Source organism: Solanum lycopersicum, chromosome 5 (assembly GCF_036512215.1).
Source record: "Solanum lycopersicum chromosome 5, SLM_r2.1".
Classification (NCBI taxonomy): Eukaryota; Viridiplantae; Streptophyta; class Magnoliopsida; order Solanales; family Solanaceae; genus Solanum; species Solanum lycopersicum.
The window spans coordinates 47,811,527-47,947,667 of NC_090804.1; the positions used below are offsets into that span (position 1 = coordinate 47,811,527).

A 136,141-nucleotide genomic window follows, 5' to 3' on the forward strand; every position below is an offset into this window, starting at 1 on the left:
TAATGTTACTTAAAGATATATTTATTTTATGAGGTAATATGGGATGCCTCACATTCATTGCACAAGAATGTTTTGAGTTTGCCTATAGCCATAGTGTTCAAGTGTATGATGGACTTAGGTCTTAATTATGAAAGCAAACTATGATCAAGAATGACAAAAGAGTTGTAACTAATATTTCCTAGCTGTTTCAGATTCTACCTTTGCCTTCCACTAGTATACATTGAGGTAGCTTATGATATAGTTCATTGAGTAAGAAGGACATGTAAGTAACTATGAACTACTATGTACCTTATGATGCTATAATATACTTAATATATTCATAATATGCTTGTGCCTTTATCTCTGATGATAATGTCTATTATTGACTAAGCCTTTGAGATATCTTATGTTTAGTGTGATAGTTTCCATAATTAGTACATATCGTACTAAGGCATATTGCAAACATGTTGTCCATGTAAGGTCTTTATAAGGTTGAGTTTCTTTCAAGGGTAGAGTTCCAAGGTTTCCAAGTAGAGAAGAAGTGGTGAGTCCTTATTTCTTCGAGGATGAATAATTATCTTCCTTTATGTTTTCTTTATTTTTCAGATTTGATGTGGCTTTATTCCAACATGTTTCATTCATGTCGAAGTTAGTTGGTGTTTAAGATAATGTTATTCGAGATCTCTATGATTTTATGTAATGCTTTTTAATTTTTGTTTTAAGAATGTTTTCGAATTCACTCCATTTATGCATAATCTTATGTAATGAAGTAAACTGGCTTGTAAAAGGCCTCTAAGAGTTCGAGAATGTCGTGTTGCGACTCAAGGGTTGCCGTAACTTCTCCTATGTACTTGCAGGTCGTGACAAACTTGGTATCAGAGCATAAGCTTATGAAAATGGGCTGAGGATGTCTCAAAAACACGTCTAGTAGAGTCTTATTCATCGGTTTTAATAACGACACATCTATGAGCAAGGGTCTACTAGATGCTTAGGAAAGTTTTACTTCTACATTATTCAAGTTGTACCATAGAGTTTCGCTTGAAGAAGCCCTTTTTCTAATGTTTTCCCATGATTTTTAGGTTACTTCTAACACTAGGGCCAATGCTAGAAGGGAAGGAGATGGGAGAGGGGAGCAAAATATTCCTCCACAAGTTCAAGAGTGAGTTCATCCTCAAGTTCTCAATGATCCTCCAGTAGTGAATGTTATGGTTGAGGAATTTAGGGCTTCTATTTATTTTTTTTCTCAAAAGAAAGAGAAGGCAAGGAAGTTTCTACAAATAGTGAGGTAGACTTTCCAAAAGCTAGGGCTAGGTTCTTTGCCACAAAACCAGGGTTGAGTAAGAGTGATATCCATATGTCCCTTTCTGGTATGTATAGCTATATTGACTTATGAAAATTTGCAGAATTTCCATGACTATGTTTTGCCTTGCAGATTTAGATTATTCCTTATGATGATGAATAGATGATAGAAAGATATTTTTTGCTTGTTCCCATGTAGAGGATAAGTAGATATTTTTTTATGATGTCTCTATATGATTACGTGTATTAACAAATAGCTTGGGATTTATTATTTTCACTAATTTGTATTTAAGTATAAAACATCTACGATCGTCTGCTAGTTCAAGAGTTGGTACTTTAGAGAAGTTTTTATTAAGGTGTCAATGTTTCCTATGTGGGGGATGTTGTTACACCCCGAAAATGAGGTGGATCAACATTGATCCTAAAATGGTTGTAATGAGCTTATAAGGTCCTACATTGAGTAAAACTAGTCTTAAGAGTTAGAATATACTGTTTGGATTTAATTAGAGGTCAAACGCCCAAGGATGTCCAGAAACTAGTTAATGTTAAACTAGTCTGTCGTCTTGTTTTGTAATGCAGTATTGGAAGATGGTTTGAGTGTTAAATTGTGTATGCATTGTTCATTAATGTAGAATGACACGCAATGGGTCTAATATTCAAAGATTGACACCTCGGGGACCAGCCTAAGGTCTCCTGGGAAGAACCCAAACATGGGCCATCGAAGCTGCACAACAACAATGATATCGAGGCTGCTATGCTATGTGCAGCAAAAATATGAAGGAAAAAATTCTTCCCCTGCGACATGGGGAAGTTAAAAACAATTATGGATAAAAATTTTCGAAAAAAAAGACTTTAAAATGCCTCCGCAAAGCGCAGTAAACTCCTATATTTGGTAACAGTATTTTCAAGTCAAATTTAAATTGATTAAAGTGGCCGATAGTTGCAGGTGTATTTTTGGATCTAAAGGGATTAATATTTGCAACTATTTTAGGTATTTAAAGTGTATTTAAGCAATATAATAGCAAATTAGACCCTATAGTCCAAATCAAAAGTTTTCTATCCAAAAGTCCCAAAACCACCATTGAAAAGAAGAGAAATTGCAGCACCTTTTAGGATGAATTGATCAAGTTTTGAAGTGGGTTTAAGTATCTAATCTAATTTATGTAAATATAATTCTTTCATGGATTATTCCATCCATGAAGCCCCCTAGTTTCCCCTTTAATTGTGATTCAAAAGAACCCTAATCTAGAGAGGGTTGTGATTGCATTATTGGTAAGGCGTGATTGTGATACCAATATAGTGGATAGTATTCAATTATGTTTATCATAGGATGAATAAGATTAAGGAACTTAGGCATGATTTAATAAGTATGTCATAGTGTTCAAAAGATAAAGACAACTTCTAGGATCCAAAGTAAAAAGAAATAGGAAAGGATACAAAAGTAGTACCTTGCAGGAGTGGTGTTATGAGGTATGATAAGTGAATTGCACAAGGAAATCATAAAATTATAGTACTTATTAGTATAAAGTTAGTCTACTAGACTCTTGATGAAATACGATAGTAGACTTAAAGATATATTTATTGTGTGCGGTAATTGGGATGCTTCACGTGCTTTGCACAAGTATGTTTTGAGTTGTCCTAGAGACATAGTGCTCATGTGTATGATGAAATTAGGTCTTAATTATGAAAGCTGACTATGATCAAGAATGACAAAAGATTTGTAGCTAAACTGTCCAAGCAGTATCAAATTCTACCTTAGCCTTCCACTATTATACATGGTGATAGCTTATGGTGTAGTTCATCTAGTAAAAAGTACATGTAAGTATGTATGAACTACTATGTAATTTATGATGCTTTAATATACTTAATATATTCATAATATGCTTATGCCTTTATCTTTGATGATTATGTCTATTATTGACTAAGCCTTTGAGATATCTTACGTTTGGTGTGATAGCTTCCATACTTAGTACATATTGTACTAACGCATATTGCAAACATGTTGTCCATGTAGGATCTTTATATGGTTGAGTTGCTTTAAAAGGTAGAGTTGCAAGGTTTTCAAGAAGAGAAGAAGTGGTGAGTCCTTATTGCTTCGAGGATGAATCATTATCTTCCTTTATGTTTTTCTTTATGTTTTAGATTTTATGTGGCTTTATTCCAAGACGTTTCATTTGTTCAAAGTTAGTTGGTGTTTAGATAATGTTATTTGAGATGCCTCTGATTTTATGTAATGCTTTATAATTTATGTTTTAAGAATGTTTTCGAATTCCCTCCATTTATGCATAATCTTATGTAATGAAGTAATGTGGCTTGTAAACGACCTCCGAGCGGTCGAGTATGCGGTGTTGCGACTCAAGGGTTGCCCTAACTTCATAGGGTGTACTTGAGTGTCGTGACAATCTTCGTATCAGTGCATATGGTTTTGAAAATGGTCTTAGGATGTCTCAAAACCACATCTAGTAGAGTCTTATTCATCGGTGTCAGTCATGACACATCAATGAGCAAGAGGCTACGGGATGCTTAGGAATGTTTTAATTCTTTGTTCCACAAAGCATGCTATAGAGTTTTGTTTGAATAAGACCTTTTTATAATGTTTTCCCATAATTTGTTGGTTATTTTTAATACTACGGCCAATGCTATAAGGGAACCAGATGGGAGAGGGGAGCAAGAGATTCCTCCCCAAGTGCAAGAACGAATTCATCCTTAAGTTCCTAATGACCCTCCAATAAGGAATTTTATGATTGAGGAATTTAGGGATTCTATGACTTTATTTTCTCAAGCCTTAACATAAAATGTCTAGTAGATGAGATATGGGTTCTACTAGAGTAAGGGATTTCATGATAAGTAATCCACCGGATTTCTATGGCTCAAAAATAGATGATTATAAGAATAGGTTTATTGATGAGGTGTATAATGTACTAAAATCATGGGAGTTTCTTTCATTTAAAAGGAAGAGTTATTTGCCTATCAATTTTAACATGTTTCCTAACTTTTGTTGTTTGCCTATCATGGGACTTTTATGTTTACTTTCCTTGATATGTTCTTTCCTAGGGAATTGAGGGTGGCTATGTTGGACCAATTTATAATCTTCAAGCAAGGTAGTTTGAGTGTTAAGGAGTATAGTTTGAAGTTCACTCTTTTTGTCTAAGTATGCTACAAACATGGAGAAAAATCCTAGAGACATGATGAATAGGTTCATGACGGGGGTGTCTGATCTAGTAGAAGAAGAATGTCGCATAGGTATACTTGTTGAAGATATGGATATCTCCTGAAAGATGGTGTTTATCAAACATATATAAGAATCAATGATATGGAAGGAGAGGAGAAGATACAACAATAGGTCTAGGGTATGTAGGTGATAATTCTTTACATGATAAGCCTGAGGGACAAGATAGGACTAAAACTAAACCATGATATTCCAGCCAAGATTCTTCCAACACCTATAAGGTTTTTAAGGAGAAGGGTAGTGAGTATTCCGAATCTACATACCCTAAGTTTTAACACTATGGTAAGTGCCTAGCAAAAATGGATGGTTGTTTTTGGTGTGGGAAGGAAGGGCATAAGTGAGAAATTGTCCAAATATTAAGTCATTGAAAGAGAAAGCAATGAAGTTGCTCTTAATAGTGAGGAGTGCTTTCCTAAAGTTAGGGCTAGGTTCTATTGCCACAAATAATGGGTTGATCAAGAGTGATATTCATATGTCCCTTTCCGGTATGTATCTTATTATTGAATAATGAAATTTTTTAGAATTTCCATGGCTATGATTTGCCTAGCAGATTTTGATGTTTGCTTATGATTATAAATTGATGCTCGAATGATATGTGTGGCTTATTCCCATGTGGATGATAAGTAGTTTTTTTATAATGTCCCTATATGATTACTTATAGTTATGAATATCTTGGGATTTATTCGTGTCCCCAATTTGGGAAATTGAATATAGGTATAATGAATCTAATATTGGCTTCTAGTCTGAGAGTTTGTACATTTGCGAAGTGTTTAGTAAGGTGTCATTCGAGGACGAATGTTTCCCAAGTGGGGGATGTTGTTACACCCCAAAAATGAGGAGGATCAAAATAGACCCCAACATGATTGTATTGAGATTATGAGGTCCTATAATGAATTAAAATAGTTTTAAGATTAAGTATATATATATTGGAGGAATTTTGAGGTCAAACGCCCAAGGACGTTCAGAAACAAGTCAATGTTTAACAATTGTGTCGTAGTGTTTTGTATTTAAATTTTGCGAGGATGGTTTGATAGTAAAATTGAGTATCCATGGTTCATATACGTAGAATTACACGTAAATGGTCTAAACTTTGAATAATGACGCCCCGGGGACAAGCATAAGGGTCCCCGAGGAGGACCCAAACATTTGCCATAGAAGCTGCCAAGCAGCAAAGATCTGGATGTTGCTATGCTACGCGCAGTGAACACTTGATGGAAAAAATTCTTGCCCTGCGACACGGGGACAATAAAATTAATTATGTCTTGAAATTTTGAAAAAACAAGATTTGAAAATGCCTCTGCGACGCGCAGTAAACTTTTAGATTTGGTCGCATCATTCTAAATCAAATTTTAGTTGAATAAAATGTGAAATAGTTGCAGGGGTCTTTTGGGCACTTTAGAGATTAATAATGGCGGTTATTGTGGTATTTAAAGAGTATTTAATAGGTACAATAGCCAATAGACCCTAGAATCTAAATAAAAACCTTTCTCTCCAAAAGTTCTCACAAAACAACCATTGAAGAAGAACATCATTTTTCTAGCATTTAGTCAAGAAATGGCACGAACTCTAGGAGTTTAGTTACCCCGCTACCACTCTAAGATGGGTTCATTAGGCAAATTGAACTTAACCACTCTTGTTCGACAATCTATGGAACAAAAGAGAATACAACCAATCAATTCCTAAAATGACATAAAGATCAACCATAACACGTTCTACAAAATCAACACATGTAACTCTATTGGGAAAATATATAGGACAACTCCTAAATACTTTTCAAGCCACAATGGATTCACCTACCCGGGTAGCAAACAAAAATAGTTTAATCAAAAAATTTGGTTAGACATTAAAAAATTTAGCTAGTAAAAGATTTACAAGTAATAAAATAGAACCGGGGACAAATAAAGCATAAAAATCAATAGAGAAGACATGTAATATACAAGTGACCACATCGGGGGATTCCTCTGGCTCATCCCTAGAGCGTAGAGCATACAAGAGCTTCCTCTTTGGAATACAAGAACTAGGGCCACTAGATTGATCCTAACAAATCCCATTATATAGAATCATCACATTAGGACAACCCCTACCCTTATGTCCCTGTTCTCCACAACCAATGCAATCTCCCGTTCACACCAAGGACTCACCCCTATGCTTCCTACCACATTGGAGTAAAAAGGTTTCTCACTAGTTGAGTTTCCACTTCTTCCCTTTTGGGACTTAGGCCTAGACATCCTATCCTTTTTAACTTAAGGTAAATTGAAAAGAACTTGGTTGGAGACCTTCTTCTTTAACCTATGCTTTTCTTCACCCTTGGAACTACCACCCTTATAAGCCTATGCCCTCTTAAACTCCCTATACTCTCTCTTTAGTCTAGTCTCCTGAACATGCTGAGCAAGAACTATCAAAAAACAAATATCCATATTATCATGTAGCATCGTCGAATGACACTCTTCAACTAGATCATCATATACCCTTGTCACAAAGCAGCTCAACTCATCTTTGGATTGTATACAAAAAATGGAGCATATTGTGTAAATTTAGTGAACTTCAAGTAGTACTCTTGCACAGTTATACCTCCTTGACGAAGGTTGATGGTTTTTTCTCTTTACAATCCCTTTTACTCCATTGGAAACAACCTATCAAAAAAATCCCTTCTACATAAGTCCCATCTCAAAGCTCTATTAGCTCTCCATTGGGTATAGCAAGTTTGAGCCACATCCTTTACTTGATAAGGAGGTTAGATCGGCCATCTAATTTGAACTCACACACATAGCATAGATGATCTTATAAACCTCATCAAGAAATTCTGAGGATGGTTATTCAGCTAAGAACATATGAACATATTAGGGTTCATCCTTGTGAAATTCCTCAAACGATTACCATGGTACTAACATTTTATTACAACATGATCCAACCTCTGGATTTTTTTAGTCGTCTATGCTTGAGATTTAGCATATATAGATTCGACCTTATCTCCCCATTCATCATGAGTGGAGAAATGAATGGAGCTTAGTCTTGTGGAGGAACATGATTGACTTGTTCAGGGTCTTGCTTTTCTTTGGGAGAAACTCCTGCATTAGCCAAATCTTCCTCAACTCTCCTTGAGGCTTCCCTTCTCGTAGTCATCTCCTATCATAGACATTACTCTAAAGGCACGACTTTCAATATGACCAATAAGTGAGAGTTCCAAATCTCACATAGGCTCTCATTCATCATTGTGGCGCGCATCAAACGAATGAAGAAAACTCTACGTAGAAGTGGTTCAGTGAAACATAAATAATCCTAAGATTACTTCAACGTCATGATCTGATAGCAAGTTTTTCACGACCGGGGGCGTAACATGCATTATCGTTCTCAGAAACGACTTCGAAAAGCCTCTTAGCATTTGTCATAACATAGAGTTATACACATTGAGTTATACATAGACCTCGCAGATACGACATATGGAGTTTACAAAGACTCCTCACATATGAAACCTACATACACTTCTCGTTTATTCCATATAAAAAGCATATAAAGATTCTACCAAGGAAAATCGTCTCACATTAAACCATCTAATACGAAACAGAATATTCGAGCATAGCTCTTATACAAATTAATATTTGCCACATAAGGCTTTTAACAAAGGTCTTCAAGAATAGGAATGAAATGAATGTCTTTAAAACAATAGTGACTCTACTAAGGTATAACATGTGGAACCATCCTCGAACTAGAGAATCTACCAAAAAATGGGGAAAAGCCCAAGTCTTCTTGCAAGCGACCTTGATACCTCGATGGCCCAAACCTACATTGTCTAGGAAAAAGGTAATAAATGGGGTAGTACAACCACAATTACTATGTATGGAAAATATGCACACAACACATTGAAATCATGCATAATGCGAACATTTAGTTCAAAACCATGCTAGGTAACTTTCAATAGTTTTTTATGCACAATAAAGAACATATGCAAGCCATTAGACATTATACTACTCAAGATAAGTTCATATTCAACACAATAATAATATAGTTATAAAGTCAAGTCAACATGGATATTATCAACATAAGGTCATATCAATATGAACGGCATCATAATTTGATCATATAAGCATAACATCTCCAACAACATGTACTAGCAACTAATTATGTACAAGATCTCATAACATCACACAAGACCCTTACTCACAACCCCTTAAGAAGACTCTAAGTGCAATTCTTATGCGAAGTCCCATAACCCCAAAATATAAAACAAATTATGCAAAGGATCATAATAAATTTAAACATTTAACATATCTTCATATCATGTGTGGACTTCATCTTATATATCAACTTACAACAATGGTATGATCATCAATGAAACTAACATTATATAGGATCATCAACATGTAATGTTATTATATACAATTCATACATATTATAAGTACACAAGAACAACCTCCTAGGACTTCGTTTAAGGTCAACTTGTTGCCATGTATAAGTAGAGCCCCATACTGCTACCTACACTAAGTAGAACCCTTTAAGTCACCATAGTTAGTGTTCACATCATTACTTTTATTTAGTGTTGGTATCAATCTTCTTAAATGATAATAGACCGCGAGAGATAAATATGGAATCTTGTATAATAAAACCCTACACCGAAAGAAGGTGCTGGACTTTGTATGGTTGGACTAAAACATGAACATAGAATTCTTGGGGTATCCACTATCTAGTATTCCTATAGAAGCAAAATTGTTAAGGAACTCGGAGATATGTCTTGGACACTCTATATACCCATTAGATATTGGAGGAATCATCTTATGAGAATGCTTGATGAATATCCCTTCAATGGGGAGTCAACACCTCTCATTGTAAAGTTCACTCTATGCTAAGCTAAAGTCCCTTTTTTGAGATGTCTTTAAGTCAATTTTAATCATCATATCTTAGTATAGGGCATAGAAGACAAAACCTTTGTATATAATATAAATATCTCATTAGGTTTTGCATGATAATTTACTTTCATAACAACCCTTCATTGGTGATATAAGCACATCATAATCATATCATAGTAAGGCACACAACTGGTCATATTTAACCTTGTATCAACATACCCTTTACATAATCTCAGAATTCATATAGTTAATACATTTGATCAAAATCATCATATCATCATCTTCCAAATCTAATCACAAATATTACTTTAATTTCACAACATCATCATCAAACATAATCTTTCATTATTGATGTAAACAATTCATGCTCACAAAGTTTTACTATATAACCTCCACTGCCATTATCAAGAATCTCACTCTCAATTTATCATAATGTTCCAATAACCCACTCATCATCGTAATAAAATAGTAAATTTAATAATAACATAACCAATTCCAACAACTCTAATCCTCTACATTTCTAATTCATTACTACGGTTAGGGTATAATATTTAATTCGTAGATTCTATCATAGAACTACTATAAGGACTAAGAAATACAACAAATAATGCATAAAAAATAATAATCTATGATCAATAATCAAATTAAACATATACCAAATAAATTTAAAATATCATTTCTTAAGAAGAATGAAACCCATGTTTCTAACATCTTTTTAAAATCAATTTTGAATAGCCTCTTTGGGAAAGAAATCTAAAGAATTAAGATCTTCCATATCTTAGGATTCATTCATTTTGAGGGACAAAAGGTAAAATATTGAAGTCATACTCAATATTTTAAATTTTCTTTAATAGGGTCTAGCAATAGAGAGAGAAAAAAAAAGAGAAGTTGGAGAGAATTTGGGTTTGGGAATTGTGGGATGTTAGGTTAGTGAGAAATGAGGTTTAGGTTTTATATAGTACCTAAACTAACTTAATTAATCATCCCTTAAATCCTAATTAATTAAGTAATAAACTAACTAATTAAGTCCCTAAATTAAAATCTTAACATTGAAACAGACCCCCAGTTGACGATTCCCCGACATGTGAAATATAGTCCGATTAACGACCCATCCTTTTGGTCATGATTTTGGACAGCGTATTATTTTTGTATCATTCTGGATGATTGACTATGTTTCAACCTAAGATTCCTTTTAGGTAGTGTCAATCAAACAACGAGTCTTCACTTAGCTCGTGGTTGCTATTGATAACTTTTGGGTCCAAATATAAGTGTCCACCTCAAGGAAACGAAGGGTGGTCCTTGTGGTGTCGTACCCAAACGTTACAATCCTAAAAACTTTTTTAATTAAATTAAATACCATTTTACAAACTTTCATAAAGCCCGACTCTTAAACCACCATGAAAAATTCCAATGCACTTTTTGCACATTTCACAATTCACCAAACGTCATGGTCGTTTCTTTAGGTTTTCACTGTAGCACTTTCTAAATACTTTAATACATTATTTTAGAACTATAAACTGTGTTTTTAGTCTTACTTCAATATATGAGGCTATATATTAGGACATAGACTTTCAGAATAATGGTTATGGTTCTCTTTTGGAATACTTTATTATGAATTATATGTGTATGTTGTCTTGAAAGTGGTTCTCATACTTGTTTTTATGATATTTCTATTAAAAGAGCACAAAATGTATGATAAAAAGATAATGTGTTTTTAAGCATGGTTTTATTGCATGTGACCAAATTTAGTGCTTTCAATGTGCTAATTCGACATGTTATTCTATTTCTACTAGTGTAGGTGGCAAGTGAGGAGCAAAGCTTAGGAATAGCATTGTCTTAAGAAGAATTGTTACATTCTCATTTTATTCAAGGAAATAGTTATGTTTAGTTTTATTTCAAAGACTTTGTAATAAGCTATAGTTTCTTTCGTTGATCTATGGTCTATGAATCTAAGATATATATGTGTCTAAGATAGCTATATAGTGACTTAGTCTTTCTGATGTTTCTATAATATAGTTTGATTATTGTTGTTAAAAGTTTTATTCAGCACATTTAAATATATATATATATATATATATATATATGAATGAATGATGTCTAAGGGCTTGTACAAGACCTTTGAGAGGTAGAGTACGGCGTGTTGCGAGTTAAGGATGCCTTAACTTCAACGGTATACTGTGGCTCATTACATTGTAGGATAATATGTGTCCTCAATCCAAGATACCATGACTTACCTAACTAAATCTAAAATTCACTTCACAATACAAATCAAGTTACCCTTAGTAGAGTATAATTCCTTTATCCCAAAGATAGAATGAAATGGTTTTAACCAAATCAAGTCAAACTACCATAAAATTCATCCTAATAATGCTAGTTCAATCTAGACATATGAGAGTTTAAATCTTCAACCCTAGGCTACCATGACTAACTCGTGCTACTCTTTACATGCATCCTACCATTCTTAGCTAAGTTACCCTTAGGATAGTGTAATTCCTCAATCCCAAACTATCCTATGTTTGTCTTTCTAAGACCTCGAAAATTACTTAGGCTAACTAGAGCCTAAAATGTTGGTATTTATGGTATAAGGTCCTTAATGTGTCTAATAAATGGCTTAGAGGCAGTATATAAAGTATTAGAGGGGGTGGAAGTCAAACGTCAAGGGACAACTAAGACGTTTGATGACTAAGTCACCTAAATGTCTAAAATGTGGTTTTATGTGTTTATTTGTGTTTAAAGGTGTTTTAATGTTCTTAATTATTTTAATATTGCATGTATAGGCAGTGGTTAAAGATTCGTGATGTTTGGAGGTCAACCGACTATGAACATCTAAGGCGTTTGAAAGATATGCCTTGAGTCGACCTTATACGTCTAGGCGAGTTTCATTAATATTCACATATTCATTTTGGAGGAAATTCATGTGAGAGGTGTTAATCTTGTAAACGATTGTATTTGGGTTGGAAACGTACAAGAAATTAGCCCCATGGACTACAAAAGGGCCCTTAAGGAAGGACCCAAAACAGTAGGCATAGGAGTCCTAGGAAGACCCCAAAAGATGGAGTAGTAGACGGAAAGTCGTTGTTGTGACACCCCATCAATGGTTTTTGTCGATGGGGACTTATCACTGGGAAGGAAAGGAATCTTGTCTATCCTTTGTACCTAATAATGAAGGGATATGATTCCCCATTGTGTCTGTGACAGCCCATTAAGTTCAGGGTTCTGCCAAGTTAGGGGTGAATTGGTAAATTCAACCCACACCTAAATTATGTAATGGAATGTTTATTAAGGGTCTTTAGGGTATTCTAATTAATTATATAAAGGGTAATAACATGGAAAACCTCATTCTTCAAATTCATAAACCCAAAACTCTTAGAAAATATCCCAAAACCTACATTGAAGTCTAGCTTAAAGAGGCAGCTTTGTGAGTGGTTTCTGTGTCAAAAATTTTCATAAACATTAATAGTCATCATCCTTGAGGTATGTATATTTATCCTTGAAACACTTTTCATAAAGGAGCCACACTCTCAACATGTTTTTCAAAGTTTTCCTAAAGTGAATTGTCCAATTTCATGATTTTACCATGGGTTCTAGCATAAATGATTTCTAACCATTTAATTGTAAGCAAATTGATATTGTGTTGATGAATTCAATCTAAATTACCTACGAACCCATATACATTGATGATCTCTAGCTTTTGACTACAATGTGGATTACTTGATATTAAGATCATATTGATGAATTGTTATGTAGTTTATTATGGGCTTTCTAATGATATAAGAATTGTATTCAATTGTTATCTGATTGATCCTAGATTATCTGATTGATCCTAGATTTTTAAACCCACATTGAATTTATAGAGATTTCATTTGATTTTAGTAATATTGTTTGAATTGATGGTAAGGGCCTTGTGATGTTTAATTGGACAATTTAGCAAGGAATTGAAGTGTGAATAATGAAATGAAGGTATGCTTCTCGTATTTCTTTAATGATATTAATTAAAATTTGATTCTATTGTGTTAGGTACGGTCCACTTATGGTGGTGGTGTTATGTTTTTAACTTGCAATTGACCTGACCTTCTTGGCGTTACTTTATGCAATATTATGAGCATGACCATATTGTAATCTACTTGAAGTTATGTGGCTACTTTTGTCATTTGATTATGTGAAGCATGACATTATCTATATATATGTGAAGTTATGTAGTCATATATGTATTCTTCTACTTATGTTTCCTTAAGTGATCATGTTAGACTTTCACTTTTACATTATGATTGTAGTGTTAGGTTAATTCTTGGTTATTCGTAATTGACTTTATGAGTCTTTTTCTTGAGAATATTAATGATGTTATGATTATATATATGATGAATTGAAGATGTTAAGTTGTTCTAGAGGTGTTTCTAGAATTACTTGTATTATATGTTAAAAGTGGAGTATGTGATGTGTTGTCTTGATTGACTTGTATATCTTTCTTGATGTATATATGATTATGAATATGTGATATCTTGTTTTAGTGTGTTATATATATTAGTCTTGAATATATTAATTATATGTGACCTTAAATGTTGAATATTATGTGAAAACCTTGACTAAAGGGTAAGGTTAGTTGCCTTGAACGTCATCATATAAATACTTAGTAAATTTATCATGAACTTCTTGTTCCCATTGTGAGGTAGACCTAGTGGACCTTCATTTGTAGGGTAAATGTGATTGGGTTATGAACTTGTTATGGAATCTCTTATGTGAACCTAACGTACGAATTACTCAATGAGAATGAAGGCTAGCACCGAGCGAGTATGGTAAGGGAAGTAGTTCTAGTTAAGTATGAGACTAGAATGCAAAGAACACTTTCATATTCTTTAACCATATGCCAACATGGGATGTGTATAAGTTCTCCCTTGGGACAGTAGAACAACCTCATACGAGTAGGACAAACCTATAGATTTCATGTCATGATGCTATGGTCTATGTCGGTATTGCCTATTCTAATAATACGGAATACCTATTAGTATTGAGGAGTATATGGAGCTTAGATGGTGGTATGGGACGCTATCTGGACATTGCACAATATACTTTAAAGTTTTATGTCGAGTTCCTAGGTCATGTCCATAACCATTATTTGAATGTCCTTTATTTGATTTATGAGTATTAATGAACTAATGAACTAATGACTTATGTTAAGGAGTATATATAAATGTGTACCTAATCTAAAGTCACTTAAGGATTCCTTATTTAATGTGTGAAGAGGGAATAAAGGATGATCTCTTCATGTCTTGTATTTAGAAGGTTGGAGGATGAATCTAGTTAGGGATGTAGGTTGATTTTGAGAACATGATCTAAGCCTCAGGTAGTCTTAAAGATTATTTAGGTTCTCTTGAAGAGGTCATTATGGACGTCATCTTCATGATTTACTTAACTAAATCTCTGATAGCCTTTGGGAAGACAATGTCATATCATCTATGTGTTGGTGATTTATGTGAGCATGATTCTATCATAGGAAATCTATAAGATATTTTAAGTGTGCGTGTAAGGGATTGAATAGGCGGGTTTAACAAGTCACTCAAGTGATACATAGTGTTCACCTTTGGTAGAAGAATCGGACCTGGATATTTGTGATTTCTTTGTAAGTATGTATGTAAATCATTATAGGAAATCTTAAGGTTCGTTTAGGCACATCTAGAGAGCGTGTATGGGTGGTCTCTCTTTCTGTTACATAAGTAAATATTCGGATGGCTTTAAGTGAGGAAATTACATGCTAGGAGTATCGTATGAGTTTCAAATTTAATCTATTATGTTGTTATGATTATAATACGATTTTTAAATAAAAAGATGCATATTTCCAATAATGTCCATTTTCATAATTTTATGCATAAAGCCATACTTAGTACATGTGGTTGTACTAACTCCATGATTTTATCTATCTATATAGTTCTTGGGAGGTGAGGAGCTTTTAGAATTGAAGACTTGGACGTAGAAGATCGTTCAAGAGAAGTTGAAGTATGTCCTCTCTAGACTTGAGGGCTTATACATCTTTTATGTTTCTTATTGATGTATTGTAATAGACAATGTATTTTCTATATTGGTTTTTGAAGTATGGGTCGTGTCCCAAGTATTATTGTGTCTTAACATTATGTTTTTGAGACTTTGTATTTCCTATTACTTTTATATGACAGAGATTTTTAAGACTACATTATGTTTTTTGAAAAATTTTAATTTCCGCACTATTTTTCAATATGTATATGTAATGAATGATATGAAAGTGGGTTGTGTAAGAACTCCAAGAATTCGATGTCACCGATTACAATCCAAGATTGTACACTAAATTCTAGGGTATGGTTTCGGATTGTTACAATGCTTCGTATCAGAGCATACGTTGATGAAATTAGTATTAGGAATCAAGAACACTCATAAAGTCAGGTCTAGTAGAGTCTTGAACATCGCTTTGTGTCACGACATATCTATGGGCCAGAGCCTATAGGACAATAGAGTTTCCCTTCTTTTCTACTCCTCTATCGTGCGGTAGAGTAAAATGATATGACTGTCCTTCTTATGAGTTTTCTTGTGTTTTATAGGATATGGATACACGAAAATTGGCAGCTAGAAGGTTTGAAGAGGAGAGGGTGAATGAGAAGGTTCCCCCTAAAGTTGAGCAAGTTCCTAAAGCTGCTCAAGATGCCCTAGTGCCTTCCCAAGGTGATATTATTCCTAATGTGGAAGAATGTATTGAGGTTCCACATATGTCTAATAAGTAGATTAGAGTGTCTTTGATTGCTATAGATCTATCCGTGACTATGCAAGCTAATTTGAATATGATGCCTAGGGTTGTGGAGATCTCTATGACATCTAGGGTGAGAGATTTTGTGGCAATGAATCCTCCTATCTTTCTTGTCTCTAAGGTAAATGAGGATCCCCAAAAGTTTCTTGATGGAGTGTACAATGTTTTGAGTGTTATGGGGGTTAAATCTAGGGAGAAAAGGCGGAGTTGGTTTCATTGCAATTGTCGGATGTTTTTCAATTTTTGTACACTTAACGGAAGGATAATATGACGGAAGGATCGGGTCGGGTCCTATTGAATTGGATAAATTTAATGAAGCTTTTCTTGGTATGTACTTTCCCCGAGAGAGGAGAGAAATTAAGGTGGAGCTGTTTATCATTCTCAAGCAAGAAAATATGAGTGTTGCGGAGTACTCTATACAATCCTCAACTTTTTCTAGGTATGACCATTCCCTTGTATCTAATCAAAAGTATGGAATGAGTCATTTTGTGACTGGGGTAGCCGACTTAGTGGTGGAAGAATGTCGTACCGCTATGTTGCATTATGATATTACCCTAGCTAGACTCATGGTGGATGCACAATCAATTTAAGAGTCTATTCTTAGGAGGATTAGTAGAAGTTTGAAAAGGAGTGGTTCTAGTGATCAAGAGCAAACTAGGTTTCAGAGGAAGTTTCAATCTAAATGAGAATCTAGGAGTTCTAAGTTCAAGGTTGATAAAGGAGGTTGTTCCAAGAATGGCAAGCCTACTTGTGCAAAATGTGGCAAGAAACACTATGGTGAATGTTTACAGGGTACCAGGAGTTGCTTTAGATGTGGTAAAGATGCGAACAAAATGAGATATTGTCCTCTTATTGCTTCTAGAGGTAGAAAGGTTAAGTAATTTGCTCCTAGTCTTCCAAAGGATGATTCTTCAACAAAGAGGCCTTTCTATGCACTCCTTTTTAGAGTGGAGAAGCCGGAGGAGAAGAAGTGTGATGATGATTTCGGTAAGTTCTCTTTATTTGGTCAATATATCAGTTCCTTCTAAGTGGGGGAGTATGGTTTGTATATTCGATAGGATTTCATAAGTTTGTTGCTGGTGCATATGTTTAGTAGTTTTGTTGCAACTGAATATCATTAAATTCTTGCATTGTGTGTTTTATGAAGCCATGATTATGTTTAATATGTGTTTATATGATGTTGCTTTGCATATTATCATGTTTATATCATGACTTACTTAAAATGTGTATTTTTAAAAATATTCTTAAAAGTCATTGTTTCATTAACAACTGCATGCTGCCATATTTTTTAGAAACTGACTAATTTATTCGTTTACCTAAAAAAATTGTAATGTGTTTAGAGCAAATGTATATGACTAGGGTATTCAGTATAAAATGAGTTTTTACTATATAAAATGAAGAATGTGAGTTTTGTAGCTTAATGAGTTATAGATTGAATGCTAAATTCTTTTTGTGTTCTAAATCTCTTTAGTATGTAAAATAGATGTTTTCATACTCTATATGTGTTTTATGGAATGATTATTAGCTTCTAGTTGAGTCTCTATTCTTTGACGTGTTCGTAGAGTGGCAAGTGTCATCCGAGGACGAATGTTGTCCAAGTAGGGGAGATTGTATGACCCCGAAATTGACATAGGTTAAATAGAAACTAACATGTTTGTATTTATTGTATAAGGTACTAAATATGTCTACTAAATCGTTTTGAGGCATTATCTAAAGTATAAGAGGTGTTGGAAGTCAAACGTCAAGGGACGACTAAGTCACCTAAATGTCTTAAATGTGGTTCTATGTGTTTATGTGTGTTTAATGGTGTTTAAAGGTTCTTATTTAATTTAATATGTGATGTGTATTCAGTGGTTAAAGTTTCATTAATTTTGGAAGTCAAACGACAATGAACGGCTAAGGCGTTCGGAAGATATGCCTTAAGTTTACCTTGTACATCTATGCGAGTTTCGTCAAGTCTTACGTGTTCGTTTTGGATGAAATTCATTTTAGAGGTGTTAAACTTGTAAAAAAATAGTATTTGGGTTGGAAACATCCGGGAAATTAACCCCAAGGACCACCAAAGGTCCCTTGAGGAAGGACCAAAAACTGTTGAAATGGCAGTCCTAGGCAGACCCCAAACGACGGAGCAGTCGACGGCCAATCGTGGTTGTGACACCCCGTCAAAGGGTGTAGTCGATGGGAACTTGACAATGGGAGGGAAATAAATATTTACCAGCAATTGTACCCAATGACGGAGGGCGGTGACAACCCGTCGTGGCTATGATGGACCGTCAAGGGCAGGCGTCGCACGCAACTGCCTTCCTCCACAGGCTGCTGCCAAGTTAGGGGTGAATGGGTAATTTCACCCCACTTCTAAATTAATTCATGGACGGTTTATCAAGGGTCTTTTGGGACTTTTTATTAAGTTTGTAAATGATAATCACATGTAAGACCTCATTCTTCTGAATCATCAACCCAAAATTCATAGAAAATATACCAAAACCTCCATTGAAGTCCACCTTGAAAAGGCAGCTTGGTGAGGGCTTTTTTGGTCAAAATTCTTCATCAAAGTGAATAATTATCACCTTTAGGTATTTAGTTTGATCCTAGAAATACATTTCATCAAGAAACTCAACTCTCAACATGTTTTTCAATGTTTTCTAAAAGTGAATTGTCCAATTTCATAATTCTACCATGGGTTCTTACATAAATGATATCTAAACGTTTAATTATGATCAAGTTGATATTGTATTGATTATTTCAATCTAAATTACCTATGAAACCATGTAAATTGATGAATTCTAGTTTTTGACTATAATGTGGGTTAGTTGATATTAAGCTTATATTGATGAATGGTTATGTAGTTTCTTATGGGCTTTCTAATGATATAAGTATTGTATTAAATTGATATATAATTTATCCTAGATTTTAAAAACCAGATTTAATTGATAGAGATTTCATTGCATTTTAGGATTATTGCTTGAATTGTTGGTTATGGTGTTATCTAAGGGGCCTTGTGATGTTGAATTGGACAATTTAAGATTCAATAGAAGTGTGAATAAGGGAATGAAGGTATGCTGCACGGATTTATTTAATTTGATTTTAATTATAATTTTATTCAATTGTGATTTGTATGGTCCATTTACGGTGGAGGTGTTTTGTGTTTTACTTGCATTTGAAGTGGCCTTCTCGGCGTTACTTTATGCAATATTATGAGCATGGAATTATTGGAAATTACTTTAAGTTATGTTGTTATTTGTGTAGTTTGATTATGTGAAACATGACATTATCTATCTATATGTGAAGCTATACAGTCATATATGTATTATTCTACTTATTTTGCCTTAACTGATCATGTTAGACTATGACTTTGACAATATGATTATATTGTTAGGTTAAGTCTAGGTTGTTCCTAATAGACTTTATGAGTCTATGTGGATTAAAATAATGATGATATGATGATATATGATGACTTGAGATTCTAGGTTGTTTCCAAGTTGTTTCTAGAATGACTTGTAATATGTGTTAAAAGTGAAGTATATGACGTGTTTTCTTGATTGATTTGTTTATCTTGCTTTATGTATATATGATTATGAATATCCTATCTATTGATTTAGGGTTTTAGAACTCCCAGTCTTGAATATATTAATGATATGTGACCTTAAATGATGAAAGTGAGATTCTATTATGTAAAAACCTTGACTTAAGGGTAAGGTTAAGATTATTGAAGAGTAAGTCGTAATGGTATCCTTCAAATTAAAGGACTGATGGACTTAAGGTTAGTTTGTTGGAACGACATCATATTAATCCTTAGGAAAGACATCATGATCTTCCTGTCGCCATTATGAGGTAGCCCTATTGGATCTTCCTTGGTAGGTTAAATGTGATTTGCTTATGAACTTGTTACGGAACCTTTTTATGTGAAATTAATGTATGAATTACTCTATGAGTATGAAGGCGAGAACAGACTGAGTATTGTAAGTAAAGTAGTTCTAGTTAACAATGAGACTAGAATAAAAAGAATCCCTTCATATTCCTTAAGCATGTGCCTACATGGGATGTGTCTAAGTTCTACCATTGGCAAGTAGAACAACCTTATCGGAGTAGGATAGAACTCCGGATTCCATGTCCTGCTACCATGGTCTATGTTTGTTATTGCCTATTCTCATCATATGGAATATCCATTAGCATTTGAGGAATTTATGGAGATTAGGACGTGGTATGGGACTCTATCTAGACATTGAACAATAGACTTTAAAGGTGTTATATGGAGTTCCTAGGTCTTGTCCAAGTCCATTATTTTAATTTTTATTATATGATGTATGAGTCTTAATAATCTAATTAACTAATGACTTATGTTAAGGAGTATGTAAATAAATGTGTACCTATTCTAAAGTGACTTAATGATTCCTTAGATAAAGTGTTAAGAGGGTATAAAGGATGATCTCTTCATGTCTTATCTTTGGAAGTCTTGAGGATGACTCTAGTGACGGATGTTGGTTAATTTTTTGGACATCATCTAAGCCTTAGGTAGTATTTAGTATAATTTAGGTAATCTGGAAGAGGTCACTATGGAAGAGAATGCCATATAATCTATGTGTTGGTGATTTATGTGAGCATTATTCTATCTTAAGGAGTCATACGATCTCTTAGGTGTGTATGTAAGGGATTGTATGGGCGGTCGCTTCACAACTCACTCAAGTGTTATTTAGAGTTCATCATTGCTAGAAGAATCTTACCTTGATGTTTATGATTGCTTTGTAACTAGGCATGTTAATCATTATAGGTAATCTTAAAGGTTGATTAGTCACATCTATAGAGGGTGTATGGGCGGTCTCTCTTTGTGTGACATAAGTGAATCTTAGGATGACTTTAAGCGAAAATATTAAATGATAGAAGTATCTTATGTGTATCTAATTTGCTCTGTGATGTTATTATGATTATGATATGATTCTAAAAATTCAAAGTTGCATATTTCCAATAGTGTCCATTTTCATAGTTTTTATGCATAAAGCAAAACTTAGTACATGTGGTTGTACTAACTCCATGCTTTTATCTATCTATAAGGTTATTGGTAGGTGAGGATCTTTGAGAAGTGAAAATTTGGATTTAGAAGATCGTTCAAAAGAAGTTGAAGTCTTTCCTCACTTGACTTGAGGGCATATATGTCTTTTATGTTTCTTATTGAAGTATTGTAATAGACTAAGTATTTTCTATATTCGTATTTTGAAGTATGGGACATGTCCAAAGTATTATTGTGTCTTAAAATTATAAGATTGGGACTTAATATTTCCAATTACTTTTATATGTAAGAGATTTTGTATATTATATTATAATTTATAAAAAGTTTTAATTTCCGTACTACTTTTCACTAATGCATATGCAATGAATGATATGAAAGAGGCTTGTCTAAGAACTCCAAGAGTTTTATGGCGCCGGTGGCAATATATGATTGTGCCCTAACTTCTATGGAATGATTTTGGGTTGTGACAATCTTCACATTTCAAGCTACTTAAAAAGGAATCATATATCACAAAATCTAGGTACTCTAATCTAACATGTTTTGACTAATTGTACTTTATTAAAAGTCAACCTAGAATCTTTCAATGTGAGGGAACTTGCATCTCCTAGCATAATCATGTCCTAGAGTGTAAGAGAAAGAGAATAGACCACACGATAACATCTTATTGACTTTACCCCAAAATCCCAAGCATTGATGGATAAAAGGCGTACATTAGAGCTTAAATTTATTGTATCACAATCCTTGTCTAGATTATAAGATATCTTATCACATTGTTAATTAAAAGGTGATACTAGTCATTCTTGATCATAAAGGTTCAATTCTATACAAGTCAATAATATTCTTATTCAATTGATTCTATTTAAAATCATGATTAGATGATTCTAACTATGAGCAATTACTATTCAACATATTGAAATAGGAAGATCACTTTAGATCCATCAACTTTCCTCTAATGACGTAAACCCAGAGAGACCACATTCATCAATTTAGACTAGGGTTCATCATAGTAATCAAATAAATTCATCATATTATCATTACTGAAAGATTAATAAATTATAATCGGGTGTTATCCACTAGATTGGAATTACACCCAATCCCTACCCACAATGCAAGCACAACCTTAACTAGAATTGGAGTTTTTGACTTCCAATTGGGTAAAAACAAAGAGGGGTATATGGGTGGAGGACCCATGGATGATTAAGCTTAAAATACCTTTAACCAAGGCCATGCACAAATGTTGAATAAATGGTTAATTCGACCTAGTTGTTGTGCCTCTTCTTCTTTTCTTCTAGACAAAGAATTTCTTAGAGAGTAATTTTGAGATTCTAAGATTAATGAGGTAATGAATTATTTTTACGTATTATTAGGTATTAATAAGTATTTATTCATGTCACATCTAGGTTTACCCCCTAGATTTAACCGGTGTCGTCTCCCTCTTTGACGATTAGGACTAGTCTTTTACTTTACATCATAACATCCATAAGTCGAGTTTGGCGGATAATTTAAAAGTTTTAATATTTCTACTTAGAGGTTTACATAGACGTCTACATACATATAATATATATATCGACTATACATAGACCCTTCGAATAGGAAGGTTACATAACCATCTACTTTTACTGCATATAAATATATACATAAGATAGAACATTATATTCATGATCGTCTCATGTCATACCATATAAAGATAATAGCAATTTGGGCATAGCCCCACATCAATGTAAAGAAGCCATATATAGGCTTATACGAATCGTACTTAAATAAAAGCCGAATAAATGTAAATGTCTTTACAAACAAAGCATTTTCATAAACATGATATTGGCATCACTCTAAGAAAGTGAGGACCTACCCTCTTGGATGATAGAGAATATCCAAGACTTCTTGAAGTCGTCTCAATTAGCCTGCAACAACTGGAACCTTAAATGTTTGTGAAAGAGGATAAAAATGGGGTTAGTATGTCACTTGTACTAATTATGAAACCATATGTACATATAAGATGAAAATATGCCAAAAGGGAACATTTAGTTTAAACCATGGTATTTTAAACTTTAAAAGTCTAATGCCTAATCAATTGAGTTATACCAAGTAATAAAACATTCTTACTAACCCAAACAAGTAATATGCATATCATCACACTTAAACTCATAATCTTCTACAACTTTATAATCCAGGTATAACATCACAAGCATGAATAAGAGTTAATAATATCATAATAAGCAAGACAACTACTCAAGAATTCTCATCAAGTTAACAAGTACAATGACAAAGTAAGACCCCATAACCTTACTGAATAAAGTATCCCCAACAAGAGACCACAACCAATGTCCAACTTTTATAACATAATCCACATAGATAATCATCATTATATAATACCATTTATTTTGTAACCCCGACATATTATAATCATATACATTATTTTCATATATATACATAATATCAACTCCATAAAGCTTCCATCAAGGCCAAATAGTTGAAAGCATAGGTAGAGTCCCATGCCTTTACCTAAGGTAAGTATAACCTCTCAAGTCACTTTAATTATTTTATACTTTATTACTTCATTTTAGTTTAGGGAACAGTTGCCTTAACAAACATAGACCACAAGATCTAAGTGTTTAATCCGGAAATTTAAAACCTTACACCGATAGAAGGTGGTCTACCGGCCAAAGTAAAACCAAACATAAACGTAGATTTCTAGGTTGATCCACTATTTAGTCTTCCTATGGAGGCAACTTTGGTCAAGAACTAAGAGATAGTAACTTCCCTCTTCAAACAACTAATTGGGATCTCCTCTCATGTGATTATACTGGATGAGTATTCCTCTTTGGAAAGTCAGCATATCATGTATAACTATAGGGTGAATATTCTCTTAAGAAGTCATCACCTCCCATTGTCAAGTTTACTCGGTGCTAAGCCAATTCCCTTTATTTAAATTTCTTTAAAACTTTAATAATACCTGATATAATTATCATCATCCATGGCTCGATAAGAATTGTATATATATATATATATGTCCTTTCTTCATAATTCATATAAGTGAGGTTGACACGATAAATATCACTTCATAATAAGGCACATTGGAGCACATCATCCTCTTTATAACATTGCATCCTAAGACACCTCACAACAATAATCTTGAAATTTAAATTCATCATCATACCACCCTATCAATCCTATATAGGGAATACTCCAACACAATAATCATGACTTAATCACAATTAGTGACAAGTTTAAGTAAGGAATATGAATTACAAGAGTTACAAAGTCTTCTTCATCATTCATCATGAATGTCTCACCATCAACAATTTGTGCAACCCAATTAGATCAAAACATAATGATACTTCAATCATCAACATGATAACAAGGCTACAAGAGTCAATACACCATAATTCAACACTATCACTAAGCTTAAGACAAGATACTTAGGTCAATTCCCATAACCTAGATCACTTCTTAATAGTTAGTATGGAAACCTACAATGTATTTTAATTTATTAATGATAAGTTTAAAAAACTTATCTAATATTGATTAACTAATAATCAAGTCAAGAAAATCAATCACAACCCAATTCACGTCAAGATCAAACCTAGGATTAAGAGTTAAGGATCATGTTCTTCAAATCTAAACAAACCATCACAAAATTATCATAATTATGTTAAAATTCATTTTAATATACTAATTATATCCTTAACTATAAACAACTCAGTTCATAACATCAAATTCGTAATTGAATGAAACCCACTTGAAAACAAAACTTTTTGAAATACTTTGAAGGAGCCCTTTGAGGAAAGATGTCTCAAAGCTAAATTAGATCCCATACATCAAAGTTTGATGAGGATTTAATGGTGTAATCGTTCTTTTCCAACCCTGAAAACCTCCACCTACATTTTCTTTAATGATATTCTTTCAATAGAGAGAGAAAGATGAGAGAAGCAAGAGAGTTTATTTTGTGTGTTGTGTTTATATTAATGAGGGTTGGGGTTATCTGTATTGGGGCTTAATCAAATTGATTAGACTCCCTTAAACCCCTAACTAACTACCTAACCACTTAATTAAATAAATGAAACTAACTTAAGATGTGCAGGAAATTGGCAGTGTTACATATGACACCATGATCAACGGATCGTGGGTCAATCGACTGACCAAACCTTCCTCTGTGCTGCTCATCAATCGGTCTGGCCAGAGACTATGTAGGTAAGTGTCTTGCAAAAATTATGTATTGTTTGTTCGACGGTACACATCCATGCCCCGTGTATGAACACACGCCCTGTCGTCTAGGATTCGTTGGTGCACACTTCCTAGGCAGTGTTGCCTACTACGTGCTAGGGTCCTCCTCAAGGGGCCTTGGTTTGTCCTTGGGGATCCGTACCCAAAATCATCGACCTTGATTCACTTTTAACACATGTTATACACCCTTCCACCTAATTTCATGAATTTTTGACTCCTAAAATCTAGTCAAATAGGTCAAGGCATGCTAGTAAGTCATTGAACAAACTCACCAAATGTCATGGACTTTCTTCGACGTTTTGACTTCAAAATATTCTAAATGACTTATATTCATTATTATAGTAATAAATATAGTGCCTGCACCTCAAGACACCTATGTTAGGATCTACGACAAGTCTTTGTTTTTCGAACTGTTACATTATCCACCCCTTAGGAACAATTGTCCTTGAATAACACTAAAATTCTTTTGAAGGAAGATATAGACTCAAGACTAGTAGCCCATCAAGCAATATTATAAAATAAACACAAATCATATCATTTGAACCAGGAATTTTAATATCTCCAATTACCATACATAAAGCTCAATCACTTCATCATGAGGCATTTCTTTCTCACAACACACATGAGATTAATATACATTACTTGAGTCCATTAGCACAAAGTTACACTTATCAATAGGTTACACAACTTTTCACTAAGAATCACCATGTCAAAATACACAACATAATTCAAACAAATCAATAAGGCAAAATTTCAAGTTTAAGCATCAAATTACTGTAATTCACTATAATGTAACCCAAAAATGCAAATTATTACAAAACTTCACCAAAAACCATAAAACCTCAATTTCTAGTCATATTTATATTGTTCAAAGAATGACTAACCTTAATTATTCAAAAGAAGAGGGTAACGGGACTTCATGTCGCCATGTACCTCCCATGTTGCACCCTGAACTACGTGATTCTTGCGTAAAGCCTTTACGGAAAGCAACTATTTATTCCTTAACTTCTTCACTTGCCTATAAAGAATTTGCACCGGAATTTACACATAAGAGAGGTTATCTTTGACACCAATACCCTCAATAGGAAGAATAGACTCATGATCACTGATGCACTTCTTAATCATAGAAAAATGCAAAACTTGATGCACCGAAGCTAATTCACTAGGAAGTTTCAATTCATAGGAAACCTTACCAACCCTTTGTAAGATTTCAAAGGGACCCACATAACGAGGACTCAACTTCCCTGTATTGCCAAGTCTAACCACCCATTTCATTGGTGAATTTTCAAATACAGTTTGTCACCTTCTTCAAACTCCAAATCCCATCTCGTATGATCGGCAAACAAATTTTGCCAATTATAGGCCGTTTGCAACCGGTTCTTTATGATATAAACTTTCTCTAAGTCCTATAAATCAAATTGGGACCAAGAAGCTAAGACTCAACCACTTCAAACCAGCCAATAGGATACCTACACCTTCTACCATACAAGGCTGCATAGAAGGTCATGAAGATGGATGAATGAAAATTATTATTATAAGCAAACTCCACCACACACAAATGTTTATCCCAATTTTCCTTGAAATCAATGATTCAGACCCTAAGCATATCCTGGAAAGTTTAAATAGTACGTTCCGCTTTACCATTCGTTTGGAGATAAAAGCGGTACTCAACTCCACCTTAGTACCCAACCCTTATTGGAACAACCTCCAAAACCTAAATATGAATTGTGCCCTCGATCAGATATGATGGAAAATGGTATACCATGGTTACATTCAATCTCATATATGAACATACTATCATAATTTTCCGGTGAATAAGTAGACATGATGTAACTAAAGCGAGCTGACTTTGTAAACCTATCAAAAACCACCCATATAAAATCATATGCGTTTTGAGTCCGAGGTAAACCCACTACAAAGTCCATATTGATTTCGTCCGACTTTCAAGTAGGATTTTTATATCTTGTAGTAAGCCACCCGTGTTTTTATGTTTGACTTTTACTTGTTGGCAATTATGAAACTTGAAGACAAACTCCTCTATGTCTTATTCAAACCTTCCTACCAATATATCTCACTTAGGTCATGGTACATTTTCCTTCGACCTAGATTAATGGAGTACCGGGACCTATGGGCTTCTTCAATGATCCGGTCTAGCAACCCATTTACATTGGGAACACAAAATCTCCCTTGGTACCTCAACACACCATCGCCCCTATTGGTAATGACTCATTTAACTAGTCCACAACCGATTATTTAAACTCAATTAATGGATGATCAAGGTTTTGTTTGAATATCATCTAAACCACTAAATCTGAATTGGAGTTATGATCAACCATAACAGAACCATTTGGAGAACCTTCCAACCTCAACCCCAACCTAGCAAACCTATGAACTTCTTTAACTAGGCTTTCTTGGATTCATAAATTTGTGATACACTACCCATAGTCATACGACTTTAGGGTACCCGCAACTCTATTAGCTTTGTTGGGGTTATAGGGGACACTCATATAATAATCTTTCAAAAACTCTAACCACCTTCTTTGGCGGAGATTCAACTCTTTTTGGGTAAATACATATTGGAGACTCTTATGGTAGGTAAAGACATCAATATCTATGTCGTATAAATAATGCCTTCACCTTTTGAAAGAAAACACCACGACCGCTAACTAAAGATCATGAGTGGGATAGTTTCCCTCATGTACCATAAGTTTCCTAGAATTATAGGTCATCACCATACCATGTAGCATAAGCACACCCCCTAAAACCACAAAGGATGCCTCACAATACACAACAAACCCCTTTGTACCCTCCGGTAGGGTCAATATCGGAGCGGATGTAAGCCTATGTTTCAACAATTGGAACCATTTCTCAAATGCCTCTGAAACTCAAATATTGTACATTTCTAGGTCAAAGTAGTTATGGAAGATGCAGTGTACACAAAACAATCAAGAAACCTCCGATAAAACCCAGTAGATCGAACAAACTCTTAATGTAAGTTGAAGTTAATGGTCTACGCCAATTTTTCACTGCCTTTGCATTCCTTGGGTCTACCTTAGCTCCTTCGCTAGGAATTATATGACAAAGAAATGCCACAACCAACATCAACAAAAACTCACACTTGATATATTTGAAAAATAATTGATGTTTCTTAAGGGTTTGCAGTACTATACTAAAATGATCCATATGATCACTCTCATTCTTTGTATATACCAAGAAATCGTCAATGAAGTCTATGACTAATGAATTTATGTAATTTAAAAACAACCTATTTATTGGTCTATAAACGTCGTCAGAGCATTAGTAAGACTGAAAGACATTACAAAGAACTCAGACAGACCATACCTAGTCAGAAATCTCATCTTTGGTACATCCTCATTTTTCACCCTAAGTTGGTGATATCCCTCCATAAGTCAATTTTTAAAAAGTAGCTTGCTCTTTCGAGTTGATCAAACAAGTCATCGATCTGAACGAGATGAGACTTATTCTAAATAATGACATTGTTGAGTTAGCAGTAATCAATACACATTTCCATAACAAATACTAGGCCTTATAAAACCCTTGTCTAGTAAATCATTGAGTTGAGCCTTCAACTCCTTCATATCGGTTGAACTCATCCAATAAGAAGGAATTTAAATGGGATTCGTTTCAGGTAGCAAATTAATAACAAAATAAATTTCCCATTTGGGAGGAATTCTAGGAAGGTCATTAGGAAAGACCTCGGTAAATTCACTCACTACGGGGACCGACTAAATGGGGGGAATTTCGGAGTCTAGATCTTGGACTCTTATATTATGGTATATACAAAATTTAGAGATTATTTTGCATGATTTTAGACAAGATATGATACGACCTATACGAATAGAGTTTCCTCCCTTCCACTCAACAACATGTTCATTTGGAAAGTTAAACCTCAACACTCTTGTCTTATAATAAATAGAGGCAATACATGCATGCAACCAATCCATCCCCAATATAATATCAAAATCTAGTATATCTAATTCTACTAGATAAATAGGAGAAACTCTATTAAGCAACATCATAGGACAATTTCTATACACCATTTTCGCAACAACCAAATTACACACCGGTGTAGACACTACAAAAGGTTCATGAAAAATATAAGGTAAAATGTCAATCTTTTTATCTACATAGGTGTAACAAATGACAAGGTAGCACCCGTAACAAGTAAAGAGTACACATCAATAGTAATGTCATTCAACTAATCAGTCACAACGTCGGGAGAAGTCTCTTGCTCACCCCTAGAGCGGAGAGTATAGACATGGTTATTTTTGAGAGCATCACTAGAATCCTTGCTTAAACATGATCACCCTTCTCTTGACCCTTAAAATTTGGACAATCTCTCCCTTTGTGACAACTCTTGCCACAACCAAAGAAATTTCTCGTTCCTAAAAAGCACTCACCAACATGACCCTATCCACACATGGAACATGTAGGGGCTGAAGAATGGGCGTGTTCTAGGGCCATCATTCTCATTTGGTGAGTTCCCACTCCTTCCCTTTTTGGACCTAGGATTTGGCCCCTTAATATCACGATCCTTGAGAAATTTTAGATGGAACTTGTCTACAAAACCTTTAATTGAATCTAGTTTTGTCTTGGATCACAATCCTATTCTTTGTAGTACCACCCTCATGTGATATTGCCCTTATAGCATCTCCACTCGTTCTCTGAGCCCTTGCCTCCTCAACTCTTCTAGCATGCACCATAAGACGGGAAATTTTTATGTTGTCATGTAGCATGATCGAATGACACTCCTCTCGTAAGTCATCTGACACCCCAGGCACAAAGAATCTCATTTATTCTCTATGTTTGGAAACCAACGAGGTATCATATATAGACAAATTAATGAATTCAAGGATTATTCATGGAGATTTCTTGCTTCATGGAGAAAGTTGATGAACTCCACCACTTTTTTCCCCACATTTTTCTAGGAAAGAACCGATCTAGAAAAGCCTTCTTAAATATCTGCCAAGTAAATAGAACACCCCTTAATAGCCTATTTTCCCTCCATTGCACAAACCATGGTTCGGTCACGTCCTTGAGTTTATAAGTGGCCAACTCATTCTTTAAACTTGTGGACACACCATAGCCACTAGTATCTTAGAGACTTCATAGATGAATTTTTGGGGTTCTTCATCATCCTTAGACCCGTTGAAGGTAGGAGGGTTTATTCAAGTGATGTTCCTTAAATGGGAAGCTAGATTAATGACTTGTTGATGAGGATGTGGTAAAACCTCCCAATTCGCTTGGGTCGTTGAAGCTTTGGCTTGAAAAGTGGCGGATTGAGATAATTGGATAACGGAAACCCTTATTTCTTTATCCCTAAAGAGTGGAGGATTGAACGGAGCATCTCATTCAAATAGAGGAACTTTCTCACCATGGGGAGGAGCTCCTGCATTGGCAATTTCCTATTCAATTCTTCGTGTCGCATTCCTTCGAGTATTCATTCTTCCTATAATGATATCAATAGTATTAGATAAGAAAGCACACCTAAGTATACTTGAACAACAAGATTAAGGGTTTCAAAGAATGAGAGTGGTTCCTAAGCATCACATAGATTCATATTCATAAGTCTGGCACACTTCCCAATTATGAATACAAACCTACATACACATGGTAGAGAGAGAAACATAACTCAATGATATTAAACTTCATGCTCTAATAAAAAGTTTGTCACGTCTTGGTTTACCCCTTATTTGTAACAAGCGTCGTCTCCCTCTTTGAGGATCTTACATGCATCACATTAATAAGTCGAATTTAATGAAAAATTTAATACTTTTAACTCGTACTTGGAGGTTTATATATACCTCTACATACATATAATAAATATGTCGAGTATACATAGATCGTTTTTATAGGAAGGTTACATAGCCTTCTACTTTTATAACAGCTAAATTTATATATAAAATAGAACATGGTCTTAAGGATTGTGTCATATCATACCATCTAAAGATAATAGAAATATGGTCATACACCTACATAAATGTGAATAATCCACATATAGGCTTATAAAAAGAGTACTCAAATGAAAGTGGAATGAACATAAAAGTCTTAGAAACCAAAGAAACTTCATTAGCAAGATATTGGCATAGCCCTCAGAAATTAAGGACCTACCCATTTAGATGATAGAGAATATACATGCTTTCTTCTAGTTTTCTCGAATGAACCTTTAATGAACGCAACCTAAAATGTTTTGGAAAGACAAAGAAAGTGGGGTTAGTACACCACTTGTACTATGTATGAAACCATATGCACATATAAGATCAAAATATACAAAAAGGGAATATTTAGTTTAACCCATGCTATTTTAACCTTTAAAAGTCTTATGCATAATAAGGTAAGTCATACTAAGTAACAAAACATGCTTACTAACTCAAGCAACTAATATGCATATCATCATACCTTACTCTTAATCTTTTATAACCCTATTATCAAGGAATAACATCACAAGCATAATAAGAGTTAATCATATAATAATAAGCAAGACAACTACTCATGATTCCTCATTAAGTTAACAAGTGAAATGACCAAGTAAGACATCATAACCTTACTCAATAGAGTATCCCCAACAAGAAATCACAACGAATGTCCAACTTTTATAACATAATCCAGAAGGATAATAATCATCTTATATTACCACGTATAGTGTAAACTCAACATATTATGATCATATACATTATTATCTTCTATATACATAATATCAACTCCCTAAATCTTCTATCAGGGCCAACTAGTGCAAAGCATATGTAGAGTCCCATACCCCTACCTAAGCTAAGTAAAACCTCTCAAGTCACCTTAGTTACTTTATACTTCATTACATAGTTTAGGGAAAACATGAATTAACAAATATAGACCACAATAGCTAATTATGGAATTCGGTGTTGTACAACTTTACACAGATGTAAGGTGATCTACCGGCCAAAGTAAAACCAAACATAAACGTATCTTTGTTGGTGGATCCACTAGCTAGTCTTCCTATGGAAGCAACATAGTTCAAGATCTAAGAGACAGTACATATCCTATTCATACCACTTCGTAATTGGGGTCTCCTCTCATCAGAATCTATTGGATGACTATACCTCTTTGGGTAGTCAACATCTCATTAAGAACTATAGGGTGAATCTTCCTATTAGGAAAGTAATCACCTCCCATTTTTCAAGCTCACTCAGTGATAAGATAAGACCCTTTATTGAAATATATTTAAGCCTTTAATTATCAATCATAGCTTAGTTTAGGTCATTTGATCTATCCCTTGTATAATAATCATCATCAATAACTCAATGAGAATTTTATGAGTACAAGTTGTTTCATCACATTTCATATAAGTAGGTTAACACCTTACAAATCACTTCAAAATAAGGCACATTGGAGTACATTCTCCTCATTATAACATTACATTCTAATCATATTGACAACCATATCAAGACATTTCAATTTATCATCATACCACGTAGTTAATCCTAAATAAGGCATACTCCAACACAATCATAATGCCTTAATCACAATTAATTACAATTTCAAGTAAGGAATAAGAACTACAAGACTTACCAAGTCTTCTTCATCATTTATCATCAATATCTTGCAATCAACCGTTTCTTTAACCCAATTAGGTGACAACATATTTCAATACTATTTCAAAGCTTAAGACAAGATACATAGGTCAATTCCCATGATATAGATCACTTCTCAAAAATTCGTATTAAAAACTACAATTATTCTTAATTTATTCATTATTAGTGTAACAACCTCATCTAATAGTGATTTAATTAATAATAAAGTCAATTTAATCAATCACAACCCAATTCACATCAAGATCAAACCTACGGTTAAGGATTAAGGATCATATTCTTCAATTCCAACAAAACCATCACAAATTATTCTAATAAAGTTAAAAAAACATTTTAATATATTCATTATATTATAAAGAAACCATAAAGAATTCATTTCATTACATCAAATTCGTAATTGAATGAAACTCACTTAAAAACCCAACTTTTACAAATACTTTGAAGGAGCCCTTTGAGTAATGAAGTCTTGAAGGGGAATTCGATCCAATACCTCAATGTTTTATGAAGATTTTACTGTGAAATCTTCCATTTCCAGCCCCTAAATTCACACCCTAGATTGTCTTCATTGGTATCTTCTAATCGAAAGAGAAAGGAGAAAGAAGGAAAAGAGTTTATTTTGCTAGCTATATTTAGATTAATGAGGGTTGGGGGTGTTTATATGTTTCTATTGGGGATTAAAGAACTTAATTAGACTCCCTTAAACCCCTATCTAGGAACCTAACCCCTAATTTATTAAATGATACTAGCATAAAATAGGCATGAAATTGGCAGTGTCACACTCGACACCACGATCGATGGATTGTGGGTCAGTCGACGGACCAAGCCTCCCGTAATTAGAATCCCTTAAACCCCTATCTGTGATCCACATTTGTAGGTCTTGTTAGAGACTATGTAGGTAAGGGTCTTCCACGAATCGTCTAAGTGTTGGTCGACTGTTGGCATCGACGCCCCGTCAATCAACACATGCCCCATCGTTTAGGTTTCGTTGGTACACACTTCCTAGTAGTGTTGTCTCCTGCGTATAAGGGTTCTCCTCAAGGGACCTTGTTTGGTACCTTAGGAGCCGTACTTGCACGTTTCGACAATGATTAACTTTTAACACATGTTATACAAGCTTATACATAATTTTATGAATTCCCGACTCCAAAAAGCTAGTAAAAGGCCAAGGAATGCTAGTATGACCTTTAACCACCTCTCCAAACGTCATGGACGTTCATAGAAGTTGTGGCTTCTAAACTTCTTCAATGACTTATATTCATTACTATAGTTATATAGATAGTGCCTAGACCTTAATACACATATGTTAGGATCTAGGACAAGTCTAAGATTTTCAAAGTTTTCAATTTAACTACATAATAGACACCCTAAGATATTAACTAAATAATAACTTCATTCCCAAACATCTTACTAAAACTAAAAGTCCTAAAACTTGAAGTAATCATGAAACCGCATCCACGGACCGTGGGTTGGACTACTGGCCGTAACTTTTGTCCGTGGTTGGGGACTGAGGCATAAGTTGCAGCAACGTTCAGGCCTTGACCTACACCCATGATCTATGGGGCATAGACCAACCTAGAGGCCGTAAATTGAAACTGTGAACAAAGATGCTTTGAGTGCTTTTTAGGTAGTGATGAGGTCCTCCTCAAGACCCTTTGGGAGTCCTACACACTAATTTGACCCCTTAAACTCCTATTCGAAGTACGAGAAATGTATTTAAATTTTATAATCATCATACGACACTCAAAAGCTATTGCAAAAGACTCTATAACTCACTTGATCAACTAACTAAATTTTGGGGTGTTACAATATCTCCCACTACGGAAAATTCGTCCACAAATTTATATTTAAAAATTTCTTAAGGTCAATAATCTAGGTTTGAAGGACATTATGTATAGACTACATCTAATACACATATTGAAGGAGGAAACCTCAACTCCACAGACTAGGCATGCTTATAATCAAATCATGAAGTGTATATACAACACTTCATCAAGGCACTGCCTCATGAAACAAACCATGAATATAAATAATATATAAAAATATCTAGGCATTTTCATGCAAGTGCATACAAGGAAATCATTGTAACATATAAGGCATATAAAGTCCCCACTAGTTAGGCACACTATCCCCCACATGGGAGTAAGCCCACACAAAATTTTCTAAACATCATGCATGCCAAAACAAATTAAAAATCAAACATAACAAGTCATAAGACAAAATAAATATGGAAGTTTTACTCAAGAATAAAACATAGACCAAAAGGGACATTTTAGGAGATCACTCTTGATCTCCACTAGATTGGAGTGCATAAAATCTATTCTTCATTTTGAGGATTTAAATCCCCACTACTAGAGGAACTTTTTTACCTTCCGTTCTGGTCAAATTAAACTCAGAGATATATTTTATCATGTGGCCTCTATCAATACAACTAAATCAACCTTATTTACTTGCCAAAGATAAACACTCATGCCTCTTAGAACGCCTAGCACAATAGGTCCATTGCGACTCATTACCTATCCCTTGTTACCTAGCTGTACACACCATCTCTTCGTTATGCATTGGAGCATGATAAAACTTTTTATCATATCCGTAAGACTAACCACCATAAATAGGCATACATATAAAAAATTTCGAATATTAAAGAGTATTATTCAACACGCATATGAACTTGCTTATGGTGGATGAATTGTCCAACTTTGGCTACTCCCAATTCCTTGGTTGCGGGGGAGGGGGGGGACCTATCAATGAATGCTAATATAAAGTTTTCCCACTCTACATAACCCACCTCTACCGTCCTACAAAGGTTCTGTCGGTCATACCAAATATGAATAACATATTTCCATTGGTAAACAACTAATTTCTCTCTTTGCATAAAAGTTACGCGATGATAGAACATATGATATAAACCTCATCTAGGGACCCATTTGGATCTTCTTCCACATTGGGTCCACTAAATACCGGATGGTTCATCCTCAACGTCTCTCTTACCCTACAAGCACCAATCTCCCCTATAGGGTTTGCAAAACTACTACCTCTCTATTGGCTTCAGCCGTCAAGGCTTGGCCAAAAGTTGCATAGACACTCTATTTTCTTCAAGAATGGCATTCCCAATGGCATGATCGTATATTTTTTCTCAACTCTCCTAGAATAATCCCTAGTATTTGCCATTAACAAAAAAATCATTGTCAAACATTAGAAGAAGGACCCACTAGAGTGAAACTTCTATGGAACGACTACGAGAATAAATAAATGATATTCATCCTTAACATCCCATACCCTCCTATTCATAAAATGGGTCGCGAGTCACACCTACGAGTAAGACTCTACTATAAATGGTTTGAGACATCCTAAAATTTTCCCAAAATTGTACTCGACCCTGAAAGGATCTAAGAAAAGCCATTTGTATCATAACATAGGTAGTTGAAATGAAACTATGAAACAATTTAAAAATTTAAATATAAATATCAAATTTCATATAGAAACAAATGTCTTGGTTAAACCTTTGTCTCAAACCATTTATTTGAGCTAATTAATAAAATTATTTGCCTTACAGACCATATAGTCTGAAAATATAAAGAAATGATATAATGGTAAACTTGATGCTGTCCTACATACTATGAGGTTTAACCAACGTCATCAACACTTCAAATTCCTTCAATCCTATATTATAAAGCAACTTAAGCCTCAAAACCTACTTTTGGTTAGAATGTAGGGAATATGTGTTAGTATGAAATGTAGAAAGTATGAATTCTAGAACAACATATATCAAAAGAGCATCTCAAAATGGTAAGTCAATGTAATATATAAGCCTAAGATATAATAAAATAATCATTGCATAAACATCATAGTCATAACATAATATCAAACATAGGTATCATTTAATAAGAAGTAAAATCAAGACAAAATTAATACGCATAGGAGATATGTCATATTAATGTTCATCGCAATGTCTTCACGTAGACTTTCATGGTTCGATACATAAACTTTTGGTCTTTCAAATTACAAGTGAACTATATCACAAGGCACCTCCTATAATACTTGAGCAATCCAAGGATAGAATACCTTACTACCATCAAAGTAAATAATGACTAACGTCATCAAAGACACTTCCTCCAGTAATAAGCATTGACGATCATTAGTAATTACTTAACCCAACAAAGGATGGGGATCGTTCCAAAATGGAGTGGTTTTGAAATGTTTCATCCAAGGAAAACTTACCTCATGCTAGTCATAGTTTCAAGGAATAATCGAATAACAACATAATATCACATAGTATGACACAAAGTTCAATATAAAATTGGGTCTCATAGACAAGTAAACAATTTAAAACCAGAAAAACAAATACCGAGCAGTGCGGAGAGATGATTCTTGGGATGTGATCAGGATATCCGCTAAAAGACTTTATTGGGTAAATTTTATTGATACTACATCACTAAATATTTGTAATAAGGAAATACTTTAGTGCAGGTAATTTCTCTCTCCACCAACATACCTTTGATAACCTCGATTTCTCTTAAACACCGAGTTGCTACTCTTCAACACAACCTCCGTCTCAACCCAATCACTCTCTCGAGTTTAAAGTGTTGAAGAGGTAATAGGATTCACTTTCTCGAGCTTAAACCATGTCGAACCATAACCACGGACAACCAATTTAGTAGTCTTTTTTTACAGACATATCTCTCGACAAAACCAAAACACTAAAATGAAATTTTTTGGGTAACTACAGCCTCATTAATCAAATTTAAATACTAAATGAATAACATTTAAAAATCAAATATACCAAAAATAATAAAAACCTAAAAATAGATTTAACCCATCATCAAATATTGAGAATTGGGGGTTTAGCTAAATTTTGAAAAAAGGAAAAAAATGATACCAAATCGAAATGATATTAACTAGTATACTATATATTCACTTCACTAAAGTATCCAATGAGTCATTTGAAACATCCATTTCGAATTTCATTGAATAAGAACTTTTCTTATATTCAAGCTTATTGAAAAAATAATCCAAATAGCTCGTAAAACTCAAAATAGAAGAAAATTCAAAAAAATATCGTTTATGATTAAAAAATTTATACTTAGATGCAACTCTGACAAGTATTTATAATTCTAAAAAATTTATGTTGCTATGGGTTACTCTGCGTAGTTACTCAGGATTGGTGATCAATTCGCTGATCCACCTTTGGTATGTTTCATTACTATCTTGATCTAGCTTTCAACATCGTCGTGTTTTTTATCATTGGGTGATAGCGTACTACTTAATAAAATTTCTCATTGACACGTTGACTTCACCTTTTCACTGCCCACTTGATACATTCATTCAAGCCATAGTATACTAGCACAAAAGGTGAGGATAAGACCTTCTGGTAATTTTGCCGAATGAGTTTGGTAATCCTCATGTATTTATTTTTTCGTTCTTTCAGTTGAATTTGTTCATATTTGCTTTATTTTTTCCATGCTTTGTATCCAATTCTAAATTCATAAAATTTCAAGGTACTTCATCTGTTATTGAGACAAAATATGAATTTGAGGACACCAAACATATCAAAATATATGCCTAAATGAGTCCAAATTGTGGACTCGTCAACACCCCCAACCTAAATTTTTGCTTCCCCTAAAGTAAAACCTTAATTCACAAGTTAAAAATGGATGTCAAAAACTTTTCTAGGTGTCATTATGCATGGTTCATTGAATAAAATAAATAAGGCATTGACACTCTACCCCGATCGATGGTGCGTCGATGAGTCGACAGACATACCCTCTCCATTTTGCAATCTGTCGTCTCGGTCAAAGACTTTTCAAGTGATTGCTTCCTCCAATTTTTTCTATGTGTGGGACGACGGTTGCATCAACACTTTGTCGATCGACACACCGACCGTATCCTGCACCTCTGCATTTCGTCGATGATACTAAAAATTGTGCAGGTGAAGGGACCTTCTCTAGCAGCTTAAGTGTGGTATGACGGTTGAATTGACACTGCATCGATCCACACACGACCGTTTATTATATTGATGCACACTGCCAGGAAGTGCTGCATCAAACGGCATTGGTCCTTCTCAAGGGCCCTTGATTTGTCCTTGGGGATTCATACCGAGACGTTTCAATCATAGAACAACTCAAACACCATTACCTACCTTTCCACCTATTTTCGTACATTTTCGACTCTAAAAGTTAGTCAAAAAGGCTAAGGCAGACCAACATCCTTTTGAAAAAACTTTTTGGACGTTTTGGTTCTTAAATCTCCTAAATGAGCTATATTCATTGAAAATGGACTTAGAAACAATTTTTTTATTTAATGACACCTATGTTAGGCTTTACAATGAGTATACGATTTTCAAGGTGTTACAATTACCTTGGAGAGGGTGGAACGACCACGACTTAGAGATATAGGAGTTGCACCTTCACTAGGAGATTTCTCGACCTCTCTTCCTCAAGAAGCAATAGTAGAAAAATCTCTTACCTTATGATAATCCTTTCTACAACAAAAGCACCCACTAGTACAACCTCGACACTTTCCAAAGTGTTTCTTTCAACAAGAAGAACAAATAGTTTTAACTCCTTCAGAATCACTACCTGTATCATAGTTGGCATTAGGGTTATTAGAAGCGTCTTCGTTTGTAGCCCATTTTTTAAACATAGGTTTGTTTTGCTCATCTACTCTACCCCTCTTTAAATTTGCTGTAACCCTACTATGTGTGGAGTATTCAATAGATTGTGCATACAACATAAGTCTAGATATGTTTATGTCATTGTGAAGCGTGTCTATACAACACTATTCTTTCACAAGTTTTGCAACACCGATCACAAAAATACTTATATCATCTCTAGGGTTAGACACAAAAGATGGAACATACTTGGAGAATAGGGTACACTTCAAGGAATACTCCTCAACACTAATATAACCTTGCAAATGTTTTATTAACTCCTCAACCTTCACCTTCCTTTTCTTACAGGGAAAGTACATTCCCAAGAAGGCCTGCTTAAACTCTTCTCATTCTATAGGACCTGATTCAACCATCTTGTTATCTTTCCATTGTGTGTACCACACTTGAGAGACTTCCCTTAATTGGTATGAGTCCAACTCTGCTTTTTACTTAGATGTCACTCGCATGGCATTCAAAACCTTATATACACTATCTAGAAACACTTGGGGATCCTCTCCATACTTAGAGCCAAGAAAGTAGAAGGATTAATCCTCACAAAGTCTCTCAACCTATACATCATGGTACTCTCAATTGCATTCATTCTAGGACAATATATCTCTATTCGGTTAAGTTGTCATGGCTCGGGCTAGGTATGAAGAGCTCCTCAAGATTCCTTATTATACATGTAAGGGGAAACTACCAGAATATCATTCACTTGATCAACTATACGGACTTGTTCACCTTGAGGAAATTGAACACCTCGGGGAGCTAATCCAACTACGGGAGGAACTTTCTTTTTTCACCACTTCCTCATTAACTCTCCTTGCGGGTGTGTTTTGTATATTCATATCTCAGAAGAACAAGAGAAACGATTAGGAAAAGACACTTATAGTTACAACTCAATCGCATTACACAAGAGAAATGAAGAAAGGGAAAACATATATTGTCACATAGTCTCTCGCTCATAGATGTGTTAGGACTCACACAGATGAGACTCTACTTGACGAGGCTTTTATGAGACTTTGAATGCTAAAGACTGATTCAAAATAATCTTCTCTGATACAAACTTTTTTACTGTGGTGGAGCACCCCTGGACAAGACACGACGTATTTGACCTTTCGGAGGTCTTTGACAAGTCCTTAGATATCCTTTATCACATACATATGAAATTTTTTGTGTAATTAAAACTTTTCACAACAAAAGTTCAAACTCATTGTAGATTAAAAGAAAGAACTATGTCTCGTCATACCCGTCTTACACACATCTAAATCTTAGTATCACAATGCTTACATCAATTTAAAAAGTAACTATAGTCTATTGCAAAGTCTTTTTAAAAGGAAACCAAATATTGGGGTGTCCTTAAACATATGAGGACATACCGATCTGAGAGTATGATATTCCAAAACATCAACTTCTACGAGACTTTTAAATTACAACCTACACATGTACAAATAAACAATATGTGTGATTAGCACATTGAATTCACTAAGTATGGTGACATGAAATAAAATCATGTCAAAATAGAAATTACGTTAAAAAAATTTTTAATGTTGTTTTGATATAAATCTCATACGCCAAGTATAAGAATCGCTTTTCAAGACTACATGCACAAATAGGACATATTAAAGTAGTTCATAAGATTTAACCATAACTACTTAGACTACACATAAGAATCCGAAGTCTACCCTATTCCGAGAAGGGTATTCTTTTTGTAAAGGGTAGAACTAGGACACATCCCATGTTGGCACATGGTGAAGGAATATCAAGGGTTTCAGTGTAGTATACTCTTCTATTGTGTAGAGATACTACAACAAACATACTAAGTCAGTGCTTTACCTTTGTTCTCATAGTGTAATTCATTGCTTAGGTGTACGAGACAAGGTACCATCACTATGCCCTACCAACTCAAAATACCCTTTGCTCCCAAGAATGGGTTCACTATGGCGAAGACCAAGGTCTATTTGGATAGATCTTATTACTTCCTTACGTACGGTTTCATGTAGTTCCATCCAACCTATATGTAAGTCCATCATTCCACTAAAGAAGCATGTCATTATGGTCTTATAAATCAAGGCTTCTATTAACCATCATTTCTATTTTGGAGGTCCTATGTTAGTCATTTTTAGAAGGGAACCATCATAGGCCTACCAATCCTAAAATTTTATTCAACAATATATATACATGAAAATGGTGCTAAAGCCTACTAAGTCAAGAGTTCACAGTCACATAGCTTTCTTGTATTAAGTAAAGGGACCTAAGTCTTCCAATCAATACACATGTTCATTATATCATGTATTCAATAACATTCAAGTACCATGTAGGGACAACTAAGTCTATATAATACCATACCCTATCAACACATATAGAAACTCATCATAGTCTATCATATTCAATACTAATCATTAGGAGGACATCATACTCTAACCTCACACATTCATATACACATTACCATCCTTCACCTTGATAATCAAAACAATATATATCATGATAATAGCACAATTGACATAATAATGCCGACAAGGCCATGTTCATAACAAATAATACACATAAACAATGCCACAATAAGTAGACCATACCAACCAATACAATTCAGTATCAATTCTATACTAAATAGAGGAATTAGGTCAACTCACCACCTTCCCATCATCATCATTAGCATTCTGTAGCCTTTTCCAGTCAATTCACTTTACTAAGGCTCTTACCAATAGTCCTGTACACAATAGTAAGAAAATAACACATCCATATCAATGAAACAACAACATAAATTATGAATTTTATTATTATAAGACAGGTTATAGAATGATTTTCATTATATAGACATAATTCAAAAGCCCAACACAATCTACATATTAATTCATTAAGATCAAGACATGATCAATTAACACACTTTAGAGTAAAAAATAGGTATTGAAGGATCACATGAGTTCACAGAGTTTTTTATCTTAAAATATTTAATTAATATCAATTATATCGTAAAACATTGATCTAAATCTTTTAATTTAGGAATCCATGGTTAGAATTCAAAATAGAAATTTCTATGTTTTTGGAAATGTTTGAAAAGCTTTTGGAATTTGTCTCCTTAAATTGAAAAATGGTCAAGGATGAAACACCTTACCTTTATTGAAGACAATCCACAAAAGTGGGGTAGAAACAATGAATAACTTTGAACTGTAGCTTTAACTTTGCTCCTAATTTCAATGGAATCTAGAGAGAACTTCTTTTGATACTGGGGTTCTGTTTTCGAATAATTAAGGGTCTAACTCTTAGGTTTAGAGTATTAAAAGCATAATATACCATAAAACACCCAAAGTAACCATCCATGACTTAATGATGACCCTAGGTGAATATCCCAAACTACCCCAACCATGGTTGACAGAAGAAAAGTGAAGGTATCAATCGACGTTTACATCGATGGAGCGTTGATCAACTAACGGACCGTCCTAATTTTTTGTTTTTTTTATAACAGACTTCACATATAGTTCTAGGATCTAACAACTAAGTGTGACTATATGGCCTAAATCGATGGCGCGTACATTAGACTATGTCTGTCATTTTTGGTTTTTTTTTACTACTTTTTTGTAGTTTCTTGCCATGTTTGTGTCCTCCTTAAGGATCCTTAGGCTGTTCCTTGGGAAGTCGTGACCAAATGTTCGACCCTAAATAGTTTAATTTAGATATTACCATCATGTCATACAAATTTAGACACCAAACAACATGTAAAACATGCAAAGTCACACTTGAACATAGAAAGATTAACTTTTGAACGTCTTCGTCGTTATTTGACTATTAATTTCCAAACTCTGCAAATTAACTTCTAATGCTACAATTCATAATTTTTACACGTTTAAAATTTATGACACACCTCTTACGAAATAGTTTAACCTAGTTCATTTTGATGGTTGTTACAAATTGTACCCGAGCTCGTTTGCAGAGTTCTGTGATGAATATTTTCAAGGGAAGTGAGTTCTGGCACTACTTTACATGCATGAGTATCTTTGCAGCAATGATCGTACTACTAATGAAACCGAACCAGTACAATTCTACCATATTGATGTATTTCTTTTTTATAATAATGTCATCTTCTAGAAACTTAGGAGTGTAATTTAAAGAGAATAGCAGAACTAATGACTTTTTCATTTTGTATACTAGTTTAGTCCTAATCATGTGTTGATAATCATCATCACTGTCATTAGAACGATCTAGGATAAAAAGTAGCATGATTGCATATGATTTTATTTAGATGACTAAATAGCCAACCGCCTTGATGTTGTTGCATGCTTCTTCCATTGTGATATCAAGGTGCCATAAGGGCATAAAATTGTGGAACACAATTTGTAATGTATGGACCACATAGATTGTTAATATCTAGAAATCCTGATCTTGAGGCATCTCATAGTTTATGGATACCTATCAATCAACCCATTTCTTGATAGACAGTTTTTCTCGATAAACGTTTGTAGTCCTTCAGTTTTTTATTTATCATGGACCTGTAGGGAGGACCTTGAAATGGCGGTACAAGCACCATTGCTTTTTATGGGATTGGCGGATGAGAGGTGGTACAGTTAGAAGTCTTGATCCTAGATGGATTGTTCATTATTTTAGAGCATAATTCTACCCTTTGTAACAGATTATCCATGGAAGCTGCAGATTAATGTTCTTAGTTTTCCCCTCACTTTCAGAAGTAGTGTGGTGGATGGTGTATATATAGGAGTTTTGTTATGCTGATCCTGGTTCCTTACCTTTTCCTTTTCCCTTCCCACTAGTTGTGGAATGTTTTGTTATGGTGAAACAGGTGTCGTGCCCTTTCATTTGTCCTTCCGACTAGTTGTGGAATGTTTTTTACCCTTACTTTTGGCTACAACTGCACCTTCGTTGATTTTAGTCCCTTTTTGTTTGCCTCAAGTTGGCATGATACAACCTGCGACTTTGGGTCTAGCCATATTTGAAAACATTGAGAAAGAAAAATGTAAGAATAACTTAATCACAATCATTTAAAAGCATTTTGAATAGAGGCTCACCGAGGTACTTGGCGAGTTGAGTTAGCTCACCGAAAGGATTGATTCAAATATTATAGCAATTATGAAAAGTTAAAGTTAATTCGGTGGATCACCAACACCTTTAGAAGATAAAGGTAAGGTCACTGAAAGTTAAACTTTTAAAAATGGTTCAGCGGTGCATACGAAGGGCAGGCAACCACACTTTTCGAAATTCGTCAAGTTCTTTTGGGGACACCATGTTTCTTAGCAAATGTTACAGAATCTTACATCTCATTTAGAATGAAACAAAAGGCAATATGAAGACAATAGGTAAACCACTAGGTGATTGAGGGAGCTCGACCAAGCTCGTCAAACGACCCAATATGCCTATTTCCAACCCTATTTCACGATTTCAACCTTGCAGCTTCTCATGATTGAAAACAACTCCTACAAGTTACCAGCGGCGGCGTCCTTGCAGAGGACTAAGACTAGTCTCTTAGAATCCATCATTACAATTAATAGGTTAAAAAGTGCAGAACATTAGAAATATTCATGTATACATAGAGCTCTTGCATTTTTCATGTGTAATTTACTTAGACTCCTCGCATATGAATCATAAATAGTATTACAATTTAGATTTCATACTGGAACATAGGAATCAGTCTTATCTTTCGTCTCATATTAAACAATCTAAACGAGCGCAAATCTTAGGCATAGCGAATACAAAGTCAACATCCATATATAACATTACATGAATATCCAAATCATAAAGGGAAGAACAATGTTTTATGACGATATAAATTCAAAGCTAGAATATAAAAATAGTTAACATCCACGAGCATGAGCACCTACTAAAATATGGAGAAAACAGTCCAAGTATTCCTCAATTGGCCTTCTAGTAACTCAATGGAAAGAACCTATATAGTTTTTATAAAACATAGATTAGGTCTTAAACGATTATATACTTTATTTGGCTCTGTAAACGATTATATACTTTATTTTATGCCTTAAAAGTATTACTACTTTTTGTTCAACATGTGAGGCACTAGATTAGGTATTAGACTTTAAAATTGTTACATTATCACCCCTAGTAACATTCATCTCCGAATGACACAAAATCAACATAAAAATATGTCATTTACACATAGCAACTTAAATCATAATTTACTACATATGAAAGCTCAACATCATAACATGAGGAATTTCCTTCTTATAATCAGCATGAGCTCAACATGATCGTCAAGTCACTTGTGCAAAAACTTTTTACAACACATTAACATGCTCAATACCATTTCATGAATGGAACAATACATAAAACACATTCATGTGCAATTTCAAGTCAAAGAGCATTTTTACATGAGAAATCATTTTAACAAATACATTTTACCTCAATCATGCATATTTTTGCTAAACAAGTCAAATAAAAATTAATTCATTATTTTTAGTATTATTATAAATAATTAACCGTAGCTACGAAAACTATGAGGATAACATGACTTCATGTCGGCCTCGGCCTACCATGTTTCTACTCCACTAGGTGGTTTCTCCATTACACCTTTACAGAGGCCACCTCCTTCTTCCTTAACTTCTTAACATGTTTATTAAGGATCTCCACCGGAACCTCTTCATAGTAAAGTCTCTAATTCATAGCTAACCCTTGAATAGAAATAATGGATATGAGATAACCAATACAGTCCTTTAGAATGGAACATGAAACACCGAATGAACCGAAGAAAGTTCACTAGGTAGTCTCTATTAATATGAAACCTTTAAACCCCTTTGTGAAACCTCATAGGGACCCACATACCAAGGAGTTAACTTCCCCTTTCTTACGAATCTCATCACACCTTTTATAGGTCAGATCTTCAAATACACGATATCACCTTCTTTGAATTAAACATCTATTCTCCAATTGTCGGAATACGACTTTTGCTTGACATGAACCTTATCCAAATCATTATAGATAATCTCGAGACTAAGGAGCGAAGTCTTAACAACCTCAAAGTGCCTCAAATTGAGCCATGGAAATATTTGAATAATAGGTATTATTATAGGAGAACTCAATCAGCAACAAGTTATTGTCCTAGTTACCTTTAAAGTCTATCAAACAAGCTCATAACATATCCATAAGGGTTTGAATAGTATGCTATGCTGAACCATCCATTTTGGGATGAAAAGCGGTGATAAGCTTCACTCTAGTACCCAATCCTTTTTAAAAATACCTCCAAAAATGAGAAGTGAATTGGATACCTCTATCGTATATGATGGACAAAGGGATCCCAAGAATACTCACATTCTCATAATTGTAGATCCTTGCATAATACTCTACCGTATAATTGACTTAAAAGGAATAAAATGAGCCGATTTTTTCATTCTATCCACTACTACAAAAATTGAGTCATTCTTCATCGGGTTAGAGGCAACCCAACAACAAAGTCCATATTAATTTCTTTCCACATCCATTTAGGCTCACCCATTTCTTGAATTTGACAACTAGGCTTTTGATGCTCGTCTTTCACTTGTTGGAAATTCGGACACTTGGTTAAATACTCTGCTATGTCCCTTTGAAGCCATCCCACAAATATACCTCTCAAAGAACACGATATATTTTTGTGGAACCCAGATGGATGAAATATCAGGAATTATGAGCTTCTTCTAACATCTTATTCCTTAAATAATTAACATTCCATACACGTAATCATTATTGGTACCTTAGAACACTATCCTCCCTTGGGAGAATGAATCATTCAACTTACTAAGTACTAGTTTCTTTAAATCCATATAGTGGATCATGATACTTTTTAGACATCACCTCAACCACTAAGGATAACTCGAATATGTTACGCAAAACAACCATTTGAGGAATCTTTCAACCAAACAACGAATTTAGCCAACTTATGAACATCTTTCACTAGGTTTTTATTCCTTTCTTTTACATGAGATAAACTACCCATGGTTATACCAACTCAAAGCATATTTAACTACGTTGGTAGAAAACACTCAGGTCATAATGTTTCAACAATTCCAACCTTCTAGTTTGACGAGGATTCAAATTCTTTTGAGTAAACACATATATAGGACTCTTGTGGTCTATATACACATCCACATGAACACCTTACGAGTTATGCCTCCATATTTTCAAAGCAAACTCTACGGCAACCAATTCAAGACCATGAGTTGGATAATTCTTCTCATGCACCTTCGGTTGTCTAGAGGTATAGGTTGCTACCTTCACATGTAATATAAGAACACACAACAAAACCAGTCGAGATGCATCACATCATACCACAATAACCTAGGTACCCTCTGATAAAGTCAACACAAAGCCTATGTTAAATAATTTGGCAGCTTCTTTCACATGCCTCGGACCACTCCAATTTCACACTAAATTGGGTCAAGGTAATTAAAAGGAAGCAATGCACGTAAAAACATCCACAAACCTCCTATAGTATAAGGCTAAAACCAAGAAACTTCTAATGTTGGTTGGAGTTAATGGAATAGGACAATTCTTAATCGCCTTGATTTTCATTGGATCTACCTCTATACCCTCTCTTGAGATATATGACCAACTAACGCCACCGATCTTAACCAAAACTTAAGTTTAAACACTTGTTAACTAGTTTGTATTTCTTATGGACACGTAACACCACTCTTAAATGACCCATATTATTACCCTCATTCTTTGAATATACCAAGATATCATCAATGACGATGATCACAAACGAATTAAGGTAATTTCAGAAAACCATATTCATAAGATTTATAAAAGTCGTCGGGGCATTTGTGAAACCAAAGAAAATTACTAGTAAATCATTGTGACAGTACTAGTTCAAAATGCCATTTTAGGTATATAATCACCCCTCACCCTAAGTTGGTGATTACCCGACCTCAAGTCATTCATAGAAAAATAGCTAGCTCCTTGGAGTTGATCAAACAAGTCGTCAATCAGAGGGCAACAATACTTATTCTTAAGGGTGACATTATAGAGTTTGCAATAATTAATATACATCCTAAGAGACCCATCCTTCTTTTTAACAAACAACACCGGAGCTCCCATGGTGAAATACTAGGTTTAATAAACCCCTTATTTAAAAATTCTCTATGTTTAAGCTTTAACTCTTTCAATTCAGCTGGAGCCATCTGGTAAGGAGGGATTTTAATGCGATTCTTATCTGGTATTAAGTAAATTCCAAACACAATTTCCCATTATGGGGGAATTCTAAGAAAGTCATCAGGAATAACTTCCGAAAAAATCTTCACTACGGCAACCGACTAAGTAAGAGGGATGTCTGACTCAAGATTTTTTACCTTACAATATGGTAAAGACACCTTTTAGAAATTCTTTCCTTTGCCCTTAATCTATTAAGAAGAAAATTTTCTGCTATTCACTTTTCGCTCCTAACTCATTTACTCTTTTGGTATTGACTAAAAATATAAGACTTTAAACAAGAAATGATACAACCACTCTTGTTCGACAATCAATGGAAGAAAAAAAACATGCAACAAATATATTACTAAAATAACATCAATATCAACCAAATAAAGTTCCACAAAATCCATCTATGTAACTCTATTGAGAAATGATAAAGGACAACCCCTAAAGACTCTTTTAGCCACAACAGAGTCACCTATCTAGGTTGTAACTGAGATTAGTTCAATCACAATATGGGGTATAACACCAAGCTTTTTAGATACAAGAGGAGTGAAAAATCATAATGTATCATAAGGATCATGTAAAGAATAAACATATATAGAAAAGACTTTTACCATACTGGTGACCACATCGGTGTACTCTTTTTGTTCACCCCTAGAGTGGAGAGAATAAAAGCGGTTCCTTTTGCAGCTTCTGAACTAGGAAGATTTGATTGAGCTCCAATTCTCTTGAATCCTCACATAAGGACAATCCTTGAATTTATGGCCCTTCCTTCCACAACCAATGTAATTTCTCTTCCAAACTAAACACTCACCCCAATGCTTCTTATCACACTTTGCACAAGTTGGTTTATCACTTGGTAAATTTCCACTACTAGACTTTTGGGACTTAGGGTTAAACATTTTTATTTTTTGCCATAGGAAACATTGAAAGAACTTTGTCAAAAACCCTCTTTTTAAATCAAGGCTTTTCTTGAATCTCAAGCCTACCGTTGGAAGTACCGACTTCATAGGCCTTGTCCCTCTTATACTCTCTATATTTCTGATTAAGTTTAGTATCCTCAACTTGTTGAGCATGCACAATCAACCTAGAGATATCCATATTGTCATGGATCATCGCCGAACAATCCTCTTCAACAAAATCATTGAACAGTTTCGTAGCAAAGAGATTGATTTCATTCGTTGGGTTAGAAAACAAGGAAGGAGAATACTTGGACAGTTTTGTGAACTTCAAGGATTAGTCTTGAACTCTCATAGATCTTTGATGAAGGTTGATAAATTCCTCCACTTTGGACGCACTTTTTTCCATTGGAAAGAAGTTATCAAGAAAATCTGTAGTAAGCACCATGAAAGTGATAGGACCCGCTATCAAGGCCCTATTTTGTGTCCATTAGGTGTACAATTTTTGAGCTACATACTTGAGTTAATAGGAAGCTAGCTCGGCCATTTTATTTGAATTTAGCCCCATCACACAAAAAATCTTGTAGACCTCATTTATGATGTTTTGGGGATCTTCATTCACTTTTGATTTAAAGAACATAGGATGTTTCATCCTAGTAAAGTTTCTCAAGAGGGAACATATAGTACTAGCATTTTTTTCAACACAAGGTCCAACCTCCCTATCTTCTTGAGCGCCCATGGCTTAAGCTGGATGGATACAACTTGTGCGTGGGTAGTCATAGATTGAGCCAATGTAAAAAATTGTGGATCTTCTCTCTCCATCTGCCATAGGAGGAGGAATGATCAGACCTTGTTCTTGTGGAGGCACTTGGTTGTCTTATGGAGGGACTTGGTTGCCTTTGGGACAAACTCCTGCATTTTCCATAATCTCCTCCACTATTCTTGCTTCTACATGTCTTATAAGCATATCATATATTAACAAGAGAGGATTAAATGAAATACGACACATAGAGTTTTTATCTCACAAGAAATGACTTCAACATTACCAATTAGTGAGAATTTCTAATTGTCACATAGGCTCTCATTCATAAGTGTAGCGCGCTTCAAACCCATGAAAAACATCTACATAAATGTGGTTCTATGAGACATCAATCATAAGAGTTTTTTGACGTCATTCTCTAAACATACATTGTCACGACCAGGGAGCACCCCCTAGACCTAAACTGTGTAGTCCTCTTTGCAGAGGACTAAGACTAGCCTCTTAACAATTATCATTACATTTCTTAGGTTAAAATTTGCGGAACAGTAAAAAATTTCCTATATAACTAAAAAGTAAGTCTTACATCGACTTCTAGCATAATAGAAGTTAGGGCAAATCTCAATTTGCAACCGGTGTACTTGACTTCTCGAAGGTCTTATAAAATTCCTTACATATCATTTATCGCATATATATAATTAAAAGCAGCGTGGAATTAAAACATTTCACAAAACATATCATTGTCTTTAAAAACTCTTTCATATAAATTCATAAAAAAAAACAATAAGTCTCGATCGCATCAAACATAAGACACGAGAATACTTGGGACACAACCCATACCAAGAAATATAGTAATAATTAGTCTATTACAATACTTCAAATGGAAAATAAAAGACACCTTGGCCCTCAAATCAACTATTGACATACTTCGAGTTCTCTTGGATAATGCTACGTTTCTATTCTTCCTTCCAAAATGCTCCTCACCTACAAACAACTAAGAGATAGATAAAAGCATGGATTAGTACAACCACTTGTACTAAGTATGGCATAAAGCATGAAAATCATAAAAACAGGCATTTAGTTTAAATATGAATCTTTTTATTTAATAAAATTTACATTATAATCATAAGAACAACATTTAACAACTAAAAAAATACATAATATAACATTTACACCAAATATCGTCATTTAATAGTCACTTTATCGTGAAGCCATTTCACTGTTACAATAAAGTCCTTTCACTGTACAGTGAAGTGTCTTACACTTTAGTTAGACATTTTCTAGAATGTAGTTCCCTCACTAAAAGCTATTCTAAGACCTACTTAACCAACACAAATAGAGACATCCATATAACATCCCTAAGAATACATAAATGACCCTCAACAATCCTTTTAATAGGACACATCCACAATTACAAGGCATCAAACATATCAACATAATATAATATGACATTCTCCTTCAAAAGTCTATCAAAAGCCCTACTTGAGTAAATAAACAACATAACGTCGATGATTGACCTCGTCAAGATTACTTAATTAATCCTTAAGACTACCTAAGTTTTTGATAATTTCCATATAACCAACAATTTTCCCTAACAAAATTCATTGTTAAGACTCTTTATAGGTAACATAAGCAGTGACCATTCTTATTCCCCCTTCACAACTTAACTAGATAATCCTTAACTACTGAAGATAAATACTTATTCAATTAACATACTTTCTTATCTTAAGTCATTATATTCATTAGTTCATTTAAGACTCATGCATCACATCAAGTACATTCAAGTTATGGTCTTGGACAAGTCCTAGGAATTCCCAATAACACCTTTAAAGCTTATTGTGCAATGTCTAGATAGCGTCCTCTACCACCACCTAAAAATTGTAGAATTTCTCTAATGCTAATAGGTATTCCATATGATGAGAATAGTCTATAAACGACATAGACCATGATAGAAAGACATTGAATCAAAAGCTCTAACCTACTCCGATGAGGGTGTTCTACTTGCAAATGGTATAACTTAGGCACATCCCATGTATGCACATGGTTAAGGAATATGAAGGGCATGCTTTGTATTGTAGTCTCATTCTTTGTCTAAATCTACTTCCCTTACCATACTCACTCGGTGCTAGACTTCTTCCTCATATAGTAATTCACACATAAGGTTCACATAAAAGGTTTCCATATCAAGTTCATAACCCGATAACATTAACCCTAAAAAAGAGGTCCTATAGGGTTACCTTACAATGGAGACAAGAAGATCATGATGACTTTCCTAAGGTTAATATGATGTCGTTCCAGTCAATTAACCTAAACTCTATCATTCCTTTACTTTGAAGGATATCATTGAAACTTTCTACTTCAAAATCCATATATTACCACTAGGTTCAAGGTTTTCACATAAAAGACTCTTTTAACATCATTTAAGGTCACATGTCATTCAAAAATTTAATACTAAGAGAGTTTATCATCGTAATTCATGACATCACATATTCATACATTCATCAAGAAAGGGACACAAGTCAACCAAGACGAGACACCACATACTTCACCTTAACACATATTACATGCCATTGTAGAAGCCAATAGAAAATAACTCTTATAATCTTGAAGTCATCCTATATACTATCATATAAAAATAATTATGACCATCATAGACTCGTATTTTCAAGTAGGAATAACATACATCAATCCTAAGACTATATACACAAATAATTTCAAGTAGGAATAACATACATCAATAGAACACATATAATTTCACATTGCTTAATATGTACATATCCATCATCACACTTCACATAATGAACTATACAAATAATCGTATAACATCAAGTAGTTTGCTGACAAGGCCATGATCATCATAGTACATAATGTAACGCCGACAATCCCACATCAATTGTAAGTAAAGAACATAACACCGCCACCATAAGTGACCATACAAATTACAATACAATTGAAGTATTATTAACATTAAAATAAAGGAAATAGGTAATCTTACCGCCACATCATCCTCAATCCACTGTCAAATCACCAAAGTTGATATCACAAGGAAGTTATCCATAGCCATAACCAACAATTCAACATAATTATAATAATATTCATTAAACTACATTAAATTACTACATATTCATAAATACAATTAAACCTATATATAAATTTAATTCAATTATTACATCATTAGGAAGTGCATAGAAATCTACACCATAATTCATCAACTTTTATTTAATATTAAGTATCTCCATAATATAATAAAATAATTGAAAAACATCCATGAAAGAGTTAATAGATAATTTAGTTTTAAATAATAATTAAAAATAAAAGTTAATACATAATAAAAGTTTATAAACAATTAATACAAGAACCCATTGTAGAATCATGAATTTGGACAATTAAACTTTGATAACTTTAGAGAACTTCTTAAGAGTTGAGCTCCTTGATAAAGAGAATTTTAAAGATTAAAATCCATACCTAGATGAAAATAATTCTTCACTTTGGTGAAGAATCTCCATTCAATTTAACAATCAAAGTTTTTCCTTGACATTGGACTTCAATAGAGTTCTAGAGAGAAGTCTAACGGATTTTGGTTTTTGATTCGGAAGAACGAAATCTTCTAATTGTTTAAAAATTATACACATTTAAAATACCCAAAATAACCTTAAGGAAACGCAAGTACTATTATTTGGATGTGGATGTGAAAATAAAAGTTCAATCCTCAACTTACACTGAACCTGCGCATAACACAACTTCATAAACCAGAGGGCTATCGACGGCCCATCCCTTGATCAACGGACCATTCGTTGGTCCGTGTTGTGGGACTGAGGCTGGTATTTGGACTCTCCTCTCCCACGACTAACTTCCAATCAACTATCAACTAGAAACGGGGCGTCGACTGACTTACTGGGCGTCGACTACCAACCTTTGGTTGGGCTTTCTTGGAAAGTCTTGGGCATCACTTTTGGGTCCTTCTTCAAGGACCCTTTGATTTTCCTTGGGGATGTTTACACGGACGTTTCAAAACAAAAAATTACTGTATAAAATTTTACGACCTCTCACATAAATTCACCAAAAATGAACACGTAAAACTAGACGAATGATTCTTAGACACACAAGGTCATTTGAAGGCCACATTTTAAAACAACATGGAGTTTCATGTACTTTTGACCTCCAAACTACACAAAACTTGATACACAGCCTAAATATGCTATAATAACTCCATTAAGGCCTTATAAACTCATTAAACACAATAAACACATAGAACCACATACAAGGCACATAGGTGACTTAGTTGTCGAACGTCTTAGTCGTCCCTTGGCGTTTGACTTCCAATGCACCTAAACTCTTAGACATTGCATCGTTAACACATAATAGACCTAGGACATTAAATTATAAAGTCCAATATGTTAGGATCTATTTCAGCTAAGTCATTTTTAGGTTTTAAAATATGAAACAATGAGCATATATTCTTCATGACACGACCTTATACAATATAAGACAACATCATCATGTAAAGTAAAGTCAACATGCATAGTATTATGTTAAAGAACATGACCCTAGACAACTTCAACATAATGTCAGAACAACAAAGCATGTATAAGAGTTCATAACATTACAACATGTTCAAGACCATACCCATAAGCTATTACCAATCTTACAAGTGCATTCATCAAGTGAATTCCCATATACCCACACAATTAAGTAAAGCCAACAAAGGATCAAAAGTAATGTCTAGCTTCAAATAATAAGGCATCATAAGAAGTAATCCTCATTTTAATGGACCGCTAACATATTCATAAGTGAAACTATAATCAAATAAAAGAGTTATTAACTTTGATAGTCATTCAACTGTCAACTGTTGTCATACAAAGTCACTCAAATTTAATTTTCAACTCAAAAGTCACTAAACTGTTAATTTTTTTCATACAAAGTCACTTAACTTGTCATATTCGGGGAGAACCCCCAAGACGTAACTGGCGTCGTCGTCCTCTTGGAGGACTAAGACTCGCCTCTTAGATTACATCAATACATTTAAAGGTTAAAATGCGTAAATTTCACAAACTCTTTATTATTTGTACATTGAGATATACATAGACCTCTACAAAATGCATTTACCTTACAAAATCTCTTACCACTATACATCTACACAATATTAAGCAAATAATCAATCCATATGAATGATCCAGAAATAGCCGAATATATTCTTAACATATATTTACTAATAGCAAGCCATGATCAATTCACCCACTATAGAAGCACAAATATTAATAGAAGGATTCCATGGGTTCATAGCTACCCTGGATAAGAACTTTTTTATTCAACATGAATTAACTAATTCAAAAATATTCATTAAACCACATAAGAAACAATTAAACATTTATTGGAGTTCACATAATGGTCCTGAACGACCTTGGGGACTTATCCGACAACCTTCTCACTACTAGAAATTTGACTTACTGCAACGCTTATTTAGCAATGGTTATACCATCGTAGCAATAGCTAACCTATTACAACGGTTATAACCGTGCCCAAATATCCTTGAATCTAATAGAACAATTCTTAAAATAAACTGTTGCATAATCCCGATAACTGTCCCTATAGAGAAGGTATAGCAACAAGTTTTAAAATCGTTGCTATAGACAACTCTATGGCAACGGTTTTTTAGAAAAATAATTCTGATTTTTTAGCCCTAAATATTTTTCCCTCCTAAAAAAATATATTTGCCTCCAATACAATTAGTCCCTCCTAAAAAATTAATTCTTATTTATTAACTTTTTTAAAAATGTAGAGAAAAAGAATGAAATTGATTAGAAACCCTTATTTTTCAGAAATTTCATCAAAACAATGTGAGAGAGATTTTTGTGGGTGAAGCTGCAGTGAAAGGAATTTCTGAAGATTTTGGTGAGAAAAACGAAATTTGTTGATGAAGCTGTTGGTGAAGCTCGTTGGTGAAGCTTGTTGGTGAAGCTGTTGGTGAAGCTCGTTGGTGAAGAGCTGTCGGTGAAGTTGTTGGTGAAGCTCGTAGGTGAAGTTGTTGCTGAAGCTCGTTGTTGAAGCTCGATTGTGAAGCTGTTGCTGAAGCTCGTCGGGGAAAATAACCAGCTTGTTCTTTTTGGTGGTGTTTTTGAGGTTCTACTATGAATTCATCTTAAAGGTTAATAATGTTTAAGTTTTCTATGCTAGTTCATGATTTCTAAGTCCCCATTGAATTAATTTTGAAACATGTTATAGAATAATATATGGGTTAGTCTTAAACCTATGTTATTTGCTCCAATATAGTTAGTGTATAAACTTCCCCTGTTTGATTCTGTGATATATAAGAGAGTCAAAATCTAGTGCTCCATGTTTGTGGATCTGTAAGTATTTCTTTCTGCATATTTTTTTGTTCCAGCTTAATTCTTCCTTAATATTCCCCATTTGATGTGAATGTGGACAAAAATTACTCCCAAATTACTTCCTACTGGTATTTGTTTCACTTTTTGTTGACTGATATGGCTTAATTTGAGAGCAAAAATGAAGAAAGTAATGTTCAAAATTTCGAGCATATGCAGACAGCAGAGTATGCTTTTCATTTGATTTTCTGTATTTAATATTTTTCTACTTTCACCTTTCCATGGCAATGAAAATCTTATTCTTTACAACAACTGATGTACATAACATTTGGGCAAAAAATAGAAAAAAATAACAAAACCTTCTGTTTCTGACTGCTAACATTGTTGATTTATTACTATAGATAGACTATATAGTATATACTCACAGTTGTAAGTGTATATATATAACGACTAACGTACATAATATGAGTATATAATAAGATGTCAGCTAGACTTGCCGCGCAACTTAGCAGCTTCTGAGCTAGTTGTTGTCATGAAAGATTCTCCACAACCACATTGTCCAGTTGCATTTGGATTGACAAATATGAACTCAGATTTGTTCATAATATCAAGTATTTCAGTTTTGATGCTTATGAGACAAATATAACGATAAACCAGGTTAATGAATAGCAATATATTGGAGTGCAACTGGGTGATGCAAGTTAGTGCTACTAGAATTCACGCAGTTAAAGTATGGCGGATCAGTTTCACAAGGACAAATATGACAAAACTATATAGTTTTTGGACTCAATCTCGCTAATCAGTATATGGAGTTCATATTCCTCTCATTTTAAAGAGGGAAGACATGAATCATGGGTGAAGTCTGTATAATTTGAAAGAATATATTGTTATACTCATTCATAGGAACCACAGACAATGAGATAAGAGAAAGTAAAGAAAGACAAGAGACTGCACTATAGCTAGACATGACAAGCAAACGAAAATCAGTAATGTAATTGCTTTTCTGTTACACCTTATTTTTCCTTAAGGTGGAGTCCTGAAAGTACATGATAGGCTAATCTAGAGAATGTTACAACACAAGTCGCAAAGGTTATCTTCAATTTTGTTTTTGATTATTAAGAGATGTTTAAACTTGAGTATCACTGTCGTTTTACTTTCAAATACATTCGGATTCTGATATTGTCTATGTCTTTTGCTTGTTCGGTTGAATGTTATCTTCCCTTATGAGTCACTGGCATCATAAAGTGTGACACATAATGCCCTATTTATTCGTTAAAGTTAATGATATTGGGTGGATTTGTGCATTTTGCGATATTGTTTTGATCATTAACGAAGCACAAATTGATTTGCTTTGTATGATTTACTTCTCACTTTACATGTTCGTTGTGTTTTATTTTGATGCAGTGTCTATAATTTAAACTGGCTATAATTGTGTTAGTCTTAGGAATTTGTGTGTCATTAATAGAAATGTGTGGAACTTGAATTTGTTTTTCAAGTTTTTAACTGCTTGCACAATTCATATTATATTGACAGTGAATGTACATTTTATTAAAAAGAGACCTTTTTAACATGTCTTTAAGCATTCCTTCTCTTTCAAAGTTTCCATATAACTATGGCTTGTATGAGCTTCATGATATGCTGCAATTTGGGGGCTTCTCTTGTTTTTTTGCAACTTGAATGGCCTGCAATAACTCCTTGCTGATATTACTGCGAAGTTCTGACTCAAACTGAGAGCTCAAACAGTCTTCTTTTTCAATCCATTCCCTAAATCTGCTTACAGAGTCTCTTTCTCTTCTCCACCATTTGATTTACTTAGCTAGACGATATTTGTTTGATTCAACAGTGTAACATAGAAATAATATAGTCCTTGTCTTTGTGCTTCATAAAATATCGTATCCATTGTGCCACTGTTATATATACATGGAATATAGAGATAGATAGTTCAAATCAACAAGTATTTCAGCAAGAAATTAAACCTTGTCACATATATAAATATCTTTTTTACTTATATCTTGACCACCTTTTAATTAAGTTGGGTGGCCTGACTTTAAAAGCAAAACAGACTCATTCATTGTCTTATAACAAGCAGCCAATAACAAGCAAACAAATGTACAAACGCAATGACACAAATACATAATTGCATTTTGTATAATTAGTCAAAGCAAGAGGCCAGTGATATTACATCCTGTTTCTGTCATAAAATATTTGTTAGTAACAATAGAGTCATTGTGCCACTGTTTTTTTTTTGTATGTGTGATTAAAAAAAAGGATTTTTTTGATGGAGTTTTCTAAGCTAAGCTACTTAACTTGGACTTGTATCTCTTATATTTTTTCCTCTCTTTGGCTTGGTTTCCTACTAATATTGTGTGATTATGTTATTTATAGGCTTGGCTGAAACAGACCCAAAGGTAACACTTGAGGATTCTTGAAGTAGTTCATTTGGAACCCGAGAAGGCTGATTGGTAAGAAATTGAAAGTAATAGGAAATTTCTGCTATATGGTAGTTGTTAGATTGACTAGCTAACTCCCTTGTGTTTTTTTATAAAGAGAATATGAGTTGTTATAGTTTGTTTGAACTACTTTTTCCATGTGAATACTCTGTTATTATTTTACAAATACATGAACTGTTTTGCTAGAATCAAAACTAATGTATTGATAGTTATTTTGTTTGCTTGTTGCAGTCTATTGCTATAATGTATGTTATTTACTCTAATCTAGGTCTGTCCTTATTGCTTTGAAATGTTTTTTACGTGTGCCTTTAGTCATTCATTTGTATAAAGTTTATTAAATGGTGGAAGCTGCTAATAACTTAACTTGTCAATATTTTTTGGTTCTACTATTAGTGTTGTAAATGTTTGTTGTTGAATTAATGTGAAGGTTTGAGATTCGATTAATCTAAAAGTTCGAGTTGTTAAGTTCTTTCAATATTATTTGTACGCATGAATTTATTGGCTTTAATGTTTTGCACATGTAATGTAGGATAAATATTCGATGGATTTTGGAGATAAAAGTTGGATGAATCTCCGAAGATCCACCAATGAATATATTCATGGAGTTAATGATTTTCTTGATAAAGCATTTGAACGAGCTTCCCAAGGAAATGAAATATTGTGTCCTTGTAAGAAGTGCTTTAATCGTAATTGGCATTGCCGAAATATGGTAGAGGATCATTTGATTTGCCATGGATTTGTTCATGGATACACCAAATGGGTTTTTCATGGTGAAGGATTTTCCTTAAGAAATACGCCACATCCAATCGATGAAGAAGAAACTTCTAGAAATATTGTAGATGATCAGAGAGATGAAGGAGTGAGGGAGGGGCCACATGAATATGCAAAGAGATTTTTTAAATTAGTGAAGGAAGGGAAAGAAGAGTTGTATCCAGGGTGTAAGAATTTTTCTAAGTTGAGTTTTACCATCCGGCTATACTTGTTTAAATGCATTCACAAGTTGAATGATGTGGCCTTTTCAGATTTATTGGACTTGATAAGAGAGGCATTTCCATTTGCTCAGATACCCGACTCGTTTTACAAGGCAAAAAAGGTCATAAAAGATTTGGGTCTTCATTATGAGAAAATACATGCTTGCACTAATGATTGCATATTATTTTGGAATGACAATGCAAAGTTAGATAATTGCTCTGTGTGTGAAGCTTCAAGATGGAAGAATGTTCGGAATGACTTAAATAATAAGGTTACGAAAATTCCAGTGAAGGTTTTAAGGTACTTTCCTTTAAAGCCTAGACTTCAGAGGATATTCATGTGTTCTGAAACATCTGTAGCTATGAGATGGCATGATACTGAACGACTTAAAGATGGAAATTTAAGACATCCTGCAGATGGTGAAGCTTGGAAGGATTTTGATTCATTGCATCCTAACTTTGCTAATGATGCTCGTAATGTTAGATTGGGTCTTTCAAGTGATGGTTTCAATCCATTCAGAACTATGAGCATTTCCCATAGCACATGGCCAGTTATGTTGATGAACTATAATTTATCTCCATGGACTTGCATGAAGTCGGAGAATATTATGTTATCAATGATTATTCCAGGTCCATCGTCTCTGGGAAATGATATAGATGTATACTTGCAACCACTGATTGCGGAGTTGAAGGAACTATGGGAAGTGGGAGTTGAAACATATGATGCTGTAACTAATCAAACATTTCTAATGCATGCAGCTTTATTGTGGACAATTAGTGATTTTCCAGCTCTAGGAATGCTTTCTGGATGGAGCACCAAGGGAAGATGGGCATGCCCCACTTGTAACCATAATACTTGTTCCCAATATCTCAAACATAGTCGCAAGATGTGTTACTTGGGTCATCGGACGTTTTTACCTCCTGATCATCCATTCAGAAGAGATAAAAGATCATTTAATGGTAAAGAGAGCATAATGTTGCACCTACTCCATTATCAGGTGCACAAATTCTTGAAGAGCTTCGTGAATTCAATAATGTATTTGGAAAGAACAAAAAGAAAAGAAAACGAAAGAATGATGGTCCATGGAAGAAAAAATCCATATTTTTGAGTTGCCATATTGGGCAACAAACAAATTGAGGCACAATCTTGATGTGATGCACATAGAGAAGAATATTTGTGACAGTGTGCTTGGGACTTTATTGGATATACTTGGAAAGTCCAAAGATCATATAAGTTCTCGCTATGACTTGTATGAAATGGGGATACGTAAAGAGCTTCAACCTCTAAAAGATTGTGATACAGGAAATATCCATCTAGCTAAAGCTTGTTTCTCTATGACACCAGATGAGAAAAAGTTATTTTGCACCGTCTTAAAAGATGCCAAATTACCAAAAGGGTGTGCTTCTAATATATCAAGTCGTGTGCAAATTGAAGAGATGAAAGTATCAGGATACAAAAGTCACGATGCTCATTTCATAATGCATTACTTGCTTCAGGTTGCAGTCAGAAAAGTGTTTCCTAAGAATGTAGCTATGGTCTTGATTAGATTGGGGAATTATTTTAGATCCACATGTCTCAAGGTTATAAGAAGAAGCGATCTTGATAAGATGAAAGCAGAAATCATAAATATTGAATGTGAGCTTGAAAAGATTTTTCCTCCATCTTTTTTTGATATAATGACACATTTACCTATCCATTTAGTAGATGAAATTAAGCTTGGAGGCCCAACTCATTTGCGTTGGATGTATTCTACAGAGAGAACTATGTGTGACTTCAAGGGGCTTGTTCGTAATCGAAAAAATCCTGAAGGATCAATAGTAGAAGGTTTTTCAGCTGTAGATTGTTTGAACTTTATTTCCATATACCTACCTAATACGGTGAAGACAAAATTAAGTAGGTGTGAAATAGAGGATGATGAGTACATTCAAACAGAGGAAGGTGGTGTTTCACATTTATTTCTGAAGACAGGTCATCCAATTGGAAGTGAGAATATAAGGAAAGGCAAGATTTTTAACATGGAGCAGCATGAGTTGTTTGAAGCACATCGATATACTTTGTTCAATACAGGAGATGAACAAGTAGAGGCATTTATCAAGTAAGATAAAATACTCATTTGTTTTTAAACTTCATTTAGATGTTATGATAATGTATTTAAAATTTCATTTCATTTATAAATACACATTGATTAAATTACATTACATGCTTACAGGGAACATAAGAGCTTAACTGATAATCGTACTAGAGGCAATGCATGGGTAAAAGCACAGGTCCATAGTAGAGAATTTGGTGATTGGTTTAGTGAAAAAGTTAAAAATATTGAAGTGTCCAATCATTTAAAATGGCTAGCTAAAGGGCCTAAATTTGTGGCAAAAAGATATACTGGATATTTCATTAATGGATATCAATTTCATACGAAGACACGGGATGCCCCTTGTAAAACTCAGAATAGTGGAGTGACTTTGTCAGCCACAACGGATAGTTTTGCTAGTGCTAGGGACCAAAATCCTGTTGATGGAATGGTTCTCTATTACGGAATAATTCAGGATATCATTGAGATTGATTATTGGGGTTGCTTTAGTGTTGTACTTTTTAATTGTGATTGGTTTCATAATGAAGTCGATGAATATGGATTGACTCGGGTATATTTCAACAAAAAATGTAGTACAAATGATCCTTTTGTACTAGCATCTCAAATGCATCAAGTTTTTTATGTGGAAAACCCGGTTGAGAAAAATGTTTATTATGCAAGAAACAAAGTCCCTGTGGATTTGTATGATTTGGAGGAAGAGAATTGTCCTAATATTGAAGAAACATTTTGGAGAGAGCCTAATGATGATATTGGTTCATCAGAAAGATTAGTTGATGTAGATGTTAGATGGTCTAGAGAAGATCTTCCTGTTGATATCATCGATGCTCCTTCAATTGCACAGCATTCACAAGATATAGCTATGGAAACATCGGAAGAGGAGGATGACTTTGATGATACTGATTGGGATTGGATGGAAGATGATGATTGACAAAGGATCTTGTGGACTTGTTCGAATACATTATGTTTTTTTTTCTTATAGTAAGTAATGAATATCATTTGAGTTGCATCATATAGATTATGAATGTCGAGTGAACTGTATTTTCTATCTCTTCTTTTTATTTCTATATATATTTTTTCATGTTATGGTAAGTCCTTTTTCTCTCTTATTGATCATTTTCATTCTTCTTCTTTTTGCAGTTTCTCTGAGCAATTTCAATATATTAGTGGACCAGCAAATCAGTAGGTTCTTATCTCTTATTAAGGTCCAACACTCCAGGTTCGTATCTCGTTTTTATGATTCTTTGAACACTTCTTCGCTATATCTCTCTTTGAGTACTTAATGTACATTCTATGAATGTGATTGAGTGCAGAATATTTTATTGTGGACAGTAACAAACCTACTATGTGTGATTGTGGACAGTAACATACTTGGTGCTCTTATAATTCCACCAATTGGCTTCCTAAAAACACTCTAAATCTTGTGTGTGATTGTGGACAGTAACAGACCTACTGGATGTGATTCAGCTCTTTGTAATATCTTTGTAACTTTTTAGTTTCTTCTATTTTCACACAGGTCAGAATAGTAATAGCTATGAGTCAACAAGAAACTTCAAAAAGAACCAAAAAAGCCAAAAAGAAGACATTTGCTAAACCGGGATCGTTATCATTCTTGGCAAATAAGAAACGACGGTTATTGACAACAAATGAAATTATTAATGAAATAGAGTGCGAGAAAGGACATCTGCTCAAATTAATTGGAGGACAACAATCAGTAGCTCCACAATCTGAAGCAAAAAGACAATCTGTCGAGGAGTTGCCTTTTGAAAATCAGCCTGTCGAGGAGCTGCCTGTTGTGCACCCTGTCGAGGAGCTGCCTCTTGAGCAGCCTGTACAGGAGCTGCCTCTTGACCAGCATGGCAAAGATTTTCCTTTCGAGGATTAAGTGCAAATGAATTCTGTTACTCCTCAAACAAATGATCAACCTGAAGAACAAGGTAACATATAAGATTACAAACTTATTAAATGTATTCATAATTTTTAATTATATTTCTTTTATTTTCTTATAGCTGGAGTTCTTTCCAGTCCAAATAAAAGAGGTAGAACGCAAATGCATGATGTTCATGCCCGAAAAGAACGTAAGTTGATCATACGGAATAGTCAAAATCAACCTGTTGGTCCTACGGATGATGTTGTCATAGAGCTAAGTAGCTTCCTAGGAACATTGGCTAGAAATGCGACTCTTTGCCCATTTAATATATTGGATTGGAGGAGCATGGACACTAAAAAGGATTTGTGGGATTATACCAAGGTTTGTGGTTTACAATAATAAATTATTTGTAAAAGTATTTTACTTCTATTGGCTAATTGAATGACACAAAATTATTGGGGAAATATATTATTCCTGAAGCTGCGTACCATTGGGCTATGGTAACAATTCGAGATGCTTGGAGAAGACATAGAAGTGATTTGAAGCTTAATTATTACGATCCATATGAAAATGATGCAGTTCGAATGGCAAAAAAGCCTGGTCATATTCCAGAATGTTAATTTAGAGAGCTACTCAAATATTGGAATTCTGAAAAATTCAAGGTAAAAATGTAGTTCAGAATATCAATTTTTTTAATAAGTAGCATTTGTACTAATATTGACAGATTGTTATAAAGGAAAGACAGACTAATATTGACCTCGTCTAGTACACTATATAACACTAATATACCTTCGATTAACATTACTGATTCATTTCTTTGCAGAAAATGTCTGAAACAAATGCAAAGAATCGAAAAAAACTGATGAATCCACACACTGTTGGCAAAAAGAGTTTCGCTTTAGTTCCTAATAAGCTGGTGAGTTCTCTGATATATTATTTTTTAATGAAATTTTCTTTTGGATCTCTTCCAATGTTAGTTTAGTTTTTATATATATTTCAATTCGACTAGGAGAAAGATAAGGAGACAGTATCATCTAAGGATATCTTTGTGGTTACAAGAACAAGAAAACCTGGGCGATCGTACAAGGCCTCAAATGAAGATACTACTAGTAAAATTGTATGTGCCTGTCTATTTTAATTTTTTTTGTTGAGATCAATTATTTATTTCATAAGATTGTATTTGTTGGATATACTTTGGTAGGCTGAAATGGAGCAAATTGAAAAACAAATAAGCATAAATGGTGAGTATGTTGATGCATTTTCAAGCGTCATGGGTCCTGAACATCCGGGACGTCTAAGACTATATGGCGCAGGAGTTACAAAGACTACTTTGAAAAAAAAAGTTGGCAATTGGGAATCAACTTTAAGTGCAACAACTGATGGAATGCATGAAATGCAAGAGAGGATGCAGAAAATGGAGAAACAAATGGAGGAACAAAAGAAAATTGTGCGACAAGAAGTTATTGCACATGTTATTGCACAACTTAAGCATGCGGGATTAATTGATCCTAACATATTGGCAGCATTGTCGACTCCTTCACCAAGAGAATCTACTTCTGTTCAAGGGGATAAACAAGGTTGGTGTCGCTAATTCAATGTTTTGATTGGTATTTGTTGTTGCTACTTTCTATAGGATTAGAATGGAATAGCTAATTACTGCATGTAATCTGGTTTCTTGTTTATGTTAATTAAACATGTGTCTTGTAGCATGATAGTGTTGTTTCTACTGCTTGTAGTCTAGACTCTTGTTTCTGCTGCTGGACTATCTTGTTTCTGCAGCTGCTGTCTTGTTTTTGCTGCTGGCCTATCTTGTTTCTGCAGCTGCTCTCTTGTTTCTGCTGCTGGTGTATCTTGTTTCTGTAGCTGCTCTCTTGTTTCTGCTACTGGTTTCTTGTAGCATTTTACATAGTGTTGAATCCTAGCTTCACGATTATGCTTAGTCGAGCCAACGTAGTAGCTAATTACTGCATGTAGTCTGGTCTCTTGTTTCTGCTGCTGCTTGTAGAAGTTTGAATGCGCGCAGCTAGTAGAGTGAAAACAAGTTTGGGATGTCATAATTCACCTCTTGCTGTTTGTCTTGAACTCCACATTCAGAATTGGGAACACCTTTGTTTTCTTGGCTAAATTCTGGACTCTGTTCTTGATCAAATGAATACTGCATTTTTTTGGGATTTAGTTTAGTAGAGTGAAAATTATTAGGGAACTCACCAAGAGCATCAATTGCAACTTTAGCTTCTTTAATCAGCGAATCAATAGCCTTACTTGGACGGTCATACCCAAGCCTATCTTGCACATCATAGAACTGAATTGCAGTGTTTGGTGAAAGCCTAACTCGTCGATCCTTCGGACCTTTTGCAGTTGAAACCTTACTGTGTCTGTCTTTCCTTCCTGTGGCTCGAATAATTCGGCCTCCATGGCCTTCTATAACATCTGTTTTAGCTCTCTTTGGCTTCAATCTTCTTGTCCCTTTGTTCAATTCTTGTTCGCTTACTGTGAAATTAGCCCATTTTTCTTGGTTTTCGCAGACTGACTGTGGCATCTGCTGGTTTTGGTAGTGACTTTGAAGGTTTCCAATGTCATTTTCTTGAAAAACTTCCTCTTCCTCCTCCTCTTCTTCTTCTGATCCATCTTCTTCATCTGATACTTGACAGTGATGATTCATTGGAGGATTCAGATTGGAAGTAATTTATTCTCTCTTCCACCTTTTATCTTTTTAGTGTTGGAAACTTGATTGGCATGTACTTGATTTCCAAGTTTTAGGGTTGAACAATTCTAAAAGCTAATGCCTGCAGGTTGTAACTACATGTATACTTGTTATTTCCAAGATTTGAGGTTTCCTAAATAATTTATATTTTTTTCTGATTGTATGTAGGTGACGAAACCGAAGAAGGCAATGAAAGCAATAGTGAAGACTTGACATAGGAGCTGAAGTATATATTGATGTAAACTTTATTGATGTTCTAGAAATCATATATTTTTGAAGATTGAAAATTCTATGGCATGTGTTTCACCTTTTTTGAATGCTTTAAAATGATTTGTACATTTTGCTTTAATTGATATTAGAATCACGGATCTTGAATTCTAATTAAGGTAATGAACATTTATTCTCGTTAACGATTTATGTGTATTTTTATGTTATAAAATTTATTCTCAAGGATGATTTAGTATATAGCAGGTATATAGAGCTTACTAATATTGCATTAGAATTTTTGCAAATATCAGGTAATAACCGTTGCAATAGGCATTAAGCAACAGTTCTACAATTGTTTAAAAGTGTTGCAATATCCCTATAACAACCGTCGCAATTGAGTGAAATGGTGTGTTGAATCGAAAAAAACTGTAGCCATAGCCTTAACAGAACTGATGCATAAACTTCTATTACGACGGTTAAAAACTGTACCAATACATACAACCGTTGGCAATTAATTCAAATGATAACCGTGGCAATAGGTCAATGTATGGCTACGGTTATATGAACTGTCGCATAGAACCGTAGCAACAGCTCTATTGCTACACGATCTGTTGTAGCGGTTGGTGTAACCGTAGCCTTAGACCTATGGCTACGGTAAAAACGTCAATTGCAACGATAGGTGAACCGTGGCAGTAGACCGAATTTCTAGTATATGGATAGTTTCCTGCTCCAATACCTACACGTTGTAGAACTTCTCCAACACTAGAATGTATATCCCACATGAAGATAATACACATTAACTGACATAGACCACACTAGCTATGGTGGGAATTAGAAGTCTACCCTATTCCGATGAAGGTGTTGTACTTGCCAAGGGTAGAACTAGGACACATCCCATGTTTAAACTGTAACGACCTGTTTAGTCGTTTTGAGCAACAGACTTCAATTCAGGAAAAACTGGCAGAAGCGACGGACCCCACAACGGACCGTTAAGGGCACGACGGACCGTCGCAGGGTCTCGTTTCAAAACACTTAGAAAATCTGAAATTGGGTACTGAAAATCGACTCTCTGAACTTTGTAACGGAGTGGCAGGACGGACCGTCACAGGTGTGACGGACCGTCACAGGCCATTCACCCAAAATCAAGTCTCTGAACTCTGTGACGGGCAGTAGGACGGACCGTCGCAAGCGCGACGGGCCGTCACAGACTGCGAAATCCAGTCTGGTTGGATTTCTGGTTAAGTTTTAAGGGACGTTTTTGACTATTCTGGCCTTAATTATAAAGTTCGTGGGTTTATATTAATAACTCAAATTCTTGGGGGTTAAAAGAGGTAACCCTAAGTTAATTAGTGGGGTATTATTGCCATCTTTTATTCTTAATTATATACTAATTAGGGTAAAAGAAAGAGGGTTTGAATAAGAAATAGAAAGAACAAGAAGGGAGAGAGAGAAACGATCGAGAAGAAGAGGAAAACACCAAGCTTTGGGAAAATTCTTGCTTGATTCAATTCTTCGGTGGAGGTAGGTTATGGTTTTCATGCTATTCGTAGTAAACTCTTAATAGTGGTTGATATGTGTTAGTAGTATTGTAAACCCTTCTATATGCTTAATTGTATGCTTGCATGAATGATGTGATTATGTAATTATGAATAAATAAGCATGATGAAGCTATTGAATCCCAAATCTTGAAAAGAAACCCTAATCTACTTTGTTAATGATGATGCCTTGGTATAAAAGAAGGCTTGATGAATGAAAGTAGTGAGATTAGGGGATCGGGTGTCACGTTCCGACACCAGGATAGAATATGGATCGGGTGCCACATTCCGGTACCAGGATAGTATATGAGGATCGGAGTGTCACGTTCCGACACCAGGATAGAATATGGATCGAGTGCCACGTTCCGGTACCAGGATAGAATGAGGATCGGAGTGTCACGTTCCGACACCAGGATAGAATATGGATCGGGTGCCACGTTCCGGTACCAGGATAGAATGAGGATCGGAGTGTCACGTTCCGACACCAGGATAGTATATTGAGTAGCGGAGTGTCACGTACCGACACGAGGGGAATAAAGATAATGAATCTTGAAATATGTTAATATATATCCAATCTAATGAACTAAATTCCCAAATGAGTATGATGAGGAGGTGTGAGTCCTCATTGATGTGCTTGGTGTTGTAACCAAGGGTTATGGTAACTGTAAATGTTGCATGCTAAGGATATTAGTTGATTTTATGATATTGCTTAATACATACTGTTTTCTATTTTGAGTTGGCCGATGATATCTACTCAGTACCCGTGTTTTGTACTGACCCCTTCTTTTATTGTTTTTTCTTATTTATTTGTGGAGTGCAGCAAACGTGCCGTCATCTTCGACTCAACAGTAACTCAAGCCAGTCTTCGTCACACCAGATCTTCAGGGTGAGCTAACGCTTCTAGCTTGGACTGGATCTTCTCCTTCATGTCTTGATGCCTTGAACTTCCGGCATGGACCAGCTTCTTATGTATTTTTAGCTTCTTAGAAACTCTTAGAATTAGTAGTTTAAAGTAGATGTTCTTGTGATGATGACTTCCAGGTTTTGGGAATTATAGATGTTGAATATTGATAGTTATTGAATTGGTTTTTATTAATGAGTTTAAGTCTTCCGCATTACTTTCTGTTGTTATTACATTGAAATGTTAAGGTTTAGATTGGTTGGTTCGCTCACATAGGAGGGTAGGTGTGGGTGCCAGTCGCGGCCCGGATTTGGGTCGTGACAAAACTTGGTATCAGAGCATTAGGTTCGTTGGTCTCATCACACAAGAACAGGTCTAGTAGAGTCTTAAGGAACGGTAGGGGGACGCCTTTACTTTTCCTTGAGAGGCTATAAGACTTTAGGAAAATTTCACTCTTTCATTCTTTCTTTCGTGCTACTACTTGAGTCCAATTGGTATCTAGGCGATACGAATTGGTATCTGACCATCTTCACTCTCTTTCGTAGATGGTTAGAACTAGAGCAACGACTACGTCAACACCAACACAGGCCAGACAAGAAACAACTGAGCCAGCCACTGGGGCTGTGGCTCGAGGAAGAACAGCGGCAAGGGGCCGTGGTAGAGGTCGTGGGAGGACGTCCTCTAGGGGAAGAGGACGAGCGCCTAGCCCATCTGATACTAGGGTAGTGACTCCTCCACCGACTGAGGAAGTAATAAGAGAAGGGGAGGATGGGGAAACTGAACAAGTGCAGAATGAGGGATTGCCACCCCAACCTACCCCAGAGATGATCAATCAGGTTCTGGCTTATCTTAGTGGGTTATCTGATCAGGGCCAGACACCCCCAGTGTTTTCTGCACCAGCACCTCAGGCTCCGGAGGTACAACATGCGGCTACTATGGCTTCCCGCATGGATGTTCCATTGGAAATAGGCACGTTTCCACGTTTGACTACTGGGCCTATAATGACAAATGATCAGCATGAACTTTTCAGTAAGATCTTGAAAATGAAACCTCCGGTCTTCAAGGGTGCTGAATCGGAGGATGCTTATGATTTTCTGGTTGACTGTCACGAGCTACTACACAAGATGGGTATAGTAGAACGGTTTGGTGTGGAGTTTGTGACTTATCAGTTTCAAGGGAACGCCAAAATGTGGTGGCGGTCACATATCGAGTGTCAACCAATAGAGGCACCACCTATGACTTGGGCCTCATTCTCTAGTTTGTTTATGGAGAAGTATATCCCCCGGACTTTGAGGGATAGGAAAAGGGATGAGTTCTTGAGCCTAGAGCAAGGTAGGATGTCGGTTAATGCTTATGAGGCTAAGTTTCGTGCACTATCAAGATATGCCACTCAACTCTATTTCAGTCCTCAAGAGCGGATTCACCGGTTTGTGAAGGGGTTGAGGTCAGAATTGCGGATTTCGGCCTTACAGATAGCGGCAACGGCAAAATGCTTCCAAGAAGTGGTAGACTTTGTGATAGAAGTGGAAGGAGTGAAGCCAGACGACTTCACCACAACATCGACATCAAAGAGGTTTCGAAAGGGAGGTAAGTTTAATGGTTCTTACACTAAAGGACAGTGTTCGCGAAGTTACGCAGTTCGACCCATTCAGTCTTCACTACAGACTGTAGTTGGGGGTCCACCTCCGACCGGTCAACACTTCTCTGAGAGACCTATGCATGAACCCAGAGAGTGCTATGGATGTGGGGAGATTGGACATATTAAGAGATATTGTCCAAAACAGAGTTACAGACCTCCAAATGTTAGAGGTAGAGGTTGTCATGGCAGAGGCCGTTATTCTGGAGGACGTGGTGGTCGAGGAAATGGTGGTCACCAAAACGGCCGAGGTGATGGGCAAACTGGAGCCACTACATCACCACAAGGTAGGGGCAACAGACAGATGAATGATAGGGCCCATTGTTACGCTTTCCCTGGGCGGTCTGAAGCGGAGGCATCTGATGCTGTCATCACAGGTAATCTTTTGGTTTGTGATTGCATGGCTTCTGTATTGTTTGATCCTGGATCCACATTTTCTTATGTATCTTCCTCATTTGCTAATGGCTTAAATTTACATTGTGAATTACTTGATACGCCTATTCGTGTCTCTACTCCGGTGGGTGAGTCTGTGGTAGTTGAAAAGGTATATAGGTCTTGTTTGGTAAACTTTGTGGGGAGCAACACTTATGTAGATTTGGTTATCTTAGAAATGGATGATCTTGATGTGATTCTGGGTATGACTTGGCTTTCTCCGCAATTTGCAATCTTTGATTGTAATGCTAAAACGGTGACGTTAGCCAAGCCTGGGACAGACCCGTTAGTGTGGGAGGGTGACTACACTTCCAATCCGGTACGTATCATCTCCTTTCTTCGTGCTAAGAAAATGGTTAGTAAAGGGTGTTTAGCTTTATTGGCACATCTCAAGAACGATACTACCCAAGTACCTTCGATTGAGTCAGTTTCAGTAGTTCGTGAGTTTCTGGATGTGTTCCCTGCAGATCTTCCTGGTATGCCACCGGATAGGGATATTGACTTCTGTATTGATCTCTAACCGGGCACACGCCCCATTTCTATACCTCCTTATAGAATGGCTCCCGCGGAGTTAAGAGAGTTAAAGTCACAACTTCAAGAATTATTGAACAAAGGCTTCATTAGACCAAGTTCATCTCCTTGGGGTGCTCCGGTTTTGTTTGTAAAGAAGAAGGATGGCAGTTTTCGAATGTGCATAGACTACAGACAACTGAATAAGGTAACCATAAAGAACAAGTATCCTCTTCCTCGCATTGATGACTTGTTCGATCAGTTACAAGGTGCTTGTGTCTTCTCTAAGATTGACTTGAGATCCGGTTATCATCAATTGAAAATACGGGCAACGGATGTGCCAAAGACTTCTTTTCGAACGAGGTATGGGCATTACGAATTTGTAGTGATGTCCTTTGGTCTTACGAATGCCCCTGCTGCGTTCATGAGCTTGATGAACCGGATTTTTAAGCCATATTTGGACCTCTTCGTGATCGTATTTATTGATGATATATTGGTATACTCAAAGAGCAAGAAGGAACATGAAGAGCATTTGAGAATGGTATTGGAAATGTTAAGGGAGAAAAAGCTTTATGCCAAGTTCTCTAAGTGTGAGTTTTGGCTAGATGCAGTGTCCTTCTTGGGACATGTGGTTTCTAAGGATGGAGTAATGGTGGATCCTTCTAAGATTGAGACAGTAAAGAATTGGGTAAGACCTACTAATGTGTCAGAAATAAGGAGCTTTGTTGGGTTAGCTAGCTACTACCGCCGATTCGTCAAGGGATTCTCTTCTATCGCTTCCCAATTGACGAACTTGACTAAGCAGAATGTCCCATTTGTATGGTCGGATGAATGTGAGGAAAGCTTTCAGAAGCTCAAGACTTTGTTGACTACCGCACCTATCCTTACCTTGCCAGTAGAGGGTAAGAACTTCATTGTTTATTGTGATGCATCCTATTCTGGTTTGGGTGCAGTACTAATGCAAGAGAAGAGTATGATTGTTTATGCTTCAAGGCAATTAAAGGTGCATGAACGTAACTATCCGACCAACAATTTGGAATTGGCTGCGGTAGTGTTTGCATTAAAACAATGGAGACACTATTTATATGGGGTTAAGTGTGAGGTCTACATGGATCACCGTAGCCTTCAGTATGTCTTTACTCAGAAGGATTTGAACTTGAGACAAAGGAGATGGATGGAACTACTGAAGGACTACGATATCACTATCTTGTATCATCCGGGGAAGGCGAATGTTGTAGCGGATGCTTTAAGTAGGAAGGCGGAAATCATGGGAAGTCTAGCTCACTTGCAAGCTTCTAGACGCCCATTGGCTAGAGAGGTTCAAACTCTAGCTAATGACTTGATGAGATTAGAAGTAAATGAGAGGGGAGGATTGTTGGCTTCTATGGAGGCAAGATCTTCCTTTCTTGACAAGATTAAGGGAAGACAGTCTGATGATGAGAAAATGCGCAGAATTCAAGATAAGGTATTGCGAGGAGAGGCTAAGGAAGCACAAATCGATGAGGAAGGTGTTTTGAGGATCAAGGGAAGGGTATGTGTACCCCGCGTCGATGATTTGATCAACACTATTCTGACAGAGGCTCATAGTTCGAGGTATTCGATACATCCGGGTGCAACCAAGATGTACTGTGACCTAAAGCAACACTTTTGGTGGAGTAGAATGAAGCGTGACATTGTGGATTTTATTGCCAAATGTCCAAACTGTCAACAAGTAAAGTATGAACACCAAAGGCCCGGAGGAACACTTCAGCGAATGCCCATTCCGGAATGGAAGTGGGAAAGAATTGCAATGGATTTTGTGGTTGGTCTTCCGAAGACAATGGGTAAGTATGACTCCATTTGGGTGATTGTTGATAGGTTAACTAAATCTGCTCATTTCATTTCGGTCAAGGTGACTTACAATGCAGAAAAGTTAGCCAAACTTTACATCTCGGAAGTGGTGCGATTGCATGGGGTTCCACTATCCATCATATCAGATAGAGGTACGCAGTTTACTTCTAAGTTTTGGAAAACATTGCATGCAGAATTGGGTACTAGGTTGGACCTTAGTACTGCGTTCCATCCCCAGACCGATGGTCCGTCTGAGCGAACGATTCAACTGTTGGAGGATATGCTTCGTGCGTGTGTGATAGAATTTGGTGGCCATTGGGATAGCTTCTTAACCTTAGAGGAGTTTTCATACAATAATAGCTATCACTCAAGCATTGATATGGCTCCATTTGAAGCATTGTATGGTAGGAGATGTAGGTCTTCCATTGGTTGGTTTGATGCATTTGAGGTTAGACCTTGGGGCACTGATCTCTTGAGGGATTCGATAGAAAAAGTGAAGTCTATTCAAGAAAAGCTTCTAGCGGCGCAAAGTAGACAAAAAGAATATGCAGATCGAAAGGTTAGAGACTTAGAGTTCATGGAGGGTGAACAAGTCTTGTTGAAAGTTTCACCACTGAAAGGGGTGATGCGGTTTGGAAAAAGGGGTAAACTAAGTCCAAGGTACATTGGACCATTTGAAGTACTTAAGCGAGTAGGAGAGGTGGCTTATGAGTTAGCCTTGCCTCCAAGGCTGTCCGGAGTGCATCCGGTATTCCATGTGTCGATGTTGAAAAGATACCTTGGGGATGGAAACTACATCATCCGTTGGGATTCAATTTTGCTTGATGAGAACTTGTCTTATGAGGAGGAGCCTGTTGCTATTTTAGATAGAGAAGTTCGCAAGTTGAGGTCAAGAGAGATTGCATCCATCAAGGTGCAATGGAAGAATCGACCCGTTGAAGAAGCCACTTGGGAGAAGGAGGCGGATATGCGAGAAAAATACCCACATCTGTTTACAGATTCAGGTACTCCTTTTCGCCCTTATTTTCCTTCTTTTGATCGTTCGGGGACGAACGATGGGTAAATTGGTATCTATTGTAACGACCTGTTTAGTCATTTTGAGCAACAGACTTCAATTCTGGAAAAACTGGCAGAAGCGACGGACCCCACGACGGACCGTCAAGGGCACGACGGACCGTCGCAGGGTCTCGTTTCAAAACACTTAGAAAATCTGAAATTGGGTACTGAAAATCGACTCTCTGAACTTTGTAACGGAGTGGCAGGACGGACCGTCACAGGTGTGACGGACCGTCACAGGCCATTCACCCAAAATCAAGTCTCTGAACTCTGTGACGGGCAGCAGGACGGACCGTCGCAGGCGCGACGGGCCGTCACAGACTGCGAAATCCCAGTCTGGTCGGATTTTTGGTTAAGTTTTAAGCGACGTTTTTGACTATTCTGGCGTTAATTATAAAGTTCGTGGGTTTATATTAATAACTCAAATTCTTGGGGGTTAAAAGAGGTAACCCTAAGTTAATTAGTGGGGTATTATTGCCATCTTTTATTCTTAATTATATACTAATTAGGGTAAAAGAAAGAGGGTTTGAATAAGAAATAGAAAGAACAAGAAGGGAGAGAGAGAAACGATCGAGAAGAAGAGGAAAACACCAAGCTTTGGGAAAATTCTTGCTTGATTCAATTCTTCGGTGGAGGTAGGTTATGGTTTTCATGCTATTCGTAGTAAACTCTTAATAGTGGAAGATATGTGTTAGTAGTATTGTAAACCCTTCTATATGCTTAATTGTATGCTTGCATGAATGATGTGATTATGTAATTATGAATAAATAAGCATGATGAAGCTATTGAATCCCAAATCTTAAAAAGAAACCCTAATCTACTTTGTTAATGATGATGCCTTGGTATAAAAGAAGGCTTGATGAATGAAAGTAGTGAGATTAGGGGATCGGGTGTCACGTTCTGACACCAGGATAGAATATGGATTGGGTGCCACGTTCCGGTACCAGGATAGTATATGAGGATCGGAGTGTCACGTTCCGACACCAGGATAGTATATGGATCGGGTGCCACGTTCCGGTACCAGGATAGAATGAGGATCGGAGTGTCACATTCCGACACCAGGATAGAATATGGATCGGGTGCCACGTTCCGGTACCAGGATAGAATGAGGATCGGAGTGTCACGTTCCGACACTAGGATAGTATATTGAGGAGCGGAGTGTCACGTACCGATACGAGGGGAATAAAGATAATGAATCTTGAAATATGTTAATATATATCCAATCTAATGAACTAAATTCCCAAATGAGTATGATGAGGAGGTGTGAGTCCTCATTGATGTGCTTGGTGTTGTAACCAAGGGTTATGGTAACTGTAAATGCTGCATGCTAAGGATATTAGTTGATTTTACGATATTGCTTAATACATACTGTTTTCTATTTTGAGTTGGCCGATGATATCTACTCAGTACCCGTGTTTTGTACTGACCCCTACTTTTATTGTTTCTTCTTGTTTATTTGTAGAGTGCAGCAAACGTGCCGTCATCTTCGACTCAACAGTAACTCAAGCCAGTCTTCGTCACACCGGATCTTCAGGGTGAGCTAACGCTTCTAGCTTGGACTGGATCTTCTCCTTCATGTCTTGATGCCTTGAACTTCCGGCATGGACTAGCTTCTTATGTATTTTTAGCTTCTTAGAAACTCTTAGAATTAGTAGTTTAAAGTAGATGTTCTTGTGATGATGACTTCCAGGTTTTGGGAATAATAGATGTTGAATATTGATAGTTATTGAATTGGTTTTTGTTAATGAGTTTAAGTCTTCCGCATTACTTTCTGTTGTTATTACATTGAAATGTTAAGGTTTAGATTGGTTGGTTCGCTCACATAGGAGGGTAGGTGTGGGTGCCAGTCGCGGCCCGGATTTGGGTCGTGACATAAACATGGTTAACTAATACCAACGGTTTCTTTGTAATCGAGTCTCCTCTTACGTAGAGCTACTACCACATGCATACTCACTTGGTACTTTGTCTTTGTTCTCACACAGTAAATAATTTCTTAGGTGTATGATAGAATGTACCATCATTATGACCTACCAACTAACAATACCTTTTTCTCCCAAGGATGGGTTCACTAGGGCTTCCCACCAAGTTTTATTTTTATACCTATTTTGTCTTCTATAGAGATGGTTTCATGCAGGTCTAGTCAAACTATCCCTAAATCCATCATTTTACTCAAGAAGGAAAATTTTATAGTCTTTCACTTCAAGGATTATATTTACCATCATTTCTATATTTGAGGTCCTTTTTTGGTCATCCTTAGAAGGCCACTATCGTAGGTCTGTCGATCGTAGAGTTTCATTCATCAATACACATAAATAACAGAGGTTCCTATGCCTACTAAGTAAAAGTTTCACATTCACATAACTTTAATATATCAAGTAAAAGGACCGAAGTCTACATATCAAGACAACACTTCATCATATAACATATTTTTTAACATTCAATTACCATATTGGGACGACAAAGTCTACCTAATAAGATACCCTATCAACACATATAGATTCTCATCATATTCTATCATATTCACATCTAATTATTTAGAGGAAATAATACTTTAACCTCACACATGTATAGATACATTACCATTTTCCACCTTGATCATACATAGTAGCTATAACATGATAATAGTACAAATCACATAATAACAATGAAAACGCCATGTTCATAAAAATTATAACAAATATACACCACCACCATATGTGGATGATACCAATCAATATAATTCAATATTAATTCAATACTAAATAGAGGAATTAGATCAATTCACCACTTTCCCATCATCATCATCATAACAATTCCTTAGTCTTTTAAATGCATTTACCTTACAAAATCTCTTACCAATATACATCTACACAATATTAAGCAAATAACCAATCCATATGAATGATCCAGAAATAGCCGAATACATTCTACACATATATTTACTAATAGCAAGCCATGATCAATTCATCAACTGTAGAAGTACAAATATTAGTAGAAGGATTCCATGGAATCATAGAGTTTTTATCTTAAAACATTAAATTCACAACAATTATATCATAAAATATTTATTTTAACCTTTTGATGGAAGAACCTTCATTAGAATTAAACATAGGAATTTCTATGTTTTTGAACATCTTTGAAAGCCTCTAAAATCTGTCTCCTTCAATGGAAGAATAGTCACAGATTTGACACCATACCTTTATTGATGAGAATACTCAAAATTAAAGGATAATCATGAAGAACTTTTAATTTTGGCTTCAACCTTGCTTCTAGCTTCAATGGAGTCTAAAAAAAACTTCTTTTGATCTTGTGGTTTTTATTTTAGAATATGAAGTCTATGTCTAGGGTTTAGTGTATTAACGAATTTAATATACAATTAAGACCCAAAACTACCATCCATGACATAATTTTTACCCTAGGTGAATTTCCCAAATCTCCCCAACATTGGCGAGATACCTGCAGAAAAGCACAGGTGTCAATCCAAATTCCAATTGATAGAGCATTGATCAACCATCAAACCTTTCTACTGGTCCATGGTATTGATCAGATACTCCTCATAGGGGGGATACGCCCCAGCACTAAGTGTGGGCTACTCCTCCAATCGGTGGGTCGTACGTTGGACCAGGGTTCATCGTTTAGGGTCTTGGTTAGACTGCTTCTTGGATGTTTCTTTCCATGGTTTTTGTCCTCCTCAAGGACAACTATGTTGGTCCTCAAGGACCACTATGTTTGTACTCAAAATTTATACACAAAACAATATGTGAAAGATTTGAAGGCACACCATAACACTCAAAGATTAACTTTCGAACGTGTTGGTCATTCTTTGACTTTTTGCTTCCGACCCTTCCAAAATCTTCAAACTTACTTCTAATGCAATAATTCATAACTTTTAAACCTTATAAAGATATGAAACTTTTTTAGGGTCTAGTTTAACCTAATTCTTTTTTAGGGTTGGTACATTCTCCCCTACATGGACAACATTCATCCTCGAATGACGCTAAAAAACATTAAACTCTTTCAAGAGATAAATACTTGAGACTAGACGCTAATAAACATACCACATATTAGTCAATAAAACATATTTAGGAGGAAAATCAACTTCATAAAATAAAGAGACTGAAAACACAGTAAGAATGTAGGAACCACATTTACACTAATCATGCAATAAGACTCTACCTTTTAATTTCTCATAAGAGGAACTTCTTTCTCTACAAATAATCATGATCATATATATAATTTCTAAGAACATTGTAATCATCTATCATGAAAATACAATTATGCAACATTTTCAAGTAACTAACTATAAAGCATACTTGTTACATTACTTGTGCAATATTTAAGAAATTTACAATATTTGCATGACAACATGAGGGACAAAATAATTTGGAGAAACCCATAAATATATAAAATGGAAAATATAACTTAACGACACCTTCATTAGTATTTGTTGTCTTGTTACAGTCACAACTGGCTTTACCCACTAGACGTAATGCGCATCGTCGTTCTTTTTAAGGATTAAGACTAGATTCATAAACCTTCACTATCACTAATTGGAGGTTTACATAGAACTCTACATACACATAATATATATTCATATTGAGTACACATAGACCCTTCATATAGGAAAGTTACATAGCCTTCTACTTTTATTGCACATAAATATATAAAAATAGATATTGTCTTAACGATTGTCTCATCTCATACCATCTAAAAGGATATCACATTATTTGCATTGCCCTTACATCAATACAACAAGAACATTTATAGGTCATATGAAAGTACATTCAAATAACAATGAAAGAAATGATAGAATCAATAAGCTCAATATAAAATCCATAGTAAGAGGATGGCATTATCGTCGAAAGTTGATGACCTATACCAATTGGATGAAGCGAAGAGTCCAAGCCTTCATTAATATCGCCTTCCAAGCTCTTCAACAACCAGAACATAAAAGTTTTGGGACAAAGGTAGAAAATGGAGTTAGTACTCCACATGTTGTAAGTGTGAGATCTTACGCACATACAGAAACAAAATATGCTAAAAAGGGACTATTTATGAAACCATGCCACTTTAACCCTAAAAACAGAGGACTAATTAATCTTCCTATATAAAGGGTCTATGTATACTCGATATATATATATATATATATATATATATATATATATATATATATATATATATATATATATTATGTGTATGTAGAGGTCTATGTAAACCTCTGGGTGGAAGCAATGAAAATTTTTAAATTTCTACTAAATTTGACTTATGAATAGAATGATGTAAGCTAAGAGGCTAGTTTTAGTCCTCAAAGAGGACGAGGACACTAGTTACGTCTAGGGGGGTTTCCCGAATGTAACAACAGTTTACTGTAAAATGAAGGCTCAAATGACAACCATGTTTGACGGGGAATCGATGGAGTGACAGGCCGTCCTGCACTTCGTCGATAATGACTGAGACTTCCTTTTTGGGGGTTGAGGTCACACGTGTAAGTATTGAATCATGCCCCCAATGAACGGGGCGTTGAATGGAGTATGGTCCATCGTTTCCTTGGGCGTAGATTAACATTGCCAAGGTAGTGTCTAGGCAGTGTTTGGGTCCTCCTCAAGGACCCCTCGGGTGGTCCTTTGGGGAGTCTTCCCTGGATGTTTCGAACCTTATTACGATAATAACCATGTTTAGGACCTTCCCTATCAATTTGAGCATCAAAAAACATGTAAAACATACCAAAGCACACTAGAACACACTAACACAACTCAAGGGTAACTTTCAAACGTCTCGGACGTTTGACGTCCAAATCATTTCAAATCAAGTATGCATACTGTAAAAAACTTAATTAGCGTATTAATAAAATTTTTAGTCACATGTGAGGCTCTATACACCCTAGTTCATTTTGAGAGACCTTAAAATATCCCCCACTTGGGAACATTTATCTTCGAATGTCACACTTGGGACATTTTAAAACACTTTCAAGAACTCAACGAACAATGGAGAAGGTCACAATATTTAGAACATCATCACATAAAAGTCAATGCACTATACTTACAAGGAACACCAACTTTAAACCATTTAGCACTAAATGCAACACAAGCAAGTAAAACCTTCATTCACTCACTTTTTAATGCATCAAACACATAGGCTCTTTTCATGTTCATAGGAGGAACATCCCTCTCTTAATCATAACATGGTCTTTAAATTGCATTTAATTGAGAGATCATTATGCAACAACCTTTAAGTCACACATAAGCAGGTTCAACATCACTCAAGAAAAAATCAAGTAACTCATACTCAATGCACATGGATCATGAGTAATGTAGATCAACAAGAATTTTTATCATTTAGTCATTGTACAATTTAGGCAAATGCTTAACATTACCATGTTTAGTTATGTTTAAGGAGGAATGTCCTTCTCCTTAACATACTCACATGTTATCATAGATTTCATATACAATCAAGGCACAAAGGTCAATTCATTTTAGAGGGAAATTATCAATCTTAACCAAAACATGCTCATACTTTCTTCCTAATGAAGTTAAAATGCTAAACCACACCACACACACCACAACAATAGGAAGTCATTTCACAAAATTTCATTTTCTAGCATAACAATAGTCTTCATAAGCATGCATTAATTAGGAAAATTCTTGCAATTTGTAGGCACACATCAAGAGCACTAGCTAAACATACCATCACTTTTCAAGAGTGAGCCTACATTAATACTTCTCAAGTTATAAAAGTCACACATTTTTAAGAGACTCATCATTGTTCATTCAAAAAAGACTCAAATTTCATTGTGGGGATAAACCACCACACCTTAAAAGTGACATCAAGCATGCTCCTTACATTACCCCATGAAGTCTGATGCATAACTAACATATCAAGATGCACCATCAACATATCAAGACACTCAGTCTCTTTTTCCATCATAGACTCAACATTAACATATTAACTAAGCTATTACATATACTTTGAATAAAACATAACACAGGAAATCCTTGAAACATAAGGATCCATTTCCTTGAACTTGGGGAAGCTATCCAAGCCCTTCACTTTAAGAGACATCCTCTAGTCATCCTACACTTTGTGTAAAAAGATGAAGAGGAATGGTGTTAGTACAAGAATACACTAACTAGGGAAACCATGCAAAAACATGCATTTAAAGAGGACATTTGGTTAGAAAATCATGCATCATGTCTTTTAGTAAAACTTCATAAATCCTAGATACAATGAGTACAACGTAAGTCATATACTTCACATATCGGCATGGACGCTATTAATAACATCACATAAGTCCACATACTTTATTCAAGGCACATTTAGCATATTCATAGTATTACCTTTCTTTTACCTTACTTTACTTACCCCCAAGTAAGACTCTAGTAATGCTTGGTGCAATGCATGAATAGTGTCTCATTCCACCATCTACACTGAAGCATCACCTTAAGGTCACCAAGGTGAACATTCATAAAACCTTCATTAACACCCAACACATATACATATACACATAGGCATAGAATATCATGACAATACAAGTTTCACATATAATTCTACATAATGCATGAACCTCATATAAGATTCATTACAAGATAACATGAAAGTCAACACAACAATAGCATCATAAGAGGCAATAGTCAAGAATAGCATATTTTGACTTCACTTCATAAAGACATCACAAGACCTTACTTTTAATCCACATCTAAGCCTACTAGTGCAATGTACATGTGAAACTCCATAGCCTCACACGTACTAAGTAAACTCATAAGGATACCACAAGCATCATTTACTTCATACATCAATGTGGCAAGTATAGACAAATTCATACATACCAAGTAAGACCTTCATCATATAGTCACTAAGACCAACATCATGCAAATGAGGTAAGACCTCATCATATAGACACCATAGGACTCATACCATGCATATTATCATACAATTAGTTCAATATCACAATGCCATGCATAAGAGACATATACATATACATATAGAACACCTCCTTAGAACTTTCTTCAAGAGCTACTTGTGCAATGCATAGGTAAGTTCATTACTCTAACCTACACTAGGCAACTCCCCTTAGGTTATCCTAGTTAGGGTTCATTGCATTACTTCCATTGTCCATTTTACCTTAGTGAAAGCCTAGTCCTAACCAACAATAAGACCATGTGAGCTAAACATGGTATCCGTGTCATTCCCTCACACCAAAAGAGTGTATCTTACTTGCCAAGGTAAGACATGAGTATCATGTTAGCATATTAGGTGACGTCACTTGCTAGATCCAATAGGAAAACATAGTTATGCAACTTGGAGGTATATATTGAAACCTTTTTTATGCCCTTAGGCATTATAGTCCCCACCTCATGAGAAACCATAGGGTTAATGTCCCTCCAAGGGGAGTCAACACCTCATGTGGTACTATAGGGTGAATCTCCCTCCAAGGGGAGTTAACATCTTTCATTTATCAAGTTCACTCGGGTCTTATCTAAGTTCCGTTGAAAAATTCTTTATTAACTTTACTTCATAAAATAAGCCTTAGGAGATTAACTCCTCATATGCATAACTCATAGGTTATATGTGAGAAAACCATTCACGTGGATATAACATGTTCAAGCATACTCTAGTTTAGAGTACATTTGAGAAACCCTTTCAAAGGACCCTACTTTACTAGATTATCATACATTATTCATAGATATGCTTTCATGTGTGTGTACATGTTCATATATGAGTAAACCTTTCACATACCACATTTCGACACTAGACATATGAATACTTCATAACATAATTAACTTCCATGTTCATACCTAAATCATGCATTCATATCCATGTACTTAGAGTAATCAGTCTAGGAACTATTCTATCAAGGTAGACATGTGCAATGTATAGGTAAAGTCCCATAGCTCTGCCTACACTAGTACACCTATAAAGTCATCCTAGTTAAGATACATATCATACTTCATGGACATATACTTTACATGCATAGTAGTAGACGTTAGTGCATATGAGAATTATCCTTTCATTAGACACCATTAACCTATACTACTTATAGACACACATGAGATGTGTGTGTGTATAGGACAACATCATCACATAATGCCTATCAACATAATCATTGAGGCAGCAACCCTTTTAAGACCACAATACATATTCATACATAGACCACACACCACATTATATCATAGGAGACAAGACATCTTCAACATTGTATCCAAGACTCCTAACATTGGCTAAGATCACACATTCATGTAGGGGACATAGGTAGGGGTCATTCATCAATAGAACTTCATCATTGATAATCATATAGACTAATACTAACCCTAACATTCTCATTCACATGGACAAGATAATCAACAATACACCTAGAACATGATACTAGATTAAGATACTAGGAATACGCTTCATATTGTGATCATCATAACCACATTTTATAATTCATAAACTTGCCTTCAAGGCAATGATCAACACATATAGAGATTGACAAGAAAGTAAGCATCTCCATCATAAGTGTACCATACCACAAAATGCCATTCAAGGCCAATTCAGCTACCAATTCTATACAAAAAAAGAAGAAATAGGGAAATTGTCACATCCGAATTTACCTCCTAGACGTAACTGCGTCTCGTTCTCTTCGAGGACTAAGACTAGCCTCTTAGTTTACATCATCACATTCATAAGTCAAATTTTGCAGAAAATTTAAAACTTTTATTAATTCTACTTGGAGGTTTACATAGACCTTCACATACACATAGACCCTTCGTATACGAAGGTTACATAGCCTTCTACTTTTATTGCACACATATATATATAAGTTAGATAGATATAGTCTTAAGGATTGTCTCATCTCATACCATCTAAATGATCATAGCAATTTGGGCATACCCCTACATCAATGTAAAGAAGCCACATATAGGCTTATACAAATCGTACTCAAATGTAAATAGAATGAACATAAGAGTCTTAGAAAAGCAAAGCAACTTCATAAGCAAGATATCGACATCGCCCTCGGAAAGTGGACCTACCCACTTGGATGGTAGAGAATATCCAAGTCTTCTTCAAGTCGTCTCGAATGAGCCTTCAACTACCGGAACCTAAAATGTTTGGGGAAAATGGAGAAAATGGGGTTAGTACGCCATTTGTACTATGTATGAGACCACATGCACACATAGCTCAAAACATGCTAAACAGGACATTTAGTTAAACCATGTTATTTTACCCTTTAAAAGTCTTATGCATAATCAAGCAAGTCATACCAAGTAACAAAAACATGCTTACTAAATCAAACAAGTAATATGCATATCATCATACTTGAACCCATAATCTACTACAACTCTATCATCAAGGAATGACATCACAAGCATGAATAAGAGTTAACCATATCATAATAAGCAAGACAACTACTCATGTATCCTCATCAAGCCAACAAGTTTTATGACCAAGTAAGGCTCCATAACCTTACTCATTAAAGTAGCCTCAACAAGAAATCATAACCAATGTCCAACTTTAATAAAGATAATCCAAATACATGTTCATAAGTATAATCATCATCATATAATACCATTTATATTATAGCATCAACATATTATCATCATATACATCATTATCATATGCATACATAATATCAACTCCCTAAAGCTTCCATCAAGGCCCACTTAGTGCAATGCATAAGTAGAGTCCCATACCCCTACATAAGCTAAGTCAAAACCTCTCAAGTCACCTTAGTTAGTTTATACTTCATTACTTTATTTTATTTTATGGAACACTTGTCTTAACCAACATAGACCACAAGAGCTAAGTGTGGAATCCGGTGTTGTAAAACCATTCACCGATGAAAGGTGATCTACTATCCAAAGTAAAACCAAACATAAATGTAGCTTTCTAGGTGGATCCACTAGCTAGTCTTCCTATGGGGGGCAACATAGTTCAAGAACTAAGAGATAGGTGCATTCCTTCTTCATAACACTTGGAAATTGGGGCCTCCTCTCATGGGAATCTATTGGATGAGTATTCTTCTTTGGGAAGTCAACATCTCATGTTGAACTATAGGGTGAACCTTCTTCTTTGGGAAGTCATCACCTCCCAATATCAAGTTCACTCGGTGCTCAGCTAAGTCCCTTTATTGAAATGTCTTTAAGTCTTTATTAACAATCATAAATTAGTTTAGGTCATAAGGTCTAGACCTTGTATAATAATCATCATCATATCTCAATAAGAATTGCATGATTATAGTCCTTTCTTCACAATTCATATAAGTGAGGTTAGCACATTAGCATTTCACATCATAATAATGCACATTGATAGTCATCACCATCCTTATAACGCATACACCTTAATCAACCTCACAATAATAAAAACATTACAATTCAACATATTACCATCCTATCAATCCTAACACAAGGCTTACTCCAATATAACATCATGACTTGACCACAATTAATCACAATTTGAAGTAAACATAGAGATCATAAGACTTACCAAGTCTCCTTCATGGTTCATCATTTAGGTCTTACCATAAACTTTATATTCAATCCAATTTAGATGTACCACATTATAATTCATAATCAACATTATAAAAAGGCTAGAAGATTCACTACACCATAATTCAATATTAAATCAAAGCTTAAGACAAGATACTTAGGTCAATTCTCGTAACCTAGATCACTTCTCAAGAACTAGTATGAAAGGCTAAAAATCACCCTAATTTGCTCATGATTAGTGTAACAGCATCATCTAATAGTTATTTAACCAATAGTCAAGTCAATTGAATCAATCACAACCCAATTCACATCAAGATCAAACCTAGGGTTAAGGGTTAAGGATCATGTTCTTCTATTTAGATCAAACCATCACAACTTATCATAATATGGTTAAATACATTTTAATATATTAATTATATCCTAAATAAATCATAAACAACTCAATTCATAACATCAAATTCGTAATTGAATGAAGCCTAACTTTTAGAAATACTTTGAAGGAGCCCTTTGATGAAACAAGTATTAAAGATGAATTAGATCACATACCTCAACGTTTGATTAAGATTTGATGGTGAAATCGTCCCTTTTCATCCCCCAAAACCTCCCCGTGGTTTGTCTTCAATAGAGTCTTCCAAATAGAGAGAGAAAGAAGAGAGAAGGAAGAGAGTTTATTTTGTGAGGTGTGCTTGGACTAATGAAGGTTGGGGGTCTTTATAGTGGGGCTTAATTAACTTAATTAGATTCCCTTAAACCACTAATTAATCACCTAAAACCCTAAATAATTAAATGAAACCAACTTTAAAATGTGCAGGAAAGTTGTTGGCCCATCGACGAGACCTCGATCGATGAATCGTTGGTCTATCGACGGCCACGCCTCCCTTTCGTGCTTCACAACCGTCATTCTTGTCATAGAATAAGTATAGGTCTACGATTGGCTACGATGCCCCATCGACCCACAAACGGATCGTCGACTGTGTCTCGTGGTTACACATTCCCCAGGCAGTGTTTACACCAACGTGCAATGGTCCTCCTCAAGGGCCCTTAGTTAGTCCTTGGGATTTGTACCCGTACATTTCGACCACGAATCATATTAAACACATGTTATACACCCTTCTACCTCATTTCATGAATTTCCAACTTCTAAAAGCGAATCAAATAGGCTTAGGCATGCTAGTAACTCACTAGAACTAGTTTCCGGACGTCATGAACGTTTTGATTTCTAAACCTCCTAAATGACTTATATTCATTATTATAGTCCTAAAAACAGTGTCTAGATCTCAAGACACCTATGTTAGACTTTAAGACAAGTCTTGAATTTTCGAAATGTTATAAAAATCTTATAAATTCTCCATGCTTTGATCACCATTGATCAATTACCAATAATTCATCAATAATTCATATAGAAGGCGGTAGATAAAGTTACAATAACATAAATCAAATCTATAATTCAATCATCATAGGATCAAAATCACATTCCCATATTATAGTCTAAATTGAGAAATTTGGAGGATCATGGGTTCATTATGAAATTGAATTGAAATCAACATTATAAATAGTAGCTAATCATCAATTCATCATAAGCATGATTTTCAATCAATTTGAGAAAGAACCCATGGCTATATTGAAAGATATAGAGTTTGATCATGAGATCTCTTTAAAAACCTTTGAAGGAACTCCTTAGATGAATGGATAACTAAGGATGAAGGATCACCATGCCTCATTACATGAAAAGACCACGAAATCTTGATTAAGAAACCACCACAATCCATCAACCAAGTTGTTCTTGAGTTTCATCTCCAATGGAGGTTTCTAGAGAGGTTTTGTTTTGAGAGGAAAGGTGAAATTTGAAGAATGATGTCCATCTGTGGTTTTGATATTTTTGACTAACTCAATATACATAAAAATGGATAAACTAACTGCCTAGGGTCTATTTAGGACGTGGGGTGAATTTCTCATTCACCTCTTAAGTGGATAGTACGCTGCACCAGAAATGCAAGCTCATATGACGTCGATGGTTGACGGGACATTCTACACTCCCTTGATGGTGAATGAGACTCCTTTCTTAGGGGCTGAGCTCACACGTCTAAGTATTGAGCCACGCCCCCAATAGACGGGGCGTAGAATGGAGTACGATCCGTCGTTTGCTTGGGCATGGATTGACACTGCCAAGGCAGTGTTTGGGTCCTCCTCAAGGACCCCTTGGGTGGTCCTTGGGGAGTCGTGCCCAGGCATTTCCTAGTTACGATCATAACCATTTTAAGGACCTTCCCTATCAATTTGAGCATCAAACAACATGTAAAACATACCAAGGCACACTAGAACACACTAGAACGTCTCAAGGCTAACTATCTAACTTCTCGAACATTCTTGGACGTTTGTCCTTCAAATCATTTCAAATCAAGTATTCATACTGTTAAACACTTAATTAGCATATTAATAACCTTTTTAGGCACATGTGAGGCTCTAGACACCCTAGTTCATTTTGAGAGACCTTACATATAATTTATATTTTATCGATTTGGCTGTTATTGGTTCCAGTTTGATTTGATTCGGTTATACGTTTATTCACCATGCTATTAAACAGTTAATTAGCATATTAATAACCTTTTTAGGCACATGTGAGGCTCTAGACACCATAGTTCATTTTGAGAGACCTTACATATAATTTATATATTTATCGATTTGGCTGTTATTGGTTCTAGTTTGATTTGATTCAGTTATACGTTTATTCACCATACACTAAAATAAAGGCAATGATTCATTCAAAACGGAAAAAAGTGACAATAATATATCAAAACGAAAAATTGTTAGAATGACTACATTATAGAATTTTCAATTACTAAATGTACAGTGAATAAAGTTTCAAAATTCACCATTTTTGCCTAGAAGGAATAAATAATGACATTTCTAGTCCCACATAGGATAATAAAATTTGATGAAAATGTATGTAAGATCTTTAAAATTGTTTGTAAAAACAATATATTAGGTATGCATAATAATAAAATATATGTATATAATTTTGTCGGTTCTACTCGATTATTTCTTAATTTTTTCGGACAAAATCCAACCCAAATTAAACACTATTGATCTTTAAAAAATCTAAAATCAACCAAATAATATTTGATTATTTAATCGGTTTTATTCAAATTTTCTATTTGAATAGATTTTTATCGGAATTGTGAGCAACAATTGTGTTGAAGTGCATTACATTTACGACGGTACCCCTGTCATTCCAATTAGCACCTTTTTATATTCTTTTCGTATCCAAAAAAGTCGTTGAAAACACTGAAGTTGAAGCAGGGGAAAAGCAGTCGTTGTGTGCACAGAAATCGGCCATGGAAGGAGGCGCACAGTATAATCCTCGCACTGTGGAGGAAGTTTTGAAGGATTTGAAAGGCCGTCGTGCCGGTTTGATCAAAGCCCTTACCACTGGTATACTTTCACTTTTTTTTTCCTTTCTCTCTCTCGCACACACACCAGCATTCCCTTATCTACCAACTGCATGTTTATCCTATTTTTTTCATGACACACAAAACTCTTCTTTTTCTGTGTTCAGAGTTCAATTTGTTCTTTCGCTTTTAGAGTTTTCCATTTCAATTTTTTGAGTTTTGTTAGTGTTGTATTATGTACGCTGTAATACTTTAGAGGTTTAATTTGGCCATTTTCTTGCAGATGTGGAGGAATTTTATCAACAGTGTGACCCTGGTGAGTTAGGGATCTTTACGTTTTAGCCTGTTTAAAATAGAATTTGCATTTCCTGATTATTTATTTGGTACTGTTTTTGCTCAGAAACGGATCCAATATTTTAGTTGATGCATGGGGCTCCTTTGTGATGATGGGTGCAGGCTTATAATTACTAAATATATTCTCTTTGAAAATAAGAAATTAATTTGCTAATTTTCTGCTTCCAAATCTCACTGCATTATTGTTGTTTTAACCTCCGCTTTTTTTCGTTTTGTGGGCTTGTTTATGTAGTTGCTCTTATGTTTTCTTGAATTCTGAATTGAAGTGTGATGATATGGAATTATGTGCAGTTGATTTAATAGATGGGTTCTAAATGTAGACACATTGTACTGATTAGTTATTTGAAGGGGAGCTTTGGAGCAATAGTAAAGTCGTTTCCAATAGGTCACGGGTTCGATCCGTGGAACTAGCCACTAATGATTGCATTAGGGTAGATTGTCTACATCGCACCCTAGGGGATACGACTCATACCCGGACCCTTTAATGCGGAATGCTTTGTGCACTGGATTTCTCTTTTCTTTTTGCAATGATTTTGCTCAGTTAAACCTGTTTATTGATGTCCCAAGGGATAAGCCTGATGCCCATTTAGATTTTTGATCTTTCCTGCTCTGTCAGTAACTATTTGAAAAAAAAACATTTTTCTTTGAGTCGAAGGATGTTATCTGCAGCCGGAAATCTGGAAGAGGGGATGGGGAAGGAGGTCTAATGAAATTATGGTCCTTTTTAAGTGGCTATATAGGTCATAGCTCATTTTTCCAAGCTGTTCGTCTTAACTATATTTCCAAACACATCTTTTTGAAGGATGATAATTTATTATTCAGGTCATTATTGTAGAAGAACCATCTGTTCACATTTTAATTCAACTCCTTTACTGTTTTTTGAGACTTTGAAAGGGATGTTCAAGAGCCTCACAACACCCCAACCCCACTCATTTGTTTTCTTAGAATGGTGACCTTCTCTAACCTTAGGTTGAGTGTAATGTGAACCAGTTGACAGTTACTAGTATGATGAGGAAAAACCGTAATAAAACAAGACACAAAGATTAACAGTGGAAGGTATATTTGAACACGCAAGTGCAAAAAAAAAATTCCTGCAAAATTTGCCCGTCCACTAGACTTTATACTTATACATTGCTTGAGCTTGTCTGAAGATGTGTCAATTGTTTCCTTGCTGCGATCACTCAATTGTTGTCACAAACTTGACTCCAGCTTCCAATGTTTGGGTGTTTTAAGTTGCAATATCTTGGAAGGATAATTCTTCAACTTTCTTATATTGGGCTAGTTTATGGCTTTAAATGTTGATTTGTCCATGAATTTAGGGCTAAAATCTGTCTAATATCTTTGGCTTGACTGCTATGTTTTGTGCTCTATTTATCATCTTAATGGCGTAAGCAACATGGAACTGTTTGTTTTATATTTCCCATGACAGTTTATGATTTTGGAAAATCTTATAGTTTTTCATAATCCTGACTTATGAATTCGATGAAAAGAACGCAACGTTGTTTCTCAGACAGAGCCTGGAATATCTTTTAGCCTAATTAGACTTCTGATCCTGGAATATCTACCTTAGACAAGTAAAACAGATGTTCAAATACTTTTATGTTTTCTTTTAAAAGGATTTTTATGGTTTATTTAACATTTTATTTTCTTGCTCAACTTTCGGAAGAATAGATCAGGTCATCTGAAACTTCTTGGTGACATCTCAATCATTTGCTCTCTCTTTCTCGCTTATTAAAACCTTGCAGAAAAGGAAAATCTTTGCCTCTATGGATTTCCAAGCGAGCAATGGGAAGTCAATTTGCCAGCTGAGGAGGTGCCTCCTGAGCTTCCAGAGCCAGCACTAGGTATAAACTTTGCCAGAGATGGGATGCAGGAAAAGGACTGGTTGGCCCTAGTTGCTGTTCACAGTGATGCATGGTTGCTCTCTGTTGCCTTTTATTTTGGTGCCAGATTTGGTTTTGACAAAGCTGATAGGTACCATACACTTTGTTTTTTCTTAATAGATTTCACAGAAAGAGTTGCATTGCCTTTTGCCTTCCTTTTCTGTGTACTCAATCTTCCTTTGATGAATACCTTATCAAAATAAATAAATAAATAATCTTCGTTTGATGAATTTGTTATTGCAGTTCATCTTTTATATTTATTAATTGTGGACATATAGCCTACCAGGAGCTGGTTATTCTGTTAAATAGCTAAGCAGTGTAAGTTGTAACTCTGTAAAGCCCTTGAATGTGAATGGTAACAGGACTCAGGAGATGCATGTGCATGTGCATGTTCTGTTCATGACAGAAAACAGTTACTTACTTTAGTTTACAGTTTACTAAATTGAAAAGCTTCATGTTTTACCTAAACATTTTTGGCCTCTATGATTCAGGAAACGCCTGTTCAATATGATAAATGAGCTGCCAACAATTTATGAAATTGTCACTGGAGCTGCCAAGAAGCAAGTAAAAGATCGATCATCATCAGTCTCTAATCATAGCAGCAACAAATCCAAGTCAAACTCTAAATTGGTACGACACTATCACTCTGAAACCCTTTACCCAAATAAAATTTCTTTGATATATATTGCTTTGCAGTATTCACTTAAAAGATAGATAGGCAAGCGGTAGTTTCTCACAAAATCCTTGGACTCTCGGACCATAGGGCACTAAATATTAACCTTGAAATTTAAGATTGTAGTATAAAAATAGATATCCCCAAAAAGAAAAAAGGAAGGGGGTTGTGGCCTGAAAGTATTGGTCCAGTTATCAGCTATGGGAGTTGGGATTTGACCCATAGATATTAGATCTATCTTTTACTTGCTATTGTTTGTTTATATGTTTGTGAATTATTTACTTCAGCTGAGGTAATTGGGGACTTGTATTGTGTACGATGGCTCAAATGCGTTGTAATTAGTCCGAAGAGAACAATTATAGTGTCTAGCACAATTTGTTGTATTAGATAGATAATATGGATGACTCAAGCATTTATGCATTTTTCTCCTATAGTTGATATTGGTGAAATGGGGCCGAATCGAGTGGAACTGATATAGAGGATATAATATATGGCTCACCCCAACTAGTTTGAGAGTAAGGGTTAGATGACAGTGGCAGAACAACTCGGTAAAATATGGTGCAGTGGAACCCATGCTCGACTAGATCTGTAGAATACGTATACATATTTTGGTTAGAAATGGCTACATGTTATAAGATGCACCGATGTATACAACAAATAACATTTGTGGTCTTTATTTTAGATGATATTGTTTCTATTTTATCTTTTCCCTTATTAAATATTATTCTCTTTTGTTTCATTTTCTATTATTCACGGGGTATGTTGTTGCTTCTTTTTCCTTTGTCTCTTTCTTTCTATTTTCCAATATGTGATTCCTTTTTCCTCTTTTCATCCTTTCTTTTCTCACAAGTTCATTTATCATCTTTCCTATGTCATAATCATTGAAATATGAATGACTTTTACGTAATTTGATAATTTTAGAAGTTCAAATATTTGACATATAAAAGTACTTTTTCTCGAAAAAGAAAATCAAATTTTCTTTGTCTTTTCTCTTCCGTCCAACTCCATTCTGATAGTGTTCAAATATTAATTAGTTTGTCATCTCTGAACTTGCAAGTATGATATCCAATTCCCAGATTTGTTCCTCTCCTATCGCTAGTAGAGGTGCACCCATCTTCAGCTTAGATCTGCTTTTGTTAGTTGATAGGTGAATTCAGGAAAAAGAACTAAATTTGTAAATTTTGTAATCAGTCAATTGATCCTAATGGGACAAAATCTAGAAAAAACCTATTGGAATAAAAGATATCAGCAAAAAAGTACCTCAATGGTCACAAGAATTAATCAGCAAGTTGGAACAAAAATCAAGTGAATATCACGAGGGCATACCACTTAAAGTCATAGAAAGCCATTTTTTTAGTGATTTTTAGTAGTCAACATGCATAATAATGATCATAAGGATCGTGATGAAGTTATTATTAATTAGGTCTCTGCCTGTTATCATATGTTACATGGATATGAGTGCATATATTAGATGTGGGTGTGAATCTAGAATATGAATTTTTTCATAACCTTTATCTTAGATTTTGGAGGGTATGAATAGGAGTACAAGTACATTGTTGAGGTACGATAGTAAGTTGTTTTTTTTTTTTTTTGATAAACAGTAATTTTGTAGTATATCCAGAATAGTACTTAGGTAGTACTGAAACCATAATTACAAAATGGACTCTAGAATGCTTCTATCTCTGCCTATGATGAATCAAGTACATCAATAATAGACATAGAACCTAACTGGTTACACCAAGAGCAGTAAGATAAAGTTAAGCTTGATCTTCTGCACCTCCTTTTCTTCACCTTCATAGCATCTGGTTGCATTCTCGGTTGAGTTTCCACCCACACCTAGTTTTAGCTATTACTCCTACTTCATCCCAGCTTCTCAGAACTTCAGAAACCTTGCTTGGTATGATGACCCATGTTAGGCTTTTAAGGTTAAAATAATGCTCCATAACCTGCCTGTGAACATGCAAAAAGAAATAAGTGGCTGACTGGCTCGACAATCTCCTTACACAAAAAACACCTTGAAAATATGTGAATTCCCCTCTTCATTAGATTATCCAGTGTAAGCACAACTCCCCTTGCTAATAGCCATACAAAACAGGAGACTATATAGAATTTCGACTTTCCATAGCCAGTTGAGAATCTGGTAGTTGAACTGATTCAATTGATGATAAGCAACATTGACCTTGTATACCTCTTCAATATTACCTTTCCACCATAGAGTTTCCTCTCCAATTTGGAGACCTGATAACTAGTTCGAAGTGTTGAGAAAATCAGTAACTTTGTTGATTTCCCATTCATTCATCTGTCTTCTAAAACTGATATTCCATTCTTGGCTGACCACATCTCTGCCAGTGTTTTGAGAGGATGATTAGTTAGGTTGTACATATCTGGAAAGACCACTTTCAAAATGCCAACTTCATGCCATTTATTATCCCAGAAGCTAGTCTTATTCCCATTAGACACTTTTATCTTGGAGTGTGCTTGCATTTCACTTCACACGACTCAGATAGATTTCCATAGGTTACCCCATAAGGAGTGGTGACCTTCTTGGTCATCCAGTTATCTTTCTGCTCATATTTAGATTTGATAACTCTGCCCCACAACTGATTTTGATCTCTGGAGTACTTCCATAACCATTTCATCTTCATGTTGAGGACTTCACTGTGAACTTTCAGATTCTTAATCTTCATACCTCCAGTCTTTTTTCCACACATAACTGATCTCCACTTGACCGAATAGTACTTCTTTCTTTTAGAGTTACCATCCCATAAAATCTCTCTTGATGCTATCCAACCTAGTGATGATACCTGCAGGAATAGGGAACAAGGACATGTATGTTGGAAGGGCATCAAGAATTGAGTTTATGAGAGTAAGTTTGCCCATAAACAAATACTGACTTCCATCTTGCCAATTTCTTCACTTCTTTCTAAAACATTGTTCCATATATTTGTTGAATTTGAGTTGGTCCCTGGGGCATTTCCAGGTACACAATAGGAAGACCCCCAACTCTCCTCCCAATATAGCAGCAAGTATATCCAAACTAGTCACTTCGTTTATAAGATATAACATGCATTTCCTCCAATTGATGAGTAGTCCTAAGAGACCTTCAAAGAGGATCAGAATAACTCTAAGGTGTCTTAACTGGTCTGCAACACAAAAGATTAGAGTGTCATCAACATATTGCAATTGGGACACCTCAAGACTCTCAAGATTTGACCTAGCTACTTCAAATTACCTTAACCATCCATTTGTCATGGCTGTTTTAATCCTGCTGTTAAGTCCTTCCGTTGCAATAAAAAACAAGAAGGGGAACTAAGGATCTCCTTGCCTTAGACCTCTTTGAGCTTTGAAAAAACTTGTTGGTGCACCATTTATTAGGACAGAGAAACAGACTGTGGATATGCAAAACTTTATCCACTATAGCCATTTGTGTCCAAAAACTCTCTTTTCGAGAAGGTTGAGTAGGAAACTCCAATTTACGTGTCTTCACTGTAGGATCACTAATAATTTGTGGAGCATTTTCATCAATTAGAAGGGCCTAGTTTGGGTGATGCCAAGAAATATTGTCCAGGCCCTGAAGATATGGAGTAGCTTTGCCTACATTTCTTGTCATAAAGAACGATCGAAGATCATCCCCACCTATATCTGGTGGTCTATGTAGAAAGAGAGGAACCTCAGATGCTTATGGAACAAAAGTAACAACATCTAGAAGATGAAGATGAATTGTTCGGCTTTATTTCATTTTTGGTGTGAACAGGAGTATATGGAAGATTTAGAATTCAGTAATGAATGCTTTAGGCACCTTGTAATTTTTGCTACTTAGGATTGAAGATCAACCTGATACTCTCCTTATTTTGTATTTGGTAAACCTGTAACAAGTTGTGACAAGTTTGATTTTTTGGAATTTAATACAAGACTGTTACCTTCTCAAAATATATATATGCTTTTTCTATGTCCAATTTGCAAAGAATCCTAGGTTTCTTCTCTTTTTGAGAGAAGAGAAGAGCTAGACAATGTTGGGAATTTTTCTTCAGTATTTGCGGTATCTCTTTGATCATGCCTCAACGTGTGAAGGAATTATTGGAGAGTTGGCAGCACCAGAGAACACACAAAGCTTTGAAGCAAATCTGGAGAACTATACCTTTGTGCATATTCTGGACTATCTGGCTAGGAAGAAATAAAGCTTGTTTTGATGGGCAAAAAGATCATATTTCTAGAGTTAAAAACAATTGTTTACATAGTTTGTTTTGTTGGTGTAAAAGTAGTTTCGTTGATATAATCGATCAATATATAGAGTTCTTGGAACTGCTATGGAGATGTTGTAATTCACTGTATGGGTATTCCCAGCAGTTTTTTGTAACTTTTGGTTTTGGTACCTTCTTGGTACTTAGTCAATAAACCTTTACCTTTCAAAGGAAAAGGTTTCTTCTCTTTTTGCCTGGAGTCCACTACTTCATTAACCACAAGAACACTATCTATGATTTGTCTACCCTTGAAAAATGCCATCTGTTGTGTTCATCAACTAGTTTCAAAATCACCACTATCAACCTTTCTGTGAGTACTTTGGAAAGCAATTCATATACGTTGCCAATTAAGCTGATGGTCCTAAAATCTCCAAGTTATATGGCTCCTTTCTTCTTGGGAATGAGAACAATAAAAGAATTATCAAAACTTTTTTCTAAGAATTTACGCTTGTGAAAATTGTGGAATGCCTCCATAAGGCTTAAATTATGCAGGGCCCCTTCATGGTTTCTGTTTAATTCACTTAGACACTTTATCTTGGGCTTGTTCCAATTGAACACCTTCATTAGTTAAAAAAAATAAAACTATTGAACATTTTGTGACAATGAATTAAAATAGAGAGAGAGTGTCATACACTCGCAAATGATGTGACATAGTAACAAATAAAAAAAAGACATGTTGCATTTCGTAATTAATACCAAGTAATAAATAAATAGAAAGAAAAATAATAGAAAAACTATGTTTTTAACAAGAAGAAAAAAAAACCTACCTTCCCTCATTCTTCTTTGCCAGAGCACCCAACCTACCCCACATCCAGCCTTCCACTTTACTTCTTTACCGGAACACGCACAGAGACGCCGCGACTAAAACCACAGATAATCATCTTCATTCCACCTTTTTTTATTTCAACCGATCTTTTTTCCACCCATACACCTGCCCCTCTCGTTTATTTCGATATCCATCAATGTCATTTCTCTCAATCTCACATTCTTTTTCAATCATTGGTTCATATTTCTGTATTTTTTTTTCTATTTTGTGAGCTTTAAGATTTGAATATTTAACAATTTGAAAGAAAATAATTTTAGATTCGTATTAGTCTTGCCAGAAAAAATGGAGTTTCGCCTGAATTATTATTGACGAATTTGATTTTAGTTTTTGATAATATTGGTAATGGTGGAATGAAGCTAGAAAAAAAATTATGGAGTGTATGGGAAAGGGGTGTGGCGGGGGTCATCGAAAAGAAATTCGCCGGAATTTTTTTTAGATAATATGACATAGAAAAGTTTAATTGGGGATGACACTACTGCCAATAATTTAACTAGCAAATTTAGTTTTTCATTTAAACAGAAGATGAAAAAAAAAGTAGAAACAAAATGAAGTGCAAGAGATTCTTGAAATGGAATGAAGAAGATGACTGGTAAAGGGGTGGGGTTGTTTCTTTTTCTTTATTAATAGCTTTTTTTTAGTGTATGCCAGGTGTGAAAAAAAGTTACAAATTTATCTTAACAAAATTAAAAAATGAAATAGGAACCTATTCACGCGCTAAACAATAGTGAGGTACACTTATTTTGCCATGTAAGCACTTTGTGTTTAATAGATATATGTTTTGAACAACTTAAGTTTGCAAAGGTACAAGTCGTAGTTAAGGTGCCTAAGTGTACTATGCGGATAACTTTAAGGAGGGGCTGTCTATGACTCAAGTTGCCTCCAAAATGTCATGTTTCACTACTTACCAACAACTGCTAAAAAAGCCCATTGTATACCCATCTGGCCTAGGAGCCTTATCGATAGCACATATTTTCAGGCACATGGGTATTTCCTCTTCATCAAACCTCCTTTCTAAGTTCTTTTTCTCATAATTACTCAAAACTGGACTATCATGACACACGATGGTAGGCCTCCATTGAGAACTTTCAATGTATAAATTTTGATAGAACTCAATGATTCTTCAATTCTGACTGGACCTTCTGAGACTTCCCCTTGTATCATCAATTAATCAATATTATTGAATCTTTTATGGGCATTGGAAATCCTGTGGAAGAACCTAGTATTTTTGTCACCTTTTATCCGCCATAGAGCTCTAGACTTCTGTCTGCATGATATATCTCCCATATGCATTATGTTTCCTCATACAAAAAGTACTCTTCTTTTTCGTCAGCAAACTTCCACCTCCTTATGCTCTTCTTTTGATCAGTTGATGCTTCTCTTATAAAGAAACATATCCAATCCATCGCATTGCTGCTAACAATTGATCTTCTCATAATCCTTCGCTTCAAATCCACCCATTCATACCAAACAGATCCATCTGAACTCTATTTGTAATGTCAACTAATTTGAATCCCGAATTGAAATATATTTTGTTTCTCCCATATTTGTCGTATAGCAGGAATAGAAAAGGAAAGAAAGTAGACTATGGCAGAAGGAGATAGTTGTGAAAGAAGAAGAGAGATGGTAGTTCCTAGGCGACCTATCGGTAACATGGTTCTCTCTCTCCCCTAGGTTGGAGAGATAATTTTTGGGAAATGTGCTAGAGAGCATATATTTGACTTGTATAGTCTTAAAGTATTGCAATAAATACACATCAAATTGTATTATATGTATATGTATTGTAAGCACCCGTGTTTATTGGCCAAATTTGGTGTGTATCTGACATTCACAAGTCACACCAAAATCGTGTTTGAACGACATGAGTGGATAAGTGGTTTTAGATGATTCCTGTAACATAGTGTTATTGAATGTAGTTGGGGAAATCTACACAAGCTTTTTAAGATGTTAAAACATTGATTTTCTTTCTATTTGAAGCATGGAGGATTATTTGATTTGCTATGTCTAGTACCAACTGTGTTTAGGCAGTGTTATTTTGTTTAAGGCCATCATTTTGTGGCTTAAAGCAATGTTAAACAAGGGGTTATGCTTAGGGTGAAGCCATGCATTTCATAAAAGTGTGCGTCAAACAATGGTGAGATGATCCCAACTTGAAACAGTTGGTGCTTTGAATCTCATCATTGAAGAGTTGGAGTAATCTTGATATTATGGTGTATTTGGGTACTAGGATTACTTATTCCAATTGTAATTTGATCATTACAAAGACAACAACATACCGAATGTAATCCCACAAGTGGGATCTGGGGAAGGTTGGATCTTACGGGACCTTTGTGAGGTATAGAGGTTGTTTCTCATAGACCCCCGACTCAGTAGAAGAATTATCAAAAATAATTGCAAGAACAATATGAAAACAAAATAGCAATAGCAATACCAAAGCAGTTAAAAATAGTTGCAGCAAAAGAGGCAAAATAGGTGCAAACAATGACCCAACTGTGACAATAAATTGAAATAAAAGACATTACTCACATACTAGGCTAGCGTTTGGCTATAGATTTCTAAATATTCTTGGCAAGTATTATTTGGGTGAAAATTTTGGGTTAATTTCATTGTCGGGAAATATATTTCACTTTTTTTAAAAAATATGATTTATACCCATAAGTTTTAGAAACTACCAAAACTAACTATAAGTTTTTTAAAAAATATGATTTATACCCATAAGTTTTAGAAACTACCAAAACTAACTATAAGTTTTTATTACAAGTCAATTGGATCTTCATTGCAACAATAACAAATAATGTATATGACACTAGAGTAATGTGGTAGATTGGAGTGAGTGCAACAAGAATCATTCCTATACATTGTGAAGTGGACAAAGCACATGATTATGTTACCTGAGCCGATAGTTCGTCATTTTCATCATTTATATTCACTCAAGATTTTATCACTACTTTGGTGTTCACGTAAAAAAATATGTAATAGAACGCAACCAACTACTATAGAAGGTGTTTTTGTAAAAGAATAAAAGTTTGATGTAAAATTTCAATTTTCAAAAGATCTCAAATAGTGAGATTTGGCCCAAATATTTGAAAAAACTAGTATTAGGGAGTTTGGGATATTTGCCAAAAATATTAATCAAATAATGGTAAATTCTATAAACAAACACTATTTGTCAAAAAATTTCCCAAATATTATTTGGGAAATCTATGGCCAAACAGGCCCTAAATAGTAATTCTACAAATAAAGAAAAAAGTAGTAGAGAAGACTAAGCCGCTGACTCTCCTCCTTTAAGATGCTACGATAGAGACTAACCTTTAAGTGTTGTCCTCGACCTCCAAACCTTACTATCCGTGGTTTATGTCCTTAGACAGTTGGAGTTGAGCCATGTCTTGTTCAATCACCTCTCCCTAGTTCTTTTTTGGCGTACCTTTCCTAGCACCCATTATGACCAACTTCTCACACCTCCTAGTTGGTGCATTTACGACTTCTCTACACATGTCCGAACCATCTCAGCCTAGCTTCCATCATCTTGTCCTCCACGGAGGCAACTCGGCCCCAAATATCTTCATTCATAGTCATATCCCTCCTAGTATGCCAGACATCCATTTATGCATCCTAATCTCCGTTACCTTCATCTTTTGAACATGATCATTCTTAACTAGTAGCACTCTGCCCCTAACACCAATGTAGGTCTAACCACCGTCTTGTAGAACTTACTTTTACGCAGTGTTGTTAAAAGCGCGCTTCAAAGCGAGGCGACCCTTGTGCGCTTTTTAACTTGAGGCGAGGCGATTTGAAAAAAGCACTCGCTTCAGAGGAAGAAGCGAGAAGCGACGCTGAGGAAAAAGTGCAAAAAAGCGCGCTTTTTATAAAAAAAGCGACAATTAGGGTTTTTTTTTAAAAAAATAGGTTTTTTTTAAAAAAATCTGAAATATAACTTCTCTCTCCTCACAACTCTTCTTTCCCTTCTCTCCTCGCGACTCTTTTTCCCTTCTCTCCTCGCGACTTTCTTTCCCTTCTCTCTCCTGAAGCTCTCGACTGAGGCTGCTGGCTGCCGCCCTTCTTTTTCTCGTGAAGATCTCGACTGAGGCTGCTGGCTGCCTCCCTTCTTTCTCTCCTCAAGATCTCAACTGAGGCCTGCAGGTAATTTGTTCATCTCTTTTTTCTTCTTCTTCTCTTCTTTTCTTCATCTCTATTCTCTGCTGTCTGCTCTTTTCTTCTTAGTTCTTACTGACTGCTGCCTCTGTTTTTTTTTTCAATTCTTTTGTTTTTTTATTTTATTTTGTGATCAGTGTGTATGCTAGCAGCCTTTTTCTATTATTTTCTGAAACTTCCTTTTGTTTGTAGTATTTTGTGATTTAATTATGTTTTTGATTTTTTGCTTTATATGTTATGACTTGTGAGTATTTTTGCCTAAGTAATTTCTTTCAATCTAAGACTATATTACCTCTTTTTAGTTATTTAATATTTTTTTATTTTTATACTAAATGTCGCTTTTTTAAAAAAAAAGCGCGCGCTTCGCTTCACGCTTCTCGCTTCTGTGAAGCAAGCCCTTGTCGCTTTTTTCCGCTTCTCGCTTCCCAAAACACTGCTTTTACGCCTTGGTGTCATATTCTTATCACACAGAACTCTAGAAGCGAGCCTCTATTTTGCCTATCCGACTCCAATATGGTGCACTACGTCCTCGTCAATCTCTCATGTACCTTGGACCCAAGATACTTTTAATTCCCTCTCCTAAGAAAGCTTGTGTATCAATTCTTCGCCTCCGCTTTCGCCTCTTGTGTTATGTCACTAAACTTACACTCCAGGTACTCCGTCTTAGTCCCGCTTAATCCAAAACCTTTAGGTGTCATTTGGTAGGAAGTATTAGGAGAAATAATTCATGCATTATTTATGGTATTATTTAGTACTATATTTGGTAGAAATTTTGGACCTATGTATAACTAATTCATGGATTAGTTATACACCCTAGGTGGTACTATGTGATACATAACTAATACCTTACATTTGGTGGTATTAGTAATTTATATGAGTTAATACCATGGAATTAACTATGTAAAGGCAAAAATATCCCTCAAATCCTTTTTATCACTTTATTAATTTTCTTAATTTTATGTTTTGTATTTGTATTAGAAAATTTATTTAAATAAATCAGCTCACAAATTTTATTATTTAGTGAGAATTGTTTGTTTCTAAATTAATATAAATACAAATTAATACAATTTTTGAAATGTAAGTTGTTTAACATTTACTAATTAAAAAGACAAATGTATCACCACATGACATTTTATACATATATAATTGCATACATGTTAAAACTTCGCTAGGTCCAGATCATGAGCTCTCCTCTCTCTCGTCTTGACGAGCTTATACAAGTGTTCACATGCTGGCATTTTAGCTGCCGTAAGCGCTAACTTTGCTCCTTAGCCATCTTATATCTCTCCCTATTCTTGCTATAGTCCTCCTTGTCTATGCTTCCCACGACACCTTATACGCATCCTTCTTGTCCTCTTCTTTCTCTTGGACCTCTCCATTTTACCACCATTCTCCCTAAGACCACCTAACTTACTCCTCGAGACCCATCCCTAATGCAGCCGATTGTCCTAGTCCACATACTATTTGCAACCCTACTACTCTCCCAAGCCCTCATAGCCATCAACTTCTTCCTCAACTCTCGCACATTAGGAATGGTCAAGCCTTCCCATTTAAACCTTGGTTGGCCATAAACAATCGTCTTATTCCTCTTCATCTTGAATGTAAATCCATAACCTTGAGCTTATACGGAATAGTTAGGTTCTCACTCCGAATAACCTTGCACTCCTTGCATAAACCTTTACCACTCCCAGTGTTGTGAATGGCGAGCCATTCGCCAAAGGCGATATGGCGAGGCAAGCTCAAATAGGCGACCCAAGGCAACCTGATGGCGACGTAAATGGCGTCGCCATTTCGATTTTTTTTTAAAAAAAAAGATTTAACTTAATAATATTGTCAAAATTAGTTTTTTTTTTCTATTTTCAAACTTTCATCAGCAAAAGTCGCGTTTTCTCTTCACCACGACTCCACCTTCAGTCGCTACTCCTCTTAATCTCTTCCTCTCGAGTTGCTGGTCCTCTTCGTCTCTTTCTCTCGAGTTGTTGCGCTTCTTCGTCTCTTCCTCTCGAGTTGCTGCTCCTCTTCGTCTCTTCCTCTTGAATTGTCGCCAGCCGCCAGGACCCAGGTTTACCTCTTTTTTTTCTTCTTCTTTTCAGTTTCTCTACTTCCCTTGAGTTCTCTACTTCTGTTCAACTTCAGGATCAGTACGCATTTTGTGAAGATTGATGGTTGGTCAGTAACTCTGTATTGTTGAGAGGTTAAACTTGTCTTGAGTTTGGAAGTATTATTCAATTCAATAATCTATTAATTAGTATTTATATATGCAATTCAATAATATATTAATTGATATTTATATATGCAATATAATATTTTTAATTTTTGGTATTAATTGGTGCCTTAATTCATAAAGGCAAGATCCTAGCCGCTCGCCTCGCCGCGTGGCCAGGCAGGCCCTTGTCGCCTTTTGTCACCTCTCGCCGTCCAAAACACTGACCACTCCTCCTAGGACCATCTCCAATTTATATCTATTTTATGCTCTATTCTCCTTATTTGGAGAATACAATAGAGATTGAGTTCTCCAAGCATTCTCTATTTCACTCCCTATTCTTCAATTATAGAGAGGTGAATAGGAGTTCTTCAAATTTAAAGAACTACTATTCACCTCTCTATTTTACTTTTTGATTATTTAAATATTATTTCTATTATATTACTTATTAAGTGTTTATTTGTTATTATTTTCTAAATGTAAAACATCTAAAAATATATTACTAACAAGCTACTACTTCCACCATAATTAATAATTTTTTATTTTTTTAAAAAAAATTTGTCACTTTAACTATGTAATGTAAAGTTATTTTAATATTATTTATATCATATAAGACTATTAATTAGGTCTCTAATATTTGTAATTATTTTCTAAGTAATATAACATCTAAGACATATTATTGATAAGTATACTACTTCCTTCCCGAATTAACAATTTTTCTAATTTAATTTTGTAAATTCTTTTTTTATTTTTTAAATATGTAATTTAAATTATAAATATTTTTCATTATGAAGTATTTATATGATAATTCAAACAATCTACTTTTATGTTATAGTGGTAAATTATTAAACTATACTTTTTAATGAACGTGAAGATATTGATGCAATAGTTCAAAACGGAATAGGAGAAGTAAGTAGTACACAAAATTGTTGGATACAAGATGAAATTGTTAATTTAAACAATTTTTAGCTACACCTGAAAAATATGGACAAAAATTGCTCATTTTGAACTCCGTAATACATTAATAGAACATTTATGAGAGTAATAATAGTCTTGAAAGTTGAGTTTTTTTTCTTGAAACTAAGAAAGTTGAGTATTTAAGTGAAATATAAAATAAATTTTACGACGATACAATATTTATGATGTAATTATATTTCATCAATGATTTTACTTATATTTGAATTGTTCGTTGATATATATATATTATATATAATATTTATTGCAATGTGTTATTTAGAAATTTAGATTAAAATATATTTATACTAAATGAAGAATTTGAAAAAAATAAAATTTTGTATTACATAAAGATTATAGTGATTATTTGCAAAAAGAAGAAATGCTTTATATTATAAAATAAGAAAATAAAAATGAAATAGAAACAATAATAAAATATTGAGAAGAAAGAAAAAGATTCTTTTTTAGAGAGTGTAATAGAGAATTGGGTTGGAGTTGATTGTCTGAAAAAAATAGAAAACTCTATATTTGGAGAGTAAAATAGAGGACGGGGTTGGAGATGCCCTAAAGAGTAGGTAATTTATATGAGTCTTAGTCACCCCACTATAGTAGGTAACCAAGTGCTCCACTCTCTTTTGGAAACTCAAGTTTGCAATGACCAAGTCAAAAGCTTTCATGAAATCCAAAATGCAACCACCCCTCCCCCGTTCCCCTCTCCAATGCTAAAGTACCATGAACATCTTCGTACTATCTTAAAGTGCTCCCTATGTGTCCATTGAAATAAGCTCCCACAAAAATCTCCTCGCTGTGTGGGTTACCTCTCACCACCTAATCCATCTCTTCTTAGAAACGCTTTGTTATCACTCCTCAGTTATCCAATATTTACTGCAGTAATTTCTCTTTAGTAGCAATTATTTTCATTCCACTTAAGTTAGAAAGTCATGTCCTAGTTTCTAGGGGTAGTTATTTTGTTAATGTTGTATTTAAACTATCTGTTGTCTGAGAAAATATGAGCAGAAAGTTATTCAAGTCATTGAGTACTTCAAACTCAAGAGATCGCAGGTTCTCTCTTAATGAATCAACACCATAGGTCGTTGGAAGAAAACATATTTAAAATTACAGCGCCCCATCACCAGATCCATATCAGGGGACCTTAACAACATGATATCATTCAACATAAATTGGCACAATTGGTGAACTTATTTCAAGAAGAAGGTGCAGCCAATATAGCGAGACAGGAAGCAATAAATGCTTGCTTAGATGCACTCACAAAGGATCTAGCGAATTCGAAGGTTGATATTGAATCAACTGAGATGCAGGAGGAAGTTCCTTCATTTGGTATACAAAGTTGGATTTTCCACGGTTTACTGGCCAAGGGAACATCACTTTTTTAGACACCAAAAAACTCCAGATGAAGTAAAAGTTAGTCTTGCTTCTTTTCATTTAGAGGGCAATGCACAACGTTGGTTTCTTCAACTAGAGACAGATCTGCTTGAACTGTCTTGGAATGAGTTCAAACGTTATTGTAACCTTCGTTTTGGGCCACCAACCAGAAGTTAGAAGTTAGTAGAATTGGCTAAGTTGCGCCAGATTGGGTCCGTGAAGATTAATTTTGCAGGCTGGTACACTCACACAGTCACAAAAAATTGAACTTTATATCAGTGGTCTTGCTGATTATATAGCAATTGAGGTTGAGTTGCATAATCCTCCAGATTTGGCTACAACGATGAGTCTATCGCGGCTTCATGAACGCAAGGAACAATTTGTTTGTTTGCAATCGTTAGATGTTTGCATATCCAAGACAACAAATTTCTCACCTCGACAACATGCCAGATTTGTGAAGAAACTAACCGGACTAGAAATGGAGGAAAGCGACTTAAGGGACGTTGTTTCAATTATGATGAACTATTCACCTGAGGTCATCAACGCAAGAAATTATTTTTGATTGACTTTATAGACGATGAGGAAGAGTTTACTGGAAAGGGGAAATACTAATTTCCACATTTAGCGCTTGAGGACAAGCGCGATTTGAAGGAGGAGAGTAATGTTATCACTCCTTATTTATCCAATAGTTATTGCAGTAATTTCTCTTTAGAAGCAGTTATATGTAATAGTGCAGTTATTTTCATTCCTGCTAAGTAAGAAAGTCATGTCCTAGTTTCTAGGGATAGTTACTTTATAAGTGTTGTATTTAAATTATCTGTTGTCTGACAAAATATAAGCAGAAAATTATTCAAGTCTGAATACTTCAAACTCAAGAGATTGCAGTTTCTCTCTTAACAAACCAGCACCATAGGTCGTAGGAAGAAAACATCAGATTTAATATTACACAGCGCCCCATAAGCAGATTCATATCAGGGGACCTTAACACGCTTCTTAACATCCTCGTTCAAATCCACTTCACTATGTTATAGTCGCCCCACCCACAACTAGCTTAATAGTAATTATTTCTATCGTTCACTTTCCTAACCACAACCATGCTCCTGAGATCTACTGAAATGTTAACACCATTCATATCCTTTGAAACCTCTTGCGTACCACAACTTAGAACCGTCTACATCCCTCGCCTTGGTTCTCACCCATCTAGTTTCTGAACACAAGCTATGTTGATTTTCGTGTTCCTGAGAATTTTCACTAACTCTATCGAATTTTCCGTTAAAGTACCTATGTTTCAGGATCCAACTCTCAACCTAGGAGCTCCCTTGGTACCCTTTCCACCTCACACCCCCAACCCCAACCCCAACCCCAACCAAGTACAGGTCTACCATCAACTCCAGAAGACACTAACATCGGTTATACACGAGGACAAGAATTGAAACTAGAATGCAAGAACCAAATGCTATCTAGTACTAAATTGAAGTGCCCTTTCCACCTCACACCCCCAACCCCAACCAAGTACAGGTCTACCATCAACTCCAGAAGCCACTAACATCGGTTATACACGAGGACAAGAATTGAAACTAGAATGCAAGAACCAAATGCTATCTAGTACTAAATTGAAGTGCTACAGCAGAATACTAAATCAAAGTAATACACTGCAATGTAGGTAATCATGCAGTAAAACTGTGTTGGTCCAGGAGAACAAGAACTTTAAAGAAGCAAAGAACTGAAACTAAGGGCTAGAATCAACAATACAGCAGGAAATGAAATCAAATAATATAACAAAATAAAGCAACTAAGGTGGTTCACAAGCTATTCAATAAATGAGGCAGTAAGCAATGACAATTGTGTTAAATATAAATATAGTTGAGAGTCGAGACGGAACCTGTTTTGCGCTTGAAGGACACAGGAAACCTGGTTTTGGCAATCGCCAGAGTTTGCTGCTGGTGTTATCTGAAGGTTGCCGGTGATCTGTCCCCGACAGATCTGTTCCTTTATGGATAAATCTGGACGTAGGTGGAGGAGGATGGCCGTAAGATGGACGGAAGAAGCTGACCAGGGGTTCTTGTGGGAGTCAGTTAGGCTTAAGTTTCTATGTTGCTGTGTAAGTTGCAACTTGTGGGAGTGAGTTGGGCTTCTGGTTTTGGTGATGTGGTAGGAATAAGTAAATGATGAAGTGGGTGCACCGTGTGGGGTGTATGCTTATGCCCGTAATTTAAAGAGGGGGCACCTTGTTTAGATGCAAGACGGAAGTATTCAATATTTAAGCTACTTTAATACTTTCAGTTGGTTTGAATGTTGTGTTTTCACAATTATACTTCGTAGTATTCTTTTTAAATTTTAATTGAACTCTGATTTTCATTTTGCTGAATTTGGTCTTCACTAATTTTCGGGTCAAAGTGCCTTATAAATTGAAGTTCTACTTATTTCAAGTTTGCTTTTATTCTGTAAGTTTTACTATTTCCTTAGCTTTAGTCCTCATGTTGTGTTCCCATCACTTTATCTATGATTTGTTCACCACATGCACCAGGTTTTGTTTGTTTTATTGGATACTAGACTGTCTCTTGCCATACATTTTGCCAGATTATCATAGATAAATAAACCTTTAATGGCAGTTTCATGGTTTGAGTAGAGATCTTTATGCATGCATTGAACTTACAAGTAGGTGTATTGACATAGTTTCGCGTTGAAATCCAGGGTAAATACGCAAAGGTTGAAGTAAAAGATGAGGAAGATGGATTAGATGAAGAGGAGGAAGAGCATGGTGATACCCTCTGCGGGGCATGTGGCGAGAACTATGCTTCAGATGAATTCTGGATTTGTTGCGACTTATGTGAGAGGTGGTTCCATGGGAATTGTGTGAAGATCACACCTGCGAAGGCTGAGCATATAAAGCAGTACAAATGTCCATCATGCAGCAACAAGAGGCCACGCCCTTGACATCCTGTTGAATTCCACCGTTATATTTGTCTCATGTAGGACTCAGCATACTGTCACATTACGTACATCAACATATGGCATGTTCATCCAAATCTGGTTGTTGCTCTTTGTTTTTTGGATAATGTACTAGATAAAATTGCTAGGGTACTCCTCCATTTGACTCTAATTGGAGGAGGTAGGGATATTCTTGTAGCTAGGAAAGAATCTTTCTGTGATTAATGCTAACTTGTGTAAAATTTAGCTGTTGAACCCTGATGTTTGATTTTGAAAAATTGTGTTAATCTTGCTGGTATGAATCGATTGTGTGGTTACAGCTTGTGATGTAGTTGACTAGCATAGAATAATAGGTAACGTAAAATAAAGATGAGGAGGATGAGTTTGAGCGTGAGATGCGAAAGGTGCTAGTATTGGTTCCTTAGCATCATATATATCTTTCTTTTATCTCTATCAACTACTTAATTATATTAAATGTATCGTCCATTTAAAATTGTTGTGTAATATTATAATCTACCTTGAGTTGTTCAGAAGAACCTCTCTTGTTGGTATAGAGTCATTTACATACCATCTAAACAGGAGCTATGGACCCCATAAGAATATGATAAAGCAAAAGGAGAGAGGTCTCTCTCCTATAACAATCTGTTTACTTTGAAAACTACTTATCACAGGATATCTGTCTCAACAAAACTAACATACCAATAGATTTGAATAAAGATTTACAGTTAGTCGGTCCCTTATTTTGATTATAAAGTATGTGATAACTTAGAAAAGACAAGCTCAGTCGGTTGTTGTCTCAAATTTTTAAAAATACAATTTTAACATAGAAATGGTTTTATTATTTCACTAAACAATTTTGAACATATATTATTATATTATTTTTCGATCAAAACCAGGTTTTATAAAACAAGTGTATTCAGACACTAATCGTTGCACGACACGTGTTAATTTAATTTAAAATATTTATTTATTCATTTTTAGTTTTTTCCTTATTTCTCTCTCTTTCTTATTTTTTTGATTTATTTTAATTTTAATTTTAAATTTCACTTCATATTCCACCTCCCACTTCATTCCGCTATTTTCTTTCTTTTTTCTTCACCTCCCCACTCTCATCCAATCCCCCCATGTCAAGTTGAACTCCACTTCCATTTTCTTTTTTTCCTTTTTTCTTCTTCTCCGGACAATTTTTTTTATAAAATTCTTACTATATTTTTAAACTTTATTGAATTATTGATAACAAAATTAATTATTTTTCTAAAATAATTTAAAATTATGAATGTATCATCAACTACTACTTTTCATATAACTTCAAAATTAAAAATGACAATTTAAAAAGAATCAATGAATTTCTCAAAAATTGAAAGAACTTAATTGAAATCGAATAAAAAACTATATGATATTTCCTGATCTTCTTGAAATCTAATGGGTTTATTAAATTATTCAAAATGTAAGAAAATATTTAGATAAATTTTAAAATTAAAGAGTGTAGAACTAATATAGTAAAAAAGGAAGGTGAATTGTGGTAAAAATGATGACTTTGAAAGTGAGAAGCTTCAATGGAAATGACAATGAATTTTTGAAGAAGGAAAAGAAAGAGAAAATAGAAGGGAAAAAAAGTTAAAATAATAAGAAAATATAGTTTATAATAAAATATTTATAAAAATAAAACTATATTAGTTATTTTAGATTGTTTACTCTCTTTTGAGAGATTGCACACTACTATCTATGTTGGGTGGACAAAAAATGATGTAAGAATATCTCTTGAAAATTATCTAATAGAGTAATAAAACGATTACAAAGTTAAAATGTCTTTTTGAACATTAGAGACAACTTCAATGATGACTTTATGTTTATTCTCAACGATTAATTATTAGTACTGAAATAATTTATATCTACTTTTGGGTGGAATTGTAAGCATGACAAAATTATTCCTTTAAAAAAAATTTATACATCAATTTTCATTTCGATGTATATTCACATTATTTTTAGTACTGTATATAATATCCACAATTTTTGCTACTCGTTATTTTTATAAAAAATTCTTGATACTTTTCTAATAATAAAATTACTCTAACGTAAATATAATCTTCATTTATGAATTTATTTGACTATTTCTTATGTTTGTTTACATACTGAATTACATATCTTACGATTAAGAGTGTCGTGTGCTTAAATGAAATGATACAAATAATAAATCATCTTTTACTTTGAACTATTTAAGACGTAAGTTTTATTTTTAAAACACACAGTATAATCCTGAGAATGCGCGCACACAAAATATTGAAGCTAATATTATTATTTTTGTTTGAATAGAATAAAGCAAAAGAGTGAATAAAAAACAACTCGTCTCTAGTATTTAAACCAAATGAGTAGCTCCCTGAACACAAATAACATAAAGCATATGCTGAAATAGGTTATGACTCATTATGCTAATAGAAATATGATGCAAAGGAAAATCACAACAGCAAGAACAGATCTTCTATTATTACCAGGAATCACACGATTCTCAGTACATGACAACAACTAACCATGTACAAAATCAAACACATTTACAGAAGAGCACAAAAACATAACAATATATTCCTTGACAACTGCTTGCACAAACATATACTGGTTCAGCACAATCGCTATGGCCATACAGAGACATTTAGGCAGAGCACGTCACTCCTTTGTCTCCTGCACCACTCACAAGCTCTTTCATGTTCAATTCAAACTTGCACCTGCGTTTGGGTGGTCACATTCAAAATTCGTCGTTCCCATAAATACCAAAGTTTCCACCACTACCTCAGTCTGATTGTTTCATTAGGTAGTATCACATTTGGATTCCGAATATGTGGATTTAGTGCTGCTATATCCTTCCATTTAGTGCCTGTACCATGTACCCTAGAAGATATGCTCCATAGTGTATCACCAGGCTGCACAGTGGTTGTTGCTGATGAAGCAGCTTCCTTTGAAGATTTATTAGCAGCCTTTGACTTCATAAATGGATGTTTATTTTTCTTTCCCATTCCATTAGCAACCAACCAACGAGAGCCTGACTGTTCTTGAGTTGTGGAACCCCATAATTTCTTTTTACCTTGTTCACTCTTCAGACCTGCAACATGCACTTCGGTTATTTTGTACTGTGCGATTGGCTCATCCTGGGGTATTTTCTCTTCTTTGATGTCCACATTTGAGTCATTTTTGGGAGGTGCAGATTCATCGTCATCATCTTCATTGTTGTTTCTAACCTCAGAAACTGTGCTGTATATCTTAGGTTTAGGTGGTACAAACACTCTCTCTACCTGGACAAGAGCAAGCATAGGTGTACCAACTGGCTCATAATTCCGCAAGGGATCACGGAGCTGCACCATTAGTGCCACTGTAAAGTTGTTTCCCAGCAAACCACATTTCCTACCCTTTCCGCGTCTCTTCTCTCCCTTTGACCTGTCCTGAAACAAGTCTGTGCTGATAGCATGATGAGCTGCCAGCAGTTTGGAGGTTCGCTCGCTAATCTCATCTTCATCGTCAATCTCTCCCGAGTCCAACCTCATCCATTCATCAAGGGTCAGAGATAAGCCCATAAGCCCATCAACGTCATCACCATTGTCTTTAATGTCCAGAAGCTTCAATCCACCTGCCCCTTCCAGACCTACTGCTCCACCCAAATTGACCTTCTGTCCCTCAAAGGCCGAAAAATTGCCGATAGATTGAGCACTGATGTTTGAAGGTGCATCCTCATCTGACATGCCTGTCTGTATTCTCAAACCCTCAATTGAAAGGGCTTCAATTTTATCCATTGCCAAAGGAGCAAGATCTTCCAAGGATACATATTCGGTGCCCATGTGAGTGGTAGAACTTGTTTCCAACTTACTGGACGTTGGTCCATGCGATTTTGCCTTTTTACTTTGAACGCTTTCCAAATTTTGCCCAAATTCAAACTCATGTTCGAATAAATTTTGTCTGCAGAGCAATTTCATAAAAGAAATAAGTAGGTGCAAGTATATGTATATTAGCAGTAAGGGAACAGCAACCCAACTCTAAAACGCAACATGTAAACAGAACAACAAACCTTTCAGGTCCTTCTAAACTCGGTGCATTTTCCCAGGCTATTTGTTCCACCGTCTTCCCAGTTATATCTTCCAAAGGCATTAATTTACTTGCCTGCATCGAGAGCTTTTCTATTCCAATGGAGGCCAAGTGCTGCAGTATGTCCATTATACCAGACCCCATTTCTGCAGGCACCACCAATGGACTGGATACCTGCATTATTAAACTCCCTCCACTCTTAGCATCATTGAAAATTGCAGGATTCATTGACCTTAAGAATCCTCCATTTTTAGTTTGTAGCAAATTTCCAAGGCCTTCTCCAAGAGGAGGCAATTGGTAAGGGTCTTCTAGAGGCATATCAATTGGGCTTCCAAAACCACAAGAGCTTTTTGGAGGAGAACATTCAAATGACTTCTCATTCAAGCCCCATTCACGCATCAAAGCCTCTGTCTCCAAGTCCTCCAACATGGAAGCTCTTGTTTTGTTACTTGTTTCCTCAATTGCTATCTTGGGTTTCTCCTCATACAATTGTGCAGAAGATGAGTAACCGAAATTCTCAGAGATGTTCCTCCATTGAGATACACTTGGAGCATCAATGGCAAATTCTTCAATGTCCATATCAAGGTTAAACAAAGAACACCCACCAGCTAGAATGTCCTTCTCAAATTGCCTCAATAATCGTTCTCGTGGGGAATCAGGCTCGCTCTCAGAACTTGGGCCAAATTGACTATGCTCAATCCCTAGCATATCCAGGAAATCACTAGCCACGGATTCAGTAACGTAATCCATGCTGAGGGATTTTCCCTTCTTAAGCTCTTTATAGTTCTCTTTAGCGTCCAAGTAACCATCATTCTTTATAACTTCATTCTCATGTTCCCGAGAGTATAATCCCTCGTTTTCCAAGTCAGAGAAACTGTTTAATGCAGACTCCAATTCTCTCATAATTAATTCTTTTGCTGACTCATCTGTCTCAAAATTGTTGGCACTCACTGCAAGGTCTTCATTCTCACTGTCAAGAACCTCGGCCAATAGTACAGGCTGGGCCGCCTCTTCAATGGGCATCTTCAAGGTACTATCAGGTACAAGTGTTTCTGTCACAGCATCATCAACAGATTCCACAAAATCGTCTTCTTTTCCCTCCAGTTCCTTCAAGGAATGTTCTATGCCTTGCTCTATAACAGAAAAATCACCAATTTCACACTCATTTTCAACATTTCCCTTCACAGGATCTAATAACAAGGCCAATTCTGGTTTGAGGTTATCAACAGTATGAGAAAACACATCAATCTCTGGTTTGAACTCAAATGGAGCTTCCAACTTCGCTTCCTCAAACTTCTGATACAGCACTTCTACAGATTTGTAGAGGTCAGAACTCGGCAGCGGTAAAATCTCATGAAGATCTTTTACATCTTCTGCAGACTGCGGTGAATAAGAAGACCAAGCAGGAAGGCTTCCAGCTCGCCTTATTATGCTCAGCTCATGACTTCTCTCGGATTGTGCAAGAAGCTTTGCAGCACCACTGTTCTGCCCCCCAAGAACGTTCCTATTGCTAGGAAGTGTGCCAGATGTGTTCCCATTTCCCACTATATGATACCCAAAACTAACATTCATGGTAGCCCCTTTAGCCTTACCTGACAATTTGAAACTAGTCGTCCACCTACCTGAGCTTCTCTCATCCTCCAATTCTTCTAGTGTAAGAGGAAGCAACCTGGTAAGGTCAACCCGATGCTTCCCCAAGTCAAGTTCAGGAGTAGCGTAAACTGAAGCATACAACAAACAATGTTTTGGCTCATACTTAGCTGAATGATGAGGACCATTCCTACTGCCATATATAGAACATGTATAGCTCAAATCTTCCTCAAAGTGAGCTACACCTTGAGAAACCAACACAGGACATGTCATCAACTCAGCATGTCGCCTCCTCCAATGCACGACAAGACTAAGGTCATTAAAAAATGCAGGTATCCCTTCAATGCAATGGACTTGAAGCGAAAAAGAGCAATTGAACCTTTGATTTTTAACATGAGTTAATGACTTTAAGCTCTTCCAACTCCACATGGACTTGTTATTACTATCCTTGTCTAATAAATCTCTAGCACTGTCTTTGTTCTTAGACTTGGGCTCCGGTAAACGTGCTTTCCCAATAGACTTAGAACGACTACTGGCCGTAGACATCAAAAGCCTAGGTTGGGTTTTATCCAAATATAGGGCTTTACTTATAGTTTCAATATCATTCAACAACTTGCCATTTCCAGGAATTTTTTTCCTAGAATCCATTCTTCTCTACGAAAAAAAAAAATTAACACAATTCAAAAATTACCACAATCCAAAATCAAATCTTGAAAATACAATTAAACAATAGAGATTAGAAGAAAGTCTTTCGTTCACCGACCCGGATCAGATTAGTTCAATTGCGTCTGAATCAAAATTAGATAATAAAAAATACTAAAGCTAAGAAAAAAAGTTGGTCAAAATAATTGAGCAACTTCTTACCAGAGGAGTAAGCGATGCTCAAGAGGACTCCTTCTTCCCCTCTCTCTCTCTCTCTTTCAAAATTATAAAATTATACGATACGACTGGAAGAGGGGAAGAGTATTTGTCACACTCACTCCTCTACCTATGAATATATATTTACACTACCAATACTTTAGTTTCTATATTTCGTATTTAGCCCCATATGTTATACACTCAACACTACCTTTTCTTTTTTTTTTTTTTGTCTATCATCAATCGACTCGATTTTTTATTTTTAAATATGTTAATCCAATAATAAATTAATAAGATATAATTGATTTATCAATAAGAAAATATTCGTAAAGTATTATATGTCTTCTCACTCCTCTAAATGTTTTGATATAGTGAAACAAGAAATATAACGAGAAATTGCATCAATAAGACAAAATATAGCACAAAGACTATAATTATATGTTACCACCAAAATATAGTATGTATTTTTTTTTGTTTATCAAATTACAGACCTTTACAAACTTGCAAATGCTACGACCTACAATTACAAACTACAACTAAAATAAAATAGTTCAACGAGATGAAGACTAAAACTAAAACTAACATCAAATTAGCTACAATTGTGAACTCCTTACTTTAATCTTTAAGTTTTGAGTTAACTGTCTAAGCTAGTAAAGCGGTCCAGTGTGAAGTTGGTAGAATACTAACAATTTGATATAGTTATAGTGTCTAATTATATATTAAATCATTAATATTTAATAATTAGAAATGGTAAAATAACAAATTATTATTGTCTTATTGGGTTAACGATTTACCCAATAACCCAATAATAGAAACTAATATCCAACCAATAATCCAATAATTTTTTTATAAACCCATTAAAAACTCAATAACCGAATAACAATAACCTAATAGAGCTGTCAATATGGGCTACCCCACCCCATCCGGACTAACCAATACAGGCTTCGACATTTTATGGGTCAGGCCGACTAGCCCATTTTTTGTGTGGGCCAGAAAATAGTCAGCCCAACCCACAAGTACGTGGACTACAGGCTTGTTGGGACAGCTCACTTTTTAAAAAATTATATTATTTTTAGAATTATTAAATTTTATTATAAATTATAATTTAAAAATATTATCACAAATATCGACAAAACAATATTATATGATGTTAATGTTACTACTTTTTAATCAAATCCACAAATAAAATTATTTTTATAGTATTTATTAAATTTTTTTCAAGTAAAAGTATAAATATCTAAATAAAAATACCATAATTATTTTTTTGAGTATGGACTCCTTTAATTTTAAATTTTAATATTATATTATATTTTAAAATTAATTTTCCTACCAATATATCTGAAGCCCCACAAATCAGCAAATTTATTCAGGCCGGGCGAAAAAGCCTTTTTCTCAAATGGGCTCGAAAATCGTAGTCCAACCCTATTAAATCTCGAGTTATGTCCGGCCGACCCAACATGCCTAGCCCATATTGACGGCTCTATAACCTAATAACATTTTTTTCAATTCGATTTATCTATCAATTCAATTTTTGCATACCCCTACTTTTGCCCATAAATTATCCTAATTATACATGCTTAAAATTATATCATACTTATTACATACATTTTAAACTTTATTAGTTAAATCATGGTTTCGCCTAACGCTCGAGTTAATTCCTCAAATGGTCACTCAAGTTAAGGAAATTGCCTTAAAATATCATTCATGTTTTATTTAGGACTAAAATATCACCCAACTATCACACTATTTTCCTCAAAATATACTTCACAACACAAAAGCATCATTCTCTCCTAGTTGACATGACATGTCATTATTATTATTTTTTAATAATAGACCAATTTAATTCATTAAACTCATTTAACTCAAAAAAGATCATATTGTTTTTAACTTTTTGAATTAACTTATTAAGAATAAATTTTCATACTTAAAATCTTTTATCATAATTAAACTTTTATTTTTTTTATGTTATGCAAAACGTACTATAATCTCATCAATTTTAAATACTAATAAACACATAGATTTCAAAAATATTGATATACAAATCACTCATGAACGCTAATTTACTTCAATTAATTATAAATGGTATAATAAATCAATAATATTAAAGATCGATTAATTATTAAAAAATAATTACTTGGGTGCTTTGAAATCCATATATACTTACAATATCTTTTTTTTTAAAGAAAATAGTAAGTGAATAATATTTATAGAAAATAAAATTTTGATCTTTATTTATTAGTATATCAATCTCATATAATATGTATACTATCGAATTAAATTAGTAAATTCAATTAATTAGTAGTTCATTTATTGATGTTTAATTGTATGAAAAGTTATAATATAATATAAAATAATATAATATAATATAATAAAATATAGAATAAAAGAATAAAAATAAAAATAAAATTAAAAAAAAAGTTAATTTATAATTTTTTTCTTACCAATTTTTTGTCAACCTTAAAACTTTATCTAAATAATTTTATTAAAAAATTGTTTAAAATTTATAAATAATTTAGTTAGGAATTTTAAAATTATCAGGTAATAATTTCACACAGAGATTTTCTCATTGAATTTTGTTTGGTGATAATATATAAAGTTACTAGACTTTTTAAATTACTTTTTCATATAATCTTCATAAATTCTTATGTAATTTATATATTTATTTTGTAGAGACATAAGTTTGATGAATTAAATAGGTCTACTATTTTTTTAAATGATTATTTAATGACAGGGCATATCAACTAGAATTTAAGGAGATTTTTGAGGTATTTAGTATTTCTAATGGACAAAAAATATAATATCATTCACTTTTTTTAAAAAATAAAAATAAAATAACAACATCGGAAGCATGAATTGCAAAATATACAATGGGAAGGTGATAGCCTATGCTTCTAGGCAACTTAGGTTACATGAGAGAAACTATCCAAGTCATGACCTTGAGTTAGCGCCGTGTTTTTCGCCTTGAAAATATGGAGGCATTACTTGTATGGTGTTCATGTTGATGTTCTTACCAACCATAAGAGTCTTCAATATGTGTTTACCTAAAAGGAGTTGAATCTCCGGCAAAGAAGGTGGCTAGAATTGTTGAAATATTATGACATGAGTGTCATATATCATCTCGGCAAGGCTAATGTCGTTGTGAATGCCGTATGTCGTATGGCTATGGGTAGTGTAATCCACATTGATTAAACCAAGAAAGATCTAGTGAAGGATGTACGTAGGTTGGTTAGGTTGGAAGATTCTTCAAATGGTGGTTTCATGGTGCATAATAACTCCGAATCATAATTGGTAATTGAGGTGAAGTCCAAACAACGCCTTGATAAATCATTGATGGAGTTCATGGAAATGGTCCTCGGCAAGCTTAATGAGGCATTTTCCCTAGGGGGATGGTATTTTAAGGTTCCAAGGGAGATTGTGTGTTCCCAACGTAGATGGGTTGAGGTACCGGATCCTTGAAGAAGCACATAGGTCCCACTACTCCATTAATCCAAATTCGACAAAAATGTACCATTACCTTAGGGAAATTTATTGGTAGGTAAGTACGAAGGAGGACATAGCGGAGTTTGTCGCTAAGTGTCTGAATTTCCAACAAGTAAAAGCCGAACATCAAAAGAAGGATGGCTTGATACAAGAAATCCAAGTTCCTACTTGGAAGTGGGAAGACATCAATATGGATTTTGTAGTAGGTTTACCTCGGACTCAAAAGCAATATGACTCTATATTGTGGATAGGTTGACCAAGTCCGCTCACTTTATTCCCATCAAGTCTACTTATTCGGCGGAAGATTATGCTAGGATCTTCATAGATGAGATTGTATGTCACCATGGTATTCCGTTATACATCATATCAGATCGAGGGGCACAATTCACATCTAGGTTTTGGAGGTCATTACAAAAAGGGTTGGGTACTAAGGTGAAGTTGAGTATCTCTTTTCTTCCTCAAACGGATGGTCAAGCGGAACTTTGTATTATTGATTTCCAAGGAAATTGGGTTAAGCATTTGCCTTTGATGGAGTTTACCTATAATAATTGTTTTAATTCATCCATTTCCACGACTCCGTATGAAGCCTTGTATGGTAGGAGATGTAGGTATCCTATTGGATGGTTTGAAGTGGGAGATCCTTTGCTTCTTGGTCCCAATTTGGTTTATAAGACTTTGTAGATAGTTCATATCATAAGGAACCGGTTGCAAATGACCTATAGTCGGCAAAAGTCTTATGCGATCATAGAAAAAAGGGATTTGGAGTTTTTGAATAAGGTGATAAGGTGTATTTAAAAATTTCACCAATCAAAGGGGTGGTTAGATTTGGAAAGAAAGGGAAGTTGAGTCCTCGTTATGTGGGTCCCTATGAAATCTTGCAAAGAGTTGGTAAGGTTGCCTATGAATTGAAACTTCCTAGAGAATTGGCTTCGGTTCATCCGGTTTTCCATGTTTCCATGATTAAAAAGTGTATTAGTGATCCCGAGTCTACTCTTCCTATTGAGGGTATTGGTGTCAAGGATAACCTCTTCCATGATTAAAGTATGTTGAGGTCAAGTTGGTGTAAGGGTAGTTATTAGGTGTTATGATGATTCGTGGTCAAAAGTTCCAGTTATAACTCCCGAAGGACCAACCAATGGCCCTTGAGGAGGATCCTAGCATGAAGGAGGCAACACTGCCTGCATAGTGTGCAACCATGGCACTCAAACGATGGCTCGTGTGTGGATCGACGGGACGTCGATACCAACCTTCGTCCCACACTTAAACAAAATGGTGAATCGCTCACCCGCACAAGTCTCTTACCAAAACGGCGAGTGTGCAGGATGGAGGGGGGGACCAATCGTCGACTCACAGACAGCCCGTCGATCGGGATCTCGTCTGTGAAAGTCAATGTTTCCTGCACATTTTAAGTTAGTTTCATTTAATTATTTAATGGGTTAGGTGGTTAATTAGGGGATTAAGGGAGTACAATTAAGTTAATTAACCCCCATATAAAGACCCCAACCCTCATTAGTCTAAACAGAATTCACAAAATAAACTCTCTTCCTTCTCTTTTCTTTCTCTCTCTATTTGGAAGACACCATTGAAGAAAAGCTTTGGGGAGGTTTTGGGGGATGGAAAGGGGCGATTTCACCATCAAATATTCATAAAGAATTAAGGTATGTGATCTAATTCACCTTTGAGACTTCTTTCCTCAAAAGGGCTCCGTCAAAGCATTTCTAAAAGTTGGGTTTTCAAGTGGGTTTCATTCAATTATGAATTTGATGTTATGAATTGAGTTTTTTATGGGTTATTTAGGATATAATGAATATATTAACATGTATTTTAACTTGATTATGATAATTTGTGATGGTTTGATCTAAATAGAAGAACATGAACCTTAATCCTTAACCCTAGGTTAGATATTGATGAGAATTAGGTTGTGATTGATTCAATTGACTTGATTATTGGTTAAGTCACTATAAGATGATGTTGTTACACTAATCATGAAAAAATTAGGATTATTTGTAACCTTTCATGGTAGTTCTTGAGAAGTGATGTAGGTTATGAGAATTGACCTAAGTATCTTGTCTTAGTCTTTGATTTAGTATTGAATTATGGTGTAGTGACTCTTCTAGCCTTTTTATCATGTTTATTGTTGAATTATATTGTTGTTCATGTAAATGGGATTTAATTGAGGGTTTGTGGTAAGGTATTGATGATGAACTATGAAGGAGACTTGGTAAAACCTATAACCTCTATTTTTTTACTTTAAATTTTGGTTAATTGTGATTGAGCGATGATGTTATATTGGAGTAAGCCTTGTATTAGAATTGATAGGGTGATATGATGTTGAATTGAAATGTCTTGAATATGTTGTGAGGTTGATAATGTCTACATGGTATAAGGATTATGATGACTACCAATGTGCCTTCTTATGATATGAAATGCTAATGTGCTAACCTCACCTATATGAATTGTAATGAAATGATATACTTATGCAATTCTTATTGATCTATTTATGATGATAATTATAAAAGGTTTATACCCTATGAATTAAAATAATCTAAGATTGATAATTAAAAGCTAAAAGACATTTCAAAGGGACACTAGCTTAGCACCGAGTGAATTGAGGAGTGTCCCTTCCCACATTGGGAAGGTAGGAGCACTAAAGTACTCTTGAGATTGGAGACTACAATTCATGGAGCATAAATAGGGTCCCAACTATATATCCAACTTCTTGAACTATGTTTCCCCATAGGAATACTAGCTAGTGGATCCACGTAGTTTCTATGTTGTATGTTTTGTTACTACCTTGGACAATAGTCCGCCTTTCTTCGGTGTATTAATTAAGTCAAGATGTTCCCAAAAGGTAAAATTAATTAAAGGATTGAACTCTAATTAGGATAACCTAAGGGGTCTAGCTTAGTTTAGGTAGGGGTATGGTACTCTACCTAAGCATTCCTCTAGTTATCCTTGAGGGGAGTCTTAGGAGAATATTCTTATGTATGATTATGTTTATGATGATATATGATATGTGAAGGAATTTAGTATTGTTGATACTATATGATGGTTAGTTCACTTATGGATATGTATTGGTCTATATTGCTAAAGTAAAATGAAACATATATCTAAATGCCATGTTATGTGAAGTAGGGAGTCAATCATGATTCTTGTTGGGTTACTTGATTGAGTAAGGTTATGGGGCTTTGCTTGGTCATTGAACTTGTTGACTAGATAGGTTTTCATGGGTAATTGTCTTGCTTTGTTATAATGAAATGTACTCTTATTCATGCTTATTGTTTAATATGACTTGGATGTAGAGTGATTTGAATATGTATCAACTTGTAAAGTGGGAATGTTTGATTGGACTAGATTCAACATTGTGGTATTGTGATGAACATGCCTATGACTTAATAAATGTGAAATATTGTTTGGTATGGTATTGTTGAATATGCATATATGTTTTAAAGAGAAATGCATACTTATTGAAATGTCCTTTTCTTAGCATGTTTTATAAATATATGTGCATATGGCTCATACTTAGAACAAGTGGCTTACTAACCTCATTTCTTCCTTTTCCAACATTTTAAGTTTCGATCGTTGAAGGCTCATTTGAGATGACTTGAAGAAGACTTGAATATTCTCTACCATCCAAGTGGGTAGGTCCTCACTTTCCGAGGGCGATGTTAATATCTTGCTTATGGAATTGATCTGTTTTCTAAGACTCTTATGTTCATTATATTTTCATTTGAGTACGATTTGTATAAGGCTATGTGGCTTCTTTATATTGATGTACGGCTATGCCCAAATTGTTATGATCTTTAGATGGTATGAAATGAGACAATCCTTAAGACTATCTTTTATCTTATATATGTAGTGCAATAAAATTAGAAGGCTATGTAAACATCCTGTACGAAGGGTCTATGTATACTCGATATATATATTATGTGTATGTAGAGGTCCAGTAAACCTCCTAGTATAAGTAATAAAAGTTTTAAATTTTCCGCTAAATTTGACTTATAAATGTGATGATATAAACTAAGAGGCTAGTCTAGGGGGTAAACCCGGATGTGACACAAGTCAAGCCCCTAACTCTATCATCCCAATTTCAAAATATATATGAGTCACACAACCGTTCGCTCAGTCCTCAACAATAGTTACAACATCGCACAAACCTCCACATAGGCTAAGCATCTCAAATATGCATCATACGAACTAAATAAAGAGGTCAACACTTATCTACTTCTAAGATTCATACTACTACTTATTTCACAATTGACTTCCTAAGAAAGTTTAACTACTCATATTAGTTTAAAAGAGGAATAGACAAAATTAGACTCAAGGTCGAAACTTCACTCGAAAAACTCTATCGTAGCGCTTCCTCAACCACACAATCACATAATGATTCTCAACTATCAAAAATAGAAAAAAATCATCAAAGGAATCCAATGATACCCATATTGATAGGATTTGAATCTAGAGGTAAAATAGTTTCATAATCATTTCAGAAATTAAAAGGGTAAAATCAGATTTGTAGTTGAAAATTAAATTCTATAAGCCAGGAGGAGTTTTTTGTTGAAAACTCCTTTAAAAACAAGTAAGAACCAAGATCCAAATAATGAAATTATGAATTCACCAATTTTCAAACATAAGTAAAACCCCCCAAAATTTATATTGAAATCTTGATTTAAAAAGGTTTCGAAAGATAAAGTTTGAAAAAATTGGTAAAAAATTGATAAAGGCAGTTAGCCAAATGAATCTCTTTAAAAAAACCTAAAAAATATCCCCTGATGAGCAGCCCCCAAAATGTTGAAAATAGTGGAGATGAGAAAAAGGAGAAGTCTCGATTATACAGTGTCAGGATATTAATTCTGGCTCCACGAACGCAGAGCCTTCTCCAAATGCGGCTACCACACGAACCCAACTTTGTGATCGCGTTTCTATAGACCTTCAATTCTCCAAGTACGTGTTTGATCACCCACTTTCACGCCTCACATGCCCCCTTCTCTCAACAAATGTGTTAGGGCCTCGCAATCACGATCCCCTTTGCACCAGATAGCAGAAATCAATAAAAGGCCTAAATTCAGGTCTTCAATCTGATCCTTAAAATCATTTCAAATTTGATAAAAATAAAATGGACATGCTACCTGTCACGACCCGGATTCTAGAATCGGAATCGCAACCGGCGTCGTTGACCTCTCAGAGGTCCTCTTCTTGCATTCGTTACATTCATACTGTTAATTTTAATGGAAAATTTAAAATTTTTTGTTTACAGTTAAAGTATAATAGACTTCATATAAAAACATAGTTTTAAGGTGGTTCATTGCTCATATATCTACTATCTAGTTCTAGAAACATACAACTTGAAAGAAATAGGATACCATGTCATAAGTAATACTTGCCAAAACGGCACTATTACAAGCGTTTGAATAAAATAGGAAAGATATACTAGTGGAACATACTCCACTAGTTCAAACCTACTACTAATCAAGAAATGTAAAGGCAGTCATCCTCAAATGCATGAGGACCTACCAAGTCCAGATGAAATTTCTATGTTTGAATAGCTACAATGATACCTTCAACATGCACTTGAGCCTGCACCTAAAATAGTAATAATTTATGGAATTAGTACACACTTGTACTAAATATGGGTATATGCAGCAACAGATAACAATAATGCATGAACAAGAATGGCACTTAATAATTAACATGCTTCTTTAGGAAGTCAAGTCTCTTGACTTGCCTAATTCGTAATAGGATGGTCATACCATGAATATGTCACACATCATACACATATAGGTTCACATAACATGCATTTCATGTTTCATATATTATACATTTCATACCCACGAGACCTTGGAATCATGGACGTAGCATTAAGATATCTCAAGTGCGGGACCAACATATGAGACCTCAACCTGAGGGCCTCCTTTAGCAAACAAAGAGTCTGCTTCAATCATTCATTCGTACTCCACATTATTCATTTTATTCATTCATAGACTGATGTTAACACCAGCTATACCTAGGATGAAGTTTACGACTCTCATTGAGATCATGAAGTGCAATGACCAAGCATGACCTAATGTCATTACTTGAATCCGGTTTCACCTCTTGATTGTCTTGCACAAAAACCTTTAGTATTGCTCATTTCATTATCTTAAATACTTTGACAAACTTCAACCTTAACCGACATAGATCATGTGAACATCATGAAATCCGGTGTCTCCCCCACACCGAAAAGAGGTGGAGTCACTTGCTAAAGTGAAACCAAAAACATGCTAGCTTTAGGGGTTAAAACAAAGTTGGTTCCTTATGTTGGCAACATAGTTCAAAGACTAGGAGATTTAGGGAGACCCATACCTACCTTGGTGCACAGTCTCATCTCATGAGATTTATGTGAGCCTCCGCTCTTCCTGGAAGAAGGCATCACCACTCATAGCTAGCCTATCGGTGCTTAGTTTAAAATTCCTATTTGCATTCAACTCATACATCATCGAACCTTTCTTCTTAGCATGAGGTAGTCATACCTCATTAGATGATTTCTCATCTCTTCTTTACGTATCAAGTGTGAATTGTCCTTACACTTACATATAGAATGTGATTGAGACTTGTCTCTTAATATTCAACACTCTCTTAGGTGAGTACTTTTAGTGACTTTTACTTAGGATTGGTTGTCTCACCATTCATCTTAGCATCTTATCAGGTTATCACCATTTTCATTAGCATCATAGTTTAACTTAATTACTCACCTCATTACGTGAATGTTCATTTCTTCATCTTTCCCTTAACTTACATCATATGCCATGCTCATGGCTTTTAGTGTACTTTACAGTCACGGTAGTACCCCTTTCGGGTTACTCATATCTAGTTAAGTGTTTCATATTCATCTAAGTGTATATTGTGCAATACTTATGCATCTTGTACATTCATCCAAGGTGACCCAAGTTCGATCCCTAGTGGCTGCATTTTATTTCATTATATGTATGACTTATGAGCCTCACAATTTCGGTCAAGAGAACCCGTGTTCGAATCCCTTGGGCAGCATTTTATTTCAATTATTTAGAGTATTAGGTACTTCATATATTCATCCAAGAGAATTCGGGATCGAATCCCAGTGGCCTCAATTTTATTATTTTATTTTGGTGTGAGATTTATGTGTCTCACACCCTTGGCCGATTAGCCGGGTTCCAATTCCCTTTCTCACACTATTTTCTTTTGATTTAAGGCTTCTTATCTTAGTGTTAAGAACTTAAGGTATCGAGTTCCACCCTTAATGGAAGCATCTCTTTCTCTTCATTTTTACTAGTGATTAGCCGAAACTATACTCAATTAACATATGCCTTTAATTCACTTTCTTGCATTTAGCCTAGGAATTTATATTAGTGTTTTACATGTACTTTTAACGAATTCGTTAAGGACTTAATTTAATTTTCTTGTTCATGAACATCTTGATTTCTTTTAACATGTTAAACACAAAACATTACATAAACACATAATTCACAATTTCTTCAAGTAAACCGTAACAACACAATTACGGAAAAACAACATGCTTTGTGCACATATCACATTAAACATTGGGACGTACATAACAAATCATGAACAGTCCGAGAACACACATTGCACACAATCACAATCATTCCTAAAATCATCTACCAGAAGTCATACCATCGCATGCATCAATCGTTCATAGGATCTAATGACAGGGGCATGCAACGGGGACAACCTTAGTTTTAATATTGGAATAGGACTGAGCCTTAGGGGACTCTTAGGAAAGGGATCAAGAGAGAAGAAAATACATACCTTTTTCAGACTTGACAACCAGCCACAACCACACGTCCTATCCCACACACAAACCTTTATTCCAAGCTTTGATTCTTTTTCCCAAGTGAGGTTCTTTACGTTATTTCTTAAAACACTTAAGAGTACAAATTTCTCTTTTTATTTCTTGATGGATGTAAATGAGAATTCCTTAGAACAGTAAGCTAGCGTTTGGCCATAAATTTTCAAATATTCGTGACAAATATTAGTTGAGTGAAAATTTGGGTGAAATGTCACCATGTGTTTGGCCATAGGATTTGGGATATATATTTCACCTTTTTAGAAAATATGATTTATACCCATAAGTTTTAAAAACTATTAAAACTAACTATACGTTTGTATTACAAGTTAATTGGATGTTCGTTACAACAATAACAAATAGTTTCCATGATATTAGAGCAATGTGGTAATTTGGAGCGTGTTCAACAAGTATCATTCCATACATAGTGAAGTAGATGAAACACATGAATTTATTACCTGGAGTTAATTTTTATCATTTTCATTAACAATGATATCATTATTTAATATTCACTAAATATGTCATTACTATTTTGGTGTTCACGTAAAAAATTATGTACACAAACAACTACAATAGAGGTTGTTTTTGTAAAAAATTATGTGTAGTAATTTATGAACTTTAGGATAATGTAACCATGAATTGAACTAGAACTTGTTGAATATGATTGATCTTGACTTGTAAATTTAAAATGGAACCTTTATGATCAATTAAGACTAAAATCACCTACTAATGCAAGATGTAAGCAAAATACTTTGAAATCTATATATACAGAAGGTATTAAGAAAGAAACCTTGAGAGTATTGTTGTGATCCTAATATGTAGGGCTTCAGGGTGAAGTTAATATGATGAACTAGATGTGTTTAGGCTTTGAGAGTTAAGTCTAAAGGAGAACGTAAGTCTAATGAGTTGAATTGAGATAAATGAACTATACACACCTAATCTATCTGATGACTGCTTGCAAGATGAAAGTAAAAGAATCACTTTAACATGTACTGATTGTCAAGGACACTCTTCCATGAGACATGGGTGTTAAGCAAGGCTTACCAAGTAAATCTTTGGGTGTTTGCTTGGATATGAGTGGATATTGACAATGATATGAGGTGTCACACAAGATAGGGTTCGGACTCCAAGAATAAAGGAGAACCACGCCTATTTGATGTGAGGACTATCTAAGTTAAAAAGAAGGAACTCTTCCAAAGTAGAGTGTGGATTTTCCCAAAGTTAGGTCTCATGAGATGGAATTCTTCACATTGTTGAGTTAAGGTTTGTAGTACCAATGTTCATATTTATTGAACTAAAACATGCTAAAAGACTCATATCATAGTGTTGTACGACATAATTGAACTATGACTTACTTAAGAAGTACCTCATAGTTTTCAAGAGTATAAGTGGACATAAATATGCTTAGGGTAGTATCTCATAGGATCCACATGATTAAGGAACTAGAAATACTAAAAGAAGCATATCGTAGTGTTCTACATATTATATACTTAGCTTGGATGGTAGGATGAGATTCTATCCTTGCATTGTACAAGTATGATCGGAGGTGTCTTGTGAAGTAGTTCTACTGTAATATGAAAGATCTAAGGTTGATGTATGTAACCATGGAAGTCTAAGTAAAAATTATTCCATGAACATGATGTATCACGTTACTCGTATGCTCATTAACTATGTCTTATGTGGACTTATGTTTATATGATGCTTATAATGAAGATTATGCTATGACTATGATGATTATGCCATGACTATGTTACTATATCTTGTGCTTATATCTTATGTTAACTAACCATTTTGAGATGCTCTTACAATGTTGTGCTAGCTTTTATACTTGGTACGTTTTGTACTAAGGCATATTGCCTACGTTCTTACCAAATGTAGTGTTGGAGAATTGAGTTGCTTTGGAGTCTAGGTTTCAATAATCTAAAAGATTTGAAGAATTGGCGAGTCCTCATTGCTTCGAGGACAAACCCTTATAATTTGTATGTCATTTCATTATGTTTTTAGTCTTTATATGGGTTGCATCCCAAAGACTTTTATTCATGAGTAATAAGTAGATGGTCTGAGACAAAGGTTTAAGTAAGACTTTTGTTTTCTTATTGAAATAAGACATTGATTGTAAAAGTTTCAAATTTTTCCGTATTTTCATTTCTATTACCTATGTTATCATGCAAATTTCTTCTATAAGACCCTTTCGGGATCGTGTACGCCGTATCGCTTCCGGGGTCTAGTCCCGGTTAGTGACAAACTTAATATTAGAGCACAAGGTTTAGAATAGTCCCAAGATTGTCTCAAACCATGTCTAAGTAAAGTCGTATTCATGAGTGTGAGTCGCGACAAAATTATGAGTAGGAGACTATTGGATTCTTAGAAAATGTCTCACTTCTTCATTCTCTTAGTTGTGCCATAGAGTTTGGCTTTAGAAGGCCCTTTTCTAATTCGTAGCCTATTGTTTTTAAGGTATGGCTTATACAACGTCTAATTCTAAGAGGATAAAAGAAGGTGATGAGGAGAAAAAGGTTCGTATTTATGTTCCTAATGATAAGGGAACTATAACAAATGTGGAGATAAGGGTGATTGTACAAGCATTGACTCAAGCCATGAAGGCCCATGTCAATAAGGGAATAGTGTCTCTCGCTAATAATGTGAATTCGGATGCTTTAAGAGAGAGAGTTTTTGAGGATTAATACTTCAGAGTTTTATGTCTCCAAGGTGGAGGAAGACCTCAAGGTTTCATAGATGAGGTGTATAGGGTGCTTGCTATTATGGGTTTGACTACGATAGAGAAAGAGGAACTAGCACTTATCGATTGAGGGATATATCTCAAATTTGGTGTAAGCAATGAAAAGATAATAGGCCGTTAAGAGAGGTCCCAATAGAGTGGGAAGGGTTCAACGAAGAATTCCTTGATTGGTTCTTTCCCTTGGAGTTGAGGGAGAGAAAAATGCAAGAATTCATCAACCTTATACAAGGTAGTATGAGTGTGAAAGAGTACTCTTTGAAATTCACATTTTTGTGTAAGTATGCTCCTAATAGTAGACTCAAGGAATATAATGAATAAGTTTGTAATGGGAGTGCCTTAATTAGTAGAGAATGAGTGTTCAACCATGTTCATCCCTACTGTGAATATTTCAAGCATTATGGTTCATGCCGAACAAATTGAGGAACAAAAGCTCAAGAAGATGAATAAGGAGGTAAAGAGGGCTAGGACCAATAAAGGGAAAATTCCCAATGCTAAGTGGGATAGACAATATAGGTCTAGGAATTAACCATGATATTCCAGCCAAGATCCTTCCAACATCTCTAGGTTTGAAAAAGAGAAGGGTAGTGGGTCACTATTTCCCAAGCCTGCTTGATCCAAGTGTGGGAAGAGTTAGTTTGGTAAGTGCCTATATAATATATATGGTTTCTACGGGATGGGAAGGATGGGCACAAAATGAGAGACTGCCCGATTCTTAAGGCTAAAGGAAGAGAAGATAAGAAAGTTGCCTTTAGTGGTTTGGATGATATTGCTCAAAAGAAGAATATGTTTTATGCTCTCTAATCATGAGAAGATCAACAGTGATCTCCTCATTTCCTTTCCATTATGTGCTTCATTCTTTAGTAAATTTCCATATTTCTTGTCTTTTGTGACTTGTTATGTTGGACTTTGGAGTTATTTTTAGTATGAATGATGTTTAGAAATGTTTGTGTAGTCTTACTCCCAAGTGGGGGATAATGTGAATATCTAGTAGGATCATTGTGTGATTTATGTGTTGTATGATTCCCTTATATGCATGTTATTCAAAATGATTAGATCTTATTAGAAATGACTTATATGTGTATCGCATATTGTAGTGCTTTTTAGACTTGCACATAGACTTCTTGAGTTAAGTATGAGCATACCCTAGTTTGAGTTGAAACATTTCTTCATTGAATAGATGCTTTATGAGAAGTAAATTTTATTTAGACTCTATGTGTATATGTTGAGCATGTTTTAGTTAAGAAATTAGTTTCTCCTTTAAAAAGAGTTGATACAGGATTTGACACATTTTTGGGTTGGTAGAAGTAGTTCCTACTCATCTGTGTTGCATTGAGTGCATTTAATTTGGAATTTAAGTTCCTCCTTGATTGTATGAATTTAGATGTAGTGAATGCATAATGGGCTCCTAAGTTAGATTTTAGAATTTATGGAGTGCTTAAGGTATCACTAGAGGGAGAATGTTCCCAAGTGGGGATAATGGAACACCTCGTAATTTAGTGAGTTGAAGTAGTGAGTTCTAGAGTATTTGGTAAGAATTTTGGGGTGTTGTATAAGGATTATAATCACAAGAAATGATTTCCGTACTTAGAATTAAGGTTACATGATTCAAAAATCTGGATACGACCCCCCAAGGAGGGGGTCCTTGAGGAGGACCCAAAAAGAGTCCCCAAAAGCATATCTTTCATGACCAACGGATGAACATTCACGGCCTGTAGATCACCCCATGCCACGTAGGTCATAGGTGTAGGTCAAGTCCTGATTTTAATGCAACACTTAGGCCTCATACCCAAACCACGAGACCAAACCATGGGTAGTAGTCCTATACACGATCCTTGGATGGGGTGGGCGTGAGTCATGACAGTTTTCAGCTTTTAGATTTTAGTTGAGTGTTTAGGGGTTAAGTTAGTTATTAATTAGGGGTTAATGTAGGTCTGTTAACAGATTATTTAACAAACTATATAAGCTTAAGAGAAAAGAAGAGGGAACACCTAGGTCGAGTTTTCTAAATATTCAAGATTTGTTTAGGGCTTTGATTAAAGTTATGTGAAGCTTAATAATCCATTAGTTCTTTCACCCATAAAGCCCCCATAGTTTCCCCCTCCCCCAATTGTAAACTCAAAAATCCAATTCTAGCTAGGGTTGTGATTACATTGTGCCTAGGGCTTGGGTATGATTCCAATCTAGTGGATACTATCCAATTATGATTGATTTAGATTTTTTTAATGATATTATGATAATTTCATGTGATTTCTATGATAAACCCTAATCCAAATTGATGAATGTGATATTTGTGGGTTAATGCCATTAGAGGTGAAATTGAAGGTTCATGAGTCTTCTTCGTAAATCAAGGTATGTGTAGTAAGTGATCAAATTTAGGATAGTGTAATGAGGAATTGAATTGGAACTTGTTGAATATGATAGATCTTGACTTGTAATGTTAGATTTGAACCTTTATGATCAACTAAGACTAGAATCACCTAATAATACAAGATGTGATAAAAATACCTTGAGATCTATGTATAACAAAGAGATTAAGAAAGAAACCATGGGATTATGGTTGTGATCCTAATATATGTATTTAGGGTGAATTTAATATGATTAACTAGACATGTTAAATCTTTGAGAGTAAAGTTTAAAAGATCTAATGGATTGAATTGAGGTGAAAGCCTATACTCACCTAACCTATCTTATGAGTGGTTGCAAGATGATAGTGAGAGAATCACTTGAACATGGATTCATTGTCAAGGATACTCTTCCATGAGACATTAGTGTTAAGCCCATATACTCACCTAACCTATTTTATGAATGCTAGGAAGATGAAGTGAGAGAATCACATGAACATGGATTGATTGTCCAGGACACTCTTCCATGAGACTTGAGTGTTAAGCAAGTCTTAATAAATATACCTTGGGTTGTGTGCTTGGCTCCAATTGGATATTGCCAATGAGATGAAGTGTGACACAAGATAGGGTCTGGACTCAAAGAAGAAAAGAGAGTCACACCTAGTTGGTATGAGTACTATCCAAGTTAAAAAGGGGGAAATCTTATGAATTTAAGTGTGGGGTTTACCAAAGTCAGGTCTTATAAAATGAAATCCTTCACCTAGTTGAGTTAAGAGTTGTTCTAGAAATCTCCATATCTAATGAAATAAGACATGCTTAAATAAGCATATCATAGTGTTCTAAAGCATACTTGAACTAAGACTTACTTAAGACGTACCTCATAGTGTTCAAGAGTATAAGTGGGTGTTCACATTCTTAATGTAGTATCTCATTGGGTACATATGAGTAAGGAACTTAGACATACTAAAAGAAATATCTCCTAGGGTTCAAACTTAATAATTAACTAATATGTTCTTAAGAAAAAGTACCTCATAGGGGTGAAAGTTAAAGAGAGGAACTAGGTTCCAAACCAAGAAGAAAGAGTAAGAGGACCTAAAAGTGGTACTTAGATTTATTAGTATTATGATATGCTATGATATGCATTGCACGAATTATGACTTGGGGTTACTAAAAAGAAGTTATGAGATAAGATTGTTCTATAGTTGCCTTCCTATTTATAATTAACTAAAGGTGAGAGATTCCCTTATTTAAGAGAGGTTAAGTTTATAATGAGGCCAAATGAGGGTTAATATGACTAAGATGACATTAAGGTTATGCTTAGTGTGAAGAGTAGTATGGGGTGCCTTTCATGCATTGCACAAGTGTGAATTGAGGTTACTTAGGAGTATGGTGACCTTATGGAATAATAAATATTATGGTTTTAACCATGTATATAGACTATAATTAATATGGCATGAAGATATAATTATTGACTATGCCCTAGAATGACCAAAGAAAAGTATTTAACTTGGATGGTAGTATGATATGCTCTCCTTGGATTGAAAAAGTATGCTTAGAGGTGGCTTATGAAGTAGTTATCTTGTAATATGAAAGACCTAAGGTTGATGTATGTAACCATGGAAGTCTACGTAAATACTATGCCATGAACATGACGATCTCCTATGCTCATTAACTTTGTCTTATGTTGACTTATCTTTATATGATGCTTATGTTGGAGATTATGATATGAGCATGATATGATGATTATGCCATGACTATTTTATATCTCTTATGCTTATGTCTTATGTCAGCTAACCATTTTGAGATGCTCTTTTGATGTGCATCTTTCATACTTGGTACATTTTGTACTAACAAATATTACCTACTTTCTAACCAAGTGTTGGATTGGACGATTGAGTTTATTTGGAGGCTAGGTTTCAAGGATCTAGAAGAGGTGAAGAATTGGTAAGTTCTCATAACTTTGAGGAAAAACCCTTATTTCCTTTATGTCATTTCATTATGTTATTAGACATTGTATGGTTTGCGTCCCAAAGACTTTTATTCATGATTATTATATAGATGGTATGATACAGGTTTTAGTACGACTTCTTTTTCCTTTATAAAATAAGACATTGATAGTAAAGTTTCAAATTGTTCCGTATTTTCATTTCTATTAGCTACGTTAGGGTGCAGAGGGCTTGTATTAGACCCCTTTGTGGTCAAGTACGCCGTGTCGCCTACGGGATCTAGTCTTGGGCCGTGATAAAATATGTATCTTATATCAAATATATTTATCATTTTATCTTGTATTTATCTTATTTAGTGTGTAAAAAACATTTTGGCTTTCCTTTTTCGTGCAAGACAACTTGAAAAGTTAATATAATTTATCTTATTACATTTTAGTAAACTGTAGAGAAAACATTTTAATTTTTCAAAAAAAATGAAAAGACAAGAAATTCATAATTCTCTCTCCACATTCTTCTCCAAAAAATTAGGTTTTCCTCCCCACATCTCTCGATTTGTACGAATTTTCTCTCTCAATAGTTATTATAATATTTCACGTGAAGTTCCTTCCTTCATGATGCACAATTAATATTTCTTTTGTTTTTATTTACAAAATACTATATTTCGTGTGTTCTATGTTTCAATATGAAAACAATTCAAGAAAATTCAAGATTGATATATGCCTAATTTGCACTATATATTTTGAGTTATCAAAGTTTAAATTTTTGGTAATGTATATAAACTATTTTAAATTATGATTTCATTAGCTTTAGTTTAATATAGCGTTTTGAAATCAATTTATTACACATCACATATATTAAGATTCATATATGTTTGGTTGTTGATATATGAACTACCTTAAAATAGGTCTAACTTTCTGCTAAGTTTAGTAAATGTGCATTTTGGTTGTGATTTTTTGCTTTTCTTGGTCACATTGTTTGAAGTGAGGGTATAGAGGTCGATCCGAAGAAGACAAAAGCAATTAAGAATTTACCTAGACCTTTAAGTCCTACCGACATTTGAAGATTCTTGGGTTTAGTCGAGTATTATCGGAGGTTCGTAGATGGTTAATCCATCGATTCTCCATTGAATACACTAACCCAAAAGAAAGTTAAGTTTGAATGGACGGAAGATTGTAAAAAGGGCTTCCAAAAGTTGAAAGATAAGCTTACCTCCGCTTTGGTGTTGACCTTACCGGAGGGTACCGAAGGGTTTGTTGTGTATTGTGACACTTCTTGAGTAGGTTTGGGTTGTGTCTTCAAGAAACATGGTAAGGTGATAGCAATATTCCTTTAGGTAACTAAAGGTGCATGAGAAGAACTTCCAGATTCATGACCTTGAACTATCGGTCGTAGTATTTGCTTTGAAATATGGATACACTATCTATATGGAGTGCATGTAGATGTATTCACCGATCATAAGAGTCTCCAATATGTGTTCAGTAAAAAAGAATTAAACCCCGACAATAAAAGTGATTAGATTTTTTAAAAATATTATGACATAAGTGTCCTTTTACCACCCCGAGAAGCCAATGAGGTTGCGGAGATGTCTATGGGTAGTGTGTCCCATGTTGCCGATGATAATAATGAGTTAGTAAAAGATGTACATATATTGTCCTAGTTGGGTGTTCGCCTTGAAGATTCTTTAAAAGGGGGGTTTCATGGTTCATAATAACTTTGATTCGTCTTTATTGGTTGAGGTGAAATCTAAGCAACATCTTGATCCTCTATTGATGGAGTTGAAGTAATCGTTTCTTAGTAATCTAATGAGTCCTTCTCCCAATGGGGTATGGGTTACTTAGGTATCAAGGTAGATTTTCTGTGCCGGATGTGGATGACTTTAGAAGGAAATTTTTTGAAGAGGCTCATTGTTCCTGATATTCCAACAATCCAATTGCCACCAAAATTTACCGTGATCTACAAGAGATCGATCAGTGGAATGGTTTGAAGAAGGATA

The 136,141-nt window shown here is 35.1% G+C and overlaps 5 protein-coding genes across 5 annotated transcripts; 3 read left to right on the top strand and 2 right to left on the bottom strand.

Annotated features, from left to right (window-relative positions):
- Positions 1-15,920: 15,920 nt before the first annotated feature.
- LOC138348855 (uncharacterized) lies at positions 15,921-63,128 on the top strand. Its single transcript, XM_069298447.1, has 5 exons — positions 15,921-16,038; positions 16,123-16,241; positions 59,669-61,108; positions 61,329-62,206; positions 62,321-63,128. Exons 1-5 carry the CDS (start codon positions 15,921-15,923, stop codon positions 63,126-63,128), a joined length of 3,363 nt encoding a protein of 1,120 aa, XP_069154548.1.
- A 1,402-nt stretch (positions 63,129-64,530) lies between these two features.
- On the top strand, positions 64,531-67,181 carry LOC104647545 (uncharacterized). The gene is made up of 5 exons (XM_010322972.4): positions 64,531-64,729; positions 64,891-64,983; positions 65,077-65,184; positions 65,269-65,644; positions 66,940-67,181. Exons 2-5 carry the CDS (start codon positions 64,894-64,896, stop codon positions 66,987-66,989), a joined length of 624 nt encoding a protein of 207 aa, XP_010321274.2. The 5' UTR covers positions 64,531-64,729; positions 64,891-64,893; the 3' UTR covers positions 66,990-67,181.
- LOC138348425 (transcription factor TCP5-like) lies at positions 65,698-66,866 on the bottom strand. Its single transcript, XM_069297621.1, has one exon. It carries the CDS (start codon positions 66,727-66,729, stop codon positions 66,091-66,093), a length of 639 nt encoding a protein of 212 aa, XP_069153722.1. The 5' UTR covers positions 66,730-66,866; the 3' UTR covers positions 65,698-66,090.
- A 22,260-nt stretch (positions 67,182-89,441) lies between the features above and the next one.
- Positions 89,442-109,622, top strand: LOC101248299 (PHD finger protein ALFIN-LIKE 4). The gene is made up of 5 exons (XM_004239561.5): positions 89,442-89,751; positions 89,992-90,024; positions 91,808-92,036; positions 92,437-92,575; positions 109,069-109,622. Exons 1-5 carry the CDS (start codon positions 89,655-89,657, stop codon positions 109,309-109,311), a joined length of 741 nt encoding a protein of 246 aa, XP_004239609.1. The 5' UTR covers positions 89,442-89,654; the 3' UTR covers positions 109,312-109,622.
- A 2,139-nt stretch (positions 109,623-111,761) lies between these two features.
- On the bottom strand, positions 111,762-116,009 carry LOC101248011 (protein PLASTID MOVEMENT IMPAIRED 1-RELATED 1). The gene is made up of 3 exons (XM_004239560.5): positions 115,828-116,009; positions 113,357-115,617; positions 111,762-113,247 (listed from the first exon to the last, which is right to left on the bottom strand). Exons 2-3 carry the CDS (start codon positions 115,609-115,611, stop codon positions 112,086-112,088), a joined length of 3,417 nt encoding a protein of 1,138 aa, XP_004239608.2. The 5' UTR covers positions 115,612-115,617; positions 115,828-116,009; the 3' UTR covers positions 111,762-112,085.
- Between the last annotated feature and the right edge of the window lie 20,132 nt (positions 116,010-136,141).

Excerpts from the sequence above, each read along its gene's own strand:
- LOC138348855 (XM_069298447.1), top strand. The coding sequence starts at position 15,921 with ATGGATACACGAAAATTGGCAGCTAGAAGGTTTGAAGAGGAGAGGGTG. Across the intron at positions 16,039-16,122 it reads TGCCCTAGTGCCTTCCCAAG|ATCTATCCGTGACTATGCAA; the intron begins GTGATATTATTC and ends TGATTGCTATAG. Across the intron at positions 61,109-61,328 it reads TGCACCTACTCCATTATCAG|TCCAAAGATCATATAAGTTC; the intron begins GTGCACAAATTC and ends ATACTTGGAAAG.
- LOC101248299 (XM_004239561.5), top strand. The coding sequence starts at position 89,655 with ATGGAAGGAGGCGCACAGTATAATCCTCGCACTGTGGAGGAAGTTTTG. Across the intron at positions 90,025-91,807 it reads TTATCAACAGTGTGACCCTG|AAAAGGAAAATCTTTGCCTC; the intron begins GTGAGTTAGGGA and ends AAAACCTTGCAG. Across the intron at positions 92,576-109,068 it reads CCAAGTCAAACTCTAAATTG|GGTAAATACGCAAAGGTTGA; the intron begins GTACGACACTAT and ends GTTGAAATCCAG.
- LOC101248011 (XM_004239560.5), bottom strand. The coding sequence starts at position 115,611 with ATGGATTCTAGGAAAAAAATTCCTGGAAATGGCAAGTTGTTGAATGAT. Across the intron at positions 113,248-113,356 it reads AGTTTAGAAGGACCTGAAAG|ACAAAATTTATTCGAACATG; the intron begins GTTTGTTGTTCT and ends ATTGCTCTGCAG.
- LOC104647545 (XM_010322972.4), top strand. The coding sequence starts at position 64,894 with ATGTCTGAAACAAATGCAAAGAATCGAAAAAAACTGATGAATCCACAC. Across the intron at positions 65,185-65,268 it reads AAGATACTACTAGTAAAATT|GCTGAAATGGAGCAAATTGA; the intron begins GTATGTGCCTGT and ends ATACTTTGGTAG. Across the intron at positions 65,645-66,939 it reads TGTTCAAGGGGATAAACAAG|GTGACGAAACCGAAGAAGGC; the intron begins GTTGGTGTCGCT and ends GATTGTATGTAG.
- LOC138348425 (XM_069297621.1), bottom strand. The coding sequence starts at position 66,729 with ATGAATCATCACTGTCAAGTATCAGATGAAGAAGATGGATCAGAAGAA.